Genomic DNA, 109,422 nt, shown 5'->3' on the forward strand with positions numbered 1-109,422 from the left:
TTTGATACATAAAAATGAAAATTTTCTGCATGGAAAAATGTACCATAAGCTAAACTCCAAAGACAAAAACAAACTGAGCAACAAAAGCAGTGCCCCAATTTTTTTTTTTCCAGATTTGTATACTGAATTTGTACCTAAATTTGTACACTGAAGATTACAACCGTCACTTAAGGAAATCACAGACCTATGGGTGCCTGGGTAGCTCACTGGTAAAGTGTCCAACTCAGTTTCCAATCAGGTCATAATCTGGGAGTTATAGGACCAAGCCCCATGCCTGGTTCCTGCTCAGCTTGGAGTCTGTTTGAGATTCTCCCTCTCCCTCTCTCTCAGCCCCTCCCCCCACTCATGCTCACTCTTTCTCTCTAAAATAAATAAAATCTTAAAAAAAAAAGAAATTAAAGACCTAAAATAATGGAAAGATATCTCATGCTTGTAGATCAGAAAACTAATATTGGGCGCCTGGGTTGGCTCAGTTGGTTAAGCGACTGCCTTCAGCTCAGGTCTCGATCCTGGAGTCCCAGGATCGAGTTCCGCATCAGGCTCCCTGGTCAGTGGGGAGTCTGCTTCTCCCTCTGACCCTCCCCTCTCTCATGCTCTCTCTCAAATAAATATATAAAATCTTAAAAAAAAAAAAGAAGACTAATATTAAGAAGGTACTACTCCCAATACTGATCTATAGATACAATGTAATCCCTATCAAAATTCCAGATGCCTTTTTCGCAAACCAACAAGATGATCCTAAAATTCATATAGAAATGCAAGGCACCGGGCAGAGCCAAAACAATCTTGAGAAAGAAGAACAAAGTACAAGGACTCACACTTCTTCATTCTGAAACTTGCTTAAAAGCAAATTAAGACAATGTGGAAAGAGAAGACAAATACTGTATGATTGACCTTTTATGTATAATCTTAAAAAGCCAAACTCATAAAAACAGAGAATGGAGGGGTGCCTGGGTGGTTCAGTGGGTTAAGCCTCTGCCTTCGACTCAGGTCATGATCTCGGGGTCCTGGAATCGAGCCCCACACTGGGCTCTCTGCTTGGCAAGGAGCCTGCTTCCCTTCCTCTCTCTCTGCCTGCCTTTCTGCCTACTTGTGATTTCTGTCTGTCAAATAAATAAATACATAATCTTTTTTTTTAAAGATTTATTTATTTATTTATTTGACAGAGAGAGATTACAAGTAGACAGAGAGGCAGGCAGAGAGAGAGAGAGGGAGGGAAGCAGGCTCCCTGCTGAGCAGAGAGCCCGATGCGCGACTCGATCCCAGGACCCCGAGATCATGACCTGAGCCGAAGGCAGCGGCTTAACCCACTGAGCCACCCAGGCGCCCCAATAAATACATAATCTTAAAAAAAAAAAAAAAAACCAAACAGAGAATGGAATGATTGCCAGGGATTGAGGGGTGGGAGAAATGGGGAGATATCAATCAAGGGTGCAAACTTCTAGTTATAAGATGAATAAATTCTGGGAATCTAATGGGCATCATGGTGATTATCGTTAATAGTAGTATATTATATTGCTAATAAACTTTTGCTAACACCTGAAAGTTGTTGAGAGTAGATGTTAAATGTTCTCACCACACAAAAAAACCTGTAATTATATGACATGATGGAGGTGTTAGCTAATGCTTTTGGTGGTAATCATTTTGCAACATATAAGTGTATCAGACCACACTGAACGCCTGGGGAGCCTGGGTGGCTCAGTGGTTAAGCATCTGCCTTTAGCTCAGGTCCTCAGCTCCCAGGGTCCTGGGGTCCCTGATCTTGCTCTCTGCCCCTGCTCATGTGCACGCACTCACTCCCTCTCTTTCAAATAAATAAAACCTTAAAAAAAACCACATTGGACACTATAAACTTATATAATGTTATGTCAATTATATTTCAAAAAAGCTGAGGAGAGGGGCGTCTGTCTTCCACTCAGGTCATGGTTTCAAGGTCCTGGGATGGAGCCTTGTGTTTGGCTCCCTGCTCAGCAGGGAATCTACTTCTCCCTCTTCCTCTGTCCCTCCCCCACTTGTGCACACTTTCTCTCTCAAATAAACAAATAAAATCTTTTTTAAAAAAAGAGAGAGACAGGGGCGCCTGGGTGGCTCAGTGGGTTAAGCCGCTGCCTTCAGCTCAGGTCATGATCTCAGGGTCCTGGGATCGAGTCCCGCATTGGGCTCTCTGCTCAGCAGGGAGCCTGCTTCCCTCTCTCTCTCTCTCTGCCTGCCTCTCTGTCTAATAAATAAATAAAATATTTTTAAAAAATAATAAAAAAAAAAAAGAGAGAGAGAGAGAGAGAGAGACATAACCCAATTTAAAAACGGACAAAGGAGGGACGCCTGAGTGACTCAGTCAGCTAAGCATGTGCCTTCGGCTCAAGTCATGTTTCCAGGGCCCTGGGATTAAGTTCTGCATGGGGCTCCCTGCTTAGTGGGGAGCCTGCTTCTCCCTCTGCTTGCTGCTCCCCTACTTGTGCTCTCTCTCCATCTCTAAGAAATAAACACAATCTTAAAAAAAAAAAAATGACAAAGATCTGAATGGATATTTCTCTAAAGAAAATAAACAGCCAATAAGCATATAAAAAATGTTCAACATCATGTAATTAGGAAATTATAAATCAAAACCACAATGTGATACCATTTCACAGCCACTAAGATGATTAAAAAAGCAGGAAAATAACAAGTGTTGTCATGGTTATTGAAAAACTGGAACCCTCATACATTGTTGATAGTACTGTGAAATGGCAGTGCCACTTTGGAAAGTGATGGTTGATGGTTCTCAAAATGTTAAACATAAACAGTTACTATATGACTCACAAGAGAATATATGCCCAGCCAACTGAAAATACAAAAATCTGTACATGTATGTTCATAGTAGCATTATTCATAATAGCTAGAAGGCAGAATCAATACAAATTTCCATCAACTGATGAATGAACAAACAAATGTGGTCTGCACACACAATGGAATATAATTTGGCCTTAAAAGGGAATGATATTCTGATACACACTATATGAACCTCACAGTATTATGCTAAGTGAAAAAAGTCAGACACAAAAAGCTACACGCTGTAAGATTCCATTTAAATGAAATATGCAAAATAGGAAAATGCACAGAGACAGAAAGTAGGCTGGTGGATGCCAGCGGAGAGAAAAAGAGGAAACAAGAGCGCCTGCTAGTAAGTATGAGGTTTCTTTTCAGGGGATGAAAGGCTACAAAACTCTGTAAAATATATTAAAAAAAAAAAATCACTGGATTACAGCACTTTAAAGGAGTGAATTTTATGTTATCTGAATTACATATTTTTGTTATTGTTTTTTAAGTATTTTATTTATTTATTTGACAGAGAAACACAGTGAGAGAGGGAACACCGGGAGAGGGAGAAGCAGGCTTCCTGCTGAACAGAGAGCCTGATGCGGGGCTTGATCTATAGGACCCTGGGATCATGACCTGAGCTGAAGGCAGACGCTTAATGACCAAGCCACCCAGGCACCCCTGAACTATATTTAAATGAAGCTCTTTAAAAAAAGACAGATAGATAGATTGATTGATTTATGAGAGAGGGGAGGGGTGGGAGGGGCGGGAAGGGAAAAGCAGACTCCATGCTGGGTGTGGAGCCCAACACTGGGCTGCATCCTACAACTTGGAGATCATCACCTGAGCTGAAACCAGGAGTTAGAGACAACTGACTGAGCCACCCAGGCGCTCCTAAGAAAGCTGTCATTAAAAGAGGCTGGCTCAGTCAGTGGAGCTTGTGACTCTTCATCTTGGGATTGTGAGGTTGATCCCCACACTGGGTATACAGATTACTTAAAAAAATGAAATTAGGGGTGCCTGGGTGGCTTAGTTGGTTGGGTGTGTGCCTTTGGCTCGGGTCATAATCCAGGGTCGTGTGATGGAGTTCTGTATCAGGCTCCCTGCTTGGTAGGAACCTGCTTTTCCCTCTCCCTCTGCCACTTCCTGCTTGTGTTCTCTCTTTCTCATATAAATTTTAAAAAAATTTTTTTAAAGCTGAAAAATAAAATAAAAAGGCATCATTAAAAATAGAGGGTAAATATTGGGGCGCCTGGGTGGCTCAGTGGGTTAAGCCGCTGCCTTCGGCTCAGGTCATGATCTCAGGGTCCTGGGATCAAGTCCCACATCGGGCTCCCTGCTCAGCGGGGAGCCTGCTTCCTCCTCTCTCTCTCTCTGCCTGCCTGTCTGCCTACATGTGATCTCTCTCTGTCAAATAAATGAATAAAATCTTAAAAAAAAAAAAAAAAAAAAGAGGGCAAATATTTGGAATGCAAATGCCAAAGAGCTAATTTTCTAAAGTAAGAGTCTTTTACAAATCAATAAGAAAAAGAAACAAACCCACTAGAAAAATGAGCAAAGAGCATGAAAAGACAGCTTGTGAAAAATAAAAAACAAAAATGATTTTAAACATCCAAAATTCTATCTTAAAATAAGCAAGAGGCAAATTAAAACAAGACAACACTTTGGCAAAATGACAAAAGGGATGAATGTTATCACTGTGTTCATGAAGATGTGGAGAAACAGGCACTGCATATCTTTGGTGGGGACGTAAACTGCAACGGGATGTAAATAAAATAAATGTAAAACATATACTGTAACTTAGCAATTCCACTTCTAAGACTTCATGAGTTCTCCTCTCACATGTACACAAAGTATGTACAAGGACACCCCATACAAAGTTGTCCAGAACTGCACAAGAATGGAAAAAGCCTAAGCACTGACTAAAGAAATTATGGTACAGGCCTACAATATGCTACTGTAAAGCCATTAAGAAGAATAAGATAGATCTATAGGTACTGATAAGGAAGAAGTATCAAGATATCTCGTGGGATGAAAAAAGGCACTTCATACAGGACAGTCTTGATTTAAAAAAGGAAAAACAAGGTTTACACACACATGTGTATGGTCTTAGAAAAAGTGACTTAGGACTTGGGAAACAGTACAGAGGAGACTTACATTTCAGTTTTATATTATTTGAATTTTAAGGTTTTTTTTAAAAGACTTTATTTATTTATTTGACAGAGATCACAAGTAGGCAGAGAGGCAGGCAGAGAGGGGGGGGGGGGAAGCAGGCTCCCCGCTGAGCAGAGAACCCAACGTGGGGCTCGATCCCAGGAACCCGAGATCATGACCTGAGCTGAAGGCAGAGGCTTAACCCACTGAGCCACCCAGGCGCCCCTACTATTTGAATTTTAAACATGAACTCCTGTCGCTTATCATAGATTCTATATTTCAAGCATATACAAACAAGTAACACAGCTTGTAAAGAACCTGTATTTGCCAAAGAAAACGAAAACACTAATTTGAAAAGATATATGCACCCCTATGTTCACTGCAGTTTTACTTAAAATAGATAAGATATGGAAACAACCTAAGATGGATGAATGGATAAACATCTGGTGTGTATGTGTGCCTGTAAAATGGATTACTATACTGGAATACACCTGGGAATACTACTCAAGTCATAAAAGAGAAGTAAATATTGCCATTTGCAACAATGTGGATGGACCTCAAAGGTATTATGCTAAGTGAAATAAGAAAGATAAATACCGTATGACTTCACTTGTATGTAGAATCTAAAAAACAAAAACAAAGCAAAACTCATACATACAGAAAATAGACTGGTGGGTGCCAGAGGGAAGAGGGGATGGGAGGGTAGGAGAAACGGGTGAAGGGGATCAAAAGGTACAAACTTCCAGATATAAAATAAGTCATGGGAATGTAAGGTACTGCAAAGTGACTGCAGTAGATAGTATTATATTGCATATTTGAAAGCTGCCAAGAGAATAAGTCCACAATATTCACATCACAAGAAAAAAACATTTTTTTAAAATTTTCTTTGTATGGTGACTAATAACTAGACTTATTGTGGCAATCACTTCACAGCGTATACAAATACTGAATTACCTGGTACAACTGAAACTAGTATGTTACACATCATTTTTTACCTCAACTTAAAGAAAGAAAGAAAGAAAGAAAGAAAACTGTATTTGAATCCTGCCTTTAAAAAGGTGTCTTGTCGGGCGCCTGGGGGTCTCAGTCGTTAAGCGTGCGCCTTCAGCTCAGGTCATGATCCCAGCATTCTGGGATCCAGCACCACATCAGGCTCCGGGCTCCACAGAAGTCTGCTTTTGCCTCTCCCTCTCCCACTCCCCCTGCTTGTGTTCCCTCTGTGTGTGTGTGTGTGTGTGTGTGTGTGTGTGTGTGTCTCTCTCTGTCAAATAAATAAATAAAATCTTAAAAAAAAAAAAAAAAAAGGTCTCTTCTAATCAAGTTTACAAAACTGCCTGCTCAGCAAGATGGTGTAAACGGACCGACGCTGGAAGAGCTAACCCAGGAATGCTTCCTGGAAGTGGTGCGTTTTAATCCAGGTACTGTTCAGCTGTAGAGCTGTACAGTTTGGAAGATACTGTTTAATGCTTGGGAAGCAACAGTAACGGAAGGGAACGAATCATTGTCATGAATAAAACATAAAACTTGCTCACTTTTACCGAGTACCAGCCCTTCCCATGCATTTACTCAGGTATTGCTCACCAAAATCCAGTAAAGTGGGTACTAATACCATCTTAGAGTTGAAGAAATTAGCTCAAAGACAGTAGTGATTTGTTGAATGTCTTACAGCCAGCAACCAGATAATCTAACGTGAGTTTGTACTATACAGGATTCCTTGTCAAACCACAAGTAAAAGGAAGGGACAAGCCTAGAAGCCAGGCCTCCTGATCTAGGTTTCCATTAGCCCTGCGCTGCCTCGGAATAGCGGAGAAAGGCCGCCCCGGCCCCGCGGACGCGTGCCTGGGAACCGGGCCTGCAGGATGCGCACCTCCCGCATGGTTTCCGGGACCAGGCCCACCCCAAGAGGCACCACTCCGGGACCTGCTTCCCGGCATCCTCCCCGCGCGACGGCTCACTTCCGGTTCTAAGTAGGCCCAAGCAGAAGCATCACCTGGCCGGGACCCTGCTCCTTGACCACGCTCTCCGCCAGGATTCCCAGCTCTACGCCTTCGTCGCACTGCTGCCCCCGCCTTCTGTCAACACGGCCCCCTTACCAGCCCCGCGCCCCCCACCCCCCACCCGCGGCTCCAGGGCCCCAAGCTGATGACCGCCCTCACCTCCTCTCTCTTCGCCTGCCGCGGCCTTTTACAAACGCGGCCAAACTGTTCGCTGTAACGACCGTCGTTATTGGTCAGGGCCGCCCACGCGCGGCGGATACCCGCCCACTCGGCATGCCTGGTCTGATGGGAGTTGTAGTTTCATCCTGTAGGCGGCCAAGAATTGCGGCGGAGTATCGCGGTGGAGTCTGTGCTAACGCGGCGGCTGTGATGCCTAGGTTCTTCCGAGGGGCCGAAGTACTTCTGGGCAACCGTGCTGGGACAGAAGGCACCGATAGGGTTCTCGGGCGGATCATGAACGTTTCAGCCCCGAGAAAGCACTATTTCTGCGAAGAATTCACTGGTTATCGGAGCAAAAATCGTCGTAAATTACCTGCATTATTAGCAGATGTTGGCTGTGATTTAGCGTTTTGTCAAGGGAAGTCTTGTCCTCTAGGGTATTCGTTGTTTGTAAAACTTGTGTGTTTGTATCAAGGGACTCACAGAACTCGTTTCTCAGCCTTCTTTTTCTACCTTAGCTACATTCTGACGTACTACTTGAACGTTTACATTTATAATGAATTGAAATCGGCTTCCTGGGTGTTTTAGTTCTGGTCCTTGGACTCACACAGAATAAATCTCCATACTCTGTTCATGGCTGAGGACAGCTTCGGAATGCACTGAGGCCAGTGTGTTTTGGAAAATTCTGAAATGAGATTTCCTGTGGCTTTGGCCTTGACTCTGTTATTGGGGGTGACACTGTGGGCAGGTTGACTAAAAACGTTAATCTTCTCGTCTATTAGTAAGAAAGAAATGGTCCTTTCCAGAACTCTGGTTTGCTACATTTCTCAAACTGGAGAAAAGGGGAGAAGGACACAATTTTCCGCGATATTTTTCCAATTTTATGTTTCCATTTTGATTACAAGTGGTTATGCTTTTGTTTTAAAGCTTTTATTTATTTGACAGAGAGAGGAAAAAGCACAAGCCAGGGGAGCTGCAGAGGGAGAAGGAGCCCCATGCAGGGCTTGATCCCAGCATCCTGGGATCAAGACCTGAGTTGAAGGCAGGTGCTTAACGGACTCAGCCACCCAGGGGCCCCTCCATTTTAAAATGATGATCAGTATATCCTGGGTCATCTGGATGATCACCTAGTCATACTGTAGGGCTTCAATGCCTGTTGTGTTTACGAGTGTATGGGTGTCAATTGATTCTCTAAAGCACTTCACCAGGAATATGGCTACAGGCCTCTAGTGAATAGATACCATGGATGTTATTAAACATCCCAAGGGGCACCTGGCTGACTCAGTCAGTAGAGCCTTGACTCTTGATCTCAGGAGTTGTGGGTTGGAGCACCAGACTGGGTGTAGAGATTACTTAAAATCTTGTGGGGGGGGGAGGAGGAAAATGCACAGGACAATACACAGGACAGTCCTCACAACAAAGAATTATCTGACACATAATATCAATAGTGCCAAAGTGGAGAGACCCTGTGTTAGAAAGTGGGGGGGAGGGACTCGGAAGTATCCTCCAAATGGAGAAGGCACTTTTGAAGCCAAAAAATGAAGTGGTCAGCTCCCTACAGTTTATAGAATTTTATTAATTGGGTGGTGATCCAGGCAGCTGTGCAGGTATTCTCTGCAAAATCCAGACCGCAGTGTATAGATTTTATAAAACGAAGGGATGTTCAGGAGGGCCCTGTAGTGAGGTCAAAGGGTCTGAATGCATTTAACTGATAGCTAACATTTAACAGACCTCATTACACCCCCTGTGCATCAGGGAATGGGTGGGGGGTACTTATCTCTACGAGTTATCTAAGCAAATTTAGAGAAGGCAAGAGCAAGCTTCTCCACATTCTGGTCATGGCATACATTAACTCTAGGGGACCTAGAACATGCAGCTCCAGGGGAGGTCATCACAGACACATGGATAAGTTTGTGAGGCCAAAGACGGAGTCAATACTATCCACACTCCTACACCCTATTTTAGAGAGCGTGTTTTAAATTGTTTTCACTCGATTTGCCTAAATGTGTCCTAAGAGATTTGTGGGTTTTCAGTTTAGACATGTTATACATTCCAGTCAGGAAAGAAGCTATCAAACAGCCCCATTCTAGAAGAGGGTTCTTCCTTCCAAGCCAAAAACACACAGGGTTCTTCTATTCCTCCTTCAAAGAGTGGCCTTTGAAGAAGTGTTAACCTCACAGAAGTCCTTTACCTCATAGAAGTCCTTTCTCAGCCTTCTCATAAATAAAATTCTCAGAATTGTTTAATACTCTCATTATGGTTTGACATAGTAGACCTTCTTTCCCTTTTCTCAAAACATCATTTTTTCAGCCTTTAGGCAGATTTTTGTTGTGATCCTTGAGTCAAGCTATTAATTCAGTGATCCTCCATGGCATGAACATATGCTGTAATAGTACAATTATTACACAAGAAAAGGAAAACGTTAGAGAAATGATATTGTAAAAGTTCCAACTGTATGGCAAACCAGGATATGAAAATAATAGTGACTTCTTCCCCACCTCTGCTGCTTTAAGATCTTCTGTCATTGATAATCTGCAGCTTGACTGTGTGTGTCAGTACGTATTTCATTTTATTTATCCCTCTTAGGAGTTATTGTGACTCTTGGATCTGAGAATTCCTAACTTTCTATAATTCTGGAAAATTCTGTCACTTATTTCTTCAAGTATTATCTATCCCAAATAGTTTTATTTTGTGAAACTCCAGTTTAAATATATTTTAGGGGCACCTAGCTGGCTCAGTTTAGAGCCTGGGACTCTTGATATTGGGGTTGTGGGTTCAAGCCCAATGTTGAGGGCAGAGATTACTTAAAATCTTTTTTTAAATGTATTTTAGATTTCTCATTTTACTTTCCATGCTCTTTTCCTATATTCTATCTCTGCCTCTGTACTGTTCCAATGTACAGATTTCTTCATCTCTAATTTGGGCTAGTCAATCCACTGAATTTTTAAATTTTAGCTGTTTTATTTTTAACTTCTAAAGACTTTATCAATTCCTTTTAAAATTCTACTAATGATTTGATAGTTACTTCTTCCTTGCTCATACTTTTATTACAGCCTTTATTTCTAAAGACATATGAAAGGGGTGCCTGGGTGGCTTAGTGGATTAAGCCTCTGCCTTTGGTCATGATCTCAGGTCATGATCTCAGGTCATGATCTCAGGGTCCTGGGATCCAGCCCAGGTCATCAGGTTCTCCGCTCAGCAGGGAGCCTGCTTCTCCCCTATTCTCTGCCTGCCTCTCTGCCTACTTGTGATCTCTGTAAAATAATGAAATAAAATCTTTAAAAAGATATATGAAATATAGTTATTATGTATTTAATATTTGATTACTATAATGGCTGAAGTCCTTGGAGGTCAAATTCTGCTGCTCTTTGTTTCTGTTGAATCCCTCCTGGGTCTTGGTTCTTCATGTGTTTGGGAGTTTTTGTCTGTGAGCTCCTAATTTTAAACTGAGTTAATATTGAGGGGCCTGGATATGGGATACACTCTTCCGGAAAGGATTTGTGAGTATCGAAGCTACATACAGGATTCCTACCTACTGATAAAACTAAAAATCTAATCAAGAAAGGGACAGAGAATATGAACAATTATGTCAGAAAAGAAATACAATAGCCAATTATCATGGAAAAACTGATTTAACTTTACTTGGACTGGTGTAATACAATTAAAGAGATTATTTTACATGCATCACCTTGTTACAAAAATAAAAACGCAACAATCAGCAGCTGGTAAAGGTGAGGGGAAATAAGTACTTTCTGACATCACTGGTTAGAGTGTAAAATGGTACCAGTCTTTAGGAAGGCAACTTAATATAATTTTTACAATTCATGTTTCTTTAACCTGTCCTTCAATTTTTTAAAAAAAGATTTTATTTATTTATTTGCCAGAGAAAGAGTGTGTGTGTGAGTACAAGCGGGGAAGCTGCAGGTGAGAAGCAGACTCCCCGCTGAGCAAGGAGCCCGATGTGGGATTCAATCCCAGGACCCTGGGATCCTGACCTGAGCTGAAGGCAGACTCTTAACCAACTGAGCCACCCAGGCATCCCCCAAACTTCAAATTCTATGTATCGTAGAGAAACACTATACACCTGTACAAAAACACATTCTTTTTTTTTGTAATTTTTAATTTTCTTATTTTTTATAAAGATATACAAAAACACATTCTTTAATGGTAGTTCCACCTTTTTATGGTGAATCTTTCTGTTTTATACTTCCAGATGGTTGAATGGCAGGGTTTTTTTTTTCGGTGGTCATTTAATTTTGTTATTTACTCGTATTTATTATATTGAGACATGTTGCTTTCTTAAACCCATCTCCTCCTTTTCGCCTTCCTTCTCTCTATAGCCAAATGAACAGGAAGCCAATCTGCACTAACTAAACTGTTCTCATCTCCCACTCCTTAACCCACTGTAGTCCACAATCTGCACCCACTACCTCACTGAAAATGCTCATTTTGAAGGTAAACCCAGTGTTGTTTTTCTTCCCCACACTTACATTTTTCCTTCCTGCAGTATTTGACACACTTGGCTACTATTATTTCCTTGAAGTGTTTCCACCTCGATTTCTGCAATGTCAAGGACCCCCTGTATTTCTCCCACCGATCAGGCAGCTCTTTCTCATTCTCCTTTGCAAGCTTCTCTGCCTCTGCCCCCTTAAACACTGATGACCTAAGAGTTTTTCTCACTTTAGCATCTCTGGGTGATTAGCATTTCACGGATTTCAAGCTACCACCTAAATGCTGATGACTCTCATCTCTATATTCAGCCTGGATTTCTCCTCTAAATTCTGTATCATTACTCACATGTCACACATGTCCAGGCTGCATGTTGAAGGCTGGAACTCATTAGCTCTCCTCCCCTGCCCTCTAACTAGCTTCTAGCCTTACTTGCCCTCCCAAACTGCACCTCTGCCTTTTCCCACCCCAGTAACTAGCCCCACCATCCACCTGCTCGCTCAAGACAAGAGCCTGGGAGACATATTGACTAAACACAAATTAGATCAATGGATCCCCTGGACCTTTAGGATAAAAAAAAAGTTCAAATTACTTGGCTTGTCATAAAGAATTGGCCTTGATTTGATCTTTTAGTTTTAGCTTTTATCACCTCACACCTAGTATTCTAGTTGGTAGTACCATCAGCACATGGCAGAAAAGCCATTTAGTCAAAATCAGACTGTACAAGAAAAGTTTAATTGATTGATTAAACTTGACAAATATGTATGAGCAACTATTATTTTGCAGGTACCGGACATTCAGGGTATTAGAGAAAACAGCTGTCAGCTTTTGGTTTAGTGAAGAACACAAGTTTTAAAAAATAGGATCATACAAATAAATACACCAGTTGGCCCTTTTAAGCTGTGTGGAGCTACTTATATACAGATTTTTTTTCATTACAGTATACTATTATGATTTTTTAAAAAGATTTTATTTATTTATTTGACAGATCACAAGTAGGCAGGGAGGCAGGCAGGCAGAAAGGAGGAAGCAGGCTCCCCGCTGAGCAGAGCGCCTGATGTGGGGCTCGATCCCAGAACCCTGAAATGATGATCTGAGCCGAAGGCAGTGACTTTAACCCACTGAGCCACCCAGGCACCCTGATACTTTTATATTTAAAAAAAAAAAAAAATTCGATGGGACGCCTGGGTGGCTCAGTTGGTTAGGCAGCTGCCTTCGGCTCAGGTCATGATCCCGGCGTCCTGGGATCGAGTCCCACGTCGGGCTCCTTGCTCAGCGGGGAGCCTGCTTCTCCCTCTGCCTCTGCCTGCCATTCTGTCTGCCTGTGTTTGCTCTCTCCCCCTCTCTCTCTCTCTGATAAATAAATAAAATCTTTAAAAAAAAAAAAAAAAAATTCGAGCAAGAGCAAGCATGTGTGGGGGGAGGGGCAGAGGGAGAGGGAGCAGCAGACTCTCTGCTAAGCAGGGAACCTGACGTGGGCCTTCATCCCAGGACTCCAGGATCATAAACTGAGCTGAAGGCAGATGCTACCATCTGAATTACCCACATCCTTCCAGTTAGGATTTTCTAAATAGCTTTTTCTCTAGCTTTCTCTATTCTAAGGATAGAGTTTAGGGGTGCCTGGGTGGCTCAGTCTGTTAAGCATCTGACTCTTGATTTCAGCTCAGATATTGATCTCAGGGTAGGGAGTGTAAGCCCCATACTGGGATCTGCACTGGGTGTGCAGCCTACTTAAAAAAAAATACAGTATGTAGTATTTATGACATAGAAATTATGTGTTGATCAACTGTTTATATTACTGGTTAAATTTTCCAATCAATAGTAAGCTAGTAAAAGTTAAGTTTGGGGGAAGTCAAAGGTCATACATAGATTTTCAACTGTGCACGGGGTTGGTGCTCATCTGTATTGTTCAAGGGTCAACTGTATTAATTAAAAATTATGACAAATGCTATAAAAAACTTCATAAGATTTGAGAAGCTACTGATTTATGATTTAAATTGTTGGTAAAGAAATGCCTTTTAGAGGAGGAGACATTTAAGTAGAGACTTGAAGACAAACTGGGCAAAAGGCAGATAGGTGGCAAGGAGCCATGGGAATGATAGCAGTCTCAGTCCCCACCCCACCCTTCTTTTCCTTGTTTTGTCACACATCTTTTTTGCCAGTTGGCTCAATGTTAGGCTTTGTCAACAGAGGGCACTGGGGGAACAATGGAAGAGGATAATGATGGGAAAGCACTTCCTTTATGGTACTAATTCTCTTTTTATTCAGTGCCAGTGGATCAGTGTATGGGAGACCCACTGACACTCCCCTCAGGGGTCTCTGGGACCTGTCCCAGCCAGCTGCATCCTCAGACTACACACCCCCCCTACCCCCCCGCCCCCCTAGCATCCTCACAGCTACTTCCTTGGCAGCTCTGGCTACAGCAGCTTACAGATGTTTCTAGCAGTGATATACAGAATACCAAATTAAATAATGCTTAGTTTAAATATACTCCTTGCACTGTTTGGGATTATGTTTTAACTTGTTGAATCTGGAGACCCTGGGCTGTTTTTTCCACCCAATGGAGCATCGCTATAGACCAGCGTCAGCCTGTTCATGCTCTCTGGCAACAGTAGATGACTTCTATGGACCAGCTATGGCTCATGCCCTCTGGCATGTTTCTTTGCCAGGCTGCACAATCTGTGGTAACCAAGTTCCCTTGGAAGAAGTCAGAATCTCAGGGCTCTCCTAAACCCCTAGTTCCCTCCTTGTCCACTGTTTTTTAAGTAGTAGCTGCTTTCATTTTCACCTGTGACTTCTGGATCCCTTTAATGGTTGTTTTACCCCTTTTAGTAGTAAACCACCCCTTACTATTTAGCAATTATTTATATTAAGATATCCTTTTTGGGGTGCCTGGGTGACTCAGTTAAGTGTCTGTCTTCAGCTCAGGTCATGATTCTGGGGTCCTGGGATAGAGCCCCATATCAGGCTCCCTGATCAGCGGGGAGTCTGCTTCTCCCTCTCCCTCCTGCTCCCCCTGCTCCTGTTCTCTTTCAAACAAATAAATAAAATCTGGGGGAAAAAAAGTCACATCCCAAGACAGATAATTCATTGTTGCCGGAGGAGGAGGTGAGAAAACTGGACAGGGTTCCTCTCTACATTCTCCTAACAGTTTCAAATACAAATAAATGGAAAGGATAACACAGCACTTGTGCCATACTCTTAATTAAAAATATGAAATAGCAAAACTTACCTAGAGTTTCCCTCGAGAACACACAAGATAAATGTTCCCACAAAGCAGCTGCAAATAATACACCAACCATCCAATGTGAATTAAACATAACTAATGAAACAAATGCAACTAAGTAGTACAAGAATTCCTCAGGATGGCAAAAATAAAAACAGAAGGAACAAGAGTTGGTGAGAAGGAGAGAAAAAGGAACCCTCGTGCGCTACTGGTGGGAATGCAAGCAGTGCAGCCACTGTGGAAAACAGTATGGAGGTTCCTCAAAAAATTAAAGAGGGGTGCCTGGGTGTCTCAGTGGGTTAAAGCCTCTGCCTTCAGCTCAGGTCATGATTCTGGGGTTCTGGGATCGAGCCCTGCATCGGGCTTTCTGCTCAGCAGGGACCCTGCTTTCCTCCTCTCTCTCTGCCTGCCTCTCTGCCTACTTGTGATCTCTGTCAAATAAATAAAATCTTAAAAAAAAAAATTAAAAATAGAATTACCATATGATCCAGTAATCTCACTACTAAGTATTTCCCCAAAGGATATGTAAGCATTAATTCAAAAAATATATATGCCCTCTTCCAATCTGTGGCAGCAGTCCAAGTACCCACTGATAGATGAATGGATGAAGATGTGGGGTTTACACACACACACACACACACAATTACTTAGCCATGAAAAAGAATAAAATATTGCCACTTGCAACAACATGAATGGGTCAGGAATATAATCCTAAGTGAATTAAGTCAGAGACAAATGATTTGACTTGTATGTGATTTCAATTATATGTGGAATTTAAGAAAAAGAGACAAACCAAAAAACCAAACCCTTAACTACAGAGAACAAACAAATGGTTGCCAGAGGGGAGGTGGGTGGGCTGATGAGTGAAATAGGTAAAAAGGATTGAGAGTAATTTACCTTGATGAGCGCTAATACATAGAACTGTTGAATCACTATACCATACACCTAAACTAACTCTACTGGAACTAAAATTAAACAATAACAACAACAAAAACCCCCAAGAACTCAGGGATGATACGTCCCTGAAGCAAAACAGAAATTGGTATTAACTTAGGAAACAGAAAGTGACAAAACTATTTCAGAAATGAAGACTAGAGGTGCGTTGGTGGCTCAGTCAGTTTAGCAGCCGACTCTTAGTTTCTGGTCGGGTCATGATCTCTCAGGGTCTGAGATAGAGCTCCACATCAGGCTCCACGCTCAGTGGGGAGTCTGCTTGTGGATTCCCTCTCTCCCTCTGCCTCTCCCCTCATTCATTCTCTCTCAATCTCTAAAATAAATAAGTCTTTTATAAAAAATTACTAAATTAAAAGAGCACAATGAGTCTGGAAATTATAGGAAGCATGTTACCAAACAAGAGATTAGAAATGAGAAAAGCAAACAAAAAGATAAAAAGAACCAAGAACAAATGTTAGAAACAGATGATAGGCAGGGGAAATCCAACAATATTCTAAGCAGCGGAATACTACAAATTATTTACCAGTGTAATTCAGGAAAGCTTAAATCTTTGCAGTGTGTATTTGTTTTTTTTTTTTTTTTTTTTAAGATTTTATTTATTTATTTGTCATAGAGAGAGAAGCGAGAGCAAGCACAGGCAGATTGAGTGGCAGGCAGAGGCAGAGGGAGAAGCAGGCTCCTCACCAAGCAAGGAGCCCGATGCGGGACTCGATCCCAGGACGCTGGGATCATGACCTGAGAGGAAGGCAGCTGCCCAACCAACTGGGCCACCCAGGCGTCCCAGGAAAGCTTAAATCTTAGTACACGTACTCTGCCCAGGAAGGGAATATTTCTTTAACAGTAGGAAAATTTTCCCGACAATTGCCTCTTCTTACCTGCCCAATTTTCTTCCAACATCAAAGGCTTCTTAAACCCTCCACCCCACTGTAAAATGGCTCATTCTGTAATTATCTACATAGCCAAACTGTCAGATGATCAAGTTGAGCCCTCTGACCATCGATCTAGACTCACCGCCAAGTTGCTTCACAGCTGTTATCCATGGATCCATGTTGGATCCAATTCCTAGATACATTTTTTTATTTGCTCTCATTTTTATGGAGCTTATCTAGTAACTGAGAACCAATAAACTCAGGGAAGAGAATCTTTCAAGTTGCACATCCAAAAATTTTATTTTACGGTCACCCATGACAGTGCATGTGTGTGTATAAAAAATCATTGGATATATAATTCAAACTTTTGGAGGCACTACCCCATGGATCTCTAGTTTCTAGTATTGCTGTTGAGTATTATTCTCAATCCTTCTGCTCTCTGGTAAATTTTATTCTCTTTATGTCTGGTGTCCTAAAGTCTCATGGTGATGTGCCTTCCTAAGGGTCTTTAATATTTATTGTGCTAATTTAGTAAGAGCTTTTTTTCAATCTTTACACTCATAATTTTATCAAGAAATTTTATTTTCTAATAAATTTCAACCATTGCTTTATTTTCTCAGTTCTCTTCCTGGAACTCCTGTTGGCTGTATTTAAACCCCCTGAATTGATTCCTATTTATTTTCTCCCTCTACTTTTACTGATTTCTGTTCTAGAATATTTCCTTTTAACATTCTCACTAAATGTATTCGTATTTTAATTTCTTCTGACATTTTATTAGTATCCTGTTCTAATTCTTTAAAAAAATTTTAAGGTTTTATTTATTTATTTGACAGAGAGAGCACGAGCAGGCAGAGCAGCAGGTAAAGAGAGAGGCTCCCCACTGAGCAGAGAGTTTGATGCTGGGCTCGATCCTTCCACCCTGGGATCATGACATGATCTGGACAGAGATGTTTACCAACTAGCTGAGCCCCTAGGCGCCCCTCCTGTTCTAATTTCTTAGAGTACCTTCTTTTATCTGAGAATACTACAGTTCTTAGAAGTTTTTTGGATTCCTGAGAATTGGCTTTTTGTTTACATCTTTCACAAACTTTTCCTCAATATCTGGTGATATTTGTTGCAAGACTTTATTTATTTGAGAGAGACAGATTGAGAGTGAGCGCACAAACAGGGGGGAGTGGCAGGCAGAAGGAGAGGGAGAAGCAGGCTCCCTGACAAACAGAGAACCTGATGCAGCTCCCAGGACCCTCTGATCATGACCTGAGCCAAAGGCAGGCGCTTAACTAACTGAGCCACCCAGGTGCCCAATTTCTGGTGATCTTTAGCTGTCTTTATTTAAATGTGAAGCACTGAACACCTGTTTGGAAGACCTGTGTACATGGGCAGGGCTTACTTAAGATTGTCATTCTCAACTATAAGGGGATTGTTGCCCAGCTTGGGTTTTTGGTGGGGACCCTCAAATGTTAGCATCTGTCTTTTCTTTCAAAGGTGGTTTATTTTTTCCATATAAGGATCCTCCAAATCCTAGAGCTGAACAAGGATAAGCAGCTAGGAATCTCATTTACTTAGCATTAATAAAATTGGACTTAATCCCTATTCTGAGCCCAGTAATCCTGAGTCAGATGCCCACTTTTTCTTTTTTTAGCTCAATTACTATTAGAACTTCAGCCACTTCCAACTTCAGAGGCCGTAATACAAAATCCTATTCAACCAAGACACATTCATATATGTTTTATTAAGGCTCCTAAATAAAAATGTGTTATTTTGGGGGCGCCTGGGTGGCTCAGTGGGTTGGGCCGCTGCCTTCGGCTCAGGTCATGATCTCAGGGTCCTGGGATCCAGTCCTGCATCGGGCTCTCTGCTCAGCAGGGAGCCTGCTTCCCTTTCTCTCTCTCTCTGCCTGCCTCTCCATCTGCTTGTGATTTCTCTCTGTCAAATAAATGAATAAAATCTTTTAAAAAAAAATGTTATTTTGAAATACGTTCTTTCAGTTCTAAACACAACAGTCAAAAAGCAGTCATAGGAAAAAATGGAAAAACCTCCTACAAAAAAATGATTTTGTTTTTAGAAATCATCTGTCATTGAAAGAGGTTTGTTGGGGCACCTGGGTGGCTCAGTGGGTTAAGCCGCTGCCTTCGGCTCAGGTCATGATCTCAGGGTCCTGGGATCGAGTCCCGCATCGGGCTCTCTGCTCAGCGGGGAGCCTGCTTCCCTCTCTCTCTCTCTCTGCCTGCCTCTCTGACTACTTGTGATTTCTCTCTGTCAAAAATAAAATAAATAGGGGCGCCTGGGTGGCTCAGTGGGTTGAGCCTCTGCCTTCGGCTCGGGTCATGATCCCAGGGGCCTGGGATCGAGTCCCGCATGGGGCTCTCTGCTCAGCAGGGAGCCTGCTTCTCCTCATCTCTCTCTCTGCCTGTCTCTCTGCCTATTTGTGATCTCTCTCTCTGTCAAATAAATAAATAAAATCTTTAAAAAAAATAAAATAAAAAAAAAAAATAAATAAAATCTTAAAAAAAAAAAAAAAAAAAAAAAAGAAAGAGGTTTGTTAGCGGGGCACCTGGTTGGCGCAGAAGGTTAGGCCTCTGCCTTCGCCTCAGGTCTCAGGCAGAACTTCAGCCACTTAGGTGCCTCTAAAGGGTTTGCTTTTTAATTCCTACGAATACACTCTTCTAATTTAACCATAACCTCAAAGGCCTTTGCCTCATGGTCTCAGGGTCCTGGGATCTAGCCCCACACAGGACTCTCTGCTCAGTGGGGAGCCTGTTTCCTTCTTTCTCTGCCTACTTCTCTGCCTACTTATGATCTCTCTCTCTGTGTCAAATAAATAAATAAAATCTAAAAAAAAAAAAAAAAAAGTTTGTTTTTTTTTTTTTTTTAAAAAGAGAAATCACCCAAAAGTGGGGATTTGCGCTCACAACCCCAAGATCAAGTGTTGGATGTTTTCTACTAACTGAGCCAGCCAGGTGCCTCTAAAGGGTTTGCTTTTTAATTCCTACGAATACACTCTTCTAATTTAACCATAACCTCAAAGGCACCCCACAGTACTTAGTAAACCTAACTCTCTTTGTATATACAATCTAGTCCCTACCAATTGCCTTCTCAAATGTCAACTGAACTCTAACACACATAAAAAAGGAAAACAAGCAAGCATAGGGACAAAACAGGAGAATAAAACTACAATGTGGAACTCATCTTCGACAGGGAAATAATACCAACAAGGAAAATTAGATCCTGGTTTCAAAATGAGTTAAATCTACAGAATGTCAATTCTTTTGTGGTATTAAATCATAATTCAATGCAAACCATGGTTTCGGAATAAAGTTAAAAAAAAAAAAATTAACAAATACCCGAGTGAATATAATATGGTTAAACCAAAAAGAAAAATCTTTCACACACAATAATCACTGCAAGAAGATCCCACAGGTTATAGAAAACATAAAGGAACTTTAATATCCAAACAGGGCAAAGAATACTGAATTAACGACCCATTAAAGTGTGAATCACTTCAGGTTCTTTACAGTACCAGATATATTATAGTAAAATCTGAATGCATATTGCAGAGAATGAAACCATTTTTAAAACTTTAATTTCGTGACCTGGTAGTAATACCAGTTTTATTTTTAGACTAAAAAAATCTTTAAATGATTTTAACACTATGTGTAAGACTTAAACCAAAGTTAGCAATGTTCCTGAAATGTCAATTTGTTCAGTAGTAACTTTTTGAGAAATACCACTTTCTTCTCAAAAAGTAGTTAATGTACACTTTTAAGATTTGTGCAATAAGAAAATATACTGGCTAATAAAAAATGTTACTTGAGAAAGCCAAAATGAAAGAAAAACTATACTTTTGCTTAAATTACTTATGCCCAAATAACTTACCCTGCAGTCCATAGAATGTATAGGAAATAAAATATTTTTGAGTAAGAAAAATAATGAGGGTCCTAAAATAGAAACATAAACCAGAAGAATCTAAAAATAGCTTCCTGATATTTTATTTTTTGAGTATTTCATTTAAGCTGCTTCTGGTTGCATGCCCTGATCTGTAGACGTTAACAAGGAAATAAAATTCCCAAGTATTTAAAAAATTTACTCATCTTCCATAAAGCAACATTTAATGTATCAACAATTAAAAATACACAGTGACATAATGAAACATCAGTACAACTGCATAGAATTGAGCTCCAGAGAATTATACACTTATGAGCTGTCTTTCCTGGGCTCTGGTTTACATGAATATTGGCTTTAGAGACCAGTTTAATTTGCTCCTACCTGGAAGAGACAAGGCCAGGAAACTTAAGATTTCACAGGCCTTTTCTGCTGCTAAATGCTAGGAGCTCTCTGAAGGTCTTAAAAACAACAAACCATCCAAATAAGTATACTGGGGACTCTTCCCCTTTGTGAGTAAAGGAAGAAGAAAGTTTGTGACTTTCACTGAAAACAAAACAAAAATCTCCCACAATGTTTCTAAGAGACTCTGAAATGTACTAGAAATTTCAAAACTAGAACAATGCCATCAAAGATTAAACCTCTTAATGCTCGGAGCCACCCCAAAATAAAAAGATTGGGAACTCCAGGAAACAGGTACCAAAAGAATCAAAATAATGATTGCACTGAGGATTCTCCTCTTTGAAGGCTGTTTAAGGAGGTAGGATTTTAAGGTTTTTTTGTTTGTTTGTTTATCTTTTGGCCTCTGAACATTTAAAAAATGCTTTGCCCGGCTGGTCCTTCAGGCTAATTTTGAAGTTCACAATGAACTCCAAGCCTGATATAGGATATTCTACAGTTTCACAGCTGTCATTTGTACATATTAAAACTAAGTTGATTTACTCTTTTTGAGTAAATATAACTAGAAAATGGCAAATTAATATATTCCTTTACATACAACTTTGTGTCTCAAAATTCTTGAAAAATAAGAGCAGATGACTTTGTATTCAAAGACTACCAAAGTGTGTATTTGATATTCACATGCAAACAACTTAAAACCTTAGAAATCTCCTGTCAACTCTGCATGATTGATGCCTTTAAGAAGGAAATGACGTACAAAGCTTGCTAACTGTGCAAAATATTAAATTGCTAAGCATTTTACAGAATGAAACAATACATGTAAATGTAGAAGTTGACACATGAAATTAACATGGGCTCATAAAAACTTCTCACATTTCAGAGATTTTCTTAAGTAGCAAGTTTTTGTTTTTATATTTCCTGGTACACAGCAGAGTTTATCAGAGAAGATAAAAATCCTTTAAACAAATCCAAGAGGGAATTCTTGAGGCACCTTCTCATATAAAACACAAAATGAATGCAATTATCAATCCATCTGAGAAAAGTTTTCAATCTAAGTGAACATCATTTTTTCCCCATTTAAGTATATTTTACAGAAATTTAATAAGGCAAGACAAATTTGTGAAAAATGTAGTTACAAAAATGATGTAAACTAATAATTTATATTTTAAAACCCTGAAGGGAAACAGTGGAGATGGGACAGTTCAAACAATGCCTTAAAAAAACAAAAACATAAACAAAAAACAAACCTAAAACAGAATTGTGCACAAGCTGAAGATTACAAAGAACTTCTAGACTTTGCACAGTTTTGGTTCTTCATTTTTTTTTTGACATCTTTATATTACATGTTTTAAATCATATCAGGAATGCAAACTAGAACTGCACACTACTTTAGTGGAAAAAAGTTCAACATTGTGCAATTTTCTGCCTCTTAATTTTAAAAAAGTGGCAGCAATCCCTGCATTTGTATTTGAAACAAGGATCTGAGAAACTTTATCAAAAAAGGTAATGAAGGCAAAAATTGGCAGACATCCAGCATCTTGTTTCTTTTTAAAACAATGTGGATGATAAGTAATTTCATGATTAAAAAATGAATCTTTTTAAATAAATACATTGTATCTGACATTTGCACTGACTGATTTGATAAATCTTTAAGTAAACACGGCTTTACTACACTCCCTGTAGCCTCAAGCCACTGGCTTTAGATTATGGAGTCCTTTTTCACTGGGTTTCATACCCTGCCACTCGGTACCCTGCAGGCTGATTAGGCAACATGCTGCCATTCTGTCCTGGAGGTGGCGGCACTCCATAATTTGGTCCCATCCACGGTGCGGAAGACTGTGTCTGACTGGTAGAAAATGTGAAAGAAGCAGAGAGGAGGGGAAATCCACTGGTTAAAATAAAATGTAATGCCAAGGAAAAAATAACATATACATGGAAAAAATACTTTTACTTAAGCCCAAATATGAGAATAACGGTTATGCCAGGGAAAGCAAAGGCAAAAGTTTTTTCTCTTAAAAACAAGCATGCTCGGGGCGCCTGGGTGGCTCAGTGGTTTGGGCTGCTGCCTTCAGCTCGGGTCATGATCTCAGGGTCCTGGGATCGAGCCCCGCATCGGGCTCTCTGCTCCGCAGGAAGCCTGCTTCCCTCTTTTGAAAAAAAAAAAAAAAAAAAAAAAAAAAAAAAAAAAAAACACAAGCATGCTCATAGGTTTAATTTGTGCAGTTTGATTTTGTTAGTTTAATACAGCTAAAAAAAATAAAAATACCCTTTACATTTATCCCCTTTGAATTCAGAAAAAAAGTCATTTCTGACCTCAGAAAGGAAAACTGTGCATCTGGGTTAGACATACACTGAAAAAGTCACTACCTGTAAGAAACTTGATCATTTGGCACAATAGAGACTACCACATACATTACTCAAAGAAAAAATTAAAACAATTATTAGCATATGAAAGCTCATAATATTTTTCAACATTACAAATATAAGGTTCTTTTATTTTTTTAAAGATTTTACTTTTAAGTAAACTCTACATCCAATATGGGGTGTAAACTTACAACGCCAAAATCAAGATTCTCATGCTCTAATGGCTAAGCCAGCCAGGCAGCCCACAAATATAAAATTCTTTTAAAATAAAAACTACAAAGTATTTTTAGTTTCTTTTTCAAAAATTTGTTTCATAATTCAAGGTGTAAAAAAAAGTGTCCATATAACAATGTGTGAAGAAACCCTATATCGCAAAGTAAAAAGCATAAAGAATAAAACACTAGCATCAAAATAACTGTATCCAAGAATGGCTAAAGGATCAGTAGTCACGTAAAAAGCTTAGCAGTTATTAAGCTCTTATTTTTTTACCTAAATATTAGTTGATTCATTACTAAGTATTACAAAAATTCTTTTAATACTGGTTATGCCTCAGAGCAGCACATTTCCAGATAAATTTTTAAAGAAATACACTTAAAACTATGTATTAAAAATAGCTCTAAACTAAGTCCTTCAAAGGCTAAAACTTGCTTTACAGAGAACCACATTACCTATTAATTATTTAAAGTCTCTTCCTAAGCTCTTTTTTCAAAGCTAATAAAAAGGGAAAAAAGAAAATATGCTTACTTAAATCCCTGCTGATTCCATGCTTGGCCATACATTCCATATGCAGGTACTTGCCAACCATTAGGCATATACTGGCCAATTTGTTGTGCATTTCCATACCACTGGCCCCACTGGCCATAAGCTTGTGGATATCCAATTTGATTCTGCTATTAAGTAAAATTGTAACAAGTAATTTAGTATTATTTGAAGTTACATGTACACATACAGTACCACAAATGAACCACAATTTGTGATGTATCACAAATATATAGGGATAACACATTAGGCCATCACTGCAATTAAAATAAAAGGATAAACAAGAGTTTATAAGATGAGTTAAAAAAAAAAAAAAAGACAGTGAGGTTATACTACTGTAACTCCATATGATGCTCTAAATGGCACACTCTTTGTAAGGTAGTAGGTAATCTCCCAGTAATAAATATCAAACTCAGTACAATGTTTAAGTGTTTTATAAATTAAAACTAGATAGGGAAGACAGAAAAGGATTACTTATACCTATATTTAGTTTACCTAAGAAAGTTATATAGCCTATATAGTTTCGGAGTTTCTAATTCCTATCTTGATGCTCCACTTACAGTTTCTTTGCAGAAAACTTATTTTCTTTTAAAGAGAGAGTACAAGAGCATGCAAGACAGAGAATATTAAGCAGGCTCCATGTCCAGCATGGAGCTGACCCAAGGCTCGATTTCGCAACCCTGAGATCATGACCTGAACCAAAACCAAAAGTCAGATGCTTAACTGACTGAACCACCCGAGGCGCCCCTTCACAGAAATCTTTATGGGATCACGTTTGAACCACTAAAGCTGCCGGGAAAAACAAAAGCAGCAAAATCTAGAAAAAATGCCAAGGCTCTAAATATCTTTATAGCTTTTGTTTCAACTGAGTCAAACACATTTGTGAGTTATCCAAATAGTATGTGAATAAATCTACCAAGTATTAAGAAAAAAGCCTGAATACCCCATTAGGTATACCCTAGAACTATAATACATGTAGGAAGAGCCCTTATGTATTATCATTTCAGCTAGAAACTATTAACAAGGATTATCAATAATTTCATTTTAAAATAATCTAACATTAGCCCAGCAATTACTGTCCAAAGTAAAGAACCCTCTCACCTGTTGCACAGGATTTATCATATCAAGAGTTTCTTTCCCCCAATAGCATTTCACCACATGACCTTCGATGGTAGTTCCATTAACAGAAACAATTGCATGTGCTGCACTTTCATGGGAATTGAACCTATTGAAAAGAATATTAAGAATCAGCAATATAAACTGTTTAAAGTACTTATGAATAAAACCTATTCTTAAAAAATCAAGCTGAGCCTGAGGTAAAATAGGCACTTCACATGAAAGAGTAACATGGTGTACTTTCTTCCATATATTTCCCAAAAAATCTTCTAGCTCTGAAAAAATGTCCTCTAATAGAGAATGTTTTATTGATCTTGTGGTTACAAGGAGGGAGCCACCAAAACACAGTGGTAAATGTTGCTAAATGCTAGAGAAATTTCTATTTCTTTACAATCAAGGTTAAATTTTTAAGAAAACTACTAGGTGAAATATTCAAAATGATTTCTAGGGAAAGTTTTTTTTAAAAAAGCACCCATACCGAACAAATGAATATCCTTTATCTGGAAAGACTCGAATTTCCATTATTTGTCCAAATGGTGAAAAAGTCTGACGCATTAGTTGTTCTGTTAGACAAAAACAAAAACAAACCATACCAAGTTATATAAAATCCTACAGACATTAAGCTTTTCATTTAAAAAATAAACCTCAAAATGCCACACAGGTAAGACTCCCATACCTGTCAGCCCAGAAGTGACACCTCCACAGTATACAGTACAGTTGCTCGGACTAGACTGATTTACAACTTCATCATATGATAGCTGTTTGGTGTTTGCTGGGGAGGGAAAAGTTTAATATTCTAAATTCATTAAATAATGAATTTATCAGAAAGAGAACAGCAGCCATCAACTACACTACTGTAATGATAATTTTTACCTTTACCAAAATGCTTACATAATACATTTGAGGATTAAATCTCCCCCAAGAATATCTAAAAAATTACTCAATATTCTCTATTTAATAGGAGACTTGACATTAGAGACAGTATCATTTATTACTTAAAATTACAAAATGAAAACTAAGTACATTTTCAACAGTAGTCTTGATTTGCTTCTCATCTATTTCTGCAATAAGTCTCCGGGAACAGCTCTAACATTTAAAATCTAGTGTATTTTTCTCCAAAATTCCACATTTCCTTTTCTTCTCCAATACACCTACACTCATATGTACTCTTTGGAGCTGGAGGCTTTCGGGTTGCCCAGTTAGTTCTGATTTGTCTTCCACCAAGCCATTGGCCACCCATCTGTTGAATGGCGTTTTCGGCATCCTGTTCCGCACAACATTAGAAATGACAAAGACGCTACCATTAGTTGATGTTGAAAGACTATTCGCAGTAGAGAAAATTCAGCTGCTTTTCACAAATGTCTACTAAATGAAAATGCTTTATAAAATATACAAAATACAATGTGCTTCCTAAAGTGCAATGATGTTTTTAAATTATCTTTCTTTCATTTGGATATCAGACTTCAGGAATGTTAACTACCTGAAAAAGTTATGAGCTCCAGAGCTCTTATGAGATAGCTGTTATAAAGTTCATGTAATAATCACTCTATTATGGATGAAAACCTCACTTTACACAATCCAACAAACTTGTAACAGTATTTGGTTTCTCATTCATCCAACAAGTAAACACCAAACAGCTGTAATGTTCTACCAGCAGATTAAATGTTAGGGATTCACTGGTTAATGAGACAGACATGGTCTCTGCTGCCACAGAACTGACATTCTTTTGGGGCCACAAACTTATTACAAATTGTGGTAAATGCCATGACAGAAGCAAAAGGATTAGGGTGCCTGCGTGGTTCAGCTGGTTGTCTGCCTTCAGCTCAGTTTACAATCCCAGGGTCCTAGATGGAGCCCTGTGTCAGGCTCCCTGCAAGGAGCCTGCTTCTCTCTCTGCCTGCCAATCCCCCTGCTTGTGGACTCTCTCTCTCTCTAATACATTAAAAACAAACAAACAAACAAACAAACAAAAACCTTTTAAAATTAAACACAAAAGGATGACCTAGAGAATAAGGGCTTTGGGATCTATTTCAGACAGCATGATTAAAGAAGGTCTCTCTAAAATCTATCATTTAGTTAAACTGAGAGGAACAGGAGGTAGCTAAGTACAAACTCCAGGGAAGAAAGCCCTGGTGGAAAAAAAGCACTGTAAAGTGTGTTCCCACAGGAAAGTTTGGTACGTATCTGAAAAAAACATACTGGGGCACCTGCATGGCTCAGTCGGTTAAGGGTCTGCCTTCAGCTCAGGTAGAGAACCTGGAGTCCCAGAATCAAGCCCTGTGTTGGGTCCTCTGCTCCATGGAAGCCTGCTTCCCTCTGCCCCTCACCCTGCTCTTGCACGCATTCTCTCTCAAATAAATATATAAAATCTTAAACAAGAAAAAAAAAGGCATGTTAAAGACTACTAGTTTCAGTGGATCTAGTGAGCTAAAAAGGGTGCCAGAGGAAAAAAACTAAAGATTTTAAGTAAGAAATTGTCATGATCTGATTTATGTTTTAACAAGGCCATTCTTAGCACTAGGAAGAGAACAGTTTAGGGAGATGGGTAGTAAGAGGAAAAAGACACTCTGAGACTAAAGCAATACACAAAGAAGTGGATATAACTTACAGGAAGATTCAAAAGAATTCTGATTATAAGTAAAAGGAGAGGAAATCAAAGATAATTCCTACAATGCTTCTGGGGCAGTAGGGAGGATAGTGTTAGTTAGCATTTAATGAAATGTGAAACATAGGAGGGAACAGGAAAACACGTATGAGGAAGAAACAAAGTACTCCATTTAAGACACGTTAAATTTGAGACATCCATAAAACATCTAAATGAAAGACACTTGTTAATTAGTATGGAGCACAAAGAAGTAAAATGAATTGGACATATGGAATTCAGAATCATGAAGAAAGACTAGGGAGAAAAGAAGGCATCCTGGGACAGACCCTTGTAAAAAAGCAAAATCTGAAAACTAGGTAAAGGAAAAATTCCTAGTGAAGGTGCCGAAGAAGTTCCCAGTGATGAAGGAAGAAATCCACAAAAGTGTACGGTTCCAGAGCCAAAGGAGTAGAAATCTAGTAGTAAACCTGAAAAGAGTAGTGCTGGTGGGCGCCTGGGTGGCTCAGTGGGTTAAGCCTCTGCCTTCAGCTCAGGTATCTCAGGGTCCTGGGATGGAGCCCTGCATAGGGCTCTCTGCTTGGTGGGGAGCCTGCTTTCCCCTCTTTCTCTCTGCCTGCCTCTCTGCCTACTTGTGATCTGTCAAATAAATAAAATCTTCAAAAAAAAAAAAAAAAAAAAAGAGTAGTGTTGGTAAAGAGTGAGAACAAAAGCCAGCTTACAGTGAACTGAAAAGTAAATGAGGTACAATTCTAATTTGTGCGTATGTGGGCTTGACCTAGAAAGAACGAACAGGCAAATTCAAGGCTAAAGGCCAGTCTTAAGACACATAAAAAGGAAATGCAAATTCTTACAAAGAAACCAACATTGTCTACCATACTTACCAGTTCAAATTCCAGGACATATTTATTGTTGTGGGTTGAACAGTGTCCCTTAAATTGAAATAAAGTCCTAACTACCACTTGCCCCCAACTGTGAATGTGATCCTAATTGGAAATAGGGTCTTTATAGATGTATTAGTTAAGATCACTCTAGCGATGCCTGGGTGGCACAGTAGGTTGAGTGTTCAATTCGGTTTTGGGTCAGGTTGTGATCACATGGGATATGGGATCAAGCCCTGAAACTTTAGGCTCCATGCTCAGCAGGGAATTTGCTTCAGGATTTTCTCTCTGCCCCTACCCTCACTCATGAATGCTCTAAAATAAATAAAATCTTGGGGCACCTAGGTGGCTCAGTTGGTTAAGTGTCTACCTTTGGCTTAAGCCATGGTCCCAGGGTTCTGAGATAGAGCCCCACAGTGGAATCCCTGCTCAGAGGGGAGTCTGCTTCTCCATCTCCCTCAGCACCTCCCCACCCCACTCATGCTCTCATCTCTCAAATAAATAAATAAAATCTTTACTGTGATTTCACTCATATGCGGAATCTTTTTTTTTTTGTATTAACATATAATGCATTATTTGTTTCAGGAGTACAGGTCTGTGATTATCAGTCTTATACAAGTCATAGCACTCACCATAGCACATACCCTCCCAGTGTCCATCACCCAGCCACCCCATCCCTCCCACTACCCCTCCACGCAAGCAATAAATAAAATCTTTAAATAAGGGGCACCTAGGTAGCTCAGTGGGTTAAGCCTCTGCCTTTGGCTCAGGTCATGATCTCAGGGTCCTGGGATCGAGCCCCACATCAGGCACTCTGCTCACCAGAAAGTCTGCTTCCCCCCTCTCTCTGTCTGCTCCTCTGCCTACTTGTGATCTCTGTCAGATAAATACATAAAATCTTTTTTAAAGAAAAAGGTGAGATCATCCTGGATTAGGAAAATCCAGTATGAATGATGACCTTGTAAGAAGAGAAGACAACGTGGACACACAAAGCAAGAAGGCCATGTGAAAAAAAGGGCAGAAACCAGAATGATGTAGCTACAAGCCAAGGATAGCAAGGATACCAATGATTGTTGACAACGGTCAGAAAGTACAAAGGGAGAGTTCTCCAGAGCCTTGAGAGGAAGCACGGCCACGATGACAACCTTGATTCTGGACTTCTACCTCTAGAACTTTGACAGAACAAATTTCTCTTGTTTTAAGTCATTCAGCTTATGGTACTATAATATAGCAGCCCTAGGAAACTAATCAACTATTGATAAAAGAGGGGGAAAATTTTGTATAGGGTGTGTGTGTGTATGGTTGTGAATAGGAGATGAAGAAGTGGAAGCACATGGACAAACATTTTGAGAAGTCTGATTATGAATTACGGCAGAGAAATGCGGAGATACGTAGGAAAGGGATACAGGGTCAAGTCTGTGTGTGTGTTTTTTTTTGTTGTTGTTGTTTTTTAAAGAAAGTCTCCATGCCCAACATGGGGCTTGAGTTCACAACCCTGAGATCAAGAGTCACATCCTCTACCAATCAGCCAGGTACCCCAAGCATGGTTTGATTAATACATACTAGAAACATGTTTTTTCTTTTCTTTCTTTCTTTTTTTTTTTTTTTTAAAGATTTTATTTATTTATCAGAGAGAGAAGGGGAGAGAGCAAGCACAGGCAGACAGAATGGCAGGCAGAGGCAGAGGGAGAAGCAGGCTCCCTGCCGAGCAAGGAGCTGGATGCGGGACTTGATCCCAGGACGCTGGGATCATGACCTGAGCCGAAGGCAGCTGCTTAACCAACTGAGCCACCCAGGCGTCCCTCTTTTCTTTTTTTAAAAAAGATTTTATTTATTTATTTGACAGACCGAGATCACAAGTAGGCAGAGAGGCAGGCAGCTGAAGGCAAGGCTTTAATCCACTGAGCCACCCAGGTGTCCTGAAACACGTTTTCTTGTTCACACGAATGATCCAGTGGAGAGGGAAAAACCGATGACACAGGGCAAGAGAACACCAAAGAACATATTAGCCAATTCTATTTATAGAAAGAAAATTTTCAAAACAGAAAAATCTACAGTAGTAGTAGTAGATTAATAACAGTAGATATAGTAGTAGATTGATAGTTGCTCAGGGCAGGGATGCCTGGGTGGCTCAGGCAGTTGTGTCCAACTCTTGATTTTGGCTCAGGTCATGATCTCAGGGTCATGAGGTCAAGCCCTGTGTGGGGCTCCACACTGGGCATGGAGCCTGTTTAAGATTCTCTCTCTCCAGGGCACCTGGGTGGCTCAGGTTATCTCAGGGTCCTGGGATTGAGCCCCACTTTGGGCTCTCTGCTTGGCGGGGAGCCTGCTTCCCCACTCTCTGCCTGCTTGTGATCTGTCAAATAAATGGATAAAAATCTTAAAAAAAAAAAAAATTCTCTATCTCCCTCCCTAGCCTTCCCTCCAACAACAACAACAACAACAACAAAAGTTGCTCAGGGTTGAAGAAGAGGGTAATAGAAAGAAAAGGACAGTGACTGCCAAAGAGTATGTATCTTTTTGGGGTGATAAAAATATTATAAAATTGTGATAGTTGTAAACATTCTAATTTATAAATTCAACTCGTAGGAGCTGAATATTTTTTTTTAAGATTTTATTTATTTATTTGACAGACAGAGATCACAAGTAGGCAGAGAGAGGAGAAAGCAGGCTCCCTGCTGAGCAGAGCGCCTGATGTGGGGCTCAATCCCAGGACCCCGAGATCATGACCTAAGCCAAAGGCAGAGGCTTCAACCCACTGAGCCACCAAGGCACCCATTATAAACATTCTAAAAACAACTTAATTGTACACATAAACAAGGAGATTATATGGTATGTGAATTATATCTCAATAAATGTATAGTAGGGAAAAAATATAAGAATAAGCATAGGAACAAGGTCCTTGAAAAGGCAAGAAAAGTTAAGATCCCAGTTTTAAGTACTTTGGCCTCCACAGGAAGCACACTTCTACTGTAACAGAAGAGGAAGGTGGATGATTTCTATGTAGATTTGGTGGTTCAAAGCTGAGGGAATTCCTGTATAGCTTCTGTTTTCTCACTAAAGCATTAATCTTGTCATCTTTGGGGTGATGCTGTAGAAAAGAGGAATACTGAGGAGATAGGAGGGGGCATGAAACAGTTGTAACAAAGAACGGGAACTCAAATTTACACTAAAGAAACAGGATGGTGAAGATAGTACCATGCACTCATTTACCATGTGTAACCATTAAATTAGAAACGAAACCAACTGACTCAGTTTTTCTTTAGCAGAATTTTGTTACTTGAGTAAGCAGAAAAGCTATGTTCCACCAGTACTGGAATTTGCCCATAGCATGATTGACATGGCAATAGAGGCAAGAGAGTTGAGAGTAGCCACAAGTAGGGCTGGGGCACTTCAGCACACCAGAATGCTGCCAATCACATAAAACAAATTTTATAGATGCTGAAATGTGAACTGAGGACATTAAAGTACTTTCTCACAGTTACCCTACCACAGGATGGCTATTAGGATTCAAATCCATCTCTGGTTGACGCCAGAGGCCATACACAATCATGCTTGGCCGACTCTATGCATTAGTAATTTCTATATAGCAGGGACCTATATGCCATAATCTCAAATGGAAAAAATTAGTTCCTAGTCCACAGAAGCCTACTTCCCCAACATAACACAAATCATTAGAATCCTATGTATCAATCCTCCAAGGAGCTCACACTAACTTCGGCTATCACCCCACTGCATGAAGTATTTTTCTACTTTTCCTAAATTTTATGCTATGATTAACAGTAAAGCTTTCAAAACCAGTAATATTGTCGATTTTTATTTTCTCATTTCACAGGAAATAAAACCCTTATAATTGGTAGATGGGATATGTACATGACAGAGCTTTTATCTTTTCACCTCTCAAAATCCTTAACCACTTCAAAGTTTTCTTCTAATATTCTAATACACGGAATTTTTTTCATTCACTTCCTGAAAGGATGAAAACTATACTGCATGACACTTTTTTTTTTTTTTTTTTAATACAGATTTTACTTATGTATTTGAGAGAAGGAGAGAGAAAGCAAGAGCAAGGGGAGGGAGAAGCAGACTCCCACTGAGCAGGGAGCCAGATTTGACTTGATCCCAGGCCCTGGAGATCATGACCTGAGTCAAACACAGATGTTAACCATCTAAGCCACCCAGGTGCCCCTGCACAACACATTTTTTTTTTAATTTTTAAAAAAGATTTTATTTATTTATTTGAGGGAGAGAGAGAGAGAGTGCGAGCGCACGCACGATGAGAGGGGAGAAGGTCAGAGGGATAAGCAGACTCCCCGCAGAGCTGGGAGCCGGATATGGGACTTGATCATAGGGCTCTGGGATCATGACCTGAGCCAAATGCAGTCACTTAACTAACTGAGCCACCCAGGCATTCCCACCCCTAAGGTATTCTTACACAGAAAGTACAGCAGTGTTTCTGTAATGTATCTTTGGCAAATGTCAGTCCTAACAGAAGCAACATGATAAAATCTAAGGTTAATGAAACCTTAGTGTATACTCCAGTGCGTATATATTCGTCCATCATTTACCCCTGTATTTTTGAAGTCTGATATCTCTGGCATTTAACTGTTTTGAACCTTGAGTTATCACACTAAAAGAGGTAAATCATTTATTTGTATTTATAATACATTTACAAGGTTCAAACTTCAAGCAGTACAATACTGTGATAAGCTTCCCACTCTGATCCCCATTTGCCTCTCACTTCCAACCCCCAAAGAGGAAAACTGTACAGCGAGTTTTTTGTTTATACCTGTGATGGGAATACATATACCTAAAAAATACACACTCCCCTTTTTTACACAAATGAGGCTTTCACTTAATTTACCACAGAAGTATTTCTATAATCAGTATGTACAGAGATTCCTTTTATTGTTCTGTAAGTACTGGCTATAGTAAGATTTCCATGGTGTATATATATATTTTTTAAAACAGCAGGTGCTCGCTTCGGCAGCACATATACTAAAAAAAAAAAAAACAGCAGGACATGATTACATTGTATGGAGGACATGCCAAAGATTTTATCCAGCTGATATACAGGGGATGAGGCTTTTCCTTCTGTGTATATCCTACTCTCACCTCTCATTTGACAAACTGAACTATCCTTCCTTTTCTCCACAAAACCCAGAAATTTCAAGTCCATGTAAATGTGTTTAAGAAATGATTGTTAAATGAAAGAAACGAGAAGACATTTTCAAATACATTAGTATATAATTTCTAAAAAGTCCCCACCCATTGGAGCATTTTACTGTTTGTTTGTTTTTTTTTAATTTTTTTTCTTAATTTTTTTAGTAATCTCTGTACCCTATATGGGACTCAAACTCAGGACCCTGAGGTCAAAAGTCTCATGTTCTACTGATTGAGCCAGCTAAGCATCCTATCAGTTACTTTCTTTTGCAGGTAAAAAAAATATATATATTTTCAGGTAATAAGATTTTATATTTTAAAAATTCACAAGAACCAATGGAAAATTACTATGAATAAGAGAATTTAGTAAAACAGCATATTAATAATCAATAGCTATATTCATATATATAAAGCAAATAGAAAACATTTTAAATTACCATGAGAATATAAACAGATCATGAATTAAATAAATAAATGAGATTTTCAATATCTACCTTTGGCTGATAATTTAAACATCCTGACTTTCTATATTCTGTAAACATTTTAACAGTACTTTGCATGTATCAGGTGCTAAATAAATGCTGAAGAAATGACCAAATGGGAAAAAAAAAGATATCCTCTTGCGAAGGTGTTAATTATCAGTAAAATGAGCAAGTGGCAGATCAAAGATAATTATTAAAACAAAATGCGTATCTTTAGCCTTTGGTATTAGCACCACACATGCACTTTTTAACTGAGCTCACCCATTTGTTGAAAAAGGAGACAAAGCCATATCCTTTAGACTTTCCTGTTGCCATGTCTTTTACCACTCGGGCATCTCTGAAATCAGAAATAATCAGAAGTTTAGGTTTGCAAACTGTCCTCTGGATATCAAGTGAGACTGTCATATACAACTCATTTTTATGTTTCATCTTCATTAAAACGAACCTTTAATGCAATTTCACCTTTTATTCTATAAAATTTATCATGTATTAGCAAATGATGCTTAATAAACATGCAAATCAATAACTTCTTAAATATATATGTATATATTGTAAAAAACTGCCTCCCATTTAAAAAATTTTTTAACTTTTAAGTATTAAGCATGGTAAAAGGAGCTATTCATACGAAATTACTGGAACCATTTATAGGGTTCACAGGCACATTAGAGGAATAGCTTTCTTTAACCATGCAATTGATAATTTTCTATTTGATACCATATACTATCTAATCATTAAAAAAATTAAAATAGAAAACTGGAAACTAAAAGAATAAAAAGCTGTATATTTCCTAAATTAATTAAATTATTTTGTTTTCTCAGATCAATTGACACCCCCCTTTTGGACTATGGGTAAATTTTGAGAACTTGATGTTTTCAGAAATGTTAATAAATCATTGAAGAAAAACACTAGACACACACTTTAGTTTTAAACTATATAAGAAAAGATTTTATACTGAATTTTAAAATAACAATCATATAAGATTGATTGGAAACTATAAGATATAAAAGCAAAATTTTAAAAAGTCAGAAAGTAAAAAAGCACGCCAACATTTATCCACTGTGAACCGTAGCTTGTAGTTAGCCAGGGCAATTCTGTCCATTCTTCAGAGATACTCTGCAAAATAACCAGAGCCCTATTATTTGAGATTGAGTAAAAAAACCCAGCCATGATAGCTAAAACTCCATACCTCAAAAAATTGGGACTCAAATTGTGCTTCACAGGCAATCTGCTTTTAAGTTAGCCAGGTATGTCACAATGCTTGTTCTCTCAGGACACATGAACAAAACAGGCACTTTCACAACAAAAACCCAAGTCAGAAAGCCATGCAATATAATTTTATATTAAAGTATACATAAGCATATTTTGATCAATTTAGGAGTGATTTATTAAGTGTTTAGGGTCAAAATGACAAAGAGGTGCTGGTGAAAAGGGAAAACTAATGCAAGTCACTTCTCAATATGAAAAAATACTTATTAAATTATCGGTATGGTACACATACATTTAATTTGGTAGTTGATTCACTTTTATACCAAAATTTGTTAGACTACGCTAAGTTCAAGTAATAGAGTATAAACTGTATAAATTAGTGTAGGAAAGTACCGTATCTTTCATACTACATATTTTAACAGGCCACCACTTACTGAACACCATCTATAAACTGAGAACTGTTGCAGGATCTCTACAGAGAATATCTGGCTATCATGAGAACTGTTTAATATATGTATTTACCAATTTATTTCCTTTAACAAAAAAATTGGGAAATGATGCTGCCAACTAAAAAGGGTTCTTTTAAATTTAGAAACAGTAACTCCTTGGGTAGCATAAAACTCAGACATTATATATTACCTCCACTGAAAATTATAATCCATAAATTGTAAATTATAAAGGCTTCACAAAAAAAAAAATCATGGTTGATCATAAAAGAATCTAGACTATAATTATGATACCAACATATTTAACAAAAAGAAATTACTGATCCATGATTAAAAAGTCATTATTAAAATTAGAATGTCATGAAAACTTAAACTTGCTGATTGTTAAACAATCTTTATGTAATCTCAAATTAAAATCCCCATGTTTTCAGAAAAGCTACTTCAATCAAAATCAAAGCATTTAATAAGATAGCTATTGAATCTGTTAAAATGTTAGAAAATTTCTTTCTTCTTAAAGTTAAGTTTCAGGACATGTTAGCCTTGAAATATATTTTTAAGTCTTACTTATTTCTGAAAGGATTCTCTAAGGAGGAAGCAGCAAAGATCTAGATCAGGGTTCTTTAATCCTTCTTTAATCCTTTCATGGTCCTGTGACTACTCTGAAAATAGGATAAAACTTAAAAAGATACTCCACACCAAAAAGAAAACAAACACAAAATTTTGTACACTTATAGAGCTTTGGAGCTGCCAAAGGTTAACACCTTCCAGTCTAGGTATTTGAAAGCAAGCTAACCATCATCAACACCCTACTGACAGATTAAAGGGAACAATCAAGAAACTAGAACTTTACTTATTTTCCTAATCTGTTCTCACAGACAACAAAAAAGAGTCCATTTATAAACTCTAATCTGCCTGCCTTTAAAGTTGGCCTCTACCAAAAAAAAAAAAAAGTTGGCCTCTACCTATGACAATTCTTTGGTCACTGTTCATTTTCATCCTCCTACCAATGAACTACAACTCTTCAAATGAACACTCCCCAGATTTACTACGAATACTATTGGCATTTACTTTCCAGTCTCCTCACCTTCTCATCTCTGCTGTTGTTCTGTTCCTCAAACCAAACCAAAGCTAACGTTTCCTTTTTACTACTCTTCTAGCTGGAACAACAATAAAAAAGCAACCAGAAACCCCAAGATTCTGTTTTCTAAATTCAACAAGTACTTCTAATACTATAATCAACTTATTCTTACTCCACTATGGCATGCTTTTCAACATATTAAGATTCTTTTATGATGAACAATACCTTGAGTGAGCTACTTACAAAGGGCCTAAACTATACGACTATTAAGAAATGCAACCAAAACAGTGCTCCACAAAATACGAAAAGGCATTATTTTTAAAAGTAACAATGACAAAAGGGTAGATACCTGGGGATTAATATTTAACTGCTTTTTAGGTTGAATTGTTAAGGTTTCTTTTTGTTAAAATATATTAATACAAAATGCATGGTATCATAGAAGTACCCCAAGAGTCTAAATTCCTCAGTCAGAGCACAAGATTACTAAAGATTATGTCCAAGCTAAGCAAGACACTTACATAAGAAACAATATGTACCATAGCAAATTTGTCTCAAGAGCTAATGCTAACTGAAAAAGGATTTTAAAATACTTGGAATACAAAAGATTTATCATTGGGGAAACAATCTTTGGCTGTTAATGGCTTAAATGATCTCTAAACAACATAACGAATTATGTGGAAGGGTTAAAATTCATAACAGATTTTCAAATTCTATATAAGCCTGTTTCTAATTAAAATCCATTTAAATTTATCTCCTGTTACTTACGATATTCTTCCAAATGGTGCAAAAGCAGCTTTTATATCTTCAGTTGTAATTTCTGGACTGAGATCACCAACAAAGACATGGAAATGATCTTATAAGAGGAAGGAGGGGGAAGTGAAAAGAAAAATAAAATTTTAGAATTTAAGATATACTAAAATCTATTCAATAAAATAATCTTAATTTATGGATTAAGTATAACACTAGCCTATATCTATACAGATCCTATAAATTTTATAATGAATGAAGGTGATAATATAGGAAAGATTCTCTTAAAGACTGCTATCTCTAACTGGAAACTGACAGTTATATTTCTACTTACAGCCAATTATTACACTGTCTAAGAAAATAAACTAATAATATATAACAAGCTTTGCAAAAAAAAATTAATGACTTAATTACCATTCTAATAGTGATTACATTTATCCAGTTTACCACTACATTAAGGTTTTAAAATTAAAATAAAATAGTGGTATTGTGAGTTATGTAGACTAGATTTGCCTCAGTTAAGACAATTTGCTGAAGCTAGCTACATAATATACTTGGTTTAACCATATTTTGTGAAGAACAATCAAAGAAATACCTTGCAATGCAACAGTTTGATGTTAAAGTATTTGACAGTTTTCTCAAAAGCCAACAGTTTTGGTTGCCCAGACATTACACCATTCAGTTTATGTGAATCCATGTGCAAGTGAACTAAGACTGAAGGCAACAGAATGAAAACAGTAATCCCTTCACTTTATATCAGAGCCATCAAAAAAGCATTGGAGAGAAATAACGATTCCATATGTGAAGTGTTTTTTTTTTTTAAAAACAACATTCAAAAAAGAAACACTTTAAAAATACAAAATAGTTGGATCAACACTTTAAAAGGAACACATACATCAACTCTGACAAAGTATATTTGGAAAGAAAAATGACCCCCATCTGGCAGGCTTTAAGCAACATACTGGGTTGCCATTTGGGAAACGCTGTTTTGGGAGCAATCGGCAGATCTGGTATGCAGCACAGATCGTGACCTCAAGAAAGCAGGGTATCTTGCCTTTTATTTAGTTGGTGAAAGGTGAGAAAGTATTTCTAAGGCATCAGCTGCTACCAAGGGGATCAGAGAGCTTGAAATAGCACCAAAGTAGTGGACAAGCCACATTTGGTCAACGTTGGGAAGAAGGGGGAAAAATACTGCCAGAGAGACAAACAGAAATACGACCCCCTCCCTCCCACCACCCCCAAATATCAAACAAAAAAACTTCAAGTGGTTAGTGAATACCCTTTCAAGAGATTTCATTTTATGTTTAAGAAGATACAATTACCTTGTGAACGCTGTGTGCTGACAACGGTACTACCTGATGACAAAGATTAGATTTGTTCTTAAATTTATTAACACAAACACATTCAATCATATCTTAGGATAACGATCAAAACATTACTGCAAACATGTACGATGTTTATATGCTTTACAATAAAACTACTGTGTATAATAAAAACAAATATTCAAAGAGTATAAAATATACTTACTGCTTGTATCTTTCTTTTGACTGCTGGGGGTTGTTGCCCAATTCACTTTGACTTCCTAAAAAAATGTTTCTATATTTATATTCCATAAAAATAAAGCTCAAAAACATATATAACAAGATTTGCATCTATAAACGCACAGGAAGGCATATGCTGGAGATGAAACATTCAAGAGGATAACAGTTCTGGTCAAAGTTTCAATACTTACCTTTTAACCTATACTTCCTCAAATGCTGGCAAACCTAATCTTACACACTTCTCTGTTAACATTCAAATAACTTTTCTTATCTAAAGTAACAATCATTTCTTTCTTTTTATTCTTCCCCATTAGTACCCAAAGTTCTAGAGGTTTTATCCAAGCTTGAGTAATTCAACAAATATTTTAGTATTTACCATGTGTGAGGAATCTTGAAGAATACCAACATAAACAATGCCCTCTAAAAAGCTTTATTCCATCTTTTAAATATTAAATGTGACCTTCTGCTATGAAGTGATATAATGCCTCTAAAAGGTAATCAAATTGGGGGCATCTGGGTGGCTCAGTTGGTTAAGTGTCTGACTCTTGATTTTGGCTCAGGTCATGATCCTGGGGTTGTGAGATCATGTTGGGCTCTGCACTGAGCATGGAGGCTGTTTGGGATCCTCCCTCTCCCTCTGCCCTCCCTGCCACCCCCGCTTATGTGCACTCTCAATAATGAAAGAAAGAAAGGAATAGTTAAAAAAAAAAAAAAAAAACTATATACAACTTAAAATTTTCAAGTCACCTTCTTTAAATATGACAGCTTACCTTACCCATTATCTTCCGCCCATTCATAGCAGCCAGTGCTGCAGCTGCATGACGATGCTCATAAAACTCCACAAAACAATATGGATCATTTCCAGCTGTCTGTTGAAAGAAACACAAAAGCTAAATTCAAGTTGTATACACCCATTACCTTAAAATTCTGTGAAGTTTTATATATCTCAAATATCAGGCCAAGGAAAATGAAGGGGTCTAGTCCATGAGTTAATCTTTAGATTAGGAAGTAGACACTTCAAAAAATTGAATGGTCTTAAAGAACACTGTCTTCTTCAACAAGTTATTCTTTAATACTACATATAATTTAATCTTGTATTAATGATTATCCTAATTTTAGATGGATACATATAGAAACCACACACACATTCCTCATATAACTATTTCTTTATGCTACGGATGTTAGTGGAGTTTGACTAGACTCTTACACTTTCAAGTCTCAGTACTGGCTTTTAATTATCTTTCCTCTCTCTCCCCTGTTGTTTTGTTTTTAAGGTTTTATTTATTTATTTGACAGAGAGCGAGATGGCAAGAGACAGAACACAAGCAGAGGGAGGAGAGGGAGAAGCAGGCTTCCCATTGAGCAAGGAGGACGTGGGACTCAACCCCAGAACCTTGGGATCATGACCTGAACTGAAGGCAGACGCTTACCAACTGAGCCACCCATGATCCCATCTCCCTTCCCTGATAAATGTTACCTTTTACTGCTATCAATGTACACATATCCTTGCTGCTTCTAACTAAGTAGCAGAAAATATCAAGCCAACCTTCTTAAACCTATTTCAGGTTCTGAAAAGTGAAGAGGTTTTCCGATAAAGTTTTTAGAATAGGTTTCAGAATGTGGACTTTCTTTCCTTTTTTTTTTTTTTTTTTAAAGATTTTATTTATTTATTTTTCAGAGAGAGAGAGAGAGAGAGCACAGGCAGACAGAGTGGCAGGCAGAGTCAGAGGAAGAAGCAGGCTCCCTGCGGAGCAAGGAGCCCGATGTGGGATTCAATCCCAGGACGCTGGGATCATGACCTGAGCCGAAAGCAGCTGCTTAACCAACTGAGCCACCCAGGAGTCCCCAGAATGTGGACTTTCTGACATCAATTTTTTGCTTATCATCTCTTAAAAATTCTCTTTTCTGGTGTTCCAAGTAATGGAGGTCTGATATGTGCATCTTGGATGCTTTATTGTAAATTAAAGAAGGAAAAACACCCCATATTTTATACCTATCTGCAAAATACAAAATGACTTAGACTCCATTTTTTAACTCTTCCCATAAACCCCTAAGCAAAATTCAAAATTTGAAATCAAAATTTAAAATCGAATGACATTAGAATAAAGAAATTACTATTTTGTTATAAGGAAATTAATCGTTTAAAAAAGTCACTGGCAATGATTTTTAAGAATGTTAGAGCGAGGAGGAATTTTTATAATTTTAAATACTGAGACAATTGTTTTATTTTAAAAATATTAAAGAGGGGCGCTTGTATGGCTTAGTCGGTTAATCATCCTACTTAGGTCATGATCTCAGGGTCCTGGGATAAAGCTCTGTGGCGGGCTCTGCACCTCTGTGTGGTGGGCTCTCTCCCTCTCCCTCTCTAAATTTAATAAATCTTTAAAAATCTTCAAAAAAAAAGTAAATAATATAAAAATATTTTAAAAATTACATAATTCAAACTAACACTACACTTAATGGTAATTCTATTACAAAGGTCAATGTTGTCAAACATTAGAATGTCGTTACATAAAGTAGCCTAGATTTCAGCACAATCAAATGAAAAAAGAATCTTAATTTTATATAATTTGTACCCAGAAAAAACTGCACCTGTTAGATAAAAAGATCTAAGCATTCATACTATCAGCCTTCATACTCCAGAGTATAAAATTCATATCTATGAACATCAATCAGTCCAACAGTATGAATAGACTGATATTTAGACTGGTCTTTTTTTTTTTTTTTTTTAAAGATTTTATTTATTTATTTGACAGACAGAGATCACAACTAGGCAGAGGGGCAGGAAGAGAGAGAGGAGGAAGCAGGCTCCTTGCTGAGCAGAGAGCCTGATGTGGGGCTCGATCCCAGGACCCTGGGATCATGATCTGAGCAGAAGGCAGAGGCTTTAACCCACTGAGCCACCCAGGCGCCCCCCCCTTTTTTTTGACAGAGAGAGACACAGCAAGAGAGGGAACACAAGCAGGGGGAGTGGGAGAGGGAGAAGCAGGCTTCCCTCAGAGCAGGGAGCCCAATGTGGGGCTCGATCCCAGGACCCTGGGATCATGACCTAAGCCGAAGGCAGATGCTTAATAACTGAGCCACCCAGGTGCCCCTAGACTTGTCTTTTTACACACACTATGATTCAGGATTAACAGCAATTACAGATGAATGATACAATGTTTTTCTATATGGTAAGGTCTAATGGACAGGAACTGCCACAATGCAAGAAAAGCTTTAATCAGGGCATTTTTTTTTTTTTTTAAAGATTTTTTATTTATTTATTTGACAGACAGAGATCACGAGTAGGCAGAGAGGCAGGCAGAGAGAGAGAGAGGAGGAAGCAGGCTCCCTGCTGAGCAGAGAGCCCCATGCGGGACTCGATCCCAGGACCCTGAGATCATGACCTGAGCCGAAGGCAGCGGCTTAACCCACTGAGCCACCCAGGCGCCCTAATCAGGGCATTTAAAGGTTAAAAACACACCCACACACTTAAACACTTTCACGGTTTTTTTTTTTTTTTTTTACCTAATTTTCCAATGTAATTGTAATAACTGAATTCCAGATTAGCCAATCAACTGACACCACATAAGAAAAAATACTGATACCTCAATGTACCTTAAAAAAAGAGCCTACATATAGTTCTTATTTGCTCTAAAAATGATTAGTTCTATTCTCTTCCTCATTTATTAGTAAAATAAGCTAAACTCAGTGGCTAAGACTGACTTAAAATCACTAAAATTACTAGGAATTTAGACTGTATAAACTACTTAAAAAAAAAATGAAGACCCTGCAGTTTTTTTTTTTTTAAGTTTAATTTTTTTTTAGTAATCTCTTCACCCAATGTGGAGTTCAAACTCATGATTCCAAGATCAAGAGTCCCATGCTGTTCCTACTGAGTCAGTCATGCACCCCTATATAAACTAATTTAAGAGTTCCTGGAAGAGAGGCACCTGGCTGGCTTGGTAAAGCATGCAACTTTTTTTTTTTTTTTTTAAAGATTTTATTATTTATTTGACAGAGAGAGATTACAAGTAGGCAGAGAGAGAGAGAGAGAGGAGGAAGCAGGCTCCCCGCTGAGCAGAGAGCCGGATGCGGGACTTGATCCCAGGACCCTGAGATCATGAGCTGAGCCGAAGGCAGCAGCCTAACCCACTGAGCCACCCAGGCGCCCCAGCATGCAACTTTTGACCTCAGGGTCATGAGTTTGAACCCCATGTTGAGTGCAGAACATACTTAAAAAATAAAACTGTTCTTTTTAAAAAAAAGAGAGAGAGAGAGAGAGAGAGAGAGGGTTCCTGGAAGTAACGGAGTTAACTAATCCATTAAAGAGGAAGAAAGTTAACTAAGTAAAATACCCTTACATCCATAATCATTTTGCAGTTTTTACAAGGTCCAATCTGGCTAAACAGCTGGAGAATTAGAGCTTCTGTCACATCTCTGGAAAGGTTGCCGACATATCTGAAACACAAAGAAAAACAACTTACCATTTTAAATTTGCTCCTTTGCATCAGTTTCTAAAGTTGCTTACTGAAAAAGAAATCTGGGGAATAGACAGATCTCTGCATTGAACTACACCACCGGGAACAGGTTCCAAAAGTTGGCCAAGACTTCAAAATTTCTTTCAAAGCAGACACATGATACGCTACTTGTAATCTCATGGACATCAGTAGTAAAGGGGAATCCCGTGTGTGTGTTTATTTAGTCAAGGTTTTGTAAAATAAGCCTGGTGTTTCTAAGTCTGTAGGCTTACCTTAGGAAGATCTGCTTTCAAAAACTCTCAAATGAGGACATCTGGGTGGCTCAGTTGGTTAAGCAGTCTGCCTTTGGCTTTGGTCATGATCCCAACAAGGTCCTCTGAATAAGTCCCGCATCAGGATCCCTCCATACTCAGCAGGGAGTCTGCTTCTCCCTCTGCCTGTCCCCACCTGATACCCTCCACCCCCTCATACAAGCACCTGTGAGTGCTCTCTCTCTCACAAAAATAAAATCTTTAAAAAATTTTTAAAAGATCTCAAATGACTCATCAGACGCATAGAACATTTAATACAATCAATCTTGTGAAGCTTTAAAATTACTTCTTCAGTATTACTGAGACATTAAAATTTCCTCAATTTTTAATCCACACAATTCCCTTTTGTAGTGAGTACGAACCTTTAATAAATAAAGTGTAATAAATAAATGAATAAATAAATAAATAAATAATATGTAGTAAGTGCAAACCCCTACTAAATGAAAAACAGGCAAAAGGAACAAAATACAAACTAACCACATAGCAAGTAAGCCTAGACCATATGCGTGTAGTGGTAAGATTAGCGCAGAGCAAAAAGTTGTAAATATTTTTAACTTATGCGAAATATCGTAGACCAAAACATGTTTTCGACATGTGTGTGTTTTTGGTGTGTAAGCATGAGAAAAATAGAGTGATGTAATGTGTTTTTGAAGGAGACTTAGCACAGTATATAAAGAGGCATCGGGTTGGACTGAGGTGAAGCGAGTTCCCTGTCGGGAGGACATCATCGCCGGTGTTACCGACGCCCCAACAGTTTCGTTGCCGACCACTCGCTGGTTCTCAGTCTCAACTTCTGCGGTGACCTCTGTCTAGATTGTGAGGCGACGTCTCCTTCTCCGTGACAACTTCAGCGGACTGTGACTGGACCACGATGGTGGTGCGGACCTCGTCCCAATAAAGATCAAGTGAGTTACATCATATCCACTTCTCTATCTCTTCTTTACACGTCACGACCTCCTGGCGGGATGCAGGGGTTTTGCTCGCGTCACCTTTACACTGTCCAATTTAGGTATACTTCGGTTTACACTGTGTGTGTGTGTGTGTGTGTGTGTGTGTATTTAAAGATTTATTTATTTGACAGAAGAGAGCCAAGAAGAGCACAAGCAGGAGAAACAGTAGACAGAGAGGGAGAAGCAGGCTCCCCACAAAGCAGGGACCCCTGATGTGGGGCTCAATCCCAGGATCTTGGGATTATGACCTGAGCCAAAGGGAGACGCTTAACCATCTGAGCCATGCAGGCACCCCTACAATAAATATATTTTTGAAAAATCATGGGTAAATTACTTATTAGGTATTACATATGGACACAAAGGGATGGGAAAACTTTCCATGAATATCACTAATCAGTGATAAGTGTAGAAGTGTAGAGAAGGATTCCAGGAGAGACTTTTAACAGGTAATAGGCTTCGGTGACTAACAAACTTAGTGTAAATACTTTATTACAAAACCACACAGCAGGGGGCCCAGGGAGTCTGCTACTCCCTCTCCCTTTGCCTGCCACTCCCCCTGCTTGTGTTCTGTCAAATAAATAAAAATCTTAAAACACAAAAACCCAAAACCACACAGATTATTACATCAAGTCCTTATTCTGAGTATCTGTAATTAAAGGGAAAGAATTAGGAATTTATCGTGCTTTGAGTAGAAACTCCAGTGTAGTATATATATATATTTTTAAGGGATAGCACAATTTTTTTTAAAAGGCTTTATTTATTTGACAGACAGAGATCACAAGTAGGCAGAGAGGCAGGCAGAGACAGGAGGAAGTAGGCCCCCCGCTGAGCAGAGAGCCCAATGCGGGGGCTCCATCCCAGGACCCTGACATCACCACCCGGAGCCAAAGGCAGAGGCTTTAACCCAATGAGCCACCCAGGCACCCCAGTTTTTTGTTTTTTGGTTTTTTGTTTTTAAGATTTTATTTGTCAGAGAGAGAAGCAGACTCTGCAGAGCAAGGAGCCCAATTCGGGACTCGATGCCAGGACCCTGGGGTCATGGCCTGAGCTGAGGGCAGATGCTTAATCGAATAAGCCACCCAGGCATCCCCAGTGTAGTATAATCTAATAGTTCTAGATGATGAGGAAAAAACTCCTTTACAGAAAAATGCTAGTCAATAAGTGTAGACAGAATTAAATTAGTAAACAATGCAAAAGCCCTACTGAAATGATTAATTCAGGTAAGAATCATTAATAGCTACAAAACCATTAGGTGAACCAACTGTGTGAAAATGGTATTTGCAGGGTGCCAAAGTTATTACACAGATTACTGAACACTGCAAAGGGAAAACTACCTTAAAAGAAAAAGCTTTGGCTGTTTTACCTGAGATCGAACTTTAAAATCGTTTTTATAGATAGACATTTCCGTATACTATATCATACAATATCACCTATGAAGTATTTATATACAAGTCTCACTTGAATCTAATTAAGCATAAACTTAAACCCAAGTTGTAAAATACTGGGGGATGCCTGAGTGGCTCAGTTGATTAAATGTTTGCCTTCAGGTCAGGCCATGATCCCAGTGTCCTCGGACAGAGTGCCACATCCAGGGTCCTTGCTCAGTGGAGAGGTTGTTTCTCCCTCTCCCTCTGCCCCTCCCGCTGCTTGTGTGGGGACTCTCTAATAATTTTAAAAAAGTTTATAGAATACTGGGCATATAAAACAATTATACAAATTCAGATGGGGAATATAAGACAACTTGATCTCTTGAAAAAAAAATTGTCCTAAAAAAATCTTTAAAAAGAGAGGACTGTTTTTGATTAAAAGAAACCTGAAAGACACTGATAACCAATGCAATGACTAATCCTTGACTATAACCTAGATTTGGGGAGAGGAGTTAACTTTTTCTGGGAGAACTCTAATTAATCAATGTAGAAGGAATGAGGAAAATCACCAGAAAGCCAGTACAGTAGTAACTGCTACTGGTGAGATCCACCCACGGATCTTCAGTTGATGCAAATTTTAAGGAGAAATAGGGTATGTGTAGAGCCTCAGAGTGCCTCCGCTAAAATAGGAGAAATAAGGAGAAATAGGGTATGTGTAGAGCCTCAGAGTGCCTCCGCTAAAATATTTAATGATTGGTTTTTAACCAATAAACTGGTTGTTTTAACATATGTCCAAACCTCCCTCTATGAAGTGAAGCTTTATTTCCCTCTTCTTGAGTGTAGGTTAGTCTTAGTGACTCAATTCTAATTAACAGTGTTGAAGAAGAAAAAAAAAAGGTAGCCATTGTATAGTGAAAAAATACTACCCTCACAAGACTGCCACAGTCATGAAATGCATCCCCTCACATATTAAAGAAGGGTAAAGAGATAAGACAACTACATGCAATGTAGGATCTTGGACTGGATCCCAGAATAGAGAAAGGACATTAGAAGAAAAACTGGGGATACTGGAATAAACCTTGTAGTTAATAGTATTGTACAATGTCAATTTCTTACTTTTGGTAACTATAACGCAGTTTTGTAAGATGTCAACATTAAGGGAACCTGGGCAAAGGTTATAGGAGAACTCTGTACTATCTCTAGAACTCTTCCATGTCTATTTTCACCTGACTCTTCATGTCTGTAAGAGAATCTCAAAATTGCTTTATGTCTAAATGAAAAAATGGCTCTAACATCTATTTCGGTAAAGCTCGACAATCTAGCATCAAGTGGGCAGTATTTAGGGAACGGAATTTCTTTTACTCTTTGCAAAACTGTCTAATTTTCTGAGAAATATCTTGAGTGATATTACCTACTTGAAGATATATAATTTTAAAAATCGACTTTAAAAAGCACTAGGATTTGTATTACTTTACAACTCAATGTGACCTGTGGTATACTGTAAACTCCAGGAGCCTCTATCAATTAACTCTACATATACCTGTCTAGAGAAAAGCTCTTCAGGGGGAAGTTTCGCAAACAACTTGCTCTCAACCGTCAACATCATTACAATAAACTACGAGTAACACAGTAAGTTCATATCCAAGAAACCAAATGACAAAATCTTTTCCCTTCTCATGCAAATAAAAATAATCCATTAGTTTTGCTTTTCACCAATAAGTTAATCATTAATACCTACTTCAAATTTTTAGAAGCAACTTAATGTTATTACTTTCCAACTCTATCTGCTAAATAAATTAATTAATTGGAAATGGAGAACCCAAATTTGAAAACTACAGATTCTTTTTATACTCACCATACTTTCAATGGAAGAATAAACAAGTTTCTTAGTTTGTAGAATGCACTATACTTTACAAAGCTCATTCTCATCTTTATGTACCTATGTTTCTTTAGCTGTTCCATACTTTGTTACATTCTATTGTTTCTGAAGCCAAAGGATTTCCAATTAACAGCACAGATTTGTTACAGGTATAGTGGATTATTTTAGGGGTGGGAGGGTTCTGAATCCTCACTCTTATCGCAGAGGCTCACTTCTCTACAGAAGCTGAAAAGGCCTGATATGGTTCTGCAGTCTCTCTTACATGTGATCCAGGTTGGGCTGATTAGGGAAAGAGACCTGAACACAGAAGACAAAGAGAGGATTAAAGAAGCAGAGAAAAAAGAAAATACATTTTGGTGGCAAACAGCAGTGGAGTCCCACGTCCAGTGAAAGTGAAAACTGTGGTATTTGGTCCTCAGTGGATGTGGTAGTAACATTATTTCTGGGACAGTCAGTCTGTGCCTTGGTAAGGACTGTGGGCCTGACAGCTGTCTTGTTTTCCTGAACATTTGCTAAGCCAGGTTCTATAACCTTCCTGTAAATGTGGGAGTATCCAATATCTTGATTTTATAAACCGCTTTTATGCTTAAAATTTTTTTTTGCTTCCTGCATTAAAAAAAAAATCCCAACTGATAAACATACTGGAGCAGTGGCGAGCCAAGGTTCCCTGTCATGTATACTAGACCACTAAATAAAAATGTAATTTTCTTACATTTATGCAAGTTTTTTATTTTTAAGAAGATTTTATTTGAGAGAGAGACCATGAAAGAGTACACAAGAGAGGAGGTCGGAGGGAAGCAGGCTCCTCGTGGAGAGCCCAATGCAGTTCGATCCCAGCACTCCAGGATCATGACCTGAGCCGAAGGCAGCTGCCCAACCGTGCCACCCAGGTCCCTGCCAAGTTTTTATTTTTCAAAATGCTTTAAAAAATATTAAAATATCCCTTTTTAGCTGTTCCACCACGGATTAAAGTATCCCATATTGATATTTATTGTATCACCACTGAGATTATTTCCCAATCTGTGCAGAACTGTAAAGTAAAGAGAGGAGTACAAGAGACTTAACTGTTGAAGCAAACAGACTTCCATGGACTAAAAAAATGTCTTCCTTGGGTAACTGGTATATTAGCTAACAATACTGGGGTTTTTTTCGATTGTTTTTTAAAGATTTTATTTATTTATTTGACAGAGAGAGAGCAAAAGCAGGGGGAGCAGCAGAGGGAGAAGCAGGCTCCTTACTGAGCAAGAGAGCCCAATGTGAGACTCGATGCCAGGATGCTGGGACCATGACCTGAGCTGAAAGCAGAAGCTTAACTATCTGAGCCACCCAGGTGTCTCAATTAGCTAACAATACTGTATCAATGCAGTCACCTTAATATGACAATTGTATTGTGGTTATATAAGAGAATGGTCTTGTTTTTGGAAAATATATGATAAAGTACTTAGGTCCGAAGTGTTCTTTTCAAATGGTTCATTAAAAAAAGAGTATCTAGGCGTCTGGGTGGCTCAGTGGATTGGGCCGCTACCTTCGGCTCAGGTCATGATCTCAGGGTCGTAGGATCGAGTCCCGCGTCGGGCTCTCTGCTCAGCAGGGAGCCTGCTTCCCTCTCCCTCTATTTGTGATTTCTGTCAAATAAATAAATAAAATTAAAAAAAAAAAAAAAAAAGAGTATCTAAATAAGGCAAATATGGCTATGGGCAACTGGTTATTAGCACACAAAAGGTACCTAAGTCCTCAACATAGTATTTTTTTTAAAATATTTATTTATTTATTTATTTGACAGAGATCACAAGTAGGACGAGAGGCGGGGAGAGAGAGAGGAGGAAGCAGGCTCCCTACTGAGCAGAGAGCCCGATATGGGGCTCGATCCCAGGACCCTGAGATCATGACCTGAGCTGAAGGCAGAGGCTTAACCCACTGAGCCACCCAGGCGCCCCTCAACATAGTATTTTTGTTACTTTTCTGGTTTTTAATTTTTCAAAATAAAAAGCTACCTGGGAAGATTCAATGGAAAAGTCATTAATGGTACCAGTTAACAGTTGACAGTTCAGCCAGGGATAGGATTTCACATCAATTTAATACATATTTTGAAGCTGATAAGTAAGTTCAAAGAGTTATACAATTGGAATCCAAAACCCTTAAAATATTTTTATTGGGGTAGCTCTAGAAAATCTGATAGTCTAAATTTACAAAGCAGAACACTGTATTGGGTTTTGAGCTGCAATCACTGTATAAAAATGCAGAATTTGGTATGAAACTTCTGTGAAAATGAGTGAAAAGCATAAATAAGATTTTATGTAATGATAAATTCCATAAGAGTAGAGATTTTCAGTGGGGCACCTGGTTGGCTTTGTTAGAGGAGCATGCAACTGTTGATCTTGGGGTCGTGAGTTTGAGCCTTAAATGAGGAGTAGAGATTTCTTAAACTCTTTTAAAAAAGAGGGGGTAGACTTTCATTTTTACTCATACTATATATTTAGTGTTGAGAGCCCTGCCTCAAACATTTTAAGTATTCTATAAATAACTATTAAAGAGTTAACGGTATTCTCTTAGATTTACTTTTGAACATTTTCAAACCGCTTAGAAATAACCAATTTCTCCTGATTCTAATTTAGGGGGAATGTGTATGTCTTTCACTGATTATGAATTTATGTACAATAGTAAACGGTACACCAGCATCATCAACTTACTATTTTATTAACAACTGTTACTTTTCTGATGGCTGAAACTGCTGTTTTTCATTAGCTGGCACCTCCTTCACTTAGAGATCAGACCATATACATAAACCAGATTGAACAAATGTATATTATGATACACCCCAAGACATCCTAAGACATCCATGCTCTCAAGACTATTCTCATTTTTACTTATATTTTGCAACAAACATTTTATTTCTAAAATTTTATTTCTAAGTAATCTTTATACCCAAAGTGGGGCTTGAACTTACACAACCTGGAGATCAAGAGTCCATGTTCTACTGAGCCAGCAGGCCCACCCCCCAACACACTAACATTTTATTTTATTTAAAGATTTTATTTATGGGGCGCCTGGGTGGCTCAGTGGGTTGAGCCGCTGCCTTCAGCTCAGGTCATGTCTCGGAGTCCAGGGATCGAGTCCTGCATCGGGCTCTCTGCTCAGCAGAGAGCCTGCTTCCCTCTCTCTCTCTCTGCCTGCCTCTCCATCTACTTGTGATTTCTCTCTGTCAAATAAATAAATAAAAAATCTTTTAAAAAAAAAATAAATAAAAAAAAAAGATTTTATTTATTTATTTATTTGTCAGAGAAAGAATGAGTACAAGTGGCGGGGCGGGGTAGCAGCAGGCAGAGAGAGCAGCAGCCTCCTCACTAAGCAAGAAGCCTGATGTGGGACTCCATCCCAGGACTCTGGGATCATGACCTGAGCCAAAGGCAGCGGCTTAACCTACAGAACCACCCAGGAGCCCCCAAACTAACATTGTAGATGACTGATACGACAAATTTGTAAGCAAACCTACTTACTGACTTCATTCTCACACCCCACATCCAGTCTATAGGTAATTCTTTTTGTTCTATTTTCAAAATATTCCCCAAATCAAACCACTTTTCATAATATGTCCCCAAAGTCCTGCTGACAAGGAACTGAACACTGGCAATCTCTAACTTAATGCTGAACACTCATCTGTGATAAATGAAGTTATCTCCTCTGAGCCATTTACATACACAGGTGATACTGAGATTCGACCACCTTTCCCTCAAAAATGTAAAAATCTTGACTCATAGCTTGAAATTGTACCAGCTTTAAAAACAAATTTACTGATCACTTACCGTAGACTAAACACTGCTAAGAACATACTGAAAGACCCTGACTTGCAGGTCATTAAAACAAATATTTTATATAAAAAGTAAAAACACCGCTGGTAAAACAAAACAATGTTGGTAAAACTTAGTGATTTACACCTACTCACATTTAAACAAGACAGGTTTCACTGAAGAATGAGGAGTTTTGGTTGAGGGAGGTAGAAAGAAGGGAGATAATAAGCAGTTAGAACATGGACTACTCTAGGGAAGAGATTCTTGGATGGGGTGTTCTAGTGAAGAATACAAAGCACAGTTAGCAGTAAGAGTTAAAGAGAACAGCAGAATTGCAGGATGAGGAACAAAAAGGTATATGACTCTGGGTGACTTATTTAAACTTTTAAGCTTAGCTTTTCCCAAGTTGCAGAATGGACCCTTTATTGCAGAGTTCTGATGAAGATGAAACAAGCATGTAAAGCATTTAACACAGAACCTGGCAATCAAAACATTCAATAGTGAATAAAATTTCCTTTATTATTTCTCCTGCAACAGTTGGTCCCCTATCCCCAAGCTAGTACAATTTTAACTACCTGCTTTTGTAGACTGGCCTGAGAAAGCTGAGGTTGTCTTCATTATTTGACATTCCCAAATCAACGTAATAAAAAGGTTTAAGTTCCCAGATATTTCTGGCAGTTTCTGAAATTAAAATTTTCACAATCATGTAAGAATCTTAAATGTAAAGACATTATAAAAAATGATCAGTGCTTAATCCAATATTCTGCTGGCTGTCATACTTCTAGAAAAGAGTAAAGGGAAAAAAATGATTTCCATAAAGCCTATGAGGCTAATAGTTGTTTAGGGAATATTAATCTATAGATATAATCTTTCAAAAAAACAAGGGACACCCACTAATTCTTGCATCCTATTAAAAAGACAAGGTAACAGATTATTAGATAAGCTTGCAAAAAGTTTACTAATCTCTGAAGAAACAGGAGTGACTGTTTCTCACACAGATAAAAACGGACACTTTTCAGGGTGTAAAAATAATCGATTACGTTTTCTTCATAACAACTGCAACATAAAAAGTTGCAGGAAGAAATCTAAAACTGTATTTTTAACGCATGGCATTCTCAAATCGCCAGTATGCTAAGAAAGAAGGTCAAAAACTCATCAGGCCTATTCTCCTTTTCGAGAAAAGCAACAAAGACAAGATCACCTCTTCTGAGAATACTTTGGAAAAACAAAGGAGAATGCTGTGGGGGAGGCTACTCCACAAAGAAAATATCCCCAGCTGAGATCACTTAACACTAACAACTCTCAGAGGTGACTGAATCTGTAAAGGTATTTATCAACTGTTGCTTCATAAAAACTGTCCGCTCGTTCAGCAACATGTCAATCACTAAAGTATCAAGCGATGATAAAAATGTATCAAATCCACTTCCCCTCGGCTCAGAGAGTTATAGATACCTCCGGGTGAGATTTCCATTAAAAAAAAAAAAAAAAAAAAAAAGGAAGGAAGGAAGGAGAGACAGACAGACAGACATAAAGAAAGAAAGAAAGAAAAGGCAGTTTCAAAATCCTTACGGTGCCGGGTTTTCGGCTTTTTGGTCGGGGGAGGGGGTACTACAGAAGGAAAGCCAGAGAGGTTAAAGAAACCTATTTGGCTTTTTTCCAGCTGGCAACTGCAAGAATAAAGTTTATCTCACTGAAAACCGAGCACAAGCAGCCTCAAGAGAAAAACTCCTATCAGCGAGAAGAAAATGAAAGGAACAGGGAGAGTTTCTGGAACAAATCAAAGTAAAATGAAAGGGACGGCTATAAAGATCAAGAGATTAATCAAGAAGCGGGGAGAACGGGACACAGAAGGAAAGCATTGGACAAAAAAGAAGGTTCACCGAGTTCTGAAAAGAGGTTTGAATGAAAAAGTCTTTTCCCCAGGCCTAGGACCACAGAGGGCCCGCGGCGAGGCCAAAGGCCACGCTATCTCGTAGTTAAGGTGACGGGATTAATTAAGAGGGCTAAGCCCCCTCTTCCTCCACCTTGTCCTCTCATAGCCCGGGGCTCGTTCCCTAAGCATCCAGGTGAGCGCCACGGAGAAGAGACAAGATATTGCGGCGTCCACGGAGAACAATAGGCTGGGGAGCGCGCCGAGCCGAGGCCTCCCTCCGGGACGACCACCATCCCGCCCCCCTCATCGCTGCCCCAGACTCACAGAGTCTTGGGCATCTCGTCCTCCATGGCTGCTGCTGTCGCGCCGGCGCCTCGGGGTCCAGCTCCCTAATCTTTACTACCTCCCAAATCTTTTGAGCGGTTATGGCTGCGGAATAGCGGGGTTTCTCGCCTGACCGGAGGTTACTCCGCCTTCTCCTTCCGCGGCAATTACACTAAACGGCCGGGTGCAGCGCGAACAATGAAGCCCCAATACAAGATGGCGGCGAGCCGGCAGCTCAGAAGCAGCCAGCGAAGTGACCCGGACCGCGCAGGCGCAGAATAATCTTGCACTTTCAACCTCCCTCAAGCCATAGGTTCACTTGTTGCGCAGCCGCTCTTCTAGCCGACACCAGGGTATAGCAGACTGCGCAGGCGTAAGAATTAACTCTTTCAGGAGTTGCGTAAAGTTTTTTATCTTCAAGTTCCAGATTCGAATGTTTCAACAGTGACTTATAATGAAATAGAAATAGCCACGGAAATTAAATATCCCCAGTGTTTCGTGAGGAATAAAGACTTATTAAAACTATTCTAATCACCTCATTTTGTAGGCGGCGGGAGTCAAAAGGGAGCTGCGCCGCCCGGGAATCGAACCCGGGTCGCAAGAATGGGAATCTTGCATGATACCACTACACCAGCGGCGCTGATGGCTTGTGCTTTCCTCAAAATATCTTAGAGCAAAATGCAAGCAAACATTTGTTCCTATGTGAGGATTTATTCATTTAAAAATAAAGTTTATATCAGCGCCGCTGGTGTAGTGGTAAAAATAAAGTTTATTAAGAGTCTATAATATTAAAAAAAAAAGTCTATAATCTACTTTTCATTGATCTAAGGAAGGATGTTATCTCATCCCAATACAGTTGAATGACTCTTCTTAATCCATTAAGTTATTGTTCATTAATGTTCATTAAGAAGACTTTGTCTTTAGTAACCAAACTTTGGAGAGCCAGGAAAATCTTTTCAGGTATTTTCATTTCCTTGGTATACTCAGTGCACTTTGCAAATATTTAAAAAATAGTTATTTAAATAGTTATGCAAATCGGTCAAAGAATTCTAAAACTAAATGAGTCAGAAGGTATATAAACTTCAGTCCTCTGGGAAGGGGGTGGAAAAATTAGGACTCTGAAATGTGTGTGGTTCGGTGTAACCATTATGCATTTCGTGTTGCATTTTAGAAATTATGTGAAATATTTTTTTTAATTTTATTTTTTTAAGATTTTATTTATTTTACAGAGAGACAGACAGACAGAGAGAGAGGGAAGCAGGCTCCCTGCTCAGCAGGGAGCTCGATGCGGAACTCGATTCCAGGACCCTGAGATCATGACCTGAGCCGAAGGCAGCGGCCCAACCCACTGAGCCACCCAGGTGCCCCTATGTGAAATATTTTTAAACACAGGAGAATGTACACATCCAAAACTGAGATGTCCTCTTTAGAGTAGTTTCTTAAAACTATACCTTTAAGATTTCTATTTTGGGGATTGTTTTTAGAATCTGGGGCTCGTTCTTCAATTTTATTCAAAGATGCCAAATATTAGTCTTTTGAGGCTGAATAAGACAGGTGTTAATAGTGGATAAAATTTTTTAAAATAGTGTTTTGAAGTGTACAATATAGTGGTTTTTAGTTTACTCACAGAGATTTGCACCATCACTATAATCAATTTTAGAACATTTTCATCACTCCAAAAAAGAAATTCTTACCAATCAGAAGTCACTCTCTATTGCCCATCCCACCTGACTTCCTATAATATACTGATCTGTCTATAGATTCGCCTGTTCTGGGAATATCATATAAATGGAGTCATGCAATATGTGATTCTTTGTGACTGGCTTTTTTCATTTAGCATTACGCTTTTATGGTTCATACAAGTTGTAGCATGCATCGGTATTTCATTCTTTTTCTTTGCCAAATAAAACTCAATTGTATGGATATAGCACAAGTATCTTTTAGGCTTCAAAACCTTTATGAAAACTTGATTATTTTTTATATGTTTTAAATTGTTATATATGTTACATTATGATATATGTTTGTTATATTTGTATAACAATATAAATATATTACTTACCTTAACATATATTATATTGAATATAAATATATAAAATACATATAAATATGTAATTGTAATATATATTGTATATACTAACATATATGTTATATATTTAAGTTTTAAAGTTACAAAATTAATACAGCCTCACTATCACAAATGAAACAATATACAGACAGCTGAGTGGCTCAGTCAGCTAAGCATCTGCCTCTGGCTCTGGTCGTGGTCCTAGGATCCTGGGATTGAGCCTGCTTCTCCCTCTGCCTGCTATTCCCCCTGCTTGTGTACTCTCTCTGACAAATAAATAAATAAAATCCTTAAAAAAAAAAAAAAAAAGTGAAGAGGCGCCTGGGTGGCCAATGGGTTAAGCCTCTGCTTTTGGCTCAGGTCATGATCTCAGGGTCCTGGAATCAAGCCCCACATCAGGCTCTCTGCTCAGCCGGGAGCCTGCTTCCCCCTCTCTCTGCCTACCTCTCTGCCTATTTGTGATCTCTCTCTCTCTCTCTCTCTCTCTGTCTCAAATAAACAAATAAAATCTTAAAAAAAAATAAAAAAGTGAAGCAATACAGATAAGTAAGGAAAAGACTAATTAATTCTCTCATTATCCCCTTCTTGATGTAATTAAAATGCTAACAGTTTAGTCAGATTAATCATTAGGCTTCCACATTGTAATCATACAAATGCAAATGTATTTGAGTGCTTGGGATTTTTATTTAAAAAACGTCATTACGGGATGCCTGGGTGGCTCAAGTGGTTGGACAACTGCTTTCTGCTTAGGTGATGATCACGGAGTCCCAGAATCAGTCCTGCATCGGGCTCCTTGCTCCGTGGGGAGTCTCCTACTCCCTCTGAACTCTCCCCTCTCATACGTGTTCTCTCTCATAAATAAAATCTTCAAAATAAGTAAATAAATAAATAAAATTTTAAAATGTGGTTAGGGCACCTGGGTGACTCAGTCTGTTAAGTATCTACCTTCAGCTGGGGTTGTGATCCTGGGGTCCTAGAATGAGTGGCATGCAGGGTTCCCCACTCAGCAGGCAATCTGCTTCTTCTTCTCCCTCTACCTGCTGCTCCTCCTCCCTGGTTGTGCTCTCTCTCTTTCTCTCTCTCTCTCAAATAAATAAAATCTTTAAAAATAAAAAATGTGGTTAGTCCATGGATATTACTTCGCAACTTTCTGTTCTCACTTAAACTTACATCATAGATATTTTCCAGTTGAATCAATTCAGATCTAATTATTTGGTTTTTTGGTAGCTGCAAAACAGTCCATAGAATGAGTGTGCCACAGTTTATTCAATGTTAAATTGAATAAATGACCATAAATGGTATTGAAGAACATTAGGTCACCCCATTTTTGTTTTTTGTTTTTCCACTATAAACAATGCTGCACTAAACATCCTGATACATATATCCTTATAAGTGATTCTTTCATTTCTTTAGAATAGATCTCCAAATGTGGGATTTTTGAACTAGGCAATATATCTATATATTAATCTTAATAGATAATTGTTTTAAAAAAAGTTTTTAGTCATTCGCACACTACAACAATGTTTGAAAGTCAGTTCCAGAGAACTCCATCCATTCTACCTCGTTTTTCCCTGCATTGTCAGTCTTATTAATTTTTGCTAATATGAAAGATGAAAAATGGTATCTCCTTAATTTGCATTTGCTTAAACTACTCCTAGAATTGAGCATGTGTATTTCATTTTTAATTTTTATTATTTATTTTATTTATTTATTTTTAAGATTTTGTTTATTTATTTGACAGAGAGAGACATCACAAGTAGGCAGAGTGAGAGGAGGAAGCAGGCTCCCCTCCAAGCAGAGAGCCCGATGTGGGACTCCATTCCAGGACCCTGAGATCATGACCCGAGCTGAAGACAGCGGCTTAACCCACTGAGCCACCCAGGTGTCCGTATTTCTTTTCTTTTTTTTTTTAAGATTTTATTTATTTATTTGACAGAGAGAGACATCACAAGTAGGCAGAGAGGCAGGCAGAGAGAGAGGGGGGAAGCAGACTCCCCGCTGAGCAGAGAGCCCAATGTGGGGCTCGATCCCAGGACCCTGAGATCATGACCTGAGCGGGAGGTAGAGGCTTAACCCACTGAGCCACCCAGGCTCCCCCGTATTTCATTTTTTAAAGACTTTATTTTTTTCAAAGCTGTTTACAACAAAATTGAAAGAAAGGTAGAAATTTCCTATTTACCCAATGCCCCCAAATTTGCATTCATGTATTTTTTTCTTTTGTTTTGCTTTGAGCATGGGCACTAGCTTTCTCTTTTGTGAATTACCAATTTATATAGTCTGTATTTATATTGAATTGTTTACCTCTTACCAACTTGTAGACCTCTTTGTATGTTTGCAATACATACCTCAATCTTGCCTGCCATATTAGTGGCAGATGCTTTCCTCATGTATTATTTTTTTTAACTTCTAAAATTCTATTTTTTGCCATCTGAAAATGTTTAAGTTTTATGTAGTCAAATATGTTTCTCTTTTCTTATATTGTTTCTGAATTTCCTGTCTTGCCTAACAGGGAATAAATATTACTTAGTTTGTTTAGAGTAAGAAAAAAGTGAGATGTAAAGAAGTAAGAAGGTAAAAAAAAAAAAAAAAGTAAGAAGGTATGAAAATGAATTTTTTCAAGGTAGTTTCAAAAAAGAAAAAGAAACACAGAGCAGTGGCAGAATTACATACAGATTTAAGTATTGTCAAAGATAAGCAAAGCCAGCACTAAAGTTTTACTTTTAATCAGTAATATACTATTGCACAAGGGAAGAGTCTAGCATAATCTGAATTAAACTTCAATTTGTATAGATGTGACCTGGCATTTGGAAGGGAGACTGCAGGTACAGGGAGGGAGATGAGCAGGGGCCACACTGAGTCCATTAGTGAAAGATTACAAAACTTCAGAGAAAGGGTGGTAACTGGTGCTTATCAGTTAGGCTCCTGTCCTCCCACAGAGGTTATGAGACAGAGGCTCTATCTTCCGTGTTGGCTGGAACAAACAGTAAAGTCTTGGGAGCCTTGAGTTTTCTCAGACAGGGACTTTAAAAAAAGGTAGCTAGGGTCATTCCAAGGACACAGCTTTGAGCTGTTAGAAAATGTTAGTGTTCTGTTCAAGTCTTTTTTTTTTTTTTTTTTTTTAATTTATTTGACAGACAGAAATCACAAGTAGGCAGAGAAGCAGGCAGAGAGAGAGGAGGAAGCAGGCTCCTCGCTGAGCAAAGAGCCCAATGCGGGGCTCGATCCCAGGACCCTGGGATCATGACCTGAGCCGAAGACAGAGGCTTTAACCCACTGAGCCACCCAGGCGCCCCATGTTCAAGTCTTAATAGGCCAAGGCTGGGGTACCTGAGTGGCTCAGTCGGTTAAGAATCTGCCTTCTGGGGGCGCCTGGGTGGCTCAGTGGATTGAGCCGCTGCCTTCGGCTCAGGTCATGATCTCAGTGTCCTGGGATCGAGCCCCGCATCGGGCTCTTTGCTCAGCGGGAGCCTGCTTCTCTCTCTCTCTCTCTCTCTCTCTCTGCCTGACTCTCTGCCGACTTGTGATCTCTCTGTCAAATAAATAAATAAAATATTTAAAAAAAAAAAAAAAAAAAAGAATCTGCCTTCTGACAAGAGAGGATCAGGAGGGAGACAAACCATAAGTGACTCTTAATCTCACAAAACAAACTGAGGGTTGCTGGGGGGAGGGGGGTGGGGTTTTGGACATTGGGGAGGGTATGTGCTATGGTGAGTGCTGTGAAGTGTGTAAACCTGGCAATTCACAGACCCATACCCCTGGGGATAAAAAATACATTATATGTTTATAAAAAAAAAAAAAAAAAAAAGAATCTGCCTTCTGCTTAGGTCATGATCCCAGACCTGGGATCATGGCTGCTCAGCATGTTGTTGAAGTGTGGAGCTGTAACTCTGCATGGACTATGAACAGTCAACAATATGTACTTAAAAGTTGCACTATTGCAAAACCTGTGTATTATCCAGCTACACATACACTATTTTTTTGTACTGATGGTCCTGTACCAGAAACATTTTCTTTTGTTGTTACTTACTTTTTAAACTTTTTTAGCCACTTAAAGAATATCTGCTCATGGGGTGCCTGGGTGGCTCAGTGGGTTGGGCCTCTGCCTTTGGCTTAGGTCATGATCCCGGGGTCCTGGGATCGAGCCCCTCATCGGGCTCTCCGCTCCGCGGGAAGCCTGCTTCTCTTCCTCTCTCTCTGCCTGCCTCTCTGCCTACTTGTGATCTCTCTCTGTCAAATAAATAAATAAAAATCTATTAAAAAAAAAAAAGAATATCTGCTCATGGCGCAATTTGTCTCATCAGGCTCCCTGTTCACCAGAGAGTCTGCTTCTCCCTCTGCCCCTCTCCTCAGCTCATGCTCTCTCTCTCCCTCTCACTCTATCTTCTCTCTCTCAAATAAATAAAATGTAAAAAAAAAAAAAAAAAAAAAAATAGGCCCAGCCTAAGGCCTGTCTAGTGGAGAAGATTGCTCAGAGGAACCTGGCTGGAATTTGGTTAAGGAGAGAACCTTAGTGTTTGTTCTCCTGGGGCGGGGGGGAGTCTGGGGCGGGGGGAGTTTGCTTTTTTGAACAGCATTCCTTTGCATGAATGTTTGTTATATTATCTTATTATTACTTCTCATATGTATGGTAGCAATTTCTATGACCTTTTTAAAAACCTTTTGAGGGGGTGCCTGGGTGGCTCAGTGGGTTAAAGCCTCTGCCTTCGGCTCAGATCATGATCCCAGGGTCCTGAGATCGAGCCCCGCATTGGACTCTCTGCTCAGCAGGGAGCCTGCTTCCTCCTCTCTCTCTGCCTACCTGTGATCTATGTCTGTCAAATAAATAAATAAAATCTTAAAAAAAAAAAACAAAAACCTTTTGAGTTTTCAGTGGCAGTGTTATTTTAAAAGGGCAGGAGTGCAGAATGAGAAAGCCTCTGACCCACCTTCCACATTGCAAGTCCTTTACATTGTGTCTTCACTGAGCGTTCTTTCAGTAAACTCCTTCCCAAGGTTTCAGCAGCAGCAGTGAAAGCTTCAAAAGATGACACATGGGTCAAAGTCACTAATATGGTCAATTCTAATCAACCAACAAACATTTATTGAGTGCCTAGTGGGCTTAATGCACTGATAATTGTGTTGTGGGGATAATGTAGTTTGGAAAACAGAAAATAAAACACACAGAGAATTTAGTTCTTTGTAATTTCTAGATGTAGTCAAAATGGAGCTTACTCTTAATCTTTTTATGTTAATTAGGAGTGTTTATTTCCTGTATGATTTCATCTTATTTCATTAATACCACCTTCACTCCCCCTTTCTTTTTCTGCTTAACTGGCCTCCTTGCTGGTCCTCAAACAATGTCAGGTATTTTACTTACCTAGACAGCTCTTTCCCCAGATATTTGCTTGACCCACTCTCTCACTTCCTGAAAACTTTTGCTTGGATTCTATCCTGTTCAATGAGGCCTATACCAACTACCCTATTTAAAACTGCAACCCCTTCCTCATTCCTCTCTCCCCACTCTTATAATATATAATTTACTTGTTATAATTACCATATCTCTTTCCACTGGAATATCATCTTCATTAAAATAAATATTTTATTTTATTTTTTTCTGACAGACACAGATCACAAGTAGGCAGAGAGGCAAGGGTGGGGGCGGGGAGCAGGCTTCCCGCTGAGCAGAGCGCCTGATGTGGGGCTTGATCCCAGGACCCTGAGATCATGACCTGAGCCAAAAGCAGAGGCTTTAACCCACTGAGCCATCCAGGTGCCCCAAAATAAATATTTTAAAAAATGTTTTGTTCACTGATTTTTCTAAAGCACCTAGAACATTACTTGCCACTTACAAGAAACTCGATAAATATTGGCCCAATGAATGAATGCTTTTTGCACTGGGTTTTATACTCCCTTTTTCTAAGTTCAATCTTTGTTTGTATCCAACTTCTTTTCCTTCCATCCATACTATTCTTCATGTTCACATGATGGTTTTTTTGTTTTGTTTTATTTGGGGGGGAAGAGTGGAGGTGGGGTATTTATTTTACTTACAAAATGGGATCTTATAACACTCATCAGTCAGTCACTGTTTTTCTCACCTACCGATACCAGGAAAAATCCTATAATTTTTTTTTAAATTTTTAAAAAATATTTTATTTATTTATTTGACAGACAGAGACCACAAGTAGGCAGAGAGGCAGGCAGAGAGAGAGGAGGAAGCAGGCTCCCCGCTGAGCAGAGAGCCTGATGTGGGGCTCGATCCTAGGACCCTGGGATCACGACCCGAGCCGAAAGCAGAGGCTTTAACCCACTGAGCCACCCAAGCGCCCCAATCCTATAATTTTTTTAAAAAGATTTTATTTATTTATTTATTTGACACAGAGAGAGACAGTGAGAGAGGGAACACAAGCAGTGGAAGTGGGAAAGGGAGAAGCAGGCTTCCTGCTGAGCAGGGAGCCCCATGCGGGGCTCGATGCGAGGACGCTTGGGATCGTGACCTGAGCGGAAGGCAGCCGCTTAACTACTGAGCCACCCAGGTGCCCCAAGCTCCTACAATCTTTCTAATGCTTGCATAATGTTCTACTGTGTGATACGAGTGCATTACTTTTATTCATATCTGCCATTACTTTCCATCTTGGACCACCTCATCTCTGGTCGCCCTTTTTCCCTTTCACCCATCGTGGTTTACCCATTCATCTTATGCCCAACAGTCCTCGGAACATAATGGTCACTCAGTAAGCATTTGTTGCTCCGCGCGTCTGACAGCAGTTTGCTGTGTGCATTCTTTGACAGGGAGAGACTGAAGGGACAGAAGAGGGCACTAGTGAAGAAGTGATGCTTCACCTGAATAGATGGGGAATAAGTAAGGTGGCGAGCTGAGGTGAGCCTCCGCTTCTCGCGCCTCTCGTGTGTCCTTGAAGTAGGGTGCGTTTCAAAGGGGCTGGGACGGGCTTGGGGACCGAGAGGACCGTGTTTGGGAGCTCCTGGAGGGACGCACCCAATTGGGGTGCGGTGGCCCCCGCTTGCTCTATGCGGGCTTGGGTGGAGCACCGAGGGGCGCGGCCGGCTGGGGGCGGGCCTGGGCGGAGCTCGGAGGGGCGAGGCCGGTCGGGGGCGGGACGTGCGGAGCGCGCAGACTCGTAGCAGCCGGCGGACTTGTCGGGTGTGCCTGGTGGTCTGCTGCGCTCCGGGAGCCATGGGGCTCATGGCTCGGGAGCTAGTCTCCTCGCTTCTGGGGCTGTGGCTGCTGCTGTGCAGCTTGGGGTGCCCCGGGAGCGCCGAGCTGCGGTCCCCGCCGGATAAGATCGGTAGGTGACGCGGGGGCGGCGCGGAAGGGGTGCGGGAGCGCGCAGTGCAGCAGGCCTCGCGGCCGCGACGTCCGCCAGGCCGCGCACACCGAGTCCTCCGCGCAGGTCGCGGTCTCCTCAGTTCATGACTCAGGGTCGCTGTCGGTGCCCCAGGGGCGGTGTCTTCCCGGGCTTGTCGATGTGCCCACTAGGGGAATGGGCGGTGGAGGGGGTATTGAGGCAGGCGGCCGGCCGCCAAGCGTCTCTCATGCCCCTGTCTCGGAGACCTGGGGGTCTGGGGAGGCCGAGGACCCTCTCCCCTCCGTCCCTTGCTGCACCTTCGGGAGGCTAGTCTTCTGGTTTGTTCTGGAGCGACCGGCAGCCTCGCTCTGCGGATGACAGGTGCACGCGATCACAGCACACCGAGCAGTGCAAACAAGCTGACCCTGTCTGCTTCCCTTGACAGGCTGGACTGGAACCCCATTCCCCCTTCCACTTTGCTGAGGTCGGTCTGCTCCCAGAGGCCCGAGCTTGCACAATTTCTCTACCTAGGACTACTACACAGAGGAAATAATCCACTCTCAAATTTCAGTCTTGGATTTTGCTGTGTTTGGTATTCTTTTTTATTCCCCTTCAAGCTTTGTTTGTTGGGGACATTAACCCATCTATATTAATGAGACAGAACAAATCTTGGCAAAAATGGTGGCCACCTGCTTTAAAATGCGTGCTGCAAAGGCCCACCTCCTGGTTCCCTTGTGTTCGGCATGAAGAAGGTGTGCAGAACCAGTGGTGCCTGGACAAAGAGCTCTGAGAACCTTTGGGGATCTGCCCCCACTCCAAATTCAATGTCAATTTGTACATTAATGTACTATCACTTTTTTCGAGGGCAGTGTCTGTCCAGAGTTCTATCTTCAGCAACTGTCACTTGCCTCCAGGTCCCCAACTTCCCTAAATTGTTAGCCTTGACTAACATCTGTTACACAACAACAAAACCCACATAGCTGGGTAAGAAGGAAAGAAACTATTCCCTTTTTTTTTTGTTCCCACCCATAGCAATTATTGGAGCTGGAATTGGTGGCACCTCAGCAGCCTACTATTTGCGGCAGAAATTTGGGAAAGATGTGAAGATTGACCTGTTTGAAAGAGGAGAGGTGGGAGGCCGTCTGGCTACAATGACTGTCCGAGGGCAAGAATATGAGGCAGGAGGTTCTGTCATCCATCCTTTAAATCTGCACATGAAGCGTTTTGTCAAGGACCTGGGTATGTAATTTGGTCTTAGAGCTAAGTAGATTTCTGTGTGACCATCCATGGATATGTTTTTCAGATAGGGGAACTGAAACTTTTCCGCCTTGTTGTCTTTTACAGAGAAGTTGGTAAAACGGTTTTCTTCACTTTGCTGCTACTTTGCAGTTAGTACAAGCTTAGTTAGGAACTACTTTCCTGTAATGGGACGCTAGTTATCTGTATCTTCAGTTATCTGGAATTACAGCCATGGGGTGGGGGTGGGGATGGTTGCTGTTCTTAGTTCTTAAACCTCTGGGTTGGTGTTGAAGAATCAAAGAATGGTTTGTGTTAGCAGGAACCTTGTGTACTCATTTCACAGCTGGGAAAAGCTCAGAGGCTTTAAGTCACTTAAAGTCACTCAGACAGGTATGGATGCAGACCTATTATGCCTAGAACTTGGGACATTTGACTGCTTCCCTGCCGGCAGAGGAGCTGGACAGGTTGGGGGAGGTCTGGCAGGTCTCTGCAGGCCCTTTGCTCAGGGAGTATTGGGTAATTTTTGCTTCCTTCCAGTTATCTGAAATATCCAATTATGCACAGGAATGGGGATGCCTCCTTTCTCTTTGCTGCCTTCCAAATCCCCTGTGGATGCTTCTTGGGCCTCTCCTCCATGAGGGCAAATGTATGCCAGGAGCAGTTAATGCTGCAGATATTCCTGTCTGATGTTTCTGGTTTTTTTTTTTTTTTTTTAAATTTTAAAAATATTTTATGTATTTATTTGAGAGAGAGAGAGAGCATGAGCAGGAGGAAGGGCAGAGGGAACAAGTAGATACCCCACTGAGCGGGGAGCCCGATACGGGGCTTGATTCCAGGACTTCAAGATCATGACCTGAGCTGAAGGTAGATATTTAACCAACTGAGCCATCCAGGTGCCCAACATTTGTCTTTAAATTGAACTCAGTTTGTATTCTAACCTTTTCCTTTGACTTTTTAGTTTTTTTCCAACTAAAAATGGCCAGTCTGATTTTGATATATCTGTATGACCACCTGACCCATCTTTTAGAGATCTGCTTTAGGACAGTGTAATGAACGAACAGTGTATTACACACTGTTCTGAAGATAGAGCTCCTTTAATTCCTGAGAACTGGGGAATCCTCGAATTCACTCACTTCAGAGTGTCCCCTAGCTTCAGATGACCTTTCATTTGATCAACATAGAAACCCTGAGTTTAGCTAACCTTTTCTCTGTTTTTTGCAGGTCTCTCTACTATTCAGAGCTCTGGTGGCCTAATGGGGGTGTATAATGGAGAGACTCTGGTGTTTGAGGAGAGCAGCTGGTTTATAATTAACATGATTAAACTAATTTGGCACTATGGATTTCAGTCCCTCCGAATGCACATGTGGGTAGAGGATATATTGGACAAGTTTATGAGGTAATTTTTTCCCCTTCTGTTTACCCTAAGACCTTTTCGTTAGATGATCTATAGGAATTTTATTTCTTGAAACAGTTCTCTTACCTAAGACCTGTTGGTCAGACTGTTAGGTAAGTGGTTTGTATAAAATATGCAGACTGTTTATCCACTTGAATACTGAAAGAGTAGTTAATTTTTGCTTTTGAAAACATACTTTACAAATGCTTATTTAGTTTTGCCATACACACTTAAATGCTCTACAAATGTTAACTCCTTGAATTCTTATGACAGCTCTCTCAGGTACTGTTAATTAGCTTTGTACAGATGTGGAAGGTGGAGGCACAGAGGTTTCAAGTGCGCAAGAACACCCCACCCAGTAAGTGGTGGAGCTGGAGTTCCCATCCAGGCATTCTGGCTCCAGAGTTCTTGCTCTCTCTCTTTTTAAATATTTTATTTATTTATTTGAGATAGTGAGAGAAAGAGCATGAGCAGAAGGAGAGGGAAAAGCAGATTCCCTGCTGAGCAGGGAGCCTGACGAGGGGCTTAAACCCAGGACCCTGGGATCATGACCTGAGCCGAAGGCAAATGTTTAGCCTTTGGAGCCACCAAGGTGCACCCCCCCAAATTTAAATTGAGATACCGAATTCCAGCACTGTTCCAGTGTAGTGAGAATAAAGGTGCCATTTTTTCTTTATATTTTTCTGTATTTTTCAGATATTTCTAGGTATATTGCTTTGGTAATTAGGAAGGATGATATAAAATAATCAATCTAACTTTAAAAGATACAGCCTTTTTTTTTTTTTAAGGCTGTTGGCATGTGCTAATTTTTATGCTGGTTTACAATTTTAGATGCTGGAGAAATTTAACTTGTAAGTGCTAATGATATTTCATTACTATGCGTTTCAGTGTAGTAAAATAATTGTTAAAAAGGTAAAATTACATATCTTATGTGACCCAACTATTGACAAAGACAGATACAAGGATTGAGTAGGATAAATATACTATAGTTTTTGTAACTTATGGTAGTTTGGGATATCTTTCTCTCTCTTTTTAAAAATATTTTATTTAATTATTTGACAGAGAGCACAAAAGAGCGAGCACACACAGGGGGAGCAGCAGAGGGAGAGGGAGAAACAGGCTCTCTGCTGTGCAAGAGTCCTGATGTGGGGCTCCATCCCAGGAACCTGGGATCATGACCCAAGCCCCAGGCAGACACTTAACCGACCGAACCATCCAGGCGCCCCTGGGATTTCCTTTTTATTTATTAATTAATTTATTTTTAAATTATTTATTTATTTGACAGACAGAAGTCTACAGTAGGCAGAGAGGGAGGAGGAAGTAGGCTCCCCGCTGAGCAGAGATCCCGATTGGGGGGCTCGATCTCAGGACCCGGGGATCATGACCTGAGCAAAGGCAGAGGCTTTAACCCACTGAGCCACCCAGGCACCCCTCTCTTTTTAAACATTGTTGTTAGGTCAATTCCTCAAACACTTTTCTAGTGGGTACGTTAAGGTCAGCTACAGTGCAGATTGTTTTTATTTTTAGATTTTATTTATTTTTTTTGACAGAAACAGATAGAGATCACAAGTAGGCAGAGAGGCAGGCAGAGAGAGAGGGGGAAGCAGAGAGAGCCTGATGCAGGGCTCTGATCACAAGATCTTGGGATCATGACCTGAGCCGAAGGCAGAAGCTTAACCCACTAAGCCACCCAGGCGCCCCAGTGCAGATTATTTTAAAGTAGTCATTTATTCATTTACCAAATACTGATAGCTTATGATGTGCCAGGCACTATTCTGGGTCCTGAGGATATAGAATCTAGAACATATCCCTGTCCTCAAAGAATACACATTCTAGTAGAGAAACAAGGAGTAAACCAGTAATTAAGAAAACATATAGAATGTGTGTAGAGAGAGTCAGTCACTTTGTAAGGAAGGAAGGTGGCATGTTGCTGCATGCTCAGCAGGAAAGTCAAGTTCAGATGGCACCAGATACAGCCCTGCCTGCAAGTTTTCTTACCAGTGGTTTGCTTGGCATGTAGAGAACTGCCCTGTGAGAAATTAAGAAATCACTTTTAAAGTGAATTCTGGATATATTACAGAACTTGAAAAAGACACAGTGATGGGATACATAGATTATACCTTTTTTTGTTGTTGTTATGTTGTTTTGTTTTGTTGTTTGTTATGTTGTTATGCCCAATGTGGGGCTTGAACTCATGACCCCAGGGATAAGAGTCTCATGCTCTATGGATTGAGCCAGTCGGGTGCCCCAGGATTATACTACTTTTGATTTTTAAAACGATTTTATTTATTTGAGAGGGAAAGAAGAAAGAGAAAGCATGAGAGGGGAGAGATCAGAGGGAGAAGCAGACTCCCCGTCGAGTAGGGAGCCCAATGTGGGACTCGATCCTGGGACTCCAGGATCATGACCTGAGCCGAAGGCAATCAGTTGCTTAACCAACTGAGCCACCCAGATGCCCACTATTTTTTATTTTATTTTATTTTATTTTATTTTTTTTTAAAGATTTTATTTATTTTTTTGACAGAGAGAGATCACAAGTAGGCAGAGAGGCAGGCAGAGAGAGAGGAGGAAGCAGGCTCCCCGCTGAGCAGAGAGCCCGATGTGGGGCTCGATCCCAGGACCCTGGGATCATGACCCGAGCCGAAAGCAGAGGCCTCAACCCACTGAGCCACCCAGGCGCCCTATTTTTGATTTTAAAGTTTATTTTTTTTTTTAGTAATCTCTGGACCCAGTGTGGGGCTTGAACTCACAATCCCGAGATCATGAGTTGAATGCTTTTCTTTCTTTCTTTTTTTTTTTTTTTTTTTAAGATTTTATTTATTTATTTGACAGAGACAGACACACAGCGAGAGAGGGAGCACAAGCAGGGGGAGTGGGAGAGGGAGAAGCAGGCTTCCCATCGAGCAGGGAGCCCCATGCAGGGCTCAATCCCAGGACCCTGAGATTTGACCGGAGCCAAAGGCAGATGCTTAACAATTGAGCCACCCAGGTGCCCCAGTTGAATGCTTTTCTGACTGAGTCAGCCAGGCACCCCTATTTTGATTTTAGAAAACATTTCCCCTACTTTATGGAATTACTGCCTCCCTCTGGTCTGTCTTTGATATTTGATTATACAGCACTGATCCTTACGGTGTTTAAAGGGCCATGCACGCTACATTTCTGTTTCTTTCAGTAAGTCAGGAACATAAAAAAAATTTTTTTTTTAAAGATTTTATTTATTTATTTGACAGAGATCACAAGTAGGCAGAGAGGCAGGCAGAGAGAGAGGAGGAAGCAGGCTCCCCACTGAGCAGAGAGCTCGATGCGGGGCTCGATCCCAGGACCCTGAAATCATGACCTGAGCCGAAGGCAGAAGCTTTAACCCACTGAGCCACCCAGGCACCCCAGGAACATAAACATTTTATTTTGATAATTTTATCATATCCCTTGAGAAAGTTGGAGAGAAGGCTGGTATTGAGCCAGCATGTGCCAATTGTTAAAGTAGTTAAATACTGCTGGACTAGTAGTGACATAGCTGTTGTCCTGTGTATTCCCACTCCTCCCTTTCTGCCTCCTCTCCAAACCCCTTACACCCACCACCAGCAGGGAATCTTGACTCAGTTCTAGTGCTGTCATCAGTCTACTTTCTGTTCAGTGCTGTACCAGTTATTAAATAAATAAATGACTCTTGAATAATATGCGGGGGTGTTGGGGTGCCAATAGTTGAAAATCTGTGAATAACTTTGACTTCCCCCAAAGCTAACTGCTAATAGCCTGCTGTTGATAGGAAGGCTAAGAACATAAACAGTTAATACATATTTTGTATATTATGTCTAATTCTTATAATAAAGTAAGCTGGAGAATATGTATATATGGAAAAATTGTAAGGAAGAGAAAATATTGTTGTGGTACTCCACTGTATGTATCTGAAAAAAACCAGAAAAACAAAACCCAAGGAAAATTTACCTGCGCAGTTTGAACCTGTGTTATTCAAGGGTCAACTGTATTTGTAATATCACCCCTTATTGGAGATAGTTTGGATTATTGCAAAAATCAGAATCGAGAACTATGGAGGTTGCTAAAGAGTAATCTGGAACAACAGATGCCCTGCATTTCAGTGAAGCAGTAGTTCTCAACCCTGGCTGCACATTGGAATTATGTGGGGAGCTTTTTTTTTTTTTTTTTAAGATTTTATTTATTAGAGAGGGAGAGAGAGGAAGGGAGAATGTGCGCACACGTGTGAGCACAAGCAGGGGGAGTGGTAGAGGGAGAAGCAGGGCCCCCCATGCTGAGCAGGACCCTGGGATCATGACCTGAGCACTGAAGGCAGACGCTTAACTAACTGAGGTGCCCATGGGCCTTGGTATTTTTAAAAGTACCTCAAGTGAATCTTACCTACAAAGTTGCAAATATTAGGTTAAAATGTGCAGTTGGATAATATTCTTGAGTTTTTTCTTTCTCTAAATAGTATAGAAACCTAAAGCCCTTGCTCAGTTTTTTCTCCCTGTTTTCAATGTATATGACAAATCCAGTTGGGTCCCCTTCTGGAAAAACTTTTGGGGGATTTGCTGGCCAGCTTTGGAGAAGTACATTGTCATTTTTGTGCTTCCATTTCAGAGGGCACAGTGTGAGTGAAGGCCCATGTGACACCTGAAAGAGGGTGATAGGCAACACCCCACACCCATGCGAGTATGCATTCATTTTTCTTGTTGGTGGAGCTGCTTTGGTGGAGCTGTGGAAATCCTGTAGCCCATGCTGTGCATACTTTCCAGTATGGACATACTTTCCAGGTTAATTTCCAGTTCTGAGCATTTATTAAACAGTTCTCCTGGTTGGATACTATTCCTTACTTCAGAGTCTGATCTCTTCTCAGCCTTTTCCAGAACAGCCTTCCCTTAATCTCTAGTTGCCATTCATCTCTCTTTTCAGACATCCCATGAGTGTTATATGGAGCACACCGCCCACACACTCGTGTGTTCTGTCGTGTGTGCAGTGATTAGAATCCAGTAGATATTCACTCAGATGTCTGTTGAATTGAATCATCTGGTTCAGTGATGGCTTCCTGTTGGAGTATCTTGGTTTCTGGGCTAGGTTAAATCTCACTCTTGGCTCTAGCAGTTAGTATGTTTCTGAGCACATATTAGATCATTAACATTTCTTTATCTGAGACTGATAGGATTTGCAGTGAAAGGCTTTATAAACACCCTTTTTTCCTTCCAGTACTCCTAACAAATATTTTGAGTCATTTTTTACTCTTTTCTCTCCTTCCTTTCCCAAATCCAGTCTATCTTTAATCCTATGAGTTTTAAAAATGTATCCAGAATTTCACCACTTGTCACCACCATGGCTTGTACCACTTTGAAACAAGCCACTATTATCTTTTGTCTGTATTGTTGGAGTAGCCTCCTGTAGTAGGCTGAATCAAATGCTTCTCTCCCCCTGCAAGATGTCTACACCCTAATCCCTGGAACCTGGCATTGTGTTATCTTACATGATAAAAGGAACTTCGCAGATATGATTAAGTTAGGGATCTTGAAAGGGGAAGATTATTCCCAGTTATTTAGGTGGGCCCAGTGTAATCATAAGAGTCGGTGTAAGAGGGAGGCAGGAAGATCAGAGTGAGTAGTAGGAAATGTGATAAAGGAAGAGGTTGGAATGATCCCAGAAAGGTGCCCGAGCCAAGGAATGCAGGTGATTTCAGAAACTGAAAAAAGCAAGAAAATGGATCCTTCCCTCAGAGCTTCCAGAAGGAACCAGCCTTGCCGACATCTTGACCAGTGACAATTGACTTTTGGATTTCTAACCTGCAGAACCATAGGATAATAAATTTGTATTGTTTAAGCCACTAAGTTTGTGGCAATTTGTTACAGTAGCCACTGGAAACTAACACTAACTCCCCTCCCTGCTTTTGCCTTGGTGCTACGAAGATCTGTTTTCAGCATAGCAACCAAAGAGGTCTTTTTTTTTTTTTTTTTTTTTTGAAGATTTAAGTTATTTATTTGACAGAGAGAGAGAGATCACAAGTAGGCAAAGAGGCAGGCAGAGAGAGGAGGAAGCAGGCTCCCCACCAAGCAGAGAGCCCCATGTGGGGCTCGATCCCAGGACCCTGAGATCATGACCTGAGCTGAAGGCAAAGGCTTTAACCCACTGAGCCACCCAGGCGCCCCCAAAGAGGTCTTTTTAAAATCTAAGAGTCATCATATTACTTCTCTGTTCAGAAACTTTCATTGGCAAAACAGAGCTACCCTACGACCGAACAATTCCCCTACTAGGTATTTATCTAAAGGATACAGAAGTCCTGATTTGTAGGGGCATACACACCCAATAGCCAAAGTATGGAAAGAGCCCAAATGTCCATCAACAGATGCATGGCCAAAGAAGATGTGGACACACACACACACACACACATAGGAATATTAGTCATCAAAAAGAATGGAATATTGCCATTTGCAACAATGTGGCTGGAACTAGAGTTAGTATTATGCTAAGCGAAATAAGTTAGTCAAAGAAAGACAAATACATGATCCTACAGATGTGGAATTTAAGAAACAAAGCAGATAAACATAGGGGAAAGGAAGGAAAAATAAAATAAAAACAGAGAGGGAGGCAAACCATAAGAGACTCTATAGTTAAGAGAACAAGCTGAGGGATTCCTGTGTGGCTCAGTTGGTTAAGTGCTTTTGGCTCAGGTCATGATCCCAGGGTTCTGGGATCGAGTCCCACAACAGGCTTCTTGTTCAGCAGGGAGCCTGGTTCTCCCTTTGCCTGCTGTTTTCCCTGCTTGTGCTCTCTCTTTCTGATAAATAAATAAATAAGGATTGGGTGCCTGGGTGGCTCAGTGGGTTGAGCCACTGCCTTCGGCTCAAGTCATGATCCTAGGGTCCTGGGATCGAGTCCCGCATCAGGCTTTCTGTTCAGCGGGGAGCCTGCTTCCTCCTCTCTCTCTCTGCCTGCCTCTCTGCCTACTTGTGATCTCTCTATGTCAAATAAATAAATAAATTCTTTAAAAATAAATAAATAAATAAATAAGGGTTGCTGGAGGGGAGGTGGGTCAAGGGATGGGGTGAATGGGGGATGGATATTAAGAAGGGCTTTTTAGGATGAGTACTGGGTGTTATATGTAAGTGATGAATCACTAAATTCTACTCCTGAAACCAGTACTACACTATATATGTTAACTACCTTGAATTTAAATTAAAAATACAAATTTTCAGTGGCTATTTCATGCAGAGTAACAGCCAGAATCTGTACAATGGCTTGAAAGACCTGATGTAGGTAATTGTCTCCTAAATTTTTGTTTCCTGTTTATTATGGGCAGAATTATGCCCTACTCCCTTCATAGGTTGAAGCCCTAACCTTACCCTGTACCTCAGAATGACAGTATCTGGAGATAGGCTTTTAATGAGAGAATTAAGTTAAAACAAGGCCACTACGGTGGGCCATATTGGATGTGACTAGTGTCCTTATAAGAATAAGAGATTAGAACACAGAAGAGACACCAGGGATGTGCAGGCATATAAGGAGGATCCTGGGAGGACACAGTGAGAAGGTGACCTAATTGTAAGCCAAGGTGACAGTCCTCAAAACAAACCAAAGCTGTCAATGCCATGATCTTGGATTTTTAGCTTCCAGAACTACGAGAAATAAATTTCTGTTGTTTAAGGCACTCAGTCTGTGAAACTTTGTTATGGTAGCCCCAGTGAACGAGTGTTGTTGATCTTCTATTCTACCCGTTACTGAAAGTGGGATATTGGGGTGCCTGGGTGGCTCAGTGGGTTAAGCTTCTGCCTTCGGCTCAGGTCATGATCCCAGGGTTTTGGGATCAAGTCCTCCATCGGGCTCTTTGCTTGTCAGGGAGTCTGCTTCCTCCCCTTTCTCTGCCTGCCTCTCTGCCAACTTGTGAGCTCAGTCAAATAAATTAATAAAATCTTTTTTTTTTTTAAAAGATTTTATTTATTTATTTGTCAGAGAGAGAGTGTGTGCGTGAGAGCAAGCACAGGCAGACAGAGTGGCAGGCAGAGACAGAGAGAGAAGCAGGCTCAAGGAGCCTGATGTGGGACTCGATCCCAGGATGCTGGGATCATGACCTGAGCCGAAGGCAGCCGCTCAACCAACTGAGTCACTCAGGCATCCCAAATTAATAAAATCTTAAAAAAAAAAAAAAAAAAAAAAAAAAAAAGAAGTGGGATATTGGTCTTCAACTAGTATTGTTAAATTATCTGTTTCTCCCTTCAGTTCTGTCATTTTGATTTCATGTATTTTGGAACTGTTGTTAGGTGTATGTTGATAATTATTACATCTTCACAGGCTAACCCTTTTATCATTATAAAATGTCCTTCTTTGCCTCTGGTAACAATTTTTGTCTTAAAGTCTATATTCTCTGCTTTAGTGTGATCAGTCCAGCTGTCTTTTTGTTACTGTTTGTATGGTGTATCTTTTTTCATCTTTTTACTTTTAACCTACTAGTGTTTGAATCTAAAGTGTATTTCTTGTAGACAGCATATTGTTGGATCATGATTTTTTTTTAATCTCTTCTGCCAGTCTCTGCCTTATGAATGCAGTGTTTAATCCACTTATGTTTAGTTACTATGAATGTAGGGTTTATGCCTGCCTTTTTGCTATTTATTTCCTATACAGCTTCTGTTGCTGTTGTTTATTCCTCCATTGTTGCCTTCTTTTGTTTTATTCATTCATCGCTGATGAACTTGTAGGTAGCTTCTACCTCCTGGCTATTGTGAATAATGTTGCAGTAAATACAGATGTTTTAAAAATATCTTTAATTCTGTTTTTAATTCTTTATATTTCCTTTATGCAGTTACTTTTACCAGTGCCTGTCATTTCTTCATGGGGATTTGAGTTTCTGTCTAGTGTATTTCAGCCTGAAGGAATTTCTGTAGTCTAATTTCTTGTAGAGAAGGTCTGCTAGTATTGAATTCCATGTTTTTTTTTTTTTTTAACCTGGGATTATTTTAATTTCTCCATTTTTGAGGGATAGTTTTGCTAGATGTAGAACTCTTGAGTTGATAAGACTTTTTTTTTAGCATTTTGAATATGTCATCCCACCAACTGTGGCTGGCCTTCATAGTTTCTGATGAGTAGAGTGAGCTGTTAATCTTTTCGAAGACCCTTTTTTCTGGATCAGTTGCCTTTTTCTTGCTGCTTTTGGTATTCTTTGTCTTTCTTGTCTATATATTTTTGGGTGTAGATCTCTTAAATTTATCCTGCTTAGATTTAGCTTCCTGAGTGTGCAGATTAATGTTTTCTTTCAAATCTGGGAAGTGTTTGGCCATTATCTGCACCCCCCCTTCCTGCCTATGCTATAATTCCCATTATATTTATGTTGGTGTTGGTATGCTTTTTGTTGTCCCACACTTCTTTCTTTTTGTATCACTTGCAACTTGAAAAATTACATATTGAATTATTGCATGGGTATTCTTTTTAGTCCATGAAGTTCAGGAAAACATTAGGTGGTTCTAAAGATTAGTAGTTGGGCAAAGCTTTGCAGAGGAGGTGGGGTTCGAGCCTGAAGTGTATTTTAGTTGGAGAAGAGCTAGAGCAGTGTTGGGGAACAATATAGATAGCGTATTTAGAGATCAGTGAATGAGTCAGGTGTGTTTAAGTGGAGGGTATGAGAGTGTGTGTGTGTGTTTGTGTGTATGTGTTTGAGTGTTTGAGGGAAGGAGGGACAGCTTGTGCTTGAGCCTTCTACTTCTCATGTGACTTTTATAGAAGTCCTTTTACTTATTTCTGTATCTGCAGTTAAACCAAGAGTTAGACTTGATGAGTCTGGCTCTAAAATTCATTCCTTTTTTAAGGTCAGGAGTTTATTTAGTAAGCAGCGGTAAGCAAGTTGTTTTTTTGAGTAAGTCAGTAATGACTAAAGAGTATTTTAGGGCTTTTGGGAGATTCATAAATGTTCCAAATAAAAGAAACTGGAGGCAGGTAGATCGGTTATTCATCTTAGTAGTTTGAGTATAAATCCTGAGTTAAGATCAGGGCAATGAGAATGAAGTTAACAAGAGAGATGTTGTGAACACTGGTAAGGTTTACTTCTGGGGTGGGAGAAGCAGAAAGAAGTGAAAATATTTGTTTGAAATTAAATGAACTGAGGGTGACATGTAGAATATTAAGAGTGAACATCCCAATCTACATTTTGGTTGTGATAGGGAGTGTGTGGAGAGGATCAGGTCCGGTGGAAAGATAAAATTTAATTTTAGACATGTCTAAATTGCTGCTGTAGATAAAATAGTTGAATGAAAATAAGACCTAGGATATACCATCTTATCCCAGTGGTCTCCCAGTGACCACATTAATGCAGAAGAATATACAAAGGACAGTGAACTACTTGAGGAGGTGTGAGTGGGGATGAGAGCTTCTAGGATACCTGGGGAAGATGGTGACTGAGGTGCATCTTACACCACAGGTAGAAATTTATTGGAAGGAAACATGCTAATTCCCTTCCCCTTATCTTGTTTGGTGTTTAATGGCCTTGTCTCTTCTCTTCAAAAGGATCTACCGTTACCAGTCTCATGACTATGCCTTCAGCAGTGTAGAAAAGTTACTACATTCTCTAGGAGGGGATGAATTCCTTGGAATGCTTAACCGAACACTTCTTGAAACCTTGCAGAAAGCAGGCTTCTCGGAGAAATTCCTCAATGAAATTGTTGCACCTGTCATGAGGGTCAATTATGGCCAAAGCATGAACATCAATGGTTTTGTGGGTAAGCCAAGGTTCGGAATGGTTATAGACATTAGTTCACAGAGGGGCTTACCTGGTACTATGGTGGCTCCTAACTTTAGGCCATGAGTTGGAGAAGACTTACCTTTCTCTGAAACCTCAGACATGGTTGGCAAAATTGTGTATATGTAGATCTGTGCGTTTTTAGTGTGGGGTGGGGGAGAGTCCTTAGCTTTCACTGAGATTTCTGCCCCCAGAGGCTCTTTGACAAGTGTCTGGAGCAGACCTGACCTAAATTGGGAAGAGAGTGGGTAGAGGGCCTTTTGCACAGTCAGAACTAAAACATTTTTTTTTTCCTACCACTGACAGGAGCAGTATCATTGTCCTCTGCTGATTCTGGCCTTTGGGCAGTAAAAGGTGGCAATAAACTTGTTTGCTCAGGGCTCCTTCAGGCATCCAAAAGCAACCTTATATCTGGCTCAGTAATGTACATAGAGGAAAAAACAAGGACCAAGCATACAGGTGAGCCTGAAATTCTACTATTCCTTATTTATCCTCTAGAAAATAATTGCTTAGGGAGAAAAACCACTCTTCTGTCATTTCTCCATTCCAAATGATGGAATTATAAATTGTATATGTTGTACCATATGGAAATATTCACAGATGTACACAAGTACAATGGCACATCTCCTTGGATTTAAAAATAATCTCATTCTTAATGTATAATTCCATATTTTGTACTTATTGACAAGGTATCATCTCTATACCAGTAGAAAACTGGCTTCAATTTGGCATAGTTATATTAAAGGATAAAACTCTTTTTTTTTTTTTTTTTAAATTTATTTATTTGTCAGAGAGAGAGGGAGAGAGAGCGAGCACAGACAGACAGAATGGCAGGCAGAGGCAGAGGGAGAAGCAGGCTCTCTGCCAAGCAAGGAGCCCGATGTGGGACTCGATCCCAGGACGCTGGGATCATGACCTGAGCCGAAGGCAGCTGCCTAACCAACTGAGCCACCCAGGCGTCCCAAGGATAAAACTCTTTTTAATTCCTTAGAATTAACTTACAACTATTTTACATTTTATAAACTATTATGGTAATTATTTTTGGAAGGTGTATAGTATGTTAGAAACTCTAAAATGTATGCTTCTTTCTTCTAGGAAATCCCACAAAGATGTATGAAGTGATCTATCAAATTGGATCTGAGATCCGTTCAGATGTCTATGACATTGTCTTGGTAGCCACTCCACTGAATCGAAAAATGTCCAATATAACTTTCCTCAACTTTGATCCTCCAATTGAGGAATTCCATCAGTACTACCAACATATAGTGACAACTTTAATTAAGGGGAAGTTGAATTCAACTCTTTTTAGCTCTAGAGCCTTAGACAAATTCGATCTCAGTACAATCTTAACCACTGATAATTCAGATTTGTTCATTAACAGCATTGGGATTGTGTCCTCTGTAACAGAAAAGGATAATCCTCAACCGTTAACAGATAGGGGATACGTTTGGAAGATCTTTTCCCAAGAAATTATCACTAAAGAACAAATATTAAAGCTCTTTTTGTCCTATGATTACGCTGTGAAGCAGTCATGGCTTGCATATCCTCATTACAAGCCTCCAGAGAAATGTCCCTCCATCATACTCCATGACAGACTTTACTACCTCAATGGCATAGAGTGTGCAGCAAGTGCCATGGAGATGAGTGCCATTGCCGCCCACAATGCTGCTCTTCTTGCTTATCACCGCTGGAATGGGCACACAGACATGATTGACCAAGAGGACTTATATGAGAAACTTAAAACTGAACTATGAAATAACACTATCACTTTTCCCCCCTTCTGGTTCCAAATGAAGTTATCACTGGCAAAGAACACAATCTGAGCAGAGTTGATTTTGAATTAGCTATTTTGTCATAAATTGGTATTGTTTAACAAAAGTAATCCCAGTGAGTTATGAGAAAATACAGGTTTCTAATTAAGTGTGAAGGTGTTAACTACTGCATTTATGCCATCTCCAAAATTTCTTAATTTGTGTTTTGATATCCATCAACAGTGTAGAATCACTTGGGATTTGTTAAACATATGGGTTCTCTAGCTCCTCTGGAGATTCTGATTTTCTAGGTCTAGGGAATGGGACCCTGGGTTTTGAACAAAACTTTAGAATATTTTAAGCTGAGCATCTGAGGAAGAGTTTAAAAACAAATTTTAGTGGGGGAGTAGATCTCTTGGGCTTCACAGCTGGAAGCGACCTTCAGATAGTTAGAACTACTACAAGAACTGGTATCATACATCTGGCTTTGGTTAATTTATACCCTTTTTCAAAATAGATGTGCCCATGCCAGGAGGCTTGACTTTTTGAATGTTCTTTGGACTGCTTCTGACTTGATTTTATTAGGGGTAAAATACAGAAGCCTTAGTAGGTTAACTTTGTCACAGAGAAATCTCAAGTAAAATGAAAGCAAATACAGGGTATTGGTTTAAGAAATTACATTTTCAAATCCTCACCTGCGGAGCTCTAAAAAATATTGCTAGACTCCCATGTGACCAGAGAGTCGGATTTAGTTGATTGAGGTTAGGCGCTCAGCATTGTAGCTAAAAAGTTCCTAAGGTGCAACCTGGGTTGCGAATCACTGATGTGGGGGGTTAAGATGTCTCTAAAGAGGTTTCAGTGCCTTAAAAGTCCCAGAAAACCTAATGCATTATTAAAGCAGATTCATTTTGTGAAGAACAATTTCTCTCAACAAGAACTCTAGTAGTAATCTTGACAGTCAGCATTGTCAGTCTGATGACAGAAGCAACTCAGATTACTCCAGAGCCACTGACTTTAGAGTAGGATATTCAGAATGATACCACACTTGATCAAATCCAGTCCATGTTCAAACTATTAAATGCTTCTAAAACTACTGTAGCATTTGGGGTTAGAAACAGGTTGCTGAAACCTTGTTTTTAAGGCAGTAGTTCTCTACTTTGGCTGCACACTGGAATAACTTTTTAAGATTTTAAAGCTTCTCAATTGATTCTAATAATGCAGTCAAACTTAAGAACCAGTTCTACATCTACTGTATAAAGATATCATGAATGGTTGCCCTTGTAGTCGGGTCACTAGTAGGACAGAATGAATAAAAGCTTGTGAATTCTAAAAGTAACTGTAACAAAGTTTAACATGGATTGTTGGGAGTCCATCAGATTATGGCAGTAGCTACTTTTGCAAAATGGTGTAAGGGAACACCTATCCTTAGTTGAAATGACTTGTCTCTACTACAATTGTGAATATTAATGTTGTTAAAACTGCCAAAATATATTTGATGTAAAGGCAGGGATTAAATTTATATTTGTCAGAGGGTCAGCTTTCTAAAAATTTTGTTCTTAAACAAGTACGTTAAGAGGCAGTCATATTTTTCCTTTTATGGTTTTAATGAAGACAATATTGTAGAAAATGTAATATTGTGTTTTATGTGTGCTAAAAGGTAAATAAAAATTGGTAATGGAATAATTCCTATCACTCACAGAGTTGTTTTGCAATAGGATATATTATTTACTTAACAAGAACACTAATTTAAAAATGTTGTGATTGTATCAGACCTACTCTGATTAAGTTTCCCAAAAGGGAATCTGAAACTGCTTCCTCTAAGAGCAAAATATTACTAATGTATCAGACATAACAGTTTCAATGAAAAGAGCACTATTATTTTTTTTATTGGAAGAAAAATACTAGCCTGTTACCTCATTAGACTACTCAATTTGTTTTTGTATAGAAGAGGCTGGTAAAAATTATGCAGGAGCTAACTGAAAGCCAATTCTACTCCAGTGGTTCTCCAACTTGAATACACATTGCAGTCACTTGGAGTGCTGCTTAAAATAACTGGTGGGCCTTACCCCAAAATTTTACTGTTTGGAGTGGTAGATGAAGATAAGCATCTCTACTAAGTTCCTAGGTGATGCTCTTGGTCTAGGAACCGCACTTAAGAGGAGTTCTGTAATTTAGCTCTATGTGGTCGCAAAAAAATGCGTCAACATCAGTGAAGATTTAAAGAGCTGCTAGAGAAGGGAATAGAAATGTACTGCACTTGACTCCAACTCTCCTTATTGTGATTAGGCTGGTTCGATCCCTCTCACTATTCTTTGGGTGTAAACATTTTCTATAAACAGAGAATAACGTTATAGAGATATATATAAGCCATCCATTGTGTTCTGTTTTTCAAGTACCTTATATACCCCGCTCTGTATAACCCATTCTCTACAGTTTTAAGTGATTCAAGATTTGTAGGCTTTTTACCAGATCACAAAAAGTACAAGCCTAAGCATCTGCTTGGTAGGTTTCTTGAAGTTAGGTTTATGATAACACCATTTGCAATTTATCTTCTGAGTTTATGTGCCATAAAATTTAAGACCTAGGTGAATGTATTATGGGGAGCATTACAACTATTCTCTATACTCCACAAAGAACTACAGTACACTGGAACGTTTTTCTCTAGAGTTCTATTCTTGTATGAAAAAAATTTTTCCTGTTTATGTTCAAAATAAACAACTGTATCATTACTTCTTGTGTTTTACTTTAATTGCACTATATTTGCAATGTAGATGTACTTGGAAAAACTCAGTACATCAAAGCTACTACAAGAGTTTTGAAAATTACAGTTACTGTTTCAGAAGAAACCCACTCAGGTGTGCAGGTTCTTTATCTTTCTATTAGAAGATGGAAAAACAGCATCCTTGCTAAGCTTCATGTTTAATCAGATTCTCCTATATTAGTGCATAAAAGCTTCAGAACAAATCAATCTCAACCAAGAACAGTTCATGTTAGAAAAAATTAGAATAAGGGCTAATACTCAATTCTACATTCAGCATGTCAGAAAGCATTTTTGGCCATTATAAAAGTTTATTTAACAAAAAAGCTCAATATGAGAATGCACACGATCTGATTTTTATATTGTAGTAAAACAGGTACTATGGAGAGGGGACATGTGGAAGCAGTTGATTCTTCTGATGAACAAACACATCCATTGTTTATACTCGTTCTAAGGCTTCTAACATGATGATACTATTTCCTCGTATTACCTAAAAAGAAAATTTGAAAAGAACATAATTTATCTGTCAGTCATCAATGAAAGGATTTTCACAAAATCATTAATGGTTTTTCAGTATTAAAGATCAGTTTGTGGGGCTTTTTTCAAGGTGCAGAGATACGGTCTTTTAATCATGACAAGTCAGTAAGCCTTTTTAGAGTTAAGATACATACTTTCTTGGATTTAACAAGACTAACAAGTACCCTTTTGAGAATGCTAAATCTTCAATGATTCACTTCACCTTCTAAACTGCAGTAAAATAACATACCCATCTCTGTCCCAAGCGATCTGTAAGTCAAAATGTACAGCAGAATGTCAGTTTAGGGGTATAAGATAACTTAAGGAACAAACCAGGATGTAAACTGAAAAGTATGCTTTGTGAAGATCACATTTTAGTTGGGTCTGAAAATAGGGCAGAATTTTGACAGGAAGGTAGAACTCTAAACAAAATTGAGATGAAAAAGTGTAAGGGGATAAAGAAAGAATCGAATTTGAATGTCGTAAAAGGTTATGATGGGAAGTAGGAAAGTCTGTACCCAATCTTAGAAGGCCTCAAACACCAATGTTAAGGTACTTGGAAGACATAATGAAACCGATAATAAGCCAATGAAGTTTCACAGCCAAGGGAATAACCATTATTATTATTATTTTTTAAAGATTTTATTTATTTATTTGACAGAGATCACAAGTAGGCAGAGAGGCAGGCAGAGAGAGAGGGGGAAGCAGGCTCGCCACTGAGCAGAGAGCACGACGTGGGGCTCGATCCCAAGACCCTGAGATCATGACCTGAGCCAAAGGCAGAGGCTTTAACCCACTGAGCCACTCAGGCACCCTGGGAATAACCAATATTTTATTTTATTATTATTATTTTTTAAAGATTTTATTTATTTATTTGACAGAGATCACAAGTAGGCAGAGAGGTAGGCAGGGAGAGAGAGGAAGGGAAGCAGGCTCCCCGCCGAGCAGAGAGCCCAACAAGGGGCTCAATCCCAGAACCCTGGGATCATACCCAGCTGAAGGCAGAGGTTTTAACCCACTGAGTCACCGAGGAGCCCCATAACCAATATTATAATGGCAGACAGCTTATGTGCAGGAAGAGAAGTTATAAAGAAAAGGTCCTAGGAGCACAGTGCCTAATATAGTAGCCATTCCATAAATGAGGACAAGGAAGGATATTCATAAGCATAGGTAAAATAAATGGCTGGTAACCAAGTTTAAGATGGGTAGAAAAGTAAGTTAAACTAGAAGGCAAGGAGGCTGCAAACACAAGGAATCCCTGGTGCACTGTAGGTCATACTGTAGCCAAAGATCAGGTCAAGTAGAGCTGGAAATGAGAAGAGGAAATAGTAGAAATGGAGGCATTCTGAATTAAGGAGATTCTAAGTAGAGCTATGCTTGTAGGCAGCTGGAGAAAAAACAAAGCAAAACAAACAAAAACAAAAAAACCCCACCAAAACTTATTTTCTCCCCTCCATTCTATCTGCTTTATTTATTATATACAGTTATTGTCTTCCTCACCCAAATGTCATTACTATGAGAGCAGGTGCAATAACCCCAGTGGCTAAAGTGGCAGGCACACAGAGGGCTCAGTAAGAACCTGTTAAATAAACAAATGACCCTGCATGTTTACTGCAGCTGACAGAAGGGAAAGGAACAGGACAGGTGGAACAGTGTCTTGGGAGCCTGGCAGAAACAAACAGCAATGAGTATGATGGGGTGGTGGTAAAGGGCAGCATGAAGAGAAAACAATGCCCTGAAAATGATGGTGGGGACTGAAGGAGCCTACAGTTCTCTAAGTTAGGGATAACGAGAGCTAAACAATAGCACAAAATAGTTCTCAAGGGTTTAATTCCTGGCTTATTTGCAAAAGATGGTATACATCACATCTCTGTGATCAAAACATGAAAAACTGCTACCCTTCTTTCCTCCTTCTCCCTTAAATGTGTCCACTTCTGACCCCAGAAAGGGGAGGGTGGCAGAGAAGTTATTTCAGATAACTAAGAATTTCAGATCTGAGGTTTTTGGGGGCATTATAAAAAAGACAAAACGCTGTGACTTTCATCAATTATTTTCTAAAATATGAGGTACTGCACACATATTTGCATACCACATACTACATGACGTAAGGCTAGTGGGTGGACACCTCTGCTGTACAGTAATCTTCCTATTTTCTCCTTGTGTTTAGGCCTAATTCTCCAAATCAAACTGGAACCGTTAGGTCCGGAATTCCATAGTGCTCCTTTTGTGTTTCAGTGCTAGTTTTTACAAAATGCTGCTCAGACTTTTAGTCTTTTCAAAGGGCACAGCTATCTAATAAAGAATATAAACCTAAAATGGAACTACAGAACCACAAAGCTAGTGAGAACCCCTGAACTACACAGCATCCTAATACAGAATTTTTACTGTGGTCTTAGGGGAACTCTGGGGTGGAGTGAAATCTTAAAAGAGTAAGACAGAAATGAGGCCACTGACAACAGCAGGGATGTTTCACAGGAAGCCAGTTGAGACATCATTGGATAATCTCCCAGCTGACAGGTCCCTCATACATACTATCTTCCCCTCAGAACACATTTTTTTTTTTTAAAGATTTATTTATTTATTTTAGAGCACACAGGTGGGAGAGGGAGTCTTAAGCAAACTCTGTGCTGAGCAAGGAACCCCATGCAGGGCTGTCTCATGACCCTGAGATCACAACCTAAGCCACAATCAAGAGCCAGAGGTTTAACTGAATGTGCCATCCAGGTGCCTCAGAACACACACATTCTTAATACTACTCTAAATAAAACAGTATTACGTAATTTCAATGGCCTTAATGGGTCACTGACTTGAACAAGGAAATAGCAAAGCCAGTGTACAGTCTCCTTTGCCAAACAGCTTGTGAAAACAAAACCGTAACCTATTTGCTTTTCTTCCAACCTCAGAAAAAACATTCTTGCATTTTCTTTAACATGTCTTTTTAGGGACGTGTGGGTGGCTTAGTCAGTCAAGCATCTGCCTTTGGCTTGGGTCATGCTCTCAGGGTCCTGGTATCAAGTCCCTCATTGGGCTCCTTGGTCAGCAGGAAGACCGCTATGCCCTCTGCCTGCCGCTCCCGCTGCTTATGCTCACTTGCTCTCTGTGACAAATAGATAAATAGAATATTTAAGACAAACAAACAAAAAGCCCTTTAAACTGTCTTTTAATTGGGGGCACTTGGTTGGCTCAGTCAGTTAAATGTTTGCCTCTTGATTTCGGTTCAGGTTATGATCTAAGGATCCGGAGATCAAGTTCTGTGGGAGCGCCATGATGGGTGTGGAGCCTGCTTAAGATTCTTGCTCTCTGCCCCTCCCCCTTGCACACGCGCGCGCTCTCTCTCTCTCTCTCAAAAAGTCTTTTTATTAAGGACAATTAATATGTTGTCATTGTTCTGTTTTTTCTTAAAGATCTATTAGAAAGAAAGAAAGAGCACAAGTGTGCAGCTGGATGGGCAGAAAGAGAGAAGTAGACTCCCTGCTTAGCAGAGAGGCTGATGTAGGGCTTGACTTCATGACCCTGAGATCATGACCGGAGCCACTTAATCAGTGAGGCACCCAGATGCCCCCCATTATTTCATTTTCAAAATGTTAACTAGGCTGCAAGAATTACTGCCTACTAATATAAACGTTTTTGGTCATACAATAAGCATCAGAGGTGGAAGAGATGACTGGTTATGAGTACGTACTTACGTGATAGGCAAATTCTGTATAAAGACTAAGCCCATTAAAATTTAGGGGGAAAATTTTGAGAAAGATCCATCATCTAGGTTCAATTCCTTCTCAGATAAAATTCCAATTAGTGTCACACAATTCTCTGAAAAGTTATCTTCCCAAATTAGAACTTTTAGATATCAAAGTCCTTCAATCTTTTTAGCAAATCTGTTGAGATAGAAACTAAAAACATAATTTACCCTCCCCTCGAATAAGATTACTGAATTTGTAAAAGGAAAGGGTAGAGAGGAATTGTGTGTGTGGGGGTGTGTGTGTGTGGTGGTATTTTAAAACCATTTTTAGAATAACCTGGATGCTGGGCGCCTGGGTGGCTCAGTGGGTTAAGCGGCTGCCTTCGGCTCAGGTCATGATCTCAGGGTCCTGGGATCGAGTCCCGCATCAGGCTCTCTGCTCGGCAGGGAGCCTGCTTCCTCCTCTCTCTCTCTGCCTACTTGTAATCTCTCTCTGTCAAATAAATAAATAAATCTTTAAAAAAAAAAAAAAAACAACAACAAAAAAGAATAACCTGGATGCTAATCATTTGCCCATAGTTTTGTTCATTTTCAATGGAAGCTCAAGGATAATGTCCCTGAAAGGAAGGTCTATTTGCATAAAACTTGGGGAGGTGGGGTGGGAGCCTCATATCAAGGGATTCTCCAAGCTGTTTTTCCAGCCCAGACCACTGATTTTTTTTTTTTTTTTTTTAAGATTTTATTTATTTGTCAGAGATAGAGAGCGTGCACAAGCAGGCAGAGGAGGAGAGAAAAGCAGGCTCCCCACTGAGCAAGGAGCCTGATGTGGGACTCGATCCCAGGACCCTAGGACCACGGCCTGAGCTGAAGGTAGTGGCCTAACCCACTGAGTCACTCAGGTGTCCCACTGATTTGGTTTTCAAATGAAAATGCACTTGAAAGGAGCAATAACACACATCTTGGAAAGAGTGATTAAAAAATTGTGAGGGGAAAAAAAAAAAATCTCAAGGCTAACAATCAGAAACGCTTACTACCTTTTTTTCTCTTACCACATTTTAGAGATCTTTATACTCAGTGACTTCCTAAAGCAAAGTTGTCCTTTTTGATTTACTTTTCCCAAGAAACTGGGGACTTACTAAAACTCAATGGTCACATTGTCCTGTGCTGGACGAAGAGTGGGATTCAAAGTCTGGGTCTTGGAAACAACCATCAAATCATTCAGAAACTAAAGGCCTCTGCTATAAAGCTCAAAAATGATTTCCTACAGCTGTTTCAAGTCCAAGGCACTCAGAGGGTTCTGCTTAAGATTCAGATCTAACCTCTAGGTAACTGGGATACTATCACAGTTGTAGGACTACCATATGTTAAACAAAGTGGGAAATGGAAAGTCTGACTTTACCTGTTATTTGCCTAATTTCAATTTAATCCAAGACTTTCAAAATATGAAATCTCTAAGAGAAAGCTTCTGTCTTTACTTACCACCATTCCAATATTGTTCTGTTGCCCACTAGTTGCCATCTCCACACATTCATCTATCACAAGATTCATAAATGGATCGAACCCCCGCAATATTCCTTGAACATGTCTGCCACCATTTAATTTCACTATAAAAAGGGAAAAAGTAGTTTAAAACTGACCAATAAATATCAACTATTCATTAAAAATTAGGTGGAATAAAACCTAGGTACTTGAGAAATACAATCCTATCCTTACTTTATGTCAAGCAATGGGCTAAACATTTCACATTTAGTTCCACATTTATTTTTTTTTTTTTTTTTTTTTTTTTTTTTTTATTTTTTAAAGATTTTATTTATTTATTTGACAGAGAGAAATCACAAGTAGATGGAGAGGCAGGCAGAGAGAGAGAGAGAAGCAGGCTCCCTGCTGAGCAGAGAGCCCGATGCGGGACTCGATCCCAGGACCCTGAGATCATGACCTGAGCCGAAGGCAGTGGCTTAACCCACTGAGCCACCCAGGCGCCCCTAGTTCCACATTTAAACTTACAAAAATCCAGGCTGGGGCGGGATGGGTGAAACAGAGGATGGGGATTAAGGACTGCACTTGTGATGAGCACCAGGTGCTCTATGAAGTGCTGAATCACTATATTGCACACCTGAAACTAATACAACACTTTATGTTAACTATTTTGGAATTTTAAAAGAGTAAATAAAAAAAAAAAAAAACCTTACAAAAATCCTATCAAGTAGAATTATCCTAAGTTTTCACAAGGGAACTGAAGTATAGAGCTTCTTAAAAAACTGGTTCAAGGGTAAATAGGTAATGTGGGCTACAGCTGGGATGGAAAGGGAAGGCTGCCTGCCTCTGTAGCCCAGGTCTTTACCTCTACTATCCTTCTAGCACTGTATAGGTCAGAGTTTTAGCTCTGCTCCAGGTCCTTTGCTCTTAAAGGAAAAAATGTTGATATATTTGCAACTATCACAAAACAGGAAAATACCATTAATTTTGTCTAAGTCAGGGAAGGCTTAAAGGAAATCATGAAAAGTCCAAAAGTACTGCGCAATTTATTAAATATCAGAAATTAGGTATATAAAATTATCTGCACAGGATTTTGATAAACCTCCTTAATTAATGGATGTGAATTAGAGAGAGGTTCTGTGTGACTTAAATTTTTGTGAAGTTGTGCCAAACATGATATACTGCCAAGACACATGTAGAAAGCAACCATTAAAAACAAAACAAAAAAACCCCAAGAAACTTACATGATAATTTCTTGTCCATAAATCTGAAAAAGCAAAAAGGGGTACAAATTATATAACTGATTAAAAAATTTTTTTTTTAAAGATTTTATTTATTTATTTGACAGACAGAGATCACAACCAGGCAGAGAGAGAGAGAGGAGGAAGCAAACTCCCTGCTGAGCAGAGAGCCTGATGCAGGACTTGATTCCAGGACCCTGGGATCATGACCTGAGCAGAAGGCAGAGGCTTTAACCCACTGAGCCACCCAAGTGCCCCCTGATTAAAAAATTTTAAGCACAAGTAAGCACAAGGTAGGTACAGTCAATAGAATTTGCTAAAACTGCACAATAAAAATGATGAAATTTAAAATAGTAAAAAACCTGTATTCTTGTAGAGGAGGGAGTACTGGGCTACCTTATTTAGCACTTCTGCGCTCAGAGTGGAGTCGGCTTGTCCCTCTCCCTCCACCCCTCCCCTCACATGTGCTCTCTAAAATAAATAAGTTAGGGGCGCCTGGGTGGCTCAGTGGATTAAAGCCTCTGCCTTCGGCTCAGGTCATGATCCCAGCGTCCTGGGATCGAACCCCGCATCGGGATCTCTTCTTGGCGGGGAGCCTGCTTCCTCCTCTCTCTCTCTCTGCCTGCCTCTCTGCTTACTTGTGATCTCTGTCCGTCAAATAAATGAAGAAAGTCTTTAAAAAAAAAAAAAAAAGGAATGGGATTTCTAAATTAAAGCTACATTAGCTACAAACACACTCTAAGATTAAGGTAGCTCCTGAATCCTCACCTACTATTAAACACTTCCAGTCCACCCATCTTCTTAGTTCTCTCTAAAACTACTCTCCAGCCACCCTACCTAGCACTGAAGGCTATTCAAGCAGTCCAACAAAGGATGGCACTCCAGGGTCTCCAAGCAAGGAGGGAGAGGGGCTGCGCTGGGGGCCGGGGGACCGGTAGATGCACCCAGGAAACCGAGACAGCAGAACAGACGCCCCTTCTCTGCCACTGGGAACTCTGCCAGGCCAACCTGGGCGAAACGAGACGTCGGCGAGGGCTTCACGCACCGAGGCGCGAGACCGTGTCAGAACACGCACGCCAGGCACACTGCAGATAACGGAGAGGATCTAAGGAACTCAACGCACGCAGAGAAGCCGCCACCTGGACCTTTCACATACTTACTTTTTCAGCTCGGGAGGGTGAGCTTTGCTCATGGTGTCTACTCGGCAAGCTCAAAGATGCCTCCAAACGGAATTCGTGGCGTCCCTCGCGCTCCCGCGGTAGGCCCGGCGTTTTGCGTATGACGTCATCGACCCTGTCAGCCAATCAGTTCTCGGAGGAGCTCACATTTCACCTCGCGATACTTTGGGGGCGCCCGAAATTGTCGATCGATCTTGTGTTTCCGGTTGCGTCGCCACCCACTGGCCTAGATGGGGCTAGGGGTGGGACTAGTCCTCTTCTCAGTTCCGTTTCCTCGTTTGTAAAATTGACTTAGCGGTTCTGTCTCCAATCTCTAGGCGGAATTGGTTTATCCCTCTCTCTGTTGCATTGCCTTGATTGTCGTCTTCATATATACCGTGAATACAGGTTCTAGAGGAGTGGGCCTCTTTATAGTTCTTTGGCACGTATTCCCACATCTCGTCACGCTAAGCCTAGGGTTCCAAGAACATCTTTAGTGACCTCTGGACACCAGATTAGTAGGGTGAAGTGGCTTCAGTTTCTAGGAATTTTAATCTTGAGTGTATTCCCTAAAGACAATCCTCCAAATCTTGTAACACTGCCTCCAGAACCCCACTTGATGTACCGTGTTCCAATATAAAAAACGTAACCATCTCTAATATGAGATACTCTTGACTTGAAAATCAAGTGTAAAAAGTGATCTCCAACTTGTTCCCACTTAAGTTACCCAAAAGAGGCGAATGCATACGTACGAATAAAATACAACTTGGATTATATAAGATTTAGGTCACAATAGTAAAGCCATTATGATTCTAAGTAGGGGATGATTTTCCAAAATTCGATTCATTCCTAATGTTCAGGAATGGCTCTATTTAAATACGAATGATAGTAAAGACTTAATTAAACTCATTACATAGTTGATACTCTCTTGACACTCAAAATCCTAGATGTTGCATTTTTCTCAAGAGGGATCATTAATTACCCTTTCCACCTCTTGCTGTTAGTGTTGAGTTGAAGCTAGAATCCTGAAATGGGTATTGAATTTTTTTTTAGCCTTACAGCATCCCCCCCACCCCAATGGAAGTCATTGTGCTGTAACCTGACCTCAGTTTTCCTGCATTTGAATCATAGTTCATAACTAATTTACTCTTTAAATTTTTTTTTAAAATTTTTACTCTTCAAGACCTCTTAAGAAACTTATTTCACAAACTACAAAGAGAAGCATCCTAAGAAAGTTGTATAGTCACACCCAGACAAAAGAAACATAATAGTGGAGGAAAAACTAAACCTTATTTATTTTTTAGAACTGAACCACTAGGAAAATATATCACAGCCTTGAAACACCAAACACAGGCTATATTATCATTTCAAGTAGTAAGTTGGTAAAAAGACAATAAGGTCCTTATCAAAATGAAAAGGTGCTAGAGCTGGGGCAGAACACTGCTTGCTGCAAAGGCCCCAGGAAAAAGAGGTGTTTGGTAATGGAGGGGGGACTTTCCCTCTTTTCCTTTAAAGGAATCACAGCTCACCCCCGAATCACCTACTTGTTCTCCTTTGACCTTCTGGTTGCCAAGGGATTGTCCCAATAGCGCCATATTATTTGAGGGGGCAAAATAAGCAATACTGAGTTTAGGCTTTCATTCCATTCTGTTCTATAAAAACTGGTTTTTCCAAATCCAGTATCTAATAACTTGTAATTAAGAAGACAACAGTTCCTCCTTCAGTGTTCATTCCTGGATACTTGTATATAGTGCAATCAAAACCCCCTTTCAAGGGAGAGTGTCACTACGAGATTGTCCTGCTGTTCTCTAGCAGACAGCCTCAGGGCCCATCATGGCAGCCAGTGAGAGGGAAGATCTGCTTCCCATACCCAGTGCAACATTGCCTGTCATGTTTTTACAGGGTCTCCTACCTAGCTGGAAGATGTAATGGATATTTCAAGAAAAGCATATCCATATCTTGATGGCCAGAAACAGATATCCACAAGAACTGTTCCAAGTTCTTAACTCAACTACCCCTCCCAACTCCACATCTTAAATCAACTTCATGCCCTTATATATAAAATAAAACCAAGCAAGACAAAGACCCAGAAACCTTTTCTCCCTTCTAAATTAGTGACATTGTGGATTTTGTTTTACAGCTTATAGAAAAATGATTTGGTGATCCTTCTGGTAAATAGGAAGTTGGCAACAAACAGACACATCTTTGCTCACACCACCAGATCATAGGCAGATTAGGAACCTGCCAGCCTGTTGGTACCTGTGTACTGAGAAGAATCTGGTATCTTGGAGGTCGGCTCTGGCTTGGTTCAAGGGAGATCCCTAGTGCCAGGACAAGCATGTGAAATTTAGGCTATCAAAAACTCTCCTGTGCCATCTCTGACCCAAATTTTAGCACCAGTTTTTTCCATTTCACTTTTTAGGTTCGAAACATAAAGGAACCAGTGTCCAGAGGCAAGTGACATGGGCCTCAAACTTGCTGCCATTGTTAATTTCTTCATAAAGTTCATTTAAAAGACCCAAACTCCCATTTCTTCTCAAATGGATTCCTGCCATGAGCTCCGATGGCCAATTGTGAAGACCTCTATTTCCCAATGGACAAGAGAGACTCCTTCATCTTCTTGGTCATGGTCGGGATGAGGTGCATGTGGTCATCCACACACTTGGTCACACAACTCTCCAGCTGCCGCTTCACCTGAAGCTCTTTACTTCCTGCATCTATTGAATCTTTGGCTTTGTCATTGCAATGCATGGTGCATCGGGCAAGGCGGTCCTGTGGCAAGAAGGAAGAAAGTAGAGAAGGCGGAAAGGCTGACCTCCATTTACCAAGTGCTTACCATGTGCTAGGTCCCTTCCTACATATTGTGGCTTGACATATATAATCTTGATCAATTAAAGGGACACTATAGTGCAATTAACCAAGATTATCCTGACTGAAATAGAGGGTAGCACCAGGAGGGTCCAGAAAAAGCATGACAAGAAAGCAGATGAATAATAGAATAAATGATACAGAAGCCCCCTCCAGGAAGTGGGAAGTAACTAGAGGCTGCTGTTGGTCAGCTACAGTTAAGATTCTTTAATACCTGAACTTGCTATAGAAAAACACTCAACAAATATTTACTGAATATCTACTATGTGTCAGGTACTCTCCTAATGCTGGGGAATACAACAATGTGTAAAACAGATAAAAGTTCTTGCCCTCATAGAACTTACATTCCAGTGAGGGGATATAGACAAAATGAAGGGAGATGTTGAAGCAGTTGGATATATGAATCTGGAGATCAGGAGTGAATTTTGTCTAGAGATATGAATGAATGTAAGAGTTTTTGGCCTATAGATGATATTTATAGCAGATATTTATAGCTATGAGACTAGAGAATTCGATTGAAAAAAGGTCCAAGGAAAGCGCTAGGCATTCCAATGCTAGGTTGGAGGGGAAAAGCAGGAAAGGAGCCCAAGAAAGGATGGCCAGGGAAAGAGGTAGAAAACCAGAGTGAGGTAACTTTTCTTTTCTTTTTTTTTTTTTAAAGATTTTATTTATTTATTTGACAGACAGAGATCACAAGTAGGCAGAGAGGCAGGCAGAGAGAGAGGGGGAAGCAGGCTCCCCACTGAGCAGAGAGCCGGATGCAGGGCTCAATCCCAGGACCCTGGGATCATGACCTGAGCAGAAGGCAGAGGCTTTAACCCACTGAACCACCCAGACACCCCCAGAGTGAGGTATCTTGATGCCCAACTGAACAAACTGTTTCAAAGGGGCGAGTGATCACTGCATCAGTGATGCAGACAGGCTGAGTAAAATGAGGAATGAGAAATTACACTGGATTTAGCTCCATGGAGGGGAGTGCCCAGAACAGTTCTGGTGAGTGGAAGAATAGCTTAATTGGAGAGGACCAAAAAGTGAACAGAAGGAGAAAGTTATACAACAATTCAAGAATCAAAATGTCGAAGACCCTATTAATAAAATTAGCTGTCAAAATGAACACAAAGAAACCTCTCTGGGTTCAGGATTTTGTGTAAGTCAGTTCTTTGCAGTGTCAGTGATTTTGAAGAATTCCATAGAGCAGAATGTAAAAGTTGCATATTAGCTACAATTTGTCCCATGTGAACAGGATCTCAGGCTTCAATAAACTGGTTCAGAAGTGGGCTCTGCTTTCTCCAACCTCCAGTCATAGAAAGGGAATAAAATGAAGTTGCGGCTACTCTTTTCTCCAGAAAGAGATACAGTGGATACCTTTTGCTCTTAGTGACCTCAGAGGGGCTTGCGAGGAAGGCATCAATGAGTCAGTATTACTACTCCTTCACATAAATGACTGCTCTTTAGTGACACGGGAGCTGCCCCCTAGGTGTAGCAAACAGGGGTCGTTCTGGGTAGGCATGTCCACAACAGGATGGCAAGATACTGCTCCAATCTGCATCTCTTAATGACTAGCCTACTCCACTTCCTGAGGATTCTACTAGCTTAAAAATGAATGAATACACGTCTTAGAAGGCTTTACACTATACAGTATATATATTGTATTTTGTGTCTATGGGAGGGAAAAGGCTCTTGGTCATGAACTCCTTTTCACATCATTTTGTCTCTGGAAATACTTATAGCACTCCACCTCCAGGAGTTTTTCCCAAATTTCAAACCCCATAAAGACTGCCTGGCCACAAGACTGTCCCAAATGTTAAAAGAACCAAGATGCTAAAGCCAAGAGTTTTGAATGAATGCTTGTCATCTCTTGCAAAAGAGCACCATCAAGGCATGAAGTCCTCTGCCTGGGGTATTTCTCACCTGGAACTTCTCCAACTCACTGGTCACCAGGGCCTGGGCTTGAGCCAGAGGCGCATGGCAGCGTTCAATGCACTGGTGCACCTGCTGCATGGACGCCTGGCTGTCCTCACAACAGCTGGCACTGCACCGGAACATGAGGCCCTGGGGAGGGAGGGCAGAGAGAGAGAGAGAGAGGTGAGGCGGGAAAGCCTCTGGGGCAGAGATAATCATGGAGTGCAACAGAGGAGCATCTCTATTTGCACCTCTCCTAACAGACATCAGGAACCTAAAACCACACATGGGAAAAGCATACTCGAAGCCTAGCAGAAGGTTCCATGGCCTTCTTGCTGCTAGCTCATTGGCACTTGTTGCACCGTAGACTGGGTGGACGGAGAACGTAGTGGTGGGTCAGATGAAGTCAAATTCTGAAAACCAGGTACCTATGCCACTCGGTTCAGAGGTCAGCAACCTCTAGCAATCTGCTTTCCACCAGGGGGCAACCGATCCATTAATCAATGACTCAAGAAGCGCTATAACAGAAACCCCACAATTTGGTTAGGGAGGCAGGACCAACAGCCACAGACCATTTAGGCGATCAAAGCACAACGGCCGTACAAACCAGCGATGTGTGGAGCGACACTAAAACCGGCATGACATGGCCACTGAGGAAGCCAAACACTTTTGCCTTTCCGGTGTTTCACCTTGGCCGTGCCCTTTCTGGGCCTCCGCCTGCTCACCTGCCGAAGGGGCAGCGCTACACAGGAACGCGGGGAGGGGGGTGACACCGAACGCCTCACACCAAGGGCTTTCTAACGCTGGTCCGGGGTCTAACACCCCCTCCCCGGAACTGGCCGGGGGGGGAAACAGCTTTGCGCGTGGGGAGGGAACACAGATTGCATCCACTCGGCGGAAGCTCCAGGACTTCTGAGGGTGAGAGGTGCTTCCGAGAGCGCGGCGGCGACCCCAGGGACGCCCCGACTCGGGTCTGCGGAGAGGCGGGCAGCGGCGCGCCGCGGCGGCCAAAGGAAGAGCGGACTGCCGGGACTCCCCGGCATGACCCCCGCCCGCTACCTGCATCTTCCTGATATTCTCTCTCTCCAGATTCTTCACCATGGAGTCCACCGCCTCCTGTACCCGCAGCTGCTGCATCTCCGCCATGGCGACTCCGCGCTGCACACTCTCCGCGCCGGCGCCCACATGGAGCCCCGCGTTCGGCCCGCCCCCTTGCTGCGGCGGCCGGGGTCACCGCCACCCTTCCCCGCCCACGCCGCCGCCTGGCGTCGGAGAGGAGGAACTGCAGCCACCCACCCCCTGCTGTGCCCCCGCCTCCTCATCTGGCATGCAGGCGTCTGCCCCTCCTCCCCTCCTGGCCCCGCCCCGCATTCCCTGCTATGCCTGAGCCCCTGGGGGCTGGACAGGGGAGCTGGGACTCCCTGTCTCCATCCTGTCCTCCCTCCTTCCCTGTCTTCCTTCAGAGTCTTAAAATAATATTTAATATAATTAATATCCAGGTCAAAGCACAGATCTTAGTTATACAGCTCGAGGATTTTTAACAAACCTTGCCTTTTCGTCGTCAGTTTTCCCCTTTTTTCCCCCCTTACTCCCCTACCCTTGACCTCAGGCAACAACTGATCTGCTGTTACTACAGATTAAATTTTCCTTTTCCTTAATTTCATGTATGTACATACGATCGACACTCGGACAATATGGGGTTAATGTGGGATTGGGGCCCCGCCCCCAACCCCAGTGGAAAAACCCCCATATAACTTTAGAATCCCCCAAAACTTAAACTAATAGTTTACTGTTGACCAGAAGCCTTATTGTTAACAGTTGATTAAGATATTTTGCTTGTTTTATGTACTATATACTATATTCTTATAATGAAGTAAGCTAGAGAAAATACTAAGAAAATCCTAAGAGAAAATACATTTGTAGTACTGTATTTATTGAAAAAAAAAAGTCACTATATAAGTGGACTGGTGTGGTTCAAACCCCTGTGGTTCAGGGGTTAATTGTACGTGGGTTGTTTTTTTTTTTTTTTTTTTAATTATTTAATTTATTTATTTGACAGAGATCACAAGTAGGCAGAGAGGCAGGCAGAGAGAGAAGGTGCGCTGAGCAGACTCCCTGCTGAGCAGAGAGTCTGATGCAGGGCTCGATGCGGGGCTCCATGCGGGCCGGATGTGGGGCTCGATGCAGGACTCGATCCTAGGACTCTGGGATCATCACCTGAGCCGAAGGCAGAGGCTTTAACCCACTGAGCCACCCAGGTGCCCCTCTATGTGTGTTTTTAAGATTGTGTCCCTCTTACACTGCTTTAGCTACTCTCACAAGTTTGAGCTCAGGTTGTGGCTCAGGTTGTGATTTCAGGATGGTGAGATTGAGCCCCCTATGGGGTTCTGTGCTCAGTGCTGATGAGGGGGGGCTCCTTAAGGCTCTCCCTCTGCCTAATCCCCCAACCATGTTCACAACCCCCCAAATAAATAAACAAATCTTAAAAAAAAGAATAAGAGGAGAAAAGAACATTCATACAAAGTGAGGACGTAATGATGTGAATGGTGGTGGGGCCTTTGCTGTAGGGCAGGGCTGTTGGCAATATATATATATAAGTCATAAATATATAAGAACTCCCTGACTCAACAATTCCATGTAAAGGAAAGGGAAACAATGTTTGGAAAGACATGAGTAAGTATGCTTACTACACTATTTGCAATAGTTATATTTGGAAGCAAGTAAATGTGTAACAATAGGAAACTGATCAAATAATTAATAAAAGTACCACACAACAGAGTGCCCTGCAGGCAGAAAGCATGATGTTGCAGGAGTGTTTTTATTTTTTAATTTTTAATTTTTAAAGATTTTATTTATTTATTTGACAGAGAGATCACAAGTAGGCAGAAGACAGGTAGAGAGAGAGGGGGAAGCAGGCTCCCCGCTGAGCAGAGTGCCCGATGCGGGGCTTGATTCCAGGACCCTGAAATCATGACCAGAGCTGAAGGCAGAGGCTAAACCCACTGAGCCACCCAGGCGCCCCAGGAGTGTTTTTATTGACATGAAGAAGAGATGTATGTTCCATTTGATTCGTCAGTGAAGAAATCAAGTGACAAAGGAGCATATGTCATGATTTTATATATATATATATATATATATACACACATATATATATGAAATTTTGAAAAGTTACACAATAAAATATTAAGGTTATATATATAGGTGATGGGATTATAAATGATCATAATTTTCTTCTGAGTGTTTACTTGGAGTTTCTAAGTTCTCTGCAATTAACATGTCTCTCTTGGTTATATAATGTCTCTCAAGTTTAAACGTCATCATAATCGATAAGCAAGAGCGAGGACTGATCAGCTCGTGTAATACTGCAGCTCAGTCAGCCACACTTTAAAATTAGTACTATTTTTACCATTAGGTACTACCCCCCTCCCGCCCCCATGAAGACTTAAGGTCATGTGACTGTCCAGATGTGCTACTTGGACACAAGGGTAAGGTGGGAAATCTCACCGCATGGCAGCGGGTGATGAGGGTTTCTGTTTTCATCCCGACAGCTTGGCCTGTCTGTAATCATAGCTGTGCCCGGATTGCCTTAATGGCAGCCTTGCCTCACCCAGCTTCCGGAGCGGACGCATTCCTTCCTTCTCAGATCACAGAATGCTACTGGGATTCTTGAGGGTGTGGCCCCTCCTCATCTGCACCTGACTCACTGGCTCTTTGGTACCAGCAATCTGATTGCTACCACGGGATTTTACTTTTTGTCTTCTCAGCTCCTTTGACTTGAAGAAAACACCCTCCTACTCACTTCTCCTGCGCTCCTGCCCCTGTAAATCCCTCTAGGGTTTAACAGAGTTATCTTTCCTCTGTTTGTAACTTTGGAAAGGCAGGTGAATGGGTGTGTGGCAGGCTTAATGGAATTGCCAGAGGACACAAAGCATTTCTGATAGAAGTATCCTGGTAACGTTTTTGCAGTAGTTAATTGTGAGGATCTGCTGTTAACCTCTCCATAGATACATAGGCACACACACATATGAACACACACACAATTATGTAAAGAACTATAAAGCACCCTATAATTGTTATCTTATTATCAGGGATGCTATGGGGTCACTTTTTAAAAATGTAACTTAACTTTTTAAAATATTTTATTTATTTTACAGAGAGAGAAAGAGAGAGAGAGCGAAAAAGCAGAGGGAGAAGCAGACTCCCTGCTGAACAAGGAGCCCAATATGAGCCTCGATCCCAGGACCCTGGGATCATGACCTAAGGCAAAGGCTGACGCTTAACCAACTGAGCCACCTAGGTGCTCCCAGGTTCACCTTTCACTTTGATTATTTTGAGCATATCAATGAAATAGAAACGAAAGTGTAGGGACAGACATGGGAGTAGCTTTTCCTCTTAAGGAGAGATTTGTGACTGGAACCTAAGCTTGTCCATGAGGGCAGGTCCTGCATTGTATTTTTTTGTTCCTTTGTAGCCACTGACTTTCTGGAGAGAGAAGTGGCATTTACAGAACACCTGATACGTGCCAGGTATCCTAATAACCACTTTGGTTCCCAAAGCGCATGTTCAAAGACCTTGGGTTACTTGTTTCATTTCTCCCCAAATGGTACCTTTTGGGGTTGTTCTGAGGAGTAAAGCAAATAACCATGTCATTGGGACTGGCACATATTCGGTAGTAAGTAGTTCATTTATTCACCAAAGGTTATGTGTTAAAAGGTTATGACAAAAATGTGACCCTAGGCTTGTAGGAACACGGCATTTCCCTGTATTTCCTGCATTTTCCCTTGCAGCAGTTCAGTATTCGCTAATTCAGCGCCCACTGCAAATTTATAAAACTCTATGAATAACGAGACTAGATTATCCTTAGCCTCAGCTAAAGCAGACCTCTACCCATGGGGCTTCATTCGTGCCTGAGAAGGTTTGAGTGCTGAGCTAGGCAGCCAGAGAACATCTCCAGTAAGACACCCATGTTCCTAGAGGCTGCAGCTAGGGCCCTGGGGCAGGCCCTGCCTTGGCCTCCAGCACGTGGTTTATGAGGCTTTGAGTAGAGGGGAGCTCTCTCACTTCTGCACCTTGTTGTCCGGGTACCAGCAGGAGGTGCTGCCTGCTCGCCCACGCAGCCCAGAGGCACCTGGGCTATGATTTAAGTTTTTTCAGTCTGTTGCTAAATTTTCTTTATGGACCACGTACTGCTTTTATAAATATTATAAGAAAAAAGAGAACTTGGAATAGAAAAGCTCTCTGGGGTGAGGGCTAAGGTCCTGGGTGGGGGGCTGTCTGCATTTCCACTTCGTGTGCAGACCATTTCCTTAAGCATGTCACCACTGGAGAGTCTGCAGGTCGCTGGCCCGGCCCTGTCCCCTGCAGCTCAAGGCCCCACACGCACACCTGGGCCAATTTCTCTTCACTTTCTTCCTAGTTTGACAAGATTAGCAAGATCCATTCCCAAGAGTGGGTACTGGATTTTACAAAATTAATTTTCTACATTTATTAAGATGATTACAAGGCTTTTCTTCCTATTACCATAATCAATTGCATCAATAGTATTTATAATGTAGAACTGTCTTTACGTTCTTCAGCTAAATCATACTTGGTCATGATATGTAATTCCTTTCAACACTGTTGGGCTCAACTTGCTGTTGCTTTATTTAGGATTAAAAAAAATGTGGTTCATAAATGAGAATGGCCTCATGGGGATGTAATGTATAACATGATAATACCATACTAGCTGATAATACCATATTGTATATTTGAAAGTTGCTGAGTAGATCTTAAAAGTTTTCCTCACAAGAAAAACAAACAATTTTGTGACAATGTATGGTGACGGATGTTACCTAGACTTAACTTCGATTGTTTTGTAAAATATAAAAACATTGAAAAAATGTAAATATTGAGTCATTATGTTATATAACTGAAACTAATATAATGTTCTATGTCAATTATATCTAAATTAAAAAAATGGAAAAAACATGAGAATGCCTATGTAGTTTTTTGCTTTGTACTTTTCTTGACTTTGGATTCCACACTATGTAAGATTATGGAATCTTTCCATTTCCTATAACTTACATTTATTTTTATTAATTAGCTGATTTTTTTTTTTTTTTTTTTTTTTTTTTAAAGATTTTATTTATTTATCAGAGTGGGGGGTTGGAGAGAGAGCACAGGCAGAGGCAGAGGGAGAAGCAGGCTCCCTGCCAAGCAAGGAGCCCGACATGGGACTCGATCCCAGGACGCTGGGATCATGACCTGAGCCGAAGACAGCTGCTTAACCAACTGAGCCACCCAGGCGTCCCTAATTAGCTGATTTTTAAAAAGATTTATTTTATTTGTTTTAGAGAGAGAGAATGCGGTGGCGGAGGGACAGGGAGAGAAGGAGAGAGAAACAAAAGCAGACTCCATGCTAGGCATGGAGCCTGACCCAGGGCTCGATCTCACACCCCTGAGATCAGACCTGAGCCAAAACTAAGAATTGGACGCTTAATTGATTGAGCCACCCAGGCACCCCTATAACTTACATTTAAATGAGTTTTGAGGAGGAAGTCTCTGTTTATATTGCACTGACTCATCTTTGGCCAATCAGCAGTTACTGTGTCAATGTGTAGCTAGTCTAACTATCATTAGGTCCCCAATCTTCTGTCTCTTTGCTGTGACTTGGATGATAACTTTTTGGGGTCTTGCTTCAGCTTGTGTCCCTGACCCCAGGACCCATCCCATTCCTGCCTTATTTAGGGCAAACTTAGCCTTGACCACAGTCCTCCTGAGTCCACTCAAAGATGGGTAGATGTTCTTTGACCCCACCCCCCTCCTCATTTTCCAATACCTTCCTCTTGGTTCCAGTCGACCCCTTTACGGCTGAGGGAGTAGGCTGGGCAATCTGGTAAGACTATCAGGGCCCAGTCGTCCAGAGGTAAGGCTCAGAGACCCCTGTATTGTGGATCAATGCAAATCTGCTCTTACTTGGGGTGAGGGGACAATTTTTTAAAACCAGAGTCAAACTGCTTTCTGAGCCTTGCACACCCACCTTTATTCTCCTAATCACAGTCATCTGTCCAAGTCCAAACTTGGTCCACCCAATGTTTCTTCACGAACCACTGGAAGCCTTAGCCTATCCTTAGAGTTTGTGTGTTCCATACAAAAATTTTTTTTTTTTTACATTTGACACAGAGAGAGAGAGAGAGAGAGAGAGATCACAAGCAGGCAGAGAGGCAGGCAGAGAGAGAGGGAAGCAGACTCCCTGCTGAGCAGAGAGCCCGATGTGGGGCTCAATCCCAGGACCCTGAGATCATGACCTGAGCCGAAGGCAGAGGAGCCCCTCTATAAAATTTTTAATATTTTATTTCTATTTTGTTGATAATCTTTTAAGAAAGTGCAATTTTGTCTTAGACTACCTGAGTGACCAAATTTTGTATTGATTCAAAATTTTGTATTGATTTCAGGACCCATGTTTTCATCTTTGTTTACCATCATATCAGCACTAAGTCATATATATATATATATATATATATATTTAAACTTATAAGTTGAAGTATTTTCTCTAACTACAACCTTGGATAGGCCAGTGGACCAGTCTGCAAAAAAAAATCTTAAGTCCTGGAAGTTTCCTCCTCAAAAGAAGTCTATGCATTCTTCAAGTTTCAACATAAGTGTTCTAGATTGTTCTGAGACCACTTCCTCAGCAGGGGCAGAGCAGGGGGATGCTCTTTGAGTGCCTGTACTCACTTGAATGCCTTTCTAGACATCCCTTGTTTCATAGGTTTGTCTGCAGTGTCCCCTCCTTATCTACAACCTCAGTCTGCATCAACACCTGCTCCCATTCTATGGGCTTTGCTGTGGGTGAGTGAGGGCTTGCCAAGACCTTCAGGTATAAGGAGAACAGAAGGTCCTGAGCCCCTCCCTAAGTAGCGCCACGGTTTTCGTATTGCATCTCCATGTCCCGGCAGCAGGGGTCGCTACATGAAAAGTTATGGCAGCTTTTCACCGCTTTCCTGGAAAGGAGAGTCAGGGCTTGGGGTCAGACCTTTACCTCTTGGGATCTGTCTGTATAATGATGCCACTGTACACAGCGGGGCTGGATGGTTCTGACGTCATTGTCGCTTCTTCCAGCATTGTCAGCAGAGAGTGGGAGTATGGTGGTTACACTAAGGACACACAGGCAAATTAGATTCATCAATTTTTAGACCGTTATTTATAAACTCTCTAGATGGTTATACATATTAAGAAAATAATAAAGTATCCAAATAAGCCCCAAGGACCAGATCTCTGTTTTAGCTACTTAACATCTTGAAAATTTCAGCAATACCTCCAGTTCTGATTCTCCCTCAGGGACCTGGACCTCCCTCAGGATGGAGACCAGAAGAGGTCCTTAGCATGCCTGTGAATCTTCTTTTTTCCTCCTTAGAGTCTGAAACGAAGACTAACCTACCACCTTGGGCAGATCATTTCCTCTTCTTGGACCCTGTTTTCCTAACCAAAGACGAGGTTAAATCAGTGTAATAAATTTCTCTTCTGCGAGGTGATCTCCCAAATCCTAAAATCAATCAAAAACAAAATCTCAAACAACACAACTATTTTTTTTCTTAAATGTATTTAAAAACATTCAATAAAATAGAAACACACATACACAGACATTGTGATTATTATTTTGTAATAAGCTATTTTTGAGGGGTGGTGACGCAGGCCTGGAACAGGGGGTGGAGGGTACGCAGTCAGGAGGGGTGGAGGTCTGCCATCTACCAGATGACTGCTGCCCTGTCAGGCCTCTTGTAATTATCACAGAACTTTGTCAGAAGTTCTGCTTTTTGTTCTTTGTACAAGAAAAATGATTTAATATTTTTATTCTGAGATAAAATAATACATAAATTCGCATTGACTCATTTTGAGAGTCAATGAGAAGACCACTTTGACTGCTTCAATGAAGCCAAGTGACCTTGCTTGTCAATGAACGATCATGAAGAAAATGTTTTATTGTTCAAGTTCTCGAGAAAGCACTGGGTTGGAGGACCTTTACATTTCTTTTAGGCCAGTGAATTTACATTAATAGGGATGGAATTCTGGGAATGAAAGTAGAAAAAAAGGTAGGAGGCCCCATCCAGGAGGAACTTAGGGATCCATCAAAGAGAAGTGTGTCCATAGGTATATGCAGCTGTGTGCACAGTGTGTACAAGAGACAGACACTCAGGTACAAGGAGGCTGAAAGTATAGGATAGGGACTGCTCCCTATCTGGAAACACCTCATGTAAAAGGCCTTCCCAGTGGTCTTCCACGGCCACACACATACCCAACATACCCAGAAACACACTCAAACACACCCAGACACACACCGACAGAGATACACACAGACCCACTCAGAAAGACAGATGCTCACACACATACAAACACATTCAGATATACAGAGACAGACACAAACACTGTTTTGTATCCTTTCATGAGAATACAGTCAGTTAGGTGCAGCCACAAGAGACAGGAGAGGCTCAGGAAAACAGTTTATTACACTCACAGGTCCTGGAGACAGGAAGCGTGGCATGGCCTACGGGGCCACATGGGAGAGACAGCAGCCTGGTCAGCGGGCAGGAGCACGGGAAGCACTTAGCCCATGGCCTTTATTGGCGTTTCCTAAGGAAAGGCAAGGCAGAACTGGGTGAGTAGTTTGGGATAAGCTAGTTTGAATAATTTCAGTGGACGCTAAGCTCTAGGGAGTGGTCCCTAGTTGCTGGGGCAGATTGAGGGGGGTCTGGTAAAATGTGCGAGAATTGGTCTTTTCAAGGTGAAGTCCTGCGACCCTTGCAAAGTTTATTAACTCAAATCAGCTCCTACTCGGGGTGGGAGGACAGTGTGTGTGTGTGTGTGTGTGTGTGTGTGTGTTTCTGGGATGAGTAAGGCACAGGAATATTGCTTCCAGGCCAGACAGAGGAGGTGAGGCCAAGCTCTGGTTGCTTCATTTGCCGGGTACGCTCCTGGCTGGGCAGTGGGGAAGGGTAGTCTCTCCTCAGTAGAAAAGATTTTTAAAAGATATCAAAACATGATAATGTACTGAAAATATTTATTATATCTGGATGTGTGGAGGCACAGAGAGAGTCACACAGACACAGACATATACTGTTCCTCAGAGATACTCTCTTTCTCTCTCTCTCTCTCTTTTTTTTTTTTTTTAAAGATTTTATTTATTTATTTGAGAGTGAAAGAGCACAAGGAAGGGGAGCAGGAGAGGGAGAAGCAGGCTCCCCGCGGAGCAGGAAGCCTGATGCGGGACTCGATCCCAAGACCCTGGGACCATGACCCGAGCCGAAGTCAGACGCTTAATCATCTAAGCCACCCAGGCACCCACTCTCTCTCTCTCTCTCTCTCTCTTTTATTTTATTTTATTTTTTTCAAAGATTTTATTTATTTATTTGACAGAGAGAGATCACAAGCAGGCAGAGAGGCAGGCAGAGAGAGGGGGGGGAAGCAGGCTCCCTGCTGAGCAGAGAGCCTGATGTGGGGCTCGATCCCACGACTCTGAGATCATGACCTGAGCCGAAAGCAGCAGCTTAACCCACTGAACCACCCAGGTGCCCCTCTCTCTCTTTTTAAAATCAATTTCTTTTTTAAAAGATGAAGGTATTCCAGGCTTGGCCCTCCCTTTCAAGAATCCTCCTGAGATTTCTTGACCAATCAGGGCTCTTTCCAGTTACATCCACAACGCAGAGAGACCTATCAGTATTCTGATGAGCTTAAAGGCCTTCGCAGGACAGGGGAATTCATTTCCTAGGGGAATTTGAATTTCCAACACGGTGCTGACAATCCCACCAGTGATATAGTACTTCTCCAACTTAAGTATGCAGATGAGTCTCTGGGGGGCTGGGATGAGATGCAGTCTTGGGCCACAAGTGTCTGATACATACAGTAGGTCAAAAGAGAGGCTTAGGGATCTACATTTTTACAAGCCCTCAAGTGATTCTGATGCAGGAGTTTCATGGAGAAAAATGTCATTAAACTGTCTCACACATCCCATTAATGTAACAGAATATTTACTGAGAGAATCAAGGTACTAAGTGTTCTAGAAAAAACATGTACAAATCACTTAGTACACGCCTGTTTCGGGAATCACCTTTTTTCCTCGCTCTTTTTTTCTCTTTCTCTCGCAAGCGGAAGGCATTTCTGCTCCTCTTTCTAGTCTGGATGATAAGGTCAAGTGGGCCCACCTGATGCCCATAAGGTACTAGAATTCCCATGTTCTTGGCTCATTGCAATTATATTGGCTTCAGCTGGCTCTGTTTTTGCTTCTGGGATTGCAATAATAGTTTTGCTTCTCAAAACTTTAAACATTTTAGATGACTCATGGGAACAAGTACATTTTAGTTCTTGATCCAGTAGAACATATACAAACACACACTTTTATTGATAAAAGTTTCTCAGTACTTAAGCCTTTATGATTACATTTTCCATTCTGTTCTCTTCCGTTTAGTTTTTATTTAAAAAAACTTTAAAATTTATTTCTAAAAAAGATTTTATTTGAGAGAGAAAGAGAGCAGAGGGAGAGAGCACACACAGGGGGGCCCAGGAGGGGTGGGCAGTGAGAGGCAGAGGGGGAGGGACAAGCAGACTCCCCCATGAGCAGGGAGCCCTGAGAGCATGACCTGAGCTGAAAGCAGAAGTTTAATTGACTGAGCCACCCAGGTACCCGTCTTCTACTTAGTTTTTTAAAAACATGCTGGTTATAATACACTAGATTGAATGCATGACCCACTGTTCTAGTCTATTACTGCATAAGGAACCACCCCAAAACCGAGTGTCTTAAATGAGCACCGATCATTTTATTGCCTTCATGTTTTCTGCTGCCCAGGAGTTTGGGAGGGGCTTGGCAGGGCTGTACCGACCTAGGTCTCTAAGTGGCTGTAGTCAGTCAGTGACTGGAGTGGGTCAGGGTGGGGCTGGGTTAGCTGTCTCTCCTGTAGTTTCGCGTGGACTAGTGTGGGCTTCCTCACGGCATGGCAGCCTCAGGGCTGGTGAATTGATTACATTACAGGTGACTCAGGGTTCCAAAGCTTAGAACCAGTGAAAAGGTAGCTTAGTCACACAGGATCACTTCTTCCATCATCACAAGCCCACTCCAGCTGCTAGAGAGAGGGCAGGAATTCCTCCTCTCGATGTGTGGAGTGACATAGTCACAGTGGAAGAAATACCTGGGTGATGGGAGGTACTGATGGGGCTATACCCATTTACTGGGCACCAGTGCAATTTGAAAAACACTCCTCTAGAGGGCACTGTTGTCATGAGACATTGGATCCGTTTTTCTCGGGGACGGGGCGGGATGATGGGTGGGACACTGGGAAGAGAGAAAAACGGAATTTGCATGATGGCAAAAGTGGGGCAACTCATCCTTTTTGAACGGACCATTCTGTTGCATAGAACACGTGATGGCTGGGACGGGTGTCTATGGCCTTGTAGATACCCTAGGGGAAAGGAACCCAGCAAAGGAGGAGGAGGCTGCTGACCTTGCGTGCAAGGCTTTAGGTCTATGCACATTTCCCCCAGGACCTAGCAGAAGGCCTTGCACATGATCTGCTTTGACAGCAGAGTATAAAGTGCTTGCACAACTCCAGGCAGAAGTCCAAGCTGTGGGTAGGACAGTGCCACCCAACACCCTCATGGAACCCGCAATTCCCAATAAAGCATGACTGGCTCCATGCCTCTAGTACTTAGGGAGCAGAAATGATGATTTGGAAGAATACTGTGAGCTTGTCCAGGGACTGTATACAGTGAGAAGAGAAAGGGCCCATGGAGAGAAAACTGAGCAACTTAAGCGATTTTTACTTTGTTTATCCTAGTCAGTGGACCTCTGCTTCCCTTTAAGGGAAAAGGAGGTGGCGAAGGAGACTCAGACGGTGAGAGATGGTCAGAAAGGCAGGAGAAGAACTGGAGAGCATGGTGACAGGGGCTAGGACAGGCTTTCCAGGAAGAGGGTGTGGCACTGAGGCTCAAGTGTGGCAGCAAACTCAAGACTTAGAGATCATCAGATTTGGCAACATGGCCATTGGTGACTTTTATGATGACATTGGCAGGAAGCCAGATGGGCAGGACATTATCAGAGTTCAGTGGTCATGGGAGGGAGGGAGGAGGAGAGTGTAGAAACTTGAAAGGGAGACAAGGTCAAGATTTTTTTTTTTTTTTTTTTTAAATCTTGGGCAAGACAAAGTTTGTGTATAGGTGGGGGAAGGAGACAGGGGAGGAGAAACCTGGGTAAAAAGGAGTGATTGATACACCTGGCCCAGAGGGGATGGGGTTCCAGGTCCAGATGGACGGTTAGCCTTTTCTTGAGAGGGAGAGAGAGAGAGAGAGAGAAAGAGAGAAACCAATAAAACAGGAAAGAGGTCAAGGTTGAGGGAGAAGGGGTGGTCGGCTGAGCTAGTTCAAGTGGCCCCTCTTTCCAGAGTGAGCAGTGAAGAAGGGGTAGATGGTTTGGAGGAATTTTCAGTCAGAAAAGTGAAAAGCCTGTTTCGTTACAGCTCACACGTATTTAGGACCTACTTTGCATTCAGAGGTTTCACAGAAACCTTTATCCTTCCAACAATATGTAAAACAGAGAGCATCCCTATGTGCAGGATTTGTCCTCTTCTTTGGTGAGTTCGTTGCTTCACTTACACATGAAGAGAATATGGCAAGAGGCGGCCATATTCCAGGTCAGTCCAAGAGCTCACAGAAGGGATATCATCTAGTCCTGGGACAGCTGGGGAGGCAAATTGCCCATTTGAGACAAGAGAGAGAGCAACACTGTTTCTTTTGTGATTGTGGAAGGAAGCATTCTCATGAAGTTTGTTCAGGGTCTAAGTAAAGGGAAGAGGAGGAGCTGGTGAAGTTTGCCTTTAGGTCAAGATGGGGTCCCCCGAGGCAGGTGGTATGGTGCAGGGCAAACAGTTTGGTTCTTCCTAGCTTTGTACTCTTAGACAAGGCACAGAATACTGAGCCTCTGGTTTTTCTAACCACCAGAAGGAGTTCATCCTCCTGACTCTATGCATTTGTGGAATGCAAAGTACCTGCAAATCCAAACCATCCCAGAGCTGCTGTGTTGTTATATTTATTTATTTTTCATTTACCATCTGAAAGTCAGTGAGGGGCTCCTGTCTCAACACCAGGACTGCAAGAACATGGTAAAACTTTAGAATATTTGTAACATATACATATTTTATCCTTTTTTTAAAAGTTAAATTTATTTATTTTCAGCATAACAGTATTCATTATTTTTTCACCACACCCAATGCTCCATGCAATCCGTGCCCTCTGTAATACCCACCACCTGGTACCCCAACCTCCCACCCCTCTGCCACTTCAAAACCCAAAGATACAGATGTAATGAAAAGAAGGGCCATCTGTACCCCAATGTTTATAGCAGCAATGGCCACGGTCGCCAAACTATGGAAAGAACCAAGATGTCCTTCAATGGACGAATGGATAAGGGAGATGTGGTCCATATACACTACGGAGTATTATGCCTCCATCAGAAAGGATGAATATTTTATCCCTTTTTAACATCCCCTCTTATCCCATAATGATTAGCAATTTTTTAAAACAGAGAATTATGGGTACTTGCACTCTGGTGAGTAATAAAAATAGGGAGGTGAGGAGATTGGTATCTGATTCTGCCACTTGAACTGGGGAGAGCTGGGGGAAGGACCAGAGGCCAGTGTGGCTGCAGCTGCAAGGGAAAGGGCTCCCTGCTGGGTGGGAAGGGACCAGGCAGGGTCTGGAGGGGCGAGGGTGGAGCAAGCTCAAAGGCAGGAATGGGAGGGGACTCAGGTGAGCTGTGCACAGTAGATCATGTGTGAAGGGAGGGCTTCCTTGCCACTTTCTGCCACTGTGCCACCCGCACTGCCTGGAGGCTGGATAGTCGTCCTGACAGTTTGGTTCTGCGTTTCTTTGTCCCTCCTGCATTTACCTTGATCACAGTACAAAGCCCTCTATGCTCACCTTACCTATATCACTCACCAGGCAGGAGATGCTGGAGTTGGGACAATGGGGGAGATTTTGGAGGCCTCTCTAATCCGACCCAGGAATGCCAGGGTCAGACCCAGTCCAGCTCTTCCTTGCCTTGCTCCAGACAAATGACCAAAACAGCTCTGTGGGCAGACGAACACGAGTCTGCAGGTTGCTCTGGATGTAAGAAGTACTTAGGCAACCCA

The 109,422-nt window shown here is 40.6% G+C and overlaps 4 protein-coding genes and 1 non-coding gene across 28 annotated transcripts; 1 reads left to right on the plus strand and 4 right to left on the minus strand.

The window, feature by feature from the left end:
* Positions 1–20,025: 20,025 nt before the first annotated feature.
* Positions 20,026–54,507, minus strand: TIA1 (TIA1 cytotoxic granule associated RNA binding protein). 23 transcript variants are annotated; one of them, XM_059187965.1, is made up of 14 exons: positions 54,223–54,491; positions 52,601–52,706; positions 43,608–43,710; positions 40,041–40,139; positions 39,257–39,311; positions 39,052–39,084; positions 37,748–37,835; positions 34,514–34,589; positions 26,280–26,388; positions 25,801–25,896; positions 25,603–25,687; positions 25,110–25,233; positions 23,994–24,136; positions 20,026–22,727 (listed from the first exon to the last, which is right to left on the minus strand). In XM_059187965.1, the coding sequence occupies exons 2-14, from the start codon at positions 52,651–52,653 to the stop codon at positions 22,571–22,573; spliced, it is 1,221 nt and encodes a 406-aa protein (XP_059043948.1). In that variant the 5' UTR covers positions 52,654–52,706; positions 54,223–54,491; the 3' UTR covers positions 20,026–22,570. The 23 variants fall into 23 exon arrangements, 18 of the variants coding, with proteins under 18 accessions (XP_059043948.1, XP_059043947.1, XP_059043949.1 ...); XM_059187964.1 differs by having other exon boundaries at positions 23,994–24,139; positions 54,223–54,487; XM_059187966.1 differs by having other exon boundaries at positions 23,994–24,139; positions 43,614–43,710; positions 54,223–54,486.
* Positions 54,508–54,791: 284 nt separating this feature from the next.
* TRNAG-CCC (transfer RNA glycine (anticodon CCC)) lies at positions 54,792–54,862 on the minus strand. The gene has a single exon. It is a non-coding gene; the product is annotated as a tRNA-Gly (tRNA).
* An 8,515-nt stretch (positions 54,863–63,377) lies between these two features.
* On the plus strand, positions 63,378–81,402 carry PCYOX1 (prenylcysteine oxidase 1). Its single transcript, XM_059187983.1, has 6 exons — positions 63,378–63,570; positions 64,603–64,809; positions 66,031–66,205; positions 76,691–76,902; positions 77,229–77,381; positions 78,018–81,402. Exons 1-6 carry the CDS (start codon positions 63,459–63,461, stop codon positions 78,674–78,676), a joined length of 1,518 nt encoding a protein of 505 aa, XP_059043966.1. The 5' UTR covers positions 63,378–63,458; the 3' UTR covers positions 78,677–81,402.
* Positions 81,403–81,722: 320 nt separating this feature from the next.
* On the minus strand, positions 81,723–89,654 carry SNRPG (small nuclear ribonucleoprotein polypeptide G). 2 transcript variants are annotated; one of them, XM_059187986.1, is made up of 4 exons: positions 89,504–89,654; positions 88,347–88,369; positions 87,106–87,230; positions 81,723–81,921 (listed from the first exon to the last, which is right to left on the minus strand). In XM_059187986.1, exons 1-4 carry the CDS (start codon positions 89,533–89,535, stop codon positions 81,871–81,873), a joined length of 231 nt encoding a protein of 76 aa, XP_059043969.1. In that variant the 5' UTR covers positions 89,536–89,654; the 3' UTR covers positions 81,723–81,870. The 2 variants fall into 2 exon arrangements, with proteins under 2 accessions (XP_059043969.1, XP_059043970.1); XM_059187987.1 differs by lacking the exon at positions 88,347–88,369 and having other exon boundaries at positions 89,504–89,641.
* A 1,117-nt stretch (positions 89,655–90,771) lies between these two features.
* On the minus strand, positions 90,772–95,502 carry FAM136A (family with sequence similarity 136 member A). Its single transcript, XM_059187984.1, has 3 exons — positions 95,330–95,502; positions 94,280–94,420; positions 90,772–92,272 (listed from the first exon to the last, which is right to left on the minus strand). Exons 1-3 carry the CDS (start codon positions 95,414–95,416, stop codon positions 92,084–92,086), a joined length of 417 nt encoding a protein of 138 aa, XP_059043967.1. The 5' UTR covers positions 95,417–95,502; the 3' UTR covers positions 90,772–92,083.
* Between the last annotated feature and the right edge of the window lie 13,920 nt (positions 95,503–109,422).

This window comes from Mustela lutreola, chromosome 9 (genome assembly GCF_030435805.1).
Source record: "Mustela lutreola isolate mMusLut2 chromosome 9, mMusLut2.pri, whole genome shotgun sequence".
In the NCBI taxonomy this organism is placed as follows: Eukaryota; Metazoa; Chordata; class Mammalia; order Carnivora; family Mustelidae; genus Mustela; species Mustela lutreola.

Excerpts from the sequence above, each read along its gene's own strand:
- TIA1 (XM_059187964.1), bottom strand. The coding sequence starts at position 52,653 with ATGTCAAATAATGAAGACAACCTCAGCTTTCTCAGGCCAGTCTACAAA. Across the intron at positions 37,836-39,051 it reads CAGCACACAGCGTTCACAAG|ATCATTTCCATGTCTTTGTT; the intron begins GTAATTGTATCT and ends TCCTCTTATAAG. Across the intron at positions 25,897-26,279 it reads TCCAAAGAGTACATATGAGT|CAAACACCAAACAGCTATCA; the intron begins GTAGGTGTATTG and ends TTCCCTCCCCAG.
- PCYOX1 (XM_059187983.1), top strand. The coding sequence starts at position 63,459 with ATGGGGCTCATGGCTCGGGAGCTAGTCTCCTCGCTTCTGGGGCTGTGG. Across the intron at positions 63,571-64,602 it reads GTCCCCGCCGGATAAGATCG|CAATTATTGGAGCTGGAATT; the intron begins GTAGGTGACGCG and ends TCCCACCCATAG. Across the intron at positions 77,382-78,017 it reads AACAAGGACCAAGCATACAG|GAAATCCCACAAAGATGTAT; the intron begins GTGAGCCTGAAA and ends TCTTTCTTCTAG.
- SNRPG (XM_059187986.1), bottom strand. The coding sequence starts at position 89,535 with ATGAGCAAAGCTCACCCTCCCGAGCTGAAAAA. Across the intron at positions 88,370-89,503 it reads CACCCTCCCGAGCTGAAAAA|ATTTATGGACAAGAAATTAT; the intron begins GTAAGTATGTGA and ends TTGCTTTTTCAG. Across the intron at positions 81,922-87,105 it reads AGAACAATATTGGAATGGTG|GTAATACGAGGAAATAGTAT; the intron begins GTAAGTAAAGAC and ends TTTTCTTTTTAG.
- FAM136A (XM_059187984.1), bottom strand. The coding sequence starts at position 95,416 with ATGGCGGAGATGCAGCAGCTGCGGGTACAGGAGGCGGTGGACTCCATG. Across the intron at positions 94,421-95,329 it reads AGAATATCAGGAAGATGCAG|GGCCTCATGTTCCGGTGCAG; the intron begins GTAGCGGGCGGG and ends CTCCCTCCCCAG. Across the intron at positions 92,273-94,279 it reads GTGAGTTGGAGAAGTTCCAG|GACCGCCTTGCCCGATGCAC; the intron begins GTGAGAAATACC and ends TTCTTGCCACAG.